The 102913-nt window shown below is 38.3% G+C and overlaps 2 protein-coding genes across 16 annotated transcripts; both read right to left on the minus strand.

The window, feature by feature from the left end:
- Positions 1 to 32759: 32759 nt before the first annotated feature.
- On the minus strand, positions 32760 to 79637 carry DNAAF11 (dynein axonemal assembly factor 11). Of its 7 annotated transcripts, XM_080581688.1 has the most exons (13): positions 66223 to 66772; positions 65406 to 65536; positions 62573 to 62740; positions 56946 to 57023; positions 54805 to 54977; positions 53648 to 53847; positions 52309 to 52497; positions 52124 to 52201; positions 49665 to 49730; positions 48034 to 48103; positions 47097 to 47192; positions 41796 to 41875; positions 32760 to 35053 (listed from the first exon to the last, which is right to left on the minus strand). In XM_080581688.1, exons 2-13 carry the CDS (start codon positions 65428 to 65430, stop codon positions 34867 to 34869), a joined length of 1410 nt encoding a protein of 469 aa, XP_080437814.1. In that variant the 5' UTR covers positions 65431 to 65536; positions 66223 to 66772; the 3' UTR covers positions 32760 to 34866. The 7 variants fall into 7 exon arrangements, with proteins under 7 accessions (XP_080437814.1, XP_080437817.1, XP_080437815.1 ...); XM_080581691.1 differs by lacking the exons at positions 56946 to 57023; positions 62573 to 62740; positions 65406 to 65536; positions 66223 to 66772 and adding exons at positions 69911 to 69988; positions 75406 to 75573; positions 79056 to 79637; XM_080581689.1 differs by lacking the exons at positions 56946 to 57023; positions 62573 to 62740; positions 65406 to 65536; positions 66223 to 66772 and adding exons at positions 69911 to 69988; positions 75406 to 75573; positions 78238 to 78362.
- Positions 79638 to 82969: 3332 nt separating this feature from the next.
- TMEM71 (transmembrane protein 71) lies at positions 82970 to 96838 on the minus strand. 9 transcript variants are annotated; one of them, XM_080583639.1, is made up of 11 exons: positions 96682 to 96838; positions 95040 to 95125; positions 93535 to 93592; positions 92608 to 92820; positions 91457 to 91626; positions 90768 to 90947; positions 90159 to 90234; positions 89607 to 89656; positions 89351 to 89423; positions 88071 to 88096; positions 82970 to 87608 (listed from the first exon to the last, which is right to left on the minus strand). In XM_080583639.1, exons 2-10 carry the CDS (start codon positions 95092 to 95094, stop codon positions 88087 to 88089), a joined length of 885 nt encoding a protein of 294 aa, XP_080439765.1. In that variant the 5' UTR covers positions 95095 to 95125; positions 96682 to 96838; the 3' UTR covers positions 82970 to 87608; positions 88071 to 88086. The 9 variants fall into 9 exon arrangements, 7 of the variants coding, with proteins under 7 accessions (XP_080439765.1, XP_080439764.1, XP_080439762.1 ...); XM_080583638.1 differs by lacking the exon at positions 88071 to 88096 and adding an exon at positions 96469 to 96548 and having other exon boundaries at positions 96682 to 96829; XM_080583636.1 differs by lacking the exon at positions 88071 to 88096.
- Between the last annotated feature and the right edge of the window lie 6075 nt (positions 96839 to 102913).

The raw sequence follows: 102913 nt of genomic DNA on the forward strand, positions 1-102913 counted from the left end.
AGATTGAGTCTCTTGAGTTCATGATAGGGCTTCAAGCAGAGCAGAGGCATTTCTTTTTTAATTTTTTTTTTTGTCAAACTAGAAACATATGGATGGGAAAACTATGACGTGGATAGAATTGTGTGGAATTTTTATTTTACCTATTTCTCCAGAAGTTTAGACAGGGTCAAATTTTCTCATTTTAAGGTTCACTTGAGGAGTATGTTCGTATGTTTTACCACTGCAAAGTTCTCTGTCAGAGCTTCAAACCAGAAGTAATAAAATTCAAACCAAAATGCAGATTTTCAAACAGACAGAAAAATTTGCTTCCACTGTCTTTTCCTGCATCTCCTTCCATGCCTTGAGGTTGCTTGCTGTTGTGCTGAAGTTGCATGAGGTTCTTTATGGTGCTGTTCTGCATCCAGCAACCAACAGCAGCCAGAAACCATTTTTTTTTTCCCTTTCTGGTGTGGCTTTTCTTTCTCCTGGTTTGTAACATAATCCATCAGTGTGACTGTAACATCCTGTAACAGGCTCAGATACCCAAAACACCACCCAACCAAGACAGCTGATAACTGCAAGGCATTCCTGGAGCAGCTGGAGTTCAGGATGCTGTCAATTCTTCACTAGTGCACAAGGAAACTTAATTCTGCCCACAGTGAAATGACTTTTGACTCTGCCGTAGCCATAGTTTTTGGCTACCTAAGTTGATCATTCCTCTATTAAGTAAAAAAAAATGTCCTTTGTTGGTTGCAAAATATTCAAGAGAAGTTAAGAGCCTGGGGGTTTTGATGCCCTCTCTTTTCTGGCATGGGGATTTACCATTCCAGAAGGGTAAACCCCGTGATGTGGGGACATTTCCTTGGAGCAGGGGCTGAGCACTTTTCTGTAGCTTCAGGTGAGCACTTAAATACTCTTCTAATTTCATGGGCTAGTAGGGGGGAAGTGGATTAAAAAATAATAAAAATATTAATGGTTTTGGTCTATGTGGGGGGATATGTTTTTAGGTTGCTTAGAAAGGATCTCTTTCTCTTAATGCCACAGTGTGAGGATTTGGAAATTGCAGTCCCCCGCAGGGCTGAAGCCTTGGACAGTTCAAGGGCCAGAGCGCATCCCAGACTTTGCTAGTGCTTGCAGAGAAGCATTCTGCAGCCTCCGGTTCAGCAGACTCTTGCATCCCATGGTTGAATCCCACCAAGAGGTCTGCATGTGTTAAAATGAATTCTCAGGCATTATCTTGTTCGTTTGAGTCCTGCTGGCACTTCTGAATGTAGCATAGGTGCCAGTTAGTGAATGGGGACAGATTTACTACAGGAAAAAAAGCTAAAGGGAAGAGCTGTAGATGAGCTGTTTTGCCAGATCACCTCCTACTTTCAGGCCATATTAAAGCTGTTTTGCTCATACCTTGGCCCAATCATTCTGCCATTAAAGAGTGATCTGTGAAAGAAAATCTAAATATATCTAACCCTGGATGAAGAGCTCCCAGCAATTTATCATGGAGGTAAGTGACAGGGCAGTTTAAAGGTATTTTCGGTGCAGATCTTTCGCCTGTAGCTGACCTTTCTGCTTGAAAAGAGACTTAATTCTTTCTGACTGTCAGGACTCCATTCTTCAGAAGCATCACTGTTCACTAAAAGGGAAAGTGCCCGCACCATAAGATATTTTTGTTCTTACCAGGAAACTACAAGAGCATTAATTTAAATGCATTAGCAAGGCATTACACATTTGTGCACATCGGAGAGAAGCCTTCTTTCCTCCTAATGACCTCAGCTGCTTTTTGGTGTTTCTGTCTGCGGCATAGCTCTGCTGGACCAGAAGTGTGACTTTCTCCTACCGAAGGACGAAAGCTGGAAGGGAAGGAGACCTGGGAGGCTGAATCTGGAATTCCCAGGTCTCACCTCACCAGCTCAGAGCACAGCAAGGATGAAGCCACTTGGCTGATGGTTTCCAACATTTGCCCATAAATCACCTGGGTATAAGGTGCATTAACCACCAGAAGATCTGCACTAATGTAAGTTATCGAAAGCTAAGGGCAAGGATGACTTAGCCAAACCAAAAGGCCTCAGTCAGGTCTTTTGAATACCTCTATATTTCCCTGACAGATTTCCAGCAAACTTGGAAAGACCAGAACACTGCAATCAGCTGGACATTTTCCATACAGATTTTAGTGTCCAGGCTGGGAGTTACTGTGTTTGAAAGCCCTGATGCTTACTGATCCATGCCTTCATTTCCCTACTTTCTAATAGGAATAATAGTCCTGTGGCAATAATTACTATCTGCAAAGCACTTCAGAAGCTTGTACAGAGCATTCCCTAGAGCCAGCTACCTACAATCAATGGGATATAATGGCCTCATACTATCACAATAATTAAATACTTCCAACTCTTCACTTAACCAATGTTTACAGTGCACCAGTGAGATACAGGAAATCTTAACTTTATCTGGTTGACAGAGAACAAATGTAAAGAAAAAATGTGTACAATATTCAGAACATCTCTATAATGTGTGTAAAACCTTGGGCTTCTGAGCAATTACATTCAAAAGGGCTGTTAGGCAGCTCAGACCACTTGATTTTAGGACTGCAGGAGTCCCCCTTGAAGCTCAGAGAAGTGCATCCATGCACTGCAGGTCCAATGCTTGGATTCTGGCAATCAAAAATTTACAGAATATGACTGAAACAGCCATACTTCTCTGGACCTCTTCAAGACGTTCACTATCTGTTTCTAAATAGAGGCTTTCAATAACTTATTTCTGGGACAGAAGGAGAAATGTTCTCTAAAGTATGTCTTAATAGCCTTTTGCAAGGTACAGTATTGAATGTCTCTTAATAAGAGATTTTTAATTCACACAAAAATTTCAAGATTATTATGGCCTTTATCATATTTATATGGTATCAAAAGTAGAAGTCTGTAGTGATGGAATTAAGAATAGATGATGGAGGCATTTTGTAAGTAAAGGTATCTAGGGCCACCTGAAAAAAAATAATATAAAAAAAAAATCTAGCATTCTGTATCTGAATATCTGCATTAAGTTTTGCCTGCCCTTTCCATCCTCCAACAACCTGTAAGAGAAAGATAATTCAGAAGTTTCTGAGCTTGTAGTGTAGGTACATATGCTTCCATTACTTTTACTATAAACAAACACACAGGCTAGACCCATAATCACAAATGCTGTCTCACCAGAACCTGAACTTCTGTTGACCTGTCCCCGTGTTTTGCGTATTTGAAAGAAAGCAGAGTCTAAAAAGATGGATCTGAATGAGACGTGTTCTGTGCATAACATGGTTCAAAGTGCATCTCCAATGTGATTACCAGGAACCAAGTGGGACTGTGCTATTTCAAAGTGATTCTGAGTCATATAATGTATCCCCAAGAGAATTTACTGCAACATAACAGCAGACAGACCATTCTGTGTTTGGAAAACACTCCATTTGATGCATCTTCAGAGTAATGCTGAATAATAGAAGATATTGTGTATCATCTTAATTTTTTATGATACAGCACCACAATACAGGTCAAATAGAAACATTCACTCTTAAAACACCACGGACAGCTCTAAGAAGTCAGAGTGTGGATTTTTGCTTTGACTTCTGTGCACTTTGGCAAATCAGGTTGTTTATAACATCAATATTTGCTCAAAATCCTTTGAAAATGGCATCTGGTGCCATTTTTAAACTTTAAGATGAAGAAAGCAGACTTTTCTGGCAGATTCTGAATGAAAAAATGAAAGGAACATCTGCTGGCCATTTGTTTCTACTTTCTCTTGTTACACTCATATATTAAACTGCTCATAAGCATTCACAGAGAAATTACTATTTGACCTCAAGTAACAAGAAAGATCTTTTCCTTAGGTCTGACCCAAAGTCTACCTAATAATTCCACCATTCCTAATGGACTTCTCTACCAGATACTTCCATAAGTTTTGCTGAAACCCACAGCAAGCTCAGTGCAGTTTCAAGAGCAGAAAATTTTATCAGTGTGTAGTCAAGACCCCTGGACTTTTGACAGACACCCTTTCCCCAACATTAAGTCCCTCATGCCTTCAAATCTGAAACTCACACTGCTCATTAAATCCCTACTTTGGGTTAAGTCACTTTATGTCAGTGTCATTAAGCATGAGCCAAACTCTGCTCTACATGAACAAACAATAGCAGAGAAATTCTTGTTGGCTTAGAGGGACACTAAAAGCAAGGGGGGGAGATATAAGGAACTCCACTTTAACAACATCTATGTCTGTGCACTACATGTGATTTGAGAAGCATTAGCATTTTGTTTTGTTTCAGTCCTGTAATTAGAAGGATTGTGTTTCATTATCCTACTGTAGCTCTCACTGTGACATGGTCCCGGTTATCTTTCTGAAAGAAGTGTTGCATACACAGTATCCAATTCTGTTGGCTGATCACAAAAGCCTTGGAAGTTTCTCCATCTCTTATTTCAAGACAGAAAAAAAGAAAAAACACAACCATTTATTCCTATGGATTTATTATATTCTGGAGGATGATATAGGAAAGCATTTCAAACAAGACAGTTCATATCCATAGAAATGAATACTTGGAATATTCACAGAAAAGATATCTTTTGGTGGCTTGTTTTTGCCCTTTTTCTTTGCAGGATAGCTCTCATTAAAATGGGGATGGGGGGGAACAGTCTGCATTAATTATCTGATATAGATGTATGGGGGAAGGGTTTGGGTTTGTTTTGTTTTTTGGTTGTTGGTGGTGGTGGTTTGTTTGTTTTTTTCAAAAGATCCTGAAGACATTGTTCCCCTTACTGTATAGAAACAGTTTTCTATCTCAGAAGCCTCCCAGGTTGTCTGCATGAACAGTACCCAAAGACTTCTGTCTTATGCTTTTCTCCTCACCTCATATGCCAGTATTCTGCCCTTCCTTTAACAGAGTCCTTCCTCATGCAAACCATATGTTCATAGCTAATAAGATGATGTTGCCAGTGATACATATAATCTTATGTTCCTGTGTGCATATGCTAACTACAGTATTCATTTTGAATAATCTCATATTCAGAAGGGAAAAGGTCTTTCCTATATTTGTGCTAATTAGCATAACATACTCTACCCAGAATTCATCATATTCAGCTAAGCTCTGCCAAAGAAAATGTATTAATAGCTGAACTGTTGTAACCTTTTATTAATATCGACTTTGCAAGCTCTGTACCAATTTTAAGGCACACCACGAAGACAGGATTTTTGTCCTCATTCCTTAAATCTTTATGACTAAGTAATCAGAGACAATGAAAAAATGCTCCAGGCAAAACAGCTTGGGTGTAAAGGCAAGCAGTGTTTAACTCTGCGCTGGGTCGTTCTGTCTTGTAGCTGTTGATCAGTGACATTACTCTGTGTCTTCCCTTAAAAAAATGATCTAATTATACTTCATCAGCTCCCGACATTCATGAAGGAAGGATTCCTGAAGACAATGACTACTTCCAAGAACTGCTTGATGTGAGAGGAAGCTACATGTACAGATAACATACCATGTGTGGTGATGGTATTGTCCAATATGCCATACAGTCTCTCTACCTGGGGGATCGCTCTTCTACTGAAGATTTTTAGCAAAGGAACTGTTTTGTCTGCATGTTGAAAGGGCTCATTCTTTTTGGTTTTCTGGGTACAAACTGACACAACCATAATTAATGGAAACCTCCCAAAATTATTATTGTTTCAAAAAAGAACATTCATCAAGATGCACAGGGAGAATGTGAAAATATGGGCAGAAAGAAAAAGGAGGTGCGTTACAATTTGTACAAAAACGGATGCATGGCTATAAAGCAGAAAGACAAACATGAAACCACTCCAAAACATCATTGCATATGAGCTACTTTCCATTGTCTCAGTATTGGCAGAAGAAATCGTTGTGGCAAGGCTTGTAGATGAGCACCATAGCAAGGCAACAACTTCACCAAGGCAGAAGTTTTATCAGTTGGCTATGCTGACCAAGAACAGGAAAACAATATGTAGTAATAGCTACATAGCTCTATTTGGCATATTTTTTAAAAGCCAGTCCCTGGTTCTGAAGTAGCTGTCCTAGCAAAACAAAAACCCTACAACTTCTGCTGGTAAACACCACAGCAGATGAATGCTTTTGGTTCCCAAGCCCTACCATGAGGGCTCTCTCCTGAAGTGCTAACAACCTTCCTCTGCCTTTGTTTTCTACTACACTTTTTATTCTGATTTGACAGGGCTTTTGAGATTCCACTGGGTTTAATGAGGTCTAATTTTAGACTGCAGTCTTTCCCACTCTGTTAATGCTTTATTGAGGAATATTGGTTTTCTAAGATGCTGTCTTTCTGTCTTTCCCACATTGTGCTATTTCATAGCTCTTTTTTTTTTTTCAGGTGATTTTTTTATTTAGGTTTATTCGTTAAGCATTGATACAAATAGGGAGATACGTATTTGAAGGCTGCTAACCCTGAAAATTTTACTTTAATGCAACAAATATACTTGATTTTTAGTAGAAAACTTGTCAAACTATATCATTGGGATCACAGAGCTGTGATGGGATAGCTTAAGTGACTGAAGTGCTGCAGTGGGTGGACAGAAGCCCTTCAGGAAGGACCGGCTGGAAAGGCAAGCAAGTTGCCCTGTACATGGGAGCAGCAGAAAGGCATGGAGCTCTGCCTAGGAATGGATGATGAGCTTACAGGTCAGGATTAGTGGTCAGATAAATGTGGATTCACTGACTCTGGTCTTTATAGGGGATTTGAATCACCCTGGTATTGTCTGGAGGGCCAACGCAGCTGGTCAGAAGCAATCCACTGACAGATTCAAAGGTTTGTTATCAGTGGCACAATGTCTTGCTAGAGGCCAATCACTACTGGTGTATCCCTGGGGTTGATACAGGGGCAAATATTGTTTAGCATTTCATCTGCTGACCTAGGTGATGGGAGAGGGCAGCCTCAGAAGATTCTCAAGTGATACAAAATGGGGAGGAGTGGCAGAAACACCACAGGGATGGTCATCAACAGAAAGTAACCTCCTGAAATTGAACAAATGGAAATGAAAAGTCCTGCATCTGGGGAGGAACACCAACCTGACCATATGAAAAGCAGCTTTGCAGAGAAAGACCTGGGGGTCCTCCTGGTGGACACCAAAGTGACAACAAAACGGAAATGTATTCTTGCAGCAAAGAAAACCAAGAGCCTCCTGGGTTTCCTTAGGCAGAACATTGCCAGTAGGTCGAGGGAGGTGATCCTTCCCCTCCATTCAGCACTGCTGAGATATCTGTGTCCAGTGCTGGGGTCCTGTACAAGAGAAACATGGACATACAGGAGCAAGTCCAATGAAGGGCCACAAAGATGATGAAGAGACTTGAGCATCTGTCTTATGAGGAGATATTGAGATAGTTGGCAATGTTCAGCCTGGAGCAGAAAAGGCTCAAGGGGATCTTCTCCATGTGTGTAAATACCTGATGGAGGAAAGATTCAGATTCTCCTCAGTGGTGCCCAGTAACAAGACAAAGGCAATAGACACAAACTGAAATAAAAGATTTTTTAAAAGCTTTTGGGCACTTAAACATAGAATATGTTTCACAGACAAGCTGTGGAGTCTCCATCCTTGGAGATATTCAAACCCAACTGGAGATTGCCTTGGGCAACCTGCTCTAGGTGACCCTGTTTTGAGTAGAGGTTTGGACTCAGTGAGCTGAAAAGGTGCCTCCCAACCTCATCTACTATGTGATTCTGTGAAATACAGACAGACAACCCACCCGGTGACTGGATGTAAAAAGGCATTAACATATTCTTTGGTTGAGAGTCAATAAATGTATAACTTATATTCTGAAGATACATAAAAGAAAGTGTGACAGGAGGGTTTTGTTTGGTGCTTCAATGAAATGAGTTTAATAGAACAAATTCTCTTAAGTCAAACTTGAAGGTCACTGACTCCAGCCCAGCTAAGATCTGAGGACTTGTACTACGGATCTGACATGCTCAAATCTTTAGCACACCTAATAGTGTTACCTAATTCTTTAACGCAAAACTTTTAATCTGTTTTACCTAGATAGTGGGCAAGACAGGAGAGACGGTGTGCCAACAGCTGACCTAGAAATTAAAGCCAGTCTTTAAGTTTATGTTCGGAACCCCAGCTATGAGATGGGACCAATGTATCTGACACTGAAATACGTTTGTGCAATTAGTCTGTTACCCATCAAAAAAAAATTAAAACCCCGTTGCTCAGAGATCTTCAGGTGCCATTGTTTGGATTTGGGCAAGATTTGTTCTCTTGCAGAACAGTAGTCCCACTGGATGTTCTGAGTTTACAGTTTTAATTAGCCAAGGATAAATTGCTGGGGGAAAGCAGACACTATTCGTTTGCCGTCTCAACACAGTAACTCTTTATATGTCAGCATGGAAGAAACACAGATCAAATTGAAATGGCAAATATACCCTCAGACATTGCCATGCTTCTGCTTCTTTTTCTAGCAAAAGCTCCTGGGGGAGAATTTCCTCTGGTATCCAGGGCCCTCTTTTTGCATGAATCTCCATATTTTTCTGCATGCTTATGGTACAGTTTAAGGAGAACAGTACCCTCTAGAATTTAATTTTATTCTACTTCAGCCTAATGATTTCCTGATCAGCCCCAGTAGGGGGGCTGATCTCCTAAAGGAGAGGGATTAGGAAGCAAGAAGCAAGGTTCTGAGAGCCCTGTGGCTTAGCAAAGGCAAATCTTTTTTCAGTCAGCACGACTAATGGTAGATGAAAATGACTTTGAGTATCTCAGAGAAGCTGGAACTGGCTTTGTGCATGGCCTTGCCCATGTGAGAACCATAACTACAGTCTGGGAGAGACATGATGCTGGTTGCCCAGAGTCCCAAGTCATTTTGTTGTAACTTAAACTGGGACAACATGTCTCCTGGCAAGCCATGAAATATGTAGCAGGTCCCTGAAGTCTTGGCAGCGTTCTCTGCATTGGCAGAGATCAGACATGGGACCACACAAAAGCCCTTCCAGCAGGAGCTGAGAAGGAAGCCGAGTCCATTAGGAGAATTACAGTCATTGAGCAGGGAGACTTGGTTCAAATGATGTAGGAGTTGATCCCTGGACAGAAAACTTTGGACAGAGTTCAGCAGAAAATCTAAGAGGATATTTGTTGCAATACAAAAGAGACACAGGCCAAATGAGGAGAACCATATACTATAATTAATTAATGAGGAAGGACACAGAGCTATTGCTGCATTGTGAGATCCAGCTACTAATTATGAAGAGGAAGATATAAAAGCATTGCTCTTCTGCCCACTAGTTCAGCCCTATGACTCACTGGGTCAAATCCATCTTTGGTTTAGCACAGTTGATGTCAGCATAGCCAAAAGTAGAGAGAAATTTAGTTTTCCCCTTCTCTAGAAACAAGCAGTGATCTCTAGGTTCAAGCAACTACTTTATACCAGAGAGAAACTGCAGATCACAGAGGCTGACCACTGTGTTATTAAAGTAGGTGAGTTAATTAAACCTCTCTGGTTTACAACAAGGACTGTGTCTTGTTCCTAACAGTTGCTGTATCTGAGCTCTCCTCAAAGGTCAAGCATCCTTTTTCCTTTCTACCATACAAGCACTTTTTCAGCTGGGTTTGTGGAGCAAAGATGACACTCAGTGGCTGGTTAAGTTATCACAGGTATGTGTTTCCAGCAGTTTTCTGAAGGGACTGCTCTTAGATGCTGTTGTCGGAGGCTGTTCACAACAAACTGCTTTGCCATTTGGAGTACAAGATCATCTTCACATTTCCAGCCACAGTACAGCACTCCTGCCCTCCCGTCACATTCATACTAACCAATGTTTTATTTTTCATGCACATTTTTGATGTAGAATTTTTATTCTTTATATTCTTTGTAGAAAAAAGAATCGAGTCCTTTTTGAATTCATGGTCACAGCTTTCTCTATGCTGGTAGGATGAGCCTTTGTGTACACCCTCCACTGCAGAAACCCAAAGACCTTTGAAGGAACTGTAGGCTTTGGGTTTCCCTGAATGCAGCAGAGATGGAGACTCACATCCGGAGCACAGTGATGAAGCATGGCGAAAGAAATGTTCATGGGGTAAAAAAGGGATCCAGGTAAGGATTTACCACGTAAGGGGGAGAATTGGGATTCAGGAGGGTTCGGTTTCTCCTCTGTGCCTTCCCACTAGCATGGCTGATGGAACACACTGGTGTGGAATGGGAACCCATCTAACCTGGCCATTTTGTCACTGAAAGACCTAGATAAAAGACCACTGGCTGCACGCTATGTACTACATACACTGTACGGTGGTTACCTCCGCAGTGCTTGCTCATCTGTCTCAACACCTTTTGGTCATGTCTGACCCCCTTCCCAGACATGAAGTTATGCTCAGGCTCCTGCATTCATTTCTGTTGTCACGGTTTTCCCCTCCCTCCCAACACATCTCCCAGAGGAAGGCTGCAAGCAACCTGGAGGTTTGATCACAAGTGTCATTGTCTTCACTGATGATCTACCTAGATGAAAAGAGCTGTGCCAACAGTCCCATTTCTCAGAGGTAGGTGTTGGTATCCCAGATATGATGTGTTCATAAGCCTCTTTCATTAGCAACACTAATATAGGGAAGGCAGAAATTCAGTTCCTTCTGCTACCTGCAGGTCCATGGCATCAGGAAATAAGGAATATTAGCATTAGAGCAAAGACAATCTGCACAGCTGCTGCCAATGATCTTTCTGGGTAAAAATAGAAGAGTTGGAGCCTACAAGGTACGTCTGGCAACTTTTGCTATCAGTAAGTGATGCATCAAAAAGGGGGAAAAAGCTGAAGGCTGAGTTCACTTTCTAAACAGCGTGATGCTGGTTTGGTTAGTGACTGAGGTTAGGAGCTGATTGTTAAAGTCCTTTTTGCTGATGGCCCTCAAGTCGAAAAAAACAGCAAGGGGATCTCCCACTGATGTCAACAAAAGTTTGCACAGAGATTGAGGACAGAATACAACATTCCTGTAGTGAGTAAACTCTTGAAATGTCTCTGTGATTTCTAGCATGCTCCACTTGCAGCAGAGGAGAATATTTCTTGCAATACATCATCCGAATTTTTCCTCCTTTGTAATCTGACCTGGACTTCCTCACCTCTGCCCCACTTCACAGACTGTCTCCCTGCCTGCTTCACCTGTCAATGCAGTAAATAGGAGAGCATTTATTAATATTATCTTCTAGCTACACAATTAGGCTTTACAAATATTAGTTAGCTACAGGCCTCACATGGGAATCATTTATGATTACTCATTTGATGCTTTTTAGGGCAGGGATCACCATTTTTCTGTGCGTGTACAAGGCACAGTGAATGGCAGTAGGTCATATCATAGCAGGTCTAATGGAGAAAAATGTTGCTGCTTCTATCAACAAGGATAATAATGAGTGGCAGGTAGAGACATCATTTAGAGAAAGTGTTTTGTGGTGCCTGAAGAAGAAATAGACAATGCTGCAATGGAGTTTGGATTTGGGAAGCTACGTTGGCAGACATGTTGGTGTTTTAAAATGCATATATATGCTTAGAGTACATTTATATGCTTATATAAGTATGTACTTGGTTGTTCATACTGTGCAGAATAACTGTCAAGCATACAGGTAGTATGAAAAAGTCAGTCTGGATAAATTCTGCTTCCAGGCTTAAGTTTTGATTTTTTTTATAGCACTTTATTATTATTATAATTATTATTTGTTTTTACCACTCAGCCTTGGACCAAAACATTTACTTAAACCCAACTTTCTAAAAACAGTTTAGGTGTCTGATGTTACCAAAATCAAAACAAACTAGGTTCCTAAATTCTTTTAATGCCCACTGTTACAACAGCTGTCTAGGAAATCACTGGAGTTTTTTCTGCCATGCTAAGGACTGGCTAGACTCATTTAGCATTTGCCTCATTGTTTCACAGTTTTTGTCTTTCAGTCACCAGCTTCAATCTATTCACACTTTGATTGCTTTCTCCTCCAAAACTCACTTCTCTCTGCCAAAGTCTTTCTAGAGTTATATTATTACTTGTTTTCAACATGCCTACAAGTTTTTAAGTTTATCTGGATGCAGCTCAGTTCGTGAATTAAAGCAATAGAAGTTCATAACCAATAAGCCAGACAAAGCAATACTATCCATCACTCTACGTATTGCCTGCTGCAGAAGTCAGACTACACAAAGCTCAGTTCACAATTGCAGATATTCCTGTTGGTACACCCGTGAGAACTACATTAGGGTTAGCACCAAAGAAAATCACCTTTCTCAAAACAGTTTGTGAAGATGAAAGTCTTTCAAATTTCAGCTAAAGTTTCTAAATATGAACTATATCAACTTCATAAGAATATGGTTTGCATGCAAACAGAACATTGAAAAAAGCATTTATACACGAATGGTTTGAATAAGAATGCCCAAAGAAACCAGAAACTAAAGTGCAATCAATGTATCACTAGCTTTAAATGGAGGAGTGCAAACTTAAATTTGACGGTGTAAATAGGGTCATGAACCCAGAAGAGGGTGAGCAGCAGGAGGACCACATTACAGACAGCAAATTGTGCAAACACTAAAAGTCAGGAGCTGCTGTTTAGCGACTGCATCCCATGCAGTCCGGAGTGGGACAAACCTGAGTATCCAGCCCAAAATTATACTGGCTTCTTTTAAAAAGTGTAGTTTCCCTACAGCTTTGCAAGCTCATATCTAATTCACTGCTTGCAGTTCCCTTATGCCTCCTTCATCATTATTGCTTTCTCAGTGTCTTTCTCCTATTGAGTGTTTCAGCTGATTTCTCTCTCCCCAGATATAGGCACTTACGTAATCCCTGAGTCTCATTTTGCTATTTTCTGCTCTTATTTTTAACCTCTAAGAGGGCTTTAACCAGTAAAAGTCTTGTCCTTTTGTATGCCTATCAGCTGTCATTACTGGGATCAACAAGGCCCTAAGTGCCTCCCAGTTCTCCAGCTCTCTGTAATCTCATCAGAACTTGCAATTGCCATCACTGCATTTTCCAAATTGAGAGTAATGAAAGTAGAGCATCCTAATTGAAAGTCTCTTTCTTGCATTCCTTCTGTATACTAAAAAGTCATTTCTGAAGTAGGACACTTCTCTTCAGTCTGGACCTGTATCCTTGGTAAGGTTGACTTTTACAATATCACTGCCCTACTCACATGCTGCCCTTTTCTCTGTACTGGCTGTCAAGCAGTTAGGATGTCTACAGAGTCCAGAATTCTGTGCTTTTGGAAGTCTCTGTTTCCCACACAGTTACTGATTACCAGCAACGATAATAAACCACCCTACACTTTGGTTTCATCTTCTTTAATAGGACAAATCTTTACTCATCTTCCTGGCACCACTTCAAATGAAGGCCTAGTACCAGGCAGGAGAAAATGACAGGTGGGTTCACATTCAGCTGCTGAGGTGAGATTGCCTTCCGCAAACGTTTGCATAGGCCTTAGGGAAAATAATATCTCAAATTAAATTCTAATTTAATTCTGACACCAGATTTTGGAAAGAGAAAGGGTAGATACATGAAGATGTCCAAAGAAGGAGAGTGTTTAAGATGCTTCTCAGCATCAGCTAAGAAGCATTGGGAGAGGGTGGTTCAGCATTTTAGTTGTGGAAAACAGGTGAGGTTGCTGTGGAAGGAAAAAGCAACACTTTCTGCACACTAAGGGCAGAACAAATGCCTTAACGTGCGGTAAAGAAAAGCAGACAGCAATAGATACTGGGTTTAAAGGCAGGTTGGGCGAGGATCTGAGAAACTTTTGGTCTGTCTGTTCTGACCTTGGAGAACCAAGATGGTCTCTGTGTGCTCTTTGTGCTCTAACTCCCCAGGCCTTGCAACAGCACTGGGAACTGGCTCCATGGTGAGTGGGTGGCCACAGAAAGGGCTTGACAGTGGGGCCACACTGAGATGCAGCCTATGAGATACATCAGCGATGAGGGGCAGAGGACTAACGGCTGCCTGAGCAACTATAACCACAGACTCGATGGCTGTGAACCTCTCGTTCTCTAGGGAGTAGAGCAGTGCTCCACAAGAGAAGTGGAAAGGGGGCCTCAGAGCCAGGCGCAGTTTTGCTGAGGTTTATTCTGCTGGCATAGTCTCTCAGAGTCATCAACGATGCTGGTTTAATTGCATTTACATACTGTGCTATTTCCGAACGCTATGCACAACAACCCTAATTTCGCTCTTGAGGTGAGATGCCTTTGAGCTTCGCTGACAGTCTAAGCTTTAACTCATAAGTGACACAAAGCCCTGGCCTGTGATCATGCCTCTGGGCACTGGTCCTGTGTCTTTTTCACACCAGATCCCCCTCCGTCCTGAAATTAGATAATCCAAGAGGGCTCGGGTAGGAAGATTTGCCTCTCAGAGAATCGTAATGTGAATGACCTGACCTCCACTCACAGACCCAATTCTCCCTGTTTAAAAACAGAATTGATCTATCCCCAGCTCTGACCAAGGAAGGGATTTCTGCAGTACACAGATAGTGTCATATCGTGAGGCACAACATGTATCATAACTTAACTTAGAGTTGGCCTGTAATTTCAAAAATGGAAGGCATTCAGCCATGGTTTAAAGGCCTGAAATGATGAAGAATTTATCTGATCAGTCATGAAGATAGGATAGTAAATTACCCTCTCGGTTAAACATCAGCTGAATTTTTGCATTCCTGGCAGTGTAATTTCAGTTTGTAGTCACTGGGTCTCAATGTATTTTTACCTGCTGGATTAGAGGGCCCACGGTTATGTGTCAGCTCTACAAGGAGGTGCTCTTAGACTGTCGTCAGTAGTCCAGCAATGCCTGTGGGCTCCCTTCGTGGAGGCTGGGGCTGGAGCCCTCGCTGCAGTGTGCGATTTTCAGCCCTTAAGCCACCCTCAGCACTCAGTGGGTGCTGCCAGCTCTCACCGGAACATTGCTGGTGGCCCTTCTCATCCCTGAATGGCCATGTGCAGATCTCACTAAAAACCAATTCATTCACTTATTTGTGAATCTAACTTACACTTTTCATTCTCTGTCTTTGATGGGTGCCTTTTTATCTGCTACTTGAAAATAAAGGAGAAAGCATTAGGTATGTACGAAATGTTCACAACACTCACCATTTTCCTTCATTGTGTTATTGCAAAACTTTTTATTAAGTTTTACCTTCTATTCTCTTTTATTACTGCTTAATACTGGAATAAGAAAAATGTTTAACAGCCCTCGATTGCTTTGTAGATCTACTAACAGACCAAAATGTTCCTGTTGCTGAGGTAGATTAGTATAACCGTGCTTGCTGAATGAAAAGCAAAATTAAAAGAAAACATTTGCACAAGTGAGACTATTTGTTACAAGTGTCCTTGGCAATGAAATACAAGGTGAAGTTGTAGAAATACTAAGATCTTGATAAAATTCTAGTAAATTTGAATAACCTGTGTGTGTGTGTCTGTGTCTGTGTAGTCAGTTCAAGGGGATAGTTTCTTGTTGTTTTCCCTGGGGCATTGTTCCTTGACATGCCATGCTCATTAATGCAAGAACTGTTAAGCTAAATAAGATACACACCTCCTTAATTTTAAGCTTAACAGGTATGACTCTATCTCTTCATTTTAGGCTAAATGAATCCAGTACCTTATGCTATAATTTTGCATAATAGAAAACATGAACCAGCAAAGGTAGCAAGGATTAACAGAGCCTCATTTAATTTCCAAGAGCACAGTCAATAATAGTTTCTTGAATGTACATTTTGTTTTGCTTCAAAATGAAAAGCAACATACTGGTATTATAAACTTTCATTATATTTCATGAAACTAGTTTAAAGATGCCAGAATATCTTTCCCAGTTTTCTCCTGGTGAAAACTGACATAGGTAGAAAATCTCAACATGATTAAAGTTCTTAAATGGTCCCAGTAATTTGAAGTCCTGTTATTTTTCATTTCAGTGACAATGAGTTTACAATTTCTTGGCTGATTCTGAAAATACCTTCCATAAAACTGCTGTTTGGATGGTCAAGATATTCTCCTTATCTTTTATATAGCGCATCTACTCAGATTCTAGAAAAATCACACTCTTTTAAACTGATCTGGGACAAGAATGACTGAAGCTGACTTTTTTCAATGTAAGTAAACTTAAGTAAACCTTAAGTAAACTAATATATGTCTATTGTACCTCAAAGTGAACTTCACAAACACATGCCTAAAGATTAGCTTTCTTCTATGTGGAATTTGGAAGAAAAATACATTTAAAATAAAAGACACAAAGTGTATGAGATTTGAGAAATGTTCAGCTGTCAGCTCCCCCTCCTCAGAAGAAGAGGGGAAAAGAAAGTATGGTGGAAAGGAAAAAAAAAGGCTCATGGGCTGATATAAGAATAATTTAATTGAAGGGAAAAGGAAGAGGGAAAAAATAAGCAAAGGCCCATGGAAGCACAGAGAGAAAGGAATTCTCTACTTCCCGTCAACAAGTGATGTTCGGCCACGTTCTAAGAAGCAAGGCTTCAATAAGCGTAGCGGTTGTTTGAGAGGACAGATGTCTTCATAACAAGAGTCCCCCTCTCCTTCCCCTTTCCCACCTTTTATTGCTGAGTGTGACACCACATGGCATGGAATATCCCTTTGGTCGGTTTAGGTCAGCTGCCCTGGTGACGTCCCCTCCCCACCTCTTGCCCACCCCCAGCCTGCTGGCTCTGGGGGGTTTGGAGGGAGTCCTGATGCTGTGCCAGCACTGCTCAGCAGCAGACACAACTCTGGTGTGATGCCAGTGCTGTTCTAGCTACACGTGCGGAGCACAGCACTGTATGGGCTGCTGCAGGGAACATCAACTCCATCCCAGCCAGACTCAGTACACTGGAGCAAGTTTCTTAGGTTATGTCTAGATGCCTTCTATCTGCCACAAAGCAAAACTGCCCAGGCCTATATGAACAAATTATTTCCCCTGTGAAATAAAATAGCTGCATCCATACTGCCCATGGGGAGTGTCCCTGGGTCGCATTTGGAACTAGTTGGGAAAGTTAGTTGGCCCCAGGAAAAAATGCACCAGAAACAGTTTCCACAACCTGACTATGGAAAATCAATACCACTGATGCACAGAGGCATCAGATGTAGCCTGAAAATACTCTTTCAGTTAGTCTGGAGGATTAGGCACCTTGTCATAAACACTAAAAATAGATAACTCACATCTTCAAAGTGCTTATTTCTCTCCATGACTAAAAAAGTGTGAAAAGTGACTAGGAGAGAAACATCTACGTGGTAGACATCTAAGGGTAGATGAAATGAATCTCCCTGAAGTGTCTGACAGTTACATTTGCAATATGATGTCCCAAATTAGAGTCAACAGAACTTAATTAACAGCTTAGTTCTAAGTATATACTTCAAATGTCCTTCTTACTTATGGGTGATTTCTAAAATCAAGGCCAACTCTTCTACTCCTATTTTCGCTGAAGCTGATGGCAAAATCCCACCTCCTTCATTGGAGCTTGGACTCCATTGTCAGGGTTCAAATCTCCAAATAAGAGATGCCTGTTTTAGTTGGATTACTTGCTGGTGGTTCTGGTGATGGGCAGTGGAGACTGACAAAAACAATTATAATTCTGATATTCTGGACAGCTCTGCTTGTGTAGCTCTCCTCCAGCATCTGAAGACTTGGCAATTCTTAGAAGAAAGTCCAGACTAAATTAGGAAACGTTCCTCACTGCTCTGTATTAACAGCTTGCAAGCAGCAGGAGACCAAGGATATTTGCTCTATGAATTATTTTTTTAAAATTGAGAGAATTAGTTCTTTTCTTGTCCTCTATTTTTATTGTAACAGTTTTGCCAGGACTCCATATGCCAAGATGTAATTAGTTTTCAGAGAAGACATTTGGAGCTCTGGCATAGACCATGGATAGTTTTAACAGCTTCTTTTCTCTTTCTTCTGAATATTAAGGAGGGGTATATAATTCTCTGCTACTTTTTTTTTTTTTCAGACATGTCTGGAGTTTAAATAATTTTTCAGAATTTAAAAAAAATCAAAAATAAAAATAAGATTAACACAAGTCTTAGTTCAAAGAAGATATTTTAGGCACATAAAAATCAGGAATTCCTACAGTTGAGATGGTTCATTTCAGCACAAATTCAGCCCTGCCTTTTAATTATACATATATTCATTCTGTCTATCTCTTTATGTATGGAGACAAGAAAGATTGAATAAATATAGCCAGGTGAGTGCACTAGAGGGGAGCTGATTTTCTGAGAAGAACCATGTCTTCCGTCACTCTTTGTCTCTGGAGTGCTTGATATTTCAAGCTTAATGTTCCATTCATTTCTCTTTATATTTCATAGCTTTTTACTTGCTCAGCCATTTGGAGCTAATCAGACATCTGGAGGTACCATAATATTTGTAGTGAGCTGGAGTCAATGAAACTGCACTGGAGTCATTGAAAATTTTTACTGATTTCAGTAGCTGGGATGTCACTGTTATACTACTCAAACCCTGTGTCTGCTCTACATGGTATCAGCTGTAACCACACTGCTCCTGAGCTCCTTCAGGTTTGCCTTTTTTTTTTCCTTTTCTTACTTTCTTTTTTTTCTTTTTTTTTCTGCTCTTTTTCTTCCTGCAGTCTTGTGAGCCTGATCGAAAGGAAGCAAAACCTGGACCTCACCTTGGCTCTGCACTCACAGGGCAAAAGAAATTGGGACCTCAGTTTACTCAGCAACTAAATACGCAGAGCTATCAAACAAAAAAGGATGTCATTGTTCACTGAGCTGGTAACAGAGACTAATCCTTCGTAAGGCTGGAAGAAATGTCTCTTGGGTCTTACATAATCCAGAGAGCTCAGTTTCAAAGGGATGTATTTTCATACGTCAGAAAGCCAGGCTCTGGCTAATAAGGTGTTTAACATAGATGACATAGTTTTAACAAAGAAAAAATGTCAAACAAACAAAATGTGATGTTTCCCCTACCCACTGGCTCCCCCTGGATGTATCCTCAAATCCCACGCTAACTGAATGCATGTGCAAGCAGAGATGTGGCATGTGTTTAATAAGAATAAGAAGTCCTGCAGAACCTCCCTTTTTATCGAAGAGCAATGAATACGAAGAACAGCTGCATACTGCATGCTGTGCATGGCCTCCATTCAGCCTTCCAGCATCACTCACCAGCCGATTCCCCCTGCCCGAGGAGCTCAGGACAAGCCACCTGATGGCCAGGACTCCCCCCATCACTACCTGCCAGCAGGCTTCGAACAAGTGCCTGGGATGTTGCAGACTTTCCTCACCTTTCCTATAGAAAGTCTCATTCCAGGCCCAAACCAGAGGGCTGGGTGTCATCATTGGAGTGCAATGCTGTGGACGTTGCAGTAGGAGGCTTGCGACCAGCCATGAATGTTTGATCAAAGCTGCTTATAAGTGCCAGCATGCACTGCGTGGAGAATGTTCGCACACCCAACTGCCCACAGGTCCCTTCAACCTCCTTTTCTTCAACCTTGCCGTACATCCTCATCCTTTCCATCTCTAAAAAGGTGTCCCTATGGCTGTTCAGTTGTCCTTCAGTCTGCCAGGATCACTGTTAGCAAGATCCTCCATTTTTCCTCAATCATGTGCTCTCCGCTGTTGCAGAAGATGCCAATTTTTCCCTCCAATGATGACCAAATGCAGTCCTTCCACTGAGGTGCACCTGTTCTTCAGACTCACAAGCTAACATCAAAACAAGGTAATATCAGAACAATTGAGGTCTTTTTTTTTTTTATCTTTTAGTTCCATAAACCACTTTGCTATGTCTCAAACAACAAAGATTTCATGGTAAAGGATTTGATTTAATGGCTGAAAAATAGCTGAAAGAGGAGAAATACCATTGTATTGATTATAAAACTTTCCTTTTCTGGATCAATAAACACAAAATAAATGTTTTCTAGGTCATGTTCCACTATTGCCTCATCTTTTTTCTCCTGGTACAAGGTTGTAAGACTGGGGATGGGGAAGAATAACAATCAGCATTTTTCCATATTAGAACTCAGCTTGCTAACATGGAAATGTCAAAAGGTGATGCAGAACGTTAATGAGTTTCAGCTCGTTTTGGAGTTGTAACAACATCTTCAATTTTTAGTTTTTTTTTAATCTTTAATTTTTAATTCTTTCATCCTTGGCCACAGGGTGCAGCATGGACATCTCCAGACGTTTTCATAGCAAACTTTATATGATGGGAAAACTGATGTAAAGATACTGGAAAAAAAAAAAATCATTAAACGATATTAGAGTTTGTGGGCATAAGTCTTTAGGCATATAATCACTTGAGAGTGTCTAGGTTAGGAGCATGTTCAGCCCACAGATAAACTTTCTGGAAGTTCCTTTCTTTTTCCATTGATAGAAGGACCCTAGATTTTTCACTTAAATTGAGGTGAGATAAGCCACACTCATTTGTTTTCTGAAAAAAAGCCTTTATTTGTTCCAAAGCCAGACATGGTGCAGGAATTGAAGGTGACCCTCTTTAGAAAGTGCCATTCTGACCATATTTATTTTTTGTATCTACATTTCCCTGCCTTGCTTATTAGAAAAAAAAAAAAAAAAATTTCACAGAAAATTAACTTCCCGGTAATTTATGCAGCTGTTTCTGCAGCTACTCTGTGCTGGCTATTGCACAGTGCATCTCAGACATAGCATGCGTTCACCTCTCTAGATGACATTTAGCTTGAGTAACCAGGAAAACATCAATTCACAGATTACATGCAGTCATTTTTCCCACCTAACCAAGTCTTCAGATTGCAAGATCTTCAGGGCAGGAGCCAGAGCTTCCTGGACCATTACTTTTATTTCCTTTGGCACACTACTGACACATTTTGTGTCAAATTTTCTCTTATTCTCTTAGCACATAAAACACCCTGTCTTGATCCCAAAATGACCACTATCTGTAGAGAACATGAGCTTCATCCCAGAAAGAGAAAAAAAAAAAAAAGAGAGAGAGAGAAAAAGAGAAAACAAATGTACAAAACAGGTCCTTCTGCCAATGAAACTTAAAATCCTACGAGTAGGAAAAAGCAGAGCAAGAGCATAGCCACAAGAGAGCTGTGTTTATACAAGAAACACAGAATTAGCAAATAAATGAGCCACATTTTCAAAAGCAGCCTATTAAACTGTTGAGACAGTTTTCATTCCATGCAAACCCTTTTCCTTTGTAGGAATTTTGCAAATTCTGTTTCAGGGACTAAATTTCATTTAAAAGCAAACTTGGGGAAGCTTTCCAGTGGAAATGGTGAATTTGTCAGATAGCATGAGTACTGCAGTGCTCCCTACTATCAACCATGCAGGTGATTTTGCTGCCACATGTCCCTATTTTGAAATGGGAATCGGAGAGAGTGAGGACTGTGACCAGGTAACCCCATCGATCCTATGAGGATTATGTAAGTCCTTGAGGAGAAACAGGCAGGTATAAGTGAACTCTGGAAGCAGCAGTGTACATGTCAAGCTAAATAAAATAAAATAAGGAAAAATGAAACAGTGGTAGTGGGGACAACCCTTTCAACAAGGTCACATTGTCAGAGTCTGAAAACAATGCCAGAAATCAGACTGGTGCAAGGGTAAGGCAGAGGGCTGAGACCCCATCATGCAGTCATAGAATCACAGGAGTAGCAAAGCTTGCGTTGGAGAAGAGAAAGCTCTGACAATGATTTAAAAGGCATGCATTTTCACATGAAGCTGCTTAAATACATGGTGACACTTCACATTTTCACCTGTCTAATTCTCTGAAACAGAAAGCACTTACTGTCTTGCACAGGGAGAGTGGTTCGGGCAATAAGTCAATTCTGAAATGATGCAGAAAGCTCCAAATTTGGTGCTTTGCACAACGAAGCTTTGCCAGCTTTGCCGTGGCTAAGGCCTGGGAACGGGAGCCAGGCTGCAGGAATTCAGGTTTCCTGGCAGCAGGGTGGTAACTCCTGAGCCACTGTGTCCCCACTACTGCTTTTGGTGCACAGTTCCAAAACATCACCAGCCTTCCAGCAAGGCATTTTGGTGATGTTGCGCACACCCTCCTCAGTTTTGAAGTTAAATCCATAATTTTCAGCAAGTGAAATCTCCCAAGTCCAGAAAAGTTTGAGATACAACCGTATAATTCGAGTTCTACTTTGGCTCGTGGACAAGGCAAACGCTATGCTACAGGAACAAAGAGCAGATTGAAGATGTTACAGAATCAGTCAGCTCTGCATGGGTGCCTTCCTCTGCAATGCCTAGGGCTCTGCAAGCAGCACCGTCCTGCACAGGCCTGAGGGATGCTGATGAGATTTGAGATGCTGGTGACAGAAACAGGGCCTCAGGCAGCTCTGCTGGTTGGGTAGACAAGTCAGGAGAAGGGGAGAGTGTCCTGTTGGAGAAAGAAAAGTCAGCAGTCCTCTCCTTTCCGAGCCACATTAAAGGTCAAATTAATCACTTGATGGGCAATGTGAGGAATAAGGCAATAAATCTGAGACAGCAAATAGCAACAGCAATACTTGTTATTAGGATGTTGTTTGTCTCAAGCATGATGGAAAAAAAAAAAAGCATTTGTCACCAAGTCATGGCTAGGAAGGACTGCAGCTGCAGACTGGAGGAGGGAGCTAGCTGGCGTTGCTTCTCTTGGCTTGCTCAACTTTTGAGATATGAGAGCAAAAGCAGGCCAAGATGGCAGGGCCCCATCTATCACAGAAAGATTGAATTCACTTCTGCAGGCTGGATTTTATTTCTTTAATCTGGCACAGGGTAAAGCTGCTGTCCTCAGTTAAACTCTAAATGAATCTATGAGAAGGAAGGAAAGTGCTCTTCTTTTCAGATGAGGAAGGCTGTTTTGTTTTTCCTCATCTGCTCCTGCTATAGCTTCACCTCCCGTTCCATCTGGGCCTCTTGTTTTCCTCAGATTGGTTTGAATAGGTGAGCTCTCAGTCAAGGCACCATCAAGAGCCCAAGTCTGACTGCAACAGTGTGGATGGGGTGTGCCTTGAAACATAGACAGGAGAATTTCCTACCTTAATGGTCCATAGGCAAGCAGAGAGGACAGACAGAGATTTTGTTTTCCCAGGGCTACAAGTTTTAGTCTTCTCAATACTTTTTGCAGAATTCTGAATCACCAATTGAGAAATTCTGCTTAATGTTATGGGTCAGGATTAAGGCCCAATGTCCTATTTATGATGGGTTAGACACATGCACACTTAGCACTAGTTTGTGGTGCATCAGTGGATTTACATGCATAAGCACTGCAAGAATTCGTATTAAATCTTATTTCCAAGGATGCAAAACCTATGCATGGTGATACAGTTGGATTCTTGACTGCACAGCCTTTCTTCATTTGAAATGACAGGATGGAGGAGGAGACAAATGAAAACTGCCCAAGCTCATGGTGAAAGAAGGGTTAGCAACTGTTTTCAGATCCTGTATTCAGACCACAACTCTTTCTCCTGACTGATGTTCTCATTGATGTATTCACTACCGCCACTTGAAAGATTATGCTTAGACTCCAGAGACAGACTTCACTCCAAAATTATTTAAAATGAAATTCACAGTGAGTTTCTCGACTAACATTTAAAAAACTTTTGCATTTTTATAGTCTACCATATCTCTGTATTAAACTATCAGAGTATCCAAGGGTAAATTGTCAAATTCTGCACACCCAACAGAATGCGGCAATAAATTTAGTGGAGCTACTGTAATTGCTTCTCTCTGAAATGGCAATGAATATGATGAATAAAACTTCTCACCAACGTCTTACCATTTCCAAGAGAGATACGTCATATGCAGATATTCATTTGTTAATTGTCATACAGTCAAATGCATGCAAATGATGTACAAAGTGGATCAACTAAAGACTATTGACATGCAAATCATATGTTCTTTCAAGTCGAAAAGGATCAAGAGAACATTCAGTTATTTCCAGCTCTAGTGCAGAATAAGAGTTCATTAAGTTTGGGGGAAAAAAGGGTGGGTGGGGGGGAACAACTTGAAAATGGGTTCCTAAAAGTAAAATTAAAAATTTGCACTACCATCTGTTGGAGAACTTTTTTTCTGGAATGACTTTCCAGTTGAAAATGACATTTTTGAAAAACATATTACTGCCAGTTCTTATTGAAAACAAAGATGGCAGTTGCATGGCACCTACTGGCAAAGGTCCCAGGAATTTACTGTCAGGCAGTGACATGGACAAAAGTGCTAGAAGGTTTTTTGCACTTTGTCGCTTCAGGGTATCTCAGTATGTTCTGCCTCCCCCTCATCTCCACTCCAGAAAACAAAAACACCCTAGCTCTTGTACCTGTTCTCTCTGGAACTGGTAGCACCTTTCCACATCCTACCCGCCAGCATAAGGAAGAAAAAAAAAAACCACACACACACACACAAAAAAAAACTCTTGTTCATTTATTTTTTTGCTAAACCAATAAAATCAGATGGGAAGAAAGTGTCAATTTTTGGATGACACTTTTTTTTAAAATTCCTTGCTCTTTTGTCTCATGACCAGCTTCTGTCCTGAGCATAATCCGAAATGCTGTTATATTCTATTTGTTCATGTATTTCCACATAGCCAAACAAAGTTTTTTAAGCAGGAACTGATCATCCCATATGTTAAAGTTTAAACTCAGTGCTTTTCAAAAAAAGAGGAAAATTACTGCCCTCTTACGGCATCTCAGATTAGATATTAAAAATGGAAACATCCGAAATCACTAGTCACTTGAATGCCTTAGTGTGAATATTTCAATTTAAATAGAAATATTTTAGTGACCATGTGGAAGAGGATGTTCTAGTTGATATAATGCACTCAAATTTTTTTGTTGTTGTTTTTTTTTGTTTGTTTTTCAAAAAGCTTTTGAGAAGGTTGAAAGATTATGAAGGGAACTCAGCTGTCATAGGATAAGAAGGAAGATCATCTCAAGGTTTAAGAATTGCTTAATGACAGGAAATAGAGTGGGATAAATGGTCAGTTTTCACAGTGTAAGGGGATTATCTGTAGATCTCCAGAGAGACCTGTGCTCAAAGCTGAGCTGCTCAACATCTTCCAAAACAGTAAAGAAAAAGAGATGAATAGTGAGATGATAGCATTTGCTGAGATAAATTTTGAGGTTATAAAATGACTTGGAGTAGTCACATCTCAAACTGACTGAGAAAAGTACAAAAAAGTGTGAAAATCCTAAGTGGATAGGTGATTGAATGAAACAATATTTTGATGTCTCTAAATGCAAAAGGAAGAATAACTCTACCTAAAACAGCTTGATCTATCAGTACATAGTGGCAGGTGCTTGTCTAGCTATTGAAACTCAGGAAACAAAATTTGAGATCCCTGTAGAGAGTTTTACAAATATGTGGGATCAGTGTTTGACAGTGTTCAAAAGATAAAATACTGTAAAGAATCTGTAGAAAAGCAAGACATAACTTATCCCTTTGGAAAACCACAGAGCACTCGTTTCTTATATATTGTCCTAGTCATTCCTGGATGTAAAGTAGAAAAAGTTCGGAGAAAGACGGCAGGAAAGATCAGAGGAACTAGAAATCCCCAGGGATATGTTGATAGGCTTAAAATAAACAAAGCCCAATATTTACAAAACACATAATTAAAGCACAAAACTTGTAGCCACGGGATACAGAATGGAGGGTTATAAGAATAGCTAGTATGAAAAAAATGACTACACAGATGCATGGAGCAGTGTGCCATTGAAGATAATTGCCTGTTAGCCCTTAGGTCAGGATATCCTACAATTGCTGACTGTCTGGGATTTTATCAGGCAAGGATCGCTGTTCTCAATATTCAGTGCTTCCCAGCAGGCTTTGTAAAATTGAATTTTGCCTCCCGCAGAAGGTGTGAGAAGGGACTAGGCTGGGCTAGAGGGTCCAAAATAGCCTCTGTGTCAGTCCTGCCAACCCTGGAGGGCTACGAGGTGTGGAGGGGCAGTCACACAACCCCACAGATCTGTGGATATGGTGCCGTTCCCTACATTTTGCTGGCCTTCAACACATCCTCTTTGGTATCAAGCCACATCTTGGGCTAAGAAATTTATCAGTGTGTTCCTCTTGTGCTCAAATAATAGGCTTCTGAGCTATATCCTCAGCTCTGCCACTGCTGAATTGAGTGGCTAAGATACATTACTTTATATCAGATCCTTTACGTGTTCACCTGTGAGATGAGGACAAAGATCTTTTCCCAGCTTTTACTCTTGGTTCACCATTAATTTCAATGTCAGTGAAGCTCAGCTACGTGTGGGAACCTCCTAGGACTCCTCAGGAAGCTAGCAGAGGCTAGATAAAACAGTAAAGCTCAGATCTTTCTGGGAATCTCTCAGATTTGACATATGGGAGCAAAAGACCTGTGCATCTGAGTGCTGAGGATTTCTTATTGCAAAGGCATTTTACCTTAAGGGAGTTTGACCTTGACTTTATGTCATACTATCTGCAGAATTTTAGAGCTACTTTACACATCAGGCTGTTTATTCAAATTCCTTTTGCAAAAGCAAATGGCAAGCTCCTGTGAGCATAAAACAAGAACTCCAAAATCAGCATGAAAGTTATAAAATGTCACCACATACACAAGCAGCAGATGACTGGAAATGGACTGGTCAAATCTGCTTACATCAGAGTTTTAGTCCAGAACTGGATGGTACTTTTGAAGAGGGTCTCCTGTTGTTTTCCATTTGCTGTGCCCTTTCTTGCATTGCCAGCAACCTTGGGGTGTGCAAAGTGACTCCTTTGGGATGAAAACAAGCTGGTAGATTTGCTGGAGGACTGTGGAGTGGATCTATGCCATTTACTGCTACTGGTGAAACAAGGGTTTGAATCAGTGAACCTGGCTATAACATCACCAAATGCCGTGCACAGGATGAGATGGGATGCAGGTCATTAATGGCTCTGTATGAGACAGAAATCAAATGGTGATGAGGCAACTCGAGCGACTGCAGGTCTAGCTGAGCCCACATCAGTCTCAAGGAACATGGTGAAAACAGCTACAGGCGTTCATCTCTAAAAAAGCAAGGTAGAGCAGTAGTCTGCTAGCAGTTTTCCTGGGTGATCTAGGTTTGGTGTGTTTTGTGTCTTATTCGTATTTTTAATATGCTCAAAGCTAAAGCTGTATTTAGCTCAGCAGGAACCACCTGCTTTGAAGTGAAATTAGAGGCATCGTTGGGAATTTTTGTCGCTTTCTCTTTAAAATCAAAATACAAGCAAGGTTTTTTTTTGTTTGTTTTTTTTTGTTTTTTCCGTATTTGAATGCAATGAATTCCTAGAACCATCTGAACAGACTAAACAAAGTTTTGGGTCCTCTCCTCCATTCTGAGAAAAGCTCCAGGTCAAAGAACACTACACAAAGTCTTTACAGCCAAGGAGGAAAACCAGGAATCTCAGTCTATCTGGTCAAAGCACGTGCTTCTTCCTTGATTCAAGGGACAAGTGACAAATTTAAGGTCTGATAATTCAGGAGATAACAGGTGCAGAAATTAATTCAGTGCCTCGCATAAAAGGCAGACTTCTTGGTCTCTAATGGTATGTAGTAATTTCCTTTAATATTAAAATTCAGATATTATAGCCAGCTTATTCTTAACAGTAACGTCCCTGATTTAAACGATCATTTTTGCCACCTGAATTTGAATCCTGAACTGACACAATGGGTAAGAAGAAAGGGTATTTTCATCTATCAAAAGAATGTGAAGTAGATCTAAGATTTCAATGATGAGATATCAGAGTTTAGTTGACCCAGGGAAAATAATTTGACAGAATAAGTACAACTTCCATGCCAAATATTTCTCTACTACTTGGAAGAAAATATTAAACTAAGTAATCCCTTTGGAACAAGCTTTAAAAAGCTTCCATTAGTCATTAAACCCCTTCACTGCCTCATTAATTCTAACAGTATAATCTGGTTTTGATTAGCCAGGTTGTTAATCGTCCACTGTCAAACACTGATAAGGGGAGAGAATTTGCTTTACGGATCACAGACATGTAATTATGTGTCTCATCACAGCTGATAAAGAGTGAAAGATTACCTTCAGCCACACAGAAATCACCCCGAAACAGTTAGCACAGAGTAATCTGACATATATTCATATCTAAAAGGGACACATTAACACATCTCAGGAGTCTGACACTTCACTACCACTTTGAGAATGTTTAAACCTAACCTCAAGATTTGTGGGAAGGAAATTGAGGAAGTTTAATTGATTGACTTAAAATATTATAGACCTGTACTGGAGACAGATTTGAAGAAAGTTTTAATAATGCTTCAAAAATTGCATAGTTTTATACATTAATTGCCAGATTGAGCTAAACTGTAAGCATAAATTGAAACAAACATGTATGTTTATTTAGAATAATTTTAGTGGAATAAATACATCTTTTCCTATAGACATAAGGGAGGGTACTCATACATCTGAAGATTTAACTAGATGCTGAGGATAAGCACACAGGGAGTTCTGAGAATCCTGTAGGATATCAGCATATTTAAGTGTTCAAAAGACTAATAGAAAGTCTCAGATTCATGGAAATTAAAATAAAATGAGTACAAAAATAATAATAATAATAATTTAAAGAGAATAATAAAAAAAGAAACTTGATTCCCTTAGACGATTTCCATTGCAGAATGAAGTTCTGTGCAGGAGAACCGGTAAGCTTGGATTTCTTTCATAGCTGATGGCATGCTTCACTTCAGCTATACTTCACAGGTGACTGAAAAATATCTGTGGATGTTTTTCCCTCTGAATTTTTTTTATAGAGCTGGTGCACTTTCATTTAAATCTGGTAGCATATTGGAAATTTATTATCAATCTCAGTGAAATCTTTAATTAAAAAGTCAGATGGCTGCCTGCCTGGTTGCAACACCAGAGGAGCCAACACTAATTTATGTACACTGTAAAACAGGCATAATTATGCTGCCAGTAGACTTACAGATGGTAAGCACTGAGAGCACAAAAGCACGGGTCAAAGCATAGCCACAGCTCACATCTTTCTAACCAAATGTTCACCAGTCTCGTCTTCTATACATATATTTTCTGTGAAGTTTCTGGGCAGAAAGATGTTTACAGTTTAAAACCATGGAGCTTTTAAGTGTTTCTGCTTTATGATGCTTGCTGTAACTTCAGAGATATTTTTTTTTTCCCCAGATGCTAAGGCAGTACTGCACCAAACGTTGTATTCCCAGTAACAGTAGTAAAAGTCCAGTGTAACTTGGTTATTACAGTATTCCTGTGCTTCATGCTAGAAAAGCTGTTGTCAAATAGGAGAAAAGTCTCTTACAGTTTGAGACACCTCCATACATTGTCACACATGCAAAAAACTGCTACTGTGTGCAGATCTGAGCCCATCCACGGGCAAGTTATTTTACTAACATCTAGACAAAGTAGGGCTGGTCCTGTACTATATCCCCTCTTTGAATGAGCAGATATTTTATTCTTGATCCCTGGCCAATTCCCACCAAGTCGGTACTATTTTTATACGGGATTAGCAGGGGTAAAGTCTTTGTAAATGACTGTGTGGCTCACATTGAAGGTTTCTGCTGTGAGATTCTGCTGCGTGGAGTTAAGCGATTGCTGCTGTCTACAGAAAGGGCTTGTAAGGCAGAAAAGCAGAAGAGACGATATCCAGTCTGTCTACTTGATTTCATATTAAAAGAAACAAGGAACAGAAGTAGCACGTCCAATGGTTGCATCAGCAGGGGACATTATTTCCCTTCCTTTCCTGCTTCTTCTAATTTTAATAAATTTTAAAACCAGCTCAGCTAATTCATGGTGATTCTGAAACCAATACAGTAAAGAGTTTTGAGGCCGTATGTACTTCATGGCTCTAATAATGCTCTGACTGTAAGACGTTTGGTGCAAGAATGGGTTGTACAAAACCTACCCCAGAGAGATCCCAGTTGGATAGTTCCCAATAGTCCTAGCTATTGGATAGTTTCAGCGCATTACCGCCAACTAATAGCAGCACTACAGCTACTAATAGTAATTTCTGCTTTTTAAAATGCAAAACAAACTGTCGCTCTCACAGCAGGCGCTGTTTCCTAAAATGATATCTTACCTTTCATCTGCAAGCTTTTTTAAGGTGCTTTCTTGGCTTTAAGTTCTCTCAGACTTTTATTGATATTTTATTGATATTATGAGTGTATTAGAGGTGGAAGGAGACAGTTGTATATCAAGTTGCATACATGATGTGAATGAGAACAATAAGCTTCAACTTGCTGCTAATGATTCTATACCAGAAGAAATGCATCTATTACCAAATCATTTACAGCTAAACAACAACTAACAGGACGTAAGTGCTGTAGGGTAGGGGAAAGGATTGTACCACTCCAGTCATTTACTTCCATCCATCTACCTTGTCTTTTGGGCCCAGAGATTTGGCATTCTGGCCCTCCTCTCTGTCTGGCCCACTAACACAAGAAGTTTTTGGAAATGAGACTCTTCTAAATCCAAGTCAATGGATGGTCAGCACTCATGCCAAAGCTCCAAGCCCTACAAAGGGAGTGCATATAATTAGATTGGTGGTTAGATATCAGCTGCTATGATTAGTTTTCAATCACAAAAGCAGTATTACATCTCTGTGTGAAAAGTTGCTTTTCAACAAGCTCAGTGCAGTACATGGATGTTATGTCTGCATTAGCCCTGCAGGGAAAATACTTCTGATCCTTGTTGCACAAGTGTTTTTATTGCCATTTTCTGTTTCCTCCTAAAGGAAACAGACTCCTTTCTTGTGCATGAGCAAAAAATCTCTCTGCTAACCAAGCAAATCTGAAACTTGTGTCTCTTTACATGGTTTTGGAGCAAAGAGATGATCCTTCTATCTTCTTTTCTCAAGGTTGCATTACCTTAGTGATCAAGAGCTGATACTTTGTGACGTATGTTTACGGTCTAGAGGGCCACAGGTATCACCTTGTGCTTGTACACTTCTTTCCTCTGCTATCATCCTCTGCTTGTATTCTCCACAGCCCATACACACAAGGAGACTTTTACCAAGGCTGATTCTCAGAATACATCCCATTCTCAGATTGGATCCCAAGGTTATGGCACCATGTTATATAACTCTTTCTTCATTAGTTCCAATTATGTTTTAGCATCTGCTATTAATTTCCCCAAGAGATGTAACTGGAGCTCAATACAACTTTTTTATTTTTCCTGAAACAGAACATTATTTATCCACTAGGAACCAGATGAACAAGAGCTGAGCTGGAATGGAAAAGACCTAACTGTATTACCCTTTGGCCTGACAGCAGAGGTTAATTCCTATCTCTCTGTCCATAGGAAAATTGAAATAATCTTACATGACCAGGCTGTATAGATGTCTCTTTTCCATGACTTCTGAAACTCAACAGGTTTATTCAAATTCGCATAAGGTCTGAACTGTATATTGTCCCTATAAGATTTTCAGAAATAAGCGATAAAGGAGGAAGGCCTTCAAAGCATTCACCTTTTAGAAACATCATAAAATTCTCACAGCAATCAATAAAGCTACAGGAAAATAAACACATAGGTAGATAGGTAGGTAGGTAGGTAGGTAGGTAGGTAGATAGATAATTAAATAAATAAAATCTGGATCTGCTGCCAAAATCTACTGTTTTCTGTCTCCAAAGTGGTTGTGGAACTCCTCATCCATCCCAAAGTCAGCAAAATTCATAGTTTCACACACACAAAAAAGGAAGTAGGCTTGAAAGAAATCAAAAGATAAATTGCCCATCTGACTGCTGAAAACTACATTGTCCGTTGCATGTTTTCTTATCAGAGCTACACATTTACATAAGACGGCATCGACTTTTAGCATGGATATAATCCACATTATTACAAACAAGTGAGAAGGAGGAAAAAGAGTAACATACATCTCGTGCAATGATTTACAATAAAAGCTGAGATGGTTTAAAGTCAAAAAGTTTTACATGTCATCACCATTACCGCTCTTGAGGAAAATTCAGCCAAGATCTGAAATTGAAGTTATGACTTTTCTGATGTACACATTAACATTTCACAACTCTGTGATGGGTTAACCTTCTCTAATAGCTGAACTGCCACCCAGCTGCTCTCTCAACATAAAGACTGGGGAATCCCTGCTGCCTGTGGGCCTGGAGCCCCTCCTGCCCTCCTCCTCCTGGGGCCTGGGCCCTCTGCTGCTTCTCCCTCGCCCTGGGCCTCCTCCTCGGCCTGTGCCCGCTCTGCCCTTTTGGAAATCTGTTTTCCCCAAGGCGCTGCCAGCTTGGTGCTGGGCTCAGCTCTGCCCTGCCATGGGGACGTTGGAGCCACCACAGAGGCCCTGTTGCCTCCCACAAGCACCTGGGCACGGGCACCTTGTACAATCTCAAGTGTAGCTGTTTTTATGTGCAAACCAGAAAGTGATCCATACTCATCTGTATGGGCATATCAATTCTGTGACACCAAGAGGTAAAACATAATTCTTTTTCATAGTTCAGTCAGTAGGCATGATTAGGAATTCATAGACAATAAGGATATATTGCAAAACAAGTTGATGTTTTTATATTCCAGCTACTAGGGTAGTGATAATTAAGTAGATTTCAGGGCTGAGAGGCTTGGATCATGGAATAATTTACTCAGGAACTAGAAAAATCAAGTCAGTATGCAAGATGGGAAAAGAACTATCCAAGATGATACTGTAATAGATCAAATATGTGCAAATTCAACCTTAGCTAATGTCTTTGTGATTATATACATTTTCTTTTCATCTCTGTGCACGTAGCATCAGTATGAAACTCCTTTTTTTTTTTTTATTTTATTTTAATCCATCTTAGATTGAAATTGAAGAAAAAGCATGAATTCAACCCATCAGCCTAAACTGATGGATTTATTCTGCTTCTCTCCAGAACTCTTTAAAAAAGACTATTTATCTTTGTCTTACATTAAACATCTGTGGAGAACCATAAAGCACTTTAGCGAGACTAAAAAAAGGTGGAATTCAATAGCAATGTTTTCTTTTTAATCACTGGTTTATTTATTTATTTATTTTATTTATTTTGCATTATGTTTTTCACAATTAGGGATATAGCACTTTCAAAGAATGTATCATGAAGTTTACAATGTACTGACCAGTATCATAGATAGGCATTATCTGAACCTAGATTGCTACTTAAATAACATATTTTAAGTGCAGTTTTAGTGTTTCAGTTAAGTGCAGCTTATTAATTTTCTATCTTAAAAATGAAAACAAGATCTAACCACAAAATACCCTCTGATACTTTCAGAGTTGCTTTTGCTCCTTATAGCCAATTTGGCTGGAAGCAAAAGCTGTTTTGAATCAGAAGCATTTTCTTTTTGCAGGGCCAAATGAAGCCTTCCTTTACAGAGAAAGTTTCAGATTCATTAGCAAGGTAATGTAGATCACTGGATTTTTATTTATTTATTTATTTATTTGGCTGGAGTATCCCTTTTCTGTTTGTTTGTTTGTTTATTCATTTGTTTTAATAAAAATGGCTTTAAAATTAGTGTACAGAAAAGGAAAAAAGGTATTGATTTTTAATATAGAATCAAATGCTAATTCCCCAACTAAAAGAAAATAGAGGCGTTCAGGCACATACATTCTTAAATCGTTTGGTAGACAATGGAGCTAATGAGGCTTGGTTTCCTGTGATTTTGTCAAATGTCCCCTATGTATTCCTCACTTCAGCAACCTCCCAACCTAGAAATATTTTCTGTGATCCTCCCTCTACAAAATTTCATTGCCTTCTCAATATCCACTATCTCTTTCCATAATTTCTCAAGGTCTAAGCATATTTCCTAAATACTTCCCACGCTCCCCTTGGCTTTCCCCTAGGTTCCCAGAGCCCCACCATCATGACTCCTACTTTCTTTAACTACTGCCTAAGCAAGAATGATAACATGCACACAGGGCTACTGACATATTGATTAACTGAGAGGCTACTGTCCAAATAGGCAGTGGCTGAGTTGTCTTCCCAGCAGCGGAGGTGTCAAGAGAATCCCTTTTTACTAGTCAGTGACCATTTTGAGGATTTAAAATTTAGAGGATCTGAATATTTCTGGGACCCTTCTCTGCTGTCAAATAGGGTAATAATAACCAAAATGACTTTTGAAAGCAGAACTGAGATTAAGAATGACATGAGCCTTGTTCTCCCAGGAAACCAGGGGGAGGAAAGCAAATTTGGTCTTACCAAATTGCAATAATTTTCAATAATGAAACGGTAACCCAGCATATATTTGTTCTTTGATGCTGCCTGTTTCACTTCTGGGGCATTTCAAAAGCTGAGGGGAAAATAAGATAATGGAGTTTCTGGTTGCTAAGAACAGGCTAAAACATAGGGAAGGAACAGCTCATCCTATTCCTCCTGTCCACCCTTATTTCACCGTAAGGCTAATCACAGCTAAAAATTAACCTTGGTATTTGTAAGGGACTCTGAAAAATCTGGAACTGTCTAGAGTAGCTGCATTTAGAGAACCAAGAATGGCCTTAGTGATTTCTCTCAGCTGCCCCACAGTGCCACGTCTGAGATACCTTGTTCAATGATATCCTCTCCCAACATTTTCAAGGAGTGGCATTGCTATACCAGCTCCAGAATCCTGGAGCTCTGCCTTATGCTGAAAAATTCACTCATTTATGGTAGGTTACAGCAATGTCTCTCATGTCCAGAATACATTGCTTTCTTTTACTGTTGCCCTTCATGAGAAAGAAAACACTGGAATACATAGAGATTTGTTATCTTTATGTCACTTAGAATAACCATAAGTCTTATCCAAATGCTTTTTTCCTTCCTTCTCTTTCTTTTTCAGTAATATGTCATCTTTTAAGCTAAACAATAAATTATTTGAAGAAATGACAATATTTCACTTATATGGCTCCCATTCTGAATTGGGATTTACTAAGTAAACAAACTAGAAGAAAGAATTTATAGAAGCAATATTCTAACAGAAAACACAGCAGAAAACAAAGGCATAACAAAGTTTATGATAAGAACTGTAAATAATATTTCCAACCTCAGCTATATTATACTTACTTTACACATAGGATCATGAAATCGACTCAGATATACAAGCTACATATAGAGACACTACTTAAGAACATTTCAAATTAAGGGAGGAACATCTTCATTATTTTCAAAATCAACATAATTCTTCTTAGTCTCTGTAATCTTCTCTCTTTGTAGTGTAATAGGTCCTTGTCCAATTCGTTCCTTTTCTTGGATTATTTTTGTCACATCAGGGAATGAATATTTACTAGGATCCACTTCTAATTTCTCAACTTGTCCACTCCTGAAATAAGAAGAAAGTAAATGAAAAAAAAAAAATAATTTCAGTGTCAAATAGCACAATTCTGGGTCACTGTTTATAAACCTGTTGACTTCAAAGTGAGACTTGATACTAAATTTATTTCACTTTTTTTTTTAATTTACAATTTACAATTAAATGAAGAATAAGAGTGCTTATTATTTGTAATAATATATCTGTTTATATCAGCTAACTCTTATGTTTTGTCAATATGAATCCTAACCATGTTTGTATTATGAAAAAAAAAAAAGATATAAGAAAGTTCTGAGGCATAACAGAATTTCCAGATTCATTCACTATTAAGGTAATTCTTTCAGATCACACTTAGAAATGTGTACAGTCAACGCATTAAGGCAACCAAGCAATATGACATGATGATCAAAGATTTGAAATACTCCTATAATTTCTGTCTTGCAGCATTTGAAGGCATTTTGTCGGTTTTTGTTTGTTTATTTTGTTTTCTAATAAAGGAACTAAACACTTAACTGGAAAAAACCTAGCCTGTTTTCAAGTAATTTGTAGCAGTTTACAGCAAAAAAAAGGCAAAATGGAAATGTAATTGTTCAATGATGTTCTAATTTCTGCATATTCCAACATGATTTGTACATCTTTGAACAAATTTTCCTTTTATATTGAATGTTACTTTGGGTCTAAGTTCCAAGCTCAGCATTACAGATGACAGTACATCACTCTTCAAAGATGTGAGAAAACTACCTGCTTACCCAGGAGATCAGAAAGACTTATTAGGACTAGAACAAAGGAAAAAGTAATAAAGCCACTGGATGAAAGAATGCATTGCTTTGATGACAATGTAAGTAATGAAAATATGTAAATAAAGTATATTAAATGATTTCAAACTGAAAATACACCATTTTTACTTGTTAAAAATCCAGAGTTTTGCCAATGAGCTGCCAAAGCCTGCTTCTCCATCAAGGCTCCTGTGGGGCCTGAGCAGACATCCCAGCTCACTCCTTTGTGTAAGATCTCTGTACATGTAGAGGAGAGATGCAGAGGGATTCATGGCAGGTTTCTTCCTCTCCTCTGCCGAGGAAAGCATAACTAACAGAAGAGGCGTTAATCAGCCTATCCACCTCTTTCAGCCTTATGCCACTAGGTTTTTCTTGGGAGTTTCTTGGGAATTATTTGCTCATTTTCCTGAGAAGCCTGCTGCCTTAAGGATCCAAATAACCTTTTCCCACAAGTGGCACAAACAAAAACTACTCAGAAGAGAATTTTATGGGTAATGAAGGACGATATGAGAAAACTTTTATTTCTTCACCTGGAATGTTCTTCAATTTATAAGGATAGTTTTTTAATGATATTACACAGTTTATTGAAACAAAAGTGGATGTGCTTTGTGGCAACATTCCAGAAAATGTTCATCCCCAAGATGTAAGAAACATTTTTATCTCCTTTGTGATTTGTGAAATGTGCTGTGACCTTGAGTGACTCTATTTGTAGCCACTGGGGAGATTCCAAAAAAAGCACCACCTGTCCAGAATCCTAATCTCATCACTAATGACTAATCACTGATTTGAAGTACTTCAGAAAAAGCTAAAAACCATTAATATGAAAATTAATTAGCCTCAGTGTGTGCTTTGTTCACATAGTAGAAAAGATTTTCCTTGGTTTGATGTATTTTAATTAGTAGTTGTAATTTACATTTGTTCAACAGCTCTAAAATTGTACAAATTGCTAGTCATGAAAATATAGTAAACTCTACGGCGTTTGAATAATTTATTGCTTAGTAGCAGACTAAACTTCAATACACCAAAAACTAATTAACAGTGAGTGTCATAAGTAACAGTCCACATCAGCAAGCTACGAAAGGATTATAAACATCAGTCATTTTCAAAAATTAATCAGCACATGTTATCAACAAGTATCTATTAGCAATGGACAATAGGAAAAATAGAATCAAGTACAGATGATTTTTTCTTTCCAAAAAGGAGGTAGATTTTTATATATTTAAATATGCATGGTCAAATATTCTATATTTGTTCAGTAAACCTCATGGTACTATCTATGATAGTACTAACTACTGTGATAGATACTAACTACTAGATACCTATACTAGATATCTATGACAGATACTAACTACTATGATACACATATTTGGCTGATAGTTAGTGTAGTTATCATGCATTAATCTCCAGGGAATATGCTCCTCTGATCATGTAATCTGTGCAAAAAGAGCTGAGTATTGATGATGTCAAGGCTAATTACCTAACTACCTACCTAACTGCCTTTTTTGGAGGAAAAAATAGAATTTTGGAAGAAAAATTGGAGTTTTATGTCACCTAAAGATTTTTTTCCATATAGGTCTACCTAGAGGAATAAAAATAATCTTGTTGCTAATGCACTTCCATGAACAATGGTAAAACAATAGCGATGAAGATAATATTTCTTGCAGGACCAACTACAGCACATCTGGAAACCTCAATATTTGCAAATGATTTCAAATTCAGGTAAAATAAATAAATAAATAAATAAAGTTCAAAGTTTTGGGCACTGCTACCTGCTGCTGAGCAGTCAGGGGAAAACTATGGCCTAAAGACTAGATGACCATAGAAAATAAATTATATTGAATTCAATGCTTTCTTTTTTTATTTATTTTTTTCTGGCATTTTTTTCCCTTAGAAAGGCTATTTCTATCTCTACATAGTTCAACAATGCTTTAAAAAAAGAAAATAAAGACTACACTATTAAAAAAATATGATAGTTAGTCCTTCATTTTTGCATAACTATAGCAGCCTGCTGAACAGTCTGGTGTGTGACAGAACATATATCCGATAATTTGATTTTTTTTATAATTTACACTTTTGTTCACACAGTTCTTAATCCCCATATTTGATATTTTAATGGTTTGACAGTTACATTTCCTTGTTTCAACTTCTGAATTTCTATAAAAGTTTAGATTGCCAAAGATTTCTCATACTTCTTATCCAGAAAATGCACTCTCTGACACGTGATTGAAAGTTTCCTTTTTGGCATCAGCATGTCCAAAGATATTTGCAAGGTATTTACAAGGTATGAGCAACAGCTTTGGAGACCCACTTTTTCCAGTCTTCTAGCTCCAGGTCTTCATGAGAATGCAATTCAATCTATACTTTAACCTTAACTGGGATAAAAAGCTTTTTTTTTAAAATGTTGCTTAGTCATACTTGATCTACATTCTGTTTAAAAAGTCAATTAACTCCTGTAATTCTTCCTATTCCAGACAACATAACTTGCAGTGAGAGCAAAAATTCTCAGTATCTACAAAAAAGCTATCAAACTATGTAGACTGAAAAGATTATTTCTGCAAATCTATTCAACTCTCTAAATTTGTGATCTACTCCTAGGCCTCTGTAGATGGCACACATGACATCTCAGTAGAACTGATAACTGATTTGCTATGTGTGATCTTTCCATACATACATTCATCTCTTGTGCAAGCCACACTTGAGTTGCACTTACCTATCTTCTAGTTAAAATATTTGCTCTTGGTTTAGGAGCAGAAATGATGGTGAATTTGGGTTCTGAAAAATCACATAAATCCTCTTGCAATTCCATCAGGTTAGTTTGTCTACAGACCCATTCATCTTACCTCACATTTCCAGAATGGAAATTATTAATTTTGTTCTACTGTATTTCTCTTTGTAACATGAATTTCTCTCCTTTCCAAGTTGTCACACCTCTATCTCTCTCTGTGGACTTTAGAAATGTACTGTGGGAGATCCTCAGCCATTAAGTCTGTGGAAAGGAGAGGGGTATTCCCACATGTTGCAAGGATTCTTTCAAGGATTCAAATTAGGACTCCTTACTTATGATAACGTTTGCTAGAAAAAGGGTGGAATTAAAATCCAATAGAGTGATTTAAAATATCCAAGTTTTCTTGGCCTAGAGTTCAACAAAACTTACAAACATTTTAGGTATCTGATGTATCGCCCAACAAGTCAAATATGGCTTGAATTGGATAACCTGTTCAAAAGCATTTATGAGTGTACTAGCAAATAGTGGTGGATGCTCCAGCAGCATATATTTTTCTTCTGTTTTTCCTCTCAAGAATCCAGATGAGAAAAAAAAAGAAAAAAAAAAGTTATAAATTGCATACTGCTACTAAGAACTGATTCCAGTACAATGTAAATCAGATTTCTAACCTAATGCAGTATCTTCTATAGCTCCTACTGGCTTAGTTAACCAGTGCAATTGTACTTCGCTAAAAGGTAGTAGGATTTGCAATGCTTGAACTAGTTAAGTAGAAAAGATAACCTTTACTTTACATTCCTTATTTCATTATGAAAGATATATTTGATATTTTAATGTTTGAACTTGTTGATTTGTTTTTAATTCTATGTTGTGAAGTATTATAGAATTTGATGCTCCATTCCTTCTCCTCTTTAAATGGGCCTATTCTCTGGCTGTATTTCTCTACCTCTGTACATAAAGAACTACAGTACAAAACAAAGAATAAGGAATCTCCCATGTATTCCTCAATCTTTTACTGGAAGATTTCAAGTATGTGTATATTAACATTTAAAGACATTTTGAGTTTTATTTTCTTTTTTTCTTTTCCAATGATATAGGAGGAACAGTCTCAAGCTGAGGGTATGTTACTTTTGTAACTGTTACTCTGACAAATGTATGTATGTAGTATGACTTTATTTCTACCTATATATATATATACTTCATTTATGCAATTGCGGAAAACTCAACTTCTATACCTCATAGATGAATGAGGTCAGTCACAGTAAAGACTGACATAATCAGCTACTATATAAATAGAAATTTTGGACGCATAATAAATAAATATGTCAAATTCCTGCTATGGAAACTTGTCTTTTTGAAGGTTTGAAGTACAGTTTTGTATACACTCACAGAAGAAATCTCTCCTATGTGGCAGAAGTAATAATAGTATCATCATGCAATCTAGCTAACAAGTTAAGAGATTTAAAGCACTATATTATAGTTTAGCAGATTGTCTGACAGAATTTAGCTAAGACATCTGTACCTGTCAAGTGTAACCACTGTAATGAATGTTCTTCTGTAATCTAAGAGAACTATTCAGCAAATTTTTAACAGCTGGCTAGTCAGCAATTTTTCAACCAAAGAGGTCAAAACTTACTATTTGTAGTAAGAGCTGTAATTCAGAACGCTTCTTTCCTACTTCTGTTTTTGCAATACATATTCCGGTAATATATTAACAGTAAAATTTGTATTTTTCCTTCAATATCTTCAGTGAGCATTTTCATAATTACTTAAAGCTGAAATCAAACACAACTTCTTGCTCTTTTGTTACGCCATGGGGTACCTTTAGTTCATCAGTTGGCAGGGAAGGGGACGTCCCCATCATGGCTATTTAATCACTTACTGTGTAGCCAAACTAAATACACACAGAGTTCTAAGGAAATATGTATTCCTAACCCCGTAGTTGCTAGCTCTTTTGCTGTTTGGCAGAATCTGGAAGAGAGATAACATCAGGTATCTACAGAAGGAAGATCTAGTTTTATCCTGGAGAAAGGTTCAGACATTTCTTTTAACTGATTTCTTTTAATGTTTCTAAGGCTTTAGCTGTGCTTCTGCTGGAAAGAACCATCACTTTTGCACCATTTGGCTTGGACCTTTTAAAGAAAAATTATGGAAATAGTAATTAAGAAGATGCACTGCTGCCTAAGGTAAGGGTGCAGTGGTTGTGGCTCATTAGGAATCTCGACAAAGTCTTGCAGTCACCCTATTGTCTTCTCATTAAGCAGGCCACTCAAGAAAAGACACAACCGATCCTTATTAAAATTACAAAATAAAAAGCAGAAATAATGACATCAGTGACTCTTGTAGTGCCATTTGAACAGTGTCCTAAACATTGAGACCAAGAAGAACAGTTGTGATCAATAATGCTAATTTTTACTAACTGCTTAGCCTTCCCATCAACATGTTACCACAATGAAAACACACAAAGAAACAAATATAACAATTAAAATACAAATAGGTAAGATGCTTAACAAACTTTGCTGTTACCGTATCTTATAATGGTATGAACATTGCTGCCTATAGCAAGAGGAAAAGCAAAACAGTTTAATACATATTGTGGTATCTGTACTTTGTAAGGCCAAGTGGCTATGAGCCCTACTGTCTGTCTACCATAATGGCTAGTAACACTTGGTAAGAGAAAAAAAAAAAAAATTGTGCAGCCCTGATATTTACTTCCTACTGGCAGTCACTAACTGAAAGAGTTCAAGAGATGGAGTTTACATCACATGTAACAGTATGGAGCTATGTTATAAAACCCTGAAGAACTGCTTTTTGAAACTACTTATTGGTGCAGTAGCTCAATATATATACTGTATCACTGTGCAAATACATTCATGGGATGTTCAAAATCATTGCTTTCTAAATGGTTTTGAGACCTAGGCTATGTAGCAAGGAGCTCTGCAGAGGCAATTCTCAGTAGGTGATTTGGTTTTAGTGTATACTAGATCAATATCTGAATGAGCTGATGAAACAGAACCGATCTGCAGAAATAAGTGCTTTCTTGGCTCTGCTATTGGAGCAGATCACTTTATAAACAGCATCAGACAGGCCATTAGTCTAAAGCTTTCATACATAGTTTTACTCTATACAAATCAATATTTTCGTACTTTCCACAATAAGATACTCAATAAAAAACATATATTCTGACAAGTGAATAACTAATGTACCAAAAAAAATAAAATAAAAAAACGCTAATGTGAAAGAAAAAAGGAATTACCTTCTTGCATTTTTTTGCATTGTGTCAGAAGGTTTGATTGAAGTTGATAATTTTTGCTTAGCCAGGATTATTTCTTTAGCCTAAAATAAAAATATACAGAAAAATAAGTCCCACAGAAGTCATTTATGCTCAAAAGCATTTAAATAATCTATCAAAAAAAAAAAAAAGAAAAATTAAGATGCAAATAAATTTTCTCGTGTGACTTTTCTGTTAGATTTTAACACTCTTCACTCAGCGTGAAACATGAATAAAGCCATTTTAACCAAATCATCTGAATGGAATTATATTCAGTTATATATATGAGTATATATATCTTTAAATATTTAAATATATACATATATATATGTGCTGTCTTGTTTAGCACAATGTTAATAATGCACATTACTGATTTTCTCTGTAGCTAATGAACTTGTTCATGATGTGTCTCCTTCTTATATTTCAGTTTTAGTGTCCACGTGCTAGTTCAGATATTTTTATTAAAGAGTCTGCTGCCCTCTGGACTTCTCACTCTTTGTAAAAGAGACAAATGTCCACAAACTCCCTCAGCAATTTTGCTGAAAACAGAATCTCAAGATTGAAGACGAAGTGAATTCCCTTTCTCAAAGAAAACATGTCCATCACCATTTTTTAGAGGACATGTAAGTTATTTCTTATGGCAAAAGCTATCTCTTTCCCTACTTAGTGACATCAAGGGAGAGGGACCCCTTAAGGTTTGAAAGGAAGGAGATGAACAGGAACTATGACAAAGAGTATCTAGTGTTTTCTAGTAACATTGGTTTGAAAGCATGCTGTTCCAGACCTGCTCTAAAATGTTCAAGAAATAAGACAAATCTTGTGGCTTCTATCATTCATTTCTGAAATGCATTGTCAAAGGGCTGATCCTTTCTGACTCTGTATATCCTCTGGTGAAGAAAAGTCTTTTTCTTTGAACTTTCCCTCTTCTCAGTAGGCTGTACAGTGTTCTGTTCTTGTAACAGTCATTCATTCTGTTGCTCCCTCTGAAGCTAAGGTTCCTTGCTTTGCCTTCAGAGCACATCATCAAGGATAGTGAGGAAAATTGCTGATTCTGCAATCAACAGAAATGGCTCCTTGACGGATGTGATCCTGTCAAGGGGCTTTCAAATTACGGAAGGGTTAGGAATTGTGTACTGGAGCATCTATTATTGTCAAATATCATTTGACTCAAAAGCTCCTTTGCTCAAAAGATGTCCTCCTACCTCTGTTCAAGAAAAATCATAAGTGATGTTCTCTTTTTTCTTGCTTTTGAAACAATGTGCAATAATGGCACATGAGCTTCACCAGGACAGTGATTGCACATTGATCTCTTGGAGATGTCAATCAAGTCAGGACAAATGATCTGGAAAACAGAACAGCCACTGCTTCAGCTGTGGACAAATATAAGAGTTTGGGCTCAGTAGCAAGTTCACTGAATGAAATTTAAACTCTGTAATATACAGGAAGAGGGACTAAGTGAATATAATGAAGCTTTTTGGAAGTAATTCTATGAAACTATTGCTAGTATTTAGTGTAATCAGAAATCAGAAAGGAAAGATCTTTTAAGAACATTAGCAGAGAAGTCTAGAAATTGATGTGTTAAATAGAATCTGGAATATTTGAGAAAACAGATGGAATTTGTGAAAACAATATTTTTAAGCTGAGTCATCTTTTCAGCCTACAATTTATTCCTACCATGGCTTTCTTCTTCTGCAACATGAATTCCACTGAGTAACAGAGTTTCCCTGAAACACATTTATTTTGAAGGAAGAAAAGATTTCTAGGGTTTCACAGCTGTATGTCTCCATATGCCTTTGACAGTAATGAAATATTACTGCATTTGCCACACCTAGATAAGTGAGAATTTTATAATGAAATTCCATCAAATAACCCTTACACTGACATGCATAATGTATACCCCTCTATTTTTAAATTAATTAAGGAATCTAACTCTCATTGATCTTTAAGTTTCTAAATGCTTTCAAAGGCCCAGGCTATAAAAAGCTGTCAGAATTAATTTTTTACTGCTTATATAATAAAGGATTAATCAAAAAGTCAAAATTTTCTTCTCTGATTCACTAAAATAAGGAAAGTCAAGTTTTAAAACATGACACAGAATGTCTCAAAGCCATAAATAAGAACTGTTTGGTAATAACACTGGTTTTGATGCTGTTTCTCAGACAGTAATTAACATGCTACTGGTGTACCCTACTGATGGCATTTTGCAAAATCACTGATTTAATATGCCAATTTTGGTCAAAGCCAATAAAGAAAAGTTCATTTTTTTACTTTCCTGCATCATCTGCAAAAATGACACTGCCAGAGCATAGAGGCTGAAAGGCTGAAAAGCTTCATGTCACAGATATTTTTCCCAGAAAATGAAGCATTACAATGTACTTGCTATCAACCCCTTACTCATACAAAATCTCTGTACAGACGATTACGGTTATTACAGTATAAACACCACACTTGAAAAGTGTCACAATTCACTGAATGTTGTGTCCTTCAAATTTGTTTTGATGACCTTCCAAATCTGTTGGTAGACAGTGCCTTAGAAAGACACCCGTTCTGCAATGATTTGCTGTGCAATAAACAGTACATTTTCAAAAAAAATGTTTTCTGAAAAGATGGTGAAAATGATTTACTTTCTTTTCCTTTACGTGCAATTTACTATCTCTAACATCTATGGTATGGCAAGGCCATCAGAGAGAAAACTGAAGAGGTTTTACTTTTCATTTTAAAGGCTAGGGAACTATGAACAGGCTGGAAGATATATGCTGAAAGGTCTAGCAACCTGATCAGAAACTCCCTAAAGCAAACAAAAAACACTGAATTCAGTTCATTTTCTGTTCCCTTCCTGAGAAGAGAGAGGTATTTTCAGGACAGTATTGCAAGAACCCTACTGCAGAAGTTTACTTTTTTTGTTAATGGTATTCTTAAAATGTCAGTTACTTAAGGAATGTGCTAAGTCATTTATCTAGTTGCAAATAATTTTATTTTGAGAATAATTATTTATCAGGAACAGAAAGGTTAAACAGCACAATATAGTCATTAGGTTTGTCTCATCACTGATATAAACTGAAAAGAAGTTGCACGAATTCTGTTCCTCCTATCATCTTATAAAAAGGAATTTATATTAAGTTGATGATATAAAATTAGTATTCTCAAATATTGTTGATAACTTCAGCCATAATGTTCTCAAAGAAAAATAACTATTGGCATTCCACTTACTGCTAACCTTTATTCATTATACTTAGCTTCCTAGAATACATCCTGTTAATACCAATACAATATGTATGGATAGAGAACGTCTGAAAAGGATATGTATCCCCAAAAATATAGCTTGTGCACTCCAATTTAGTTCTGAAGGAACGGAAGAGATTGCGTGACTGTAACACAGAACAATTCTTTTGCACCTCCTAAGCGGAATTGCTGCAAAGTAGCACAGATCCATCTTCGCTCAACAAATCCACGAAGCTCGCCGTTATCTCAGAATCATAAAACAGTTGAGGTTGGAATGGATCTCTGGAGGTCATTTAGTCCAAACCCCTGCTCAGGCACTGCCACCTGGAGCCAGTTGCCCAGGACCACATCCAGGTGGCTTTTGAAGATCTCCAAGGGTGAAGACTCCATGACTTTTTTGAGCAACTTGTTCCAGTGTTTGATCACTCTCACCATTAAAATATGTTTCCTTATGTTAGACAGAGCATTCTGGTGTTTCTCTTTGTACTTACTGCTTCTTGCCCTGTCATTACACACCACTGGAAAGAGCTTTGTTCCATCTTCTTTACTCCCCCTTCACCACCACTACCACACCCCAGTCAGTTAAGACCCTTTTGAGCCTCCTCTTCTCTAGGCTGAACAACATGACCTCGGTTATTCTGTAGAGACCTCCTCAGGTCTCACAAGTATCTCTGAACTGTGACATTCTGAGATGAGGCAGGCTCCAGACCCTCAGTCTAGGTAAAATATACAGGTGTAGGTAAAATATCAAGACAGGTGAAACATGGGTAGAACATAAATTTAATCACGGAATAAAGGCAATTCTTAATCACAATAGAAAGAGGAAATATTCACGTTGCTCATGTAGGTACTGCTTTCTAGGAAGATAGCAGATTTGAATGTACACAGAGGCTCCTTGAAATATTTATGTTTTCTAGGGCACTGCTCATCCACAAAAACACTATCGAAGTCTAATAAAAGCAGGTTATGAGATAGAAAATTGATGGTACTTAAAATATGTGAAAGACAGGTAAGTAATAAACAAAACTCTGTTCAAAAGCATTTGAAAATAACATTATCCAAAATGGCAATTGTGAAGGCCTCAGTTTCAAATAAATAAGTGTAGGAAAGTGTAAATTCTCATATGAGTAAATTTTGAATATTAATTAAATATGAGTCTTAATCAAATGAGTACAATTTTCAGCATTCCTCAAACTCTTGGTGAAACTGTATGCTTGATGCTAAAATGACAGCTCGTGATTTAATCAGAGGTTGTCCATGCAGGGACCTACTGAGTCCCACCACTAAACCACCACATCCCTTAGTGCCACAAAGGACAGCATGACTCCATACAGGCAATCAGAGCACAGGTGAGACAGGAGAACACAGAGTTAGGAATATTAGGGGAATATGACTTCTGCCCAGGCTTCTTTAAGTACTGAGGCCTGCTGTGTAGCATTTCTCAGTTGAAGCACCATGTTGCCACAGCCCTCTTACTCTGTGAGTACACATACTTTGTAGAGCTGATCAAGTGTATCATTTGCACCTAGGGAAAGCATGAAGGGAAAATGAATTAAGCAACTCTTGTTCTGATCACCTGAGATGTGAGAGTAGTAGTACATAATGCCTATGCTTGAACCATAATGTAATTTTCATGAAGGTGTGTGCCACACAATTTTTGAAAAACTGGTTTGTTTTTGTTATCTCAAACAGGTAGAAAAACTGCTTATTCTCAGTTCTTTTAAAAATACATCTTACGTGGTTGCACAATATGGTAGGTTTTGCAGAGGATATTTTCATACATAAAAAGCTGTTTCTATTGAAAATATAGGAAATAGAAACAGTTCCATTAATATTGTTTTCCATAGTGTTCCTTTAAAGGAATCCTAAATCCAATGGTTTGGCTCTATGATTAAATTGTCATTCTGGAATGTTCCTTCTTTCTTTAAGAAATACATCCTGATGGGAAAGGCTAGCCTGAATAACTAGCTACTCATATGTTACCTGTAACTCAGAAATATTCTTAAAGTACTCACAATAATTTAAATACCTTTCTATGATGCCTCCTCAGATTATTTAACATACCTTCGGCATGCTGACAACTAAATGACCAGTTGTTTGTGATCTTTTAGCAGAGCTGCTATCTGGCTTCACTTCCTCAGGGAGCACAAGCTGGAATGGCTATGAGAAAATATGGGTTTGAAATGTGTCATGATAAAACATCTATTTAGTTATTTATTTATTTGACCTAGACAAAACCCATGCGGAAATATAGCTACCACATCCTTTGATCTATAGAACAGTATGTGTCTAAATCCTATTGCTATAAATATAGTATTACTAATCCTAATAAATGATTAACATGCTAAACAGCTTTTACTTAGAATTATGGTTATATGTATATTCCTGAATTGCTGTCATTTCTGAAGTGACATTTCTAACGAAGGTTGTAAAATGATGCTTGACTTATATTAGCAATTAAGTGAGAAAGATTATCTAGTCTATTTTAAACATAAAGTAATTTTGAAGTTTTATTTATGCAGTTGGTACAGTCATAAATACAGATTTTGGTTTACTAATTAAGTACTAAGAATTTTTCAAATATTTGATGATAAAATTATAACCACTGAGAAGGAAATAAACTTGAATTTTAAACACCCTTTCAAAAGAGTATACATCCATTTGTTTCTGTCTACTATGAATTCCAGATTGTGAAATTACTAAATTCTAGCCTAGGGTAACTAACAAGCTCTTTTCCTCAGTGATTTATTGTATACTGTATTGAGGGAATAAGAAGAAATAAGGAGACAAACAGAGAATGGAATTTAATTTCAGGCTTACACTTCTTCTGGCTAGGACTTCAACAGCATGTATGTGTTTCAGAATAATGCAAGTATGAAATAATGTTTTTTCTGCATAGGTGCATGGAAGTTCATAATCTGTGAAAGCTCCAGAGTTCACTGAATAACCATTGTAAACTTTTAGTCTTGATTTGAAATGAATGTAATAGGAAAACACTAACCTTTCCTTTCACCAGTACTCGTATGTAAGTTGTCTGGACATCAACATCAAGCAGAGAAGTGTCCAGATGTCTTCAAAATGAAATATAAATAAATGAATCAATCTATGATACAGTCCAGTATATAAGCATTTAAGAGTACTTAATTATTTTATTACAACTTCACAGTTTGTAAACTACAGCTTCAATTTCAGTTATTAAGTTAAATGAAATATTATTAGCATTTAATATTTTTGGAAGAAAAATATGATATTCCTATATGTTTAGGGAATGTGAAATAAAATAATGTCTAAGTTCTGTCATGTCCACCACATGAGTCCTTCACTACAACTATTGTATAACTCCAATGTTTCAAAATCCTTGTGGAAAGTGAAAAGTTTTTTTTTTCTGTTAGTTTAGTGATTTGTCTTAACATGAAAATTCATCTATTTGCTATTTAAAATTGTAAAAGTATTTTGCTACTTTTCTTTCTAAAGGCTTAAATGGTACCTTTGTAATAAAAGTTCCTTTTTTACACTGAATGAAAAAAAACACATTGTATTCCCAGAAAACACAGTCTTTTTACATTTCAGTACTGGCAAACAGGTCACTGTTTGCGACCTGTAAAAGCTCCACTCTAACATCTGCTCTTCATCTTGTGATACATATGCTCTTGTTCTTGTGACCTGCTAGTGAAAGCGCAAATGCATGTTCCCTATTTCCCTGCCTTTATAACATTACTTCTCAGGTGAATTTTTAAAACTTTCTAGTTTACATTTCCTATAAATGAGCACAGACTACAACACTATATCCAGTATTTTATTGCACCTGAACAGATTTTCTGAGGTTCCAAGAAAACTAATTCTTATAATTCAGAAACAATGGAACAGGCCTGTTTTGTGGGAAATTAATAGGTTTGAAGGGAAGAACAACTGCCGTGAATACTATTTCTGTGCTATGAAACTACTTCCAACTTTAACAATTTCCTATCAGAGGTGAAAAAGCTTGTGGATTTCTAACCCCTTTTTGAACCACGAGCAAGGGTACTGTTGTGCTTAGCAGTTACAAATTAAGTTATAATTTAACTCATAAGAGTTATAAAGTATTCTTGTCATTTTTTGGCACGTTTCATCCACATTTCTTCCAGGTAATGCTGTGTTGTAGGTTAGGAAATAGGACAGACCATAGACTCCTTCCAATAAGCAGTATGGACAAGGCTGCCCTACTCTGTTTCAAGGAGAATTTAACTATACAAGGACATGAATTGTACTGGAGCACTTCCAGGGACAGAGAATGGACATAAAACCCCATTCCCTACAATCCTAACCTACCAATGAAGAATGGAAAATATTTTATATAAATATAAGGGGACAGCACTGGAGGAAACCTGCCTGTGGACTGCAGAAATCATCAATTCAAAAAAGGACTATTGAGACACACTGCTCATTTAGGAGTAACAGAACGATCCAAAGGGTCTTTATTTTATACAGTTCCATTTCTTTGGCAGAGGCTTCAAGATTGATTCTATCAACCCCTATGTTATTCGTCTTCCTCTTGAAAACTCCCCATTTACAAGGAGGAGTACAATTGAAATTCTGTGTATTAGAACTTACGAATGGCAAAAATGAAGTGGAAAAATAAATAATATTTCTGACCTGTAAACAGAAAGATCCAAAATGAACTGGTTGTTTTCTTCATCGTCTTTCAAGGAGAAATGAAGCCTAATAATAAGGACAAGAAACATCTCCAGGATCAACATAATTGGGGTGAAAAAAACAAACATTATGGCATATTTCAAATTCAATTGCTAGCAATTTTAGATTAACACAAATACACTTTAGACAAAGTCATATGATCATTTTAGAAACAGTTGCACTTTTCCTCATGAACAGGAAAAATTACTAACATTTGAGCTAGAGTCATTCAACATTTGTTTTCTATTCTCTCCACCCAACACTCAAGAAACAGAAATAAAAATAGTGCTGAAGGTCAGTTAAAATTAAGATCAGTCTGTCAGTGCAGAGAGAGACATCTGCTGGCAAAGCGTCTGTTCTGTTGATGTCTTCATAGATAAAAAAAAAAAAAACAGTACATGAAAAGCACAGACGGTTTGAAAAACAGTGATTCTAACTTAATCATTTGTTAAAAAAAAAAAAAAAAAGGCTTTGCGTGCTTGTTCACGGCAATTAAGTTGCCTGTAGCATAAATATCTACATGTGCATTTCCAAAGTAAAAAACGATTTGCTTACTATCCTTGATTCAAGGCTGTTGCGAGGTGGGTGTTGGTCTATTCTCCCACGTGCCTGGTGACAGGACGAGGGGGAATGGGCTAAAGTTGCACCAGGGGAGGTTTAGGTTGGATATTAGGAAGAACTTCTCTACTGAAAGGGTTGTTAGGCATTGGAATAGGCTGCCCAGGGAAGAGGTTAAGTCACCATCCCTGGAGGTCTTTAAAAGACGTTTAGACATAGAGCTTAGTGATATGGTTTAGTGGAGGACTTGTTAGTGTTAGGTCAGAGGTTGGACTCGGTGATCTTTGAGGTCTCTTCCAACCTAGATGATTCTGTGATTCTGTAATATTTGTTAAAAATGAGAGCTTATTAGCTGTGTGTTTGTGATCTGCTGGCTGAGTTCTAAAATTTTTGAACAGATCTTGAATAAGGAGATCTATTCTAGACTTACTAGTTCTATTCACACTCTCAAACATTCCCAAGTATTAAAGTAGAGAAAAGACAAAATAAAACCCACCTATAAATGAGATGATTTTATAAATTAGGTATAAGTCTAAAATGAGAGGGTTTGGCTTAATTTAATTTATCTGGTACATTTCAGTGCCATTAAAATACCTAGATATTTTAGGTTCAGCTAATAGAAAGAAGCTCAAATGTTAACACTTTCTATACATTCTTTCAGCAAGAAAAACATCTGCCAGATATACTTTATAACTCCTTGCTCTCTTGTATTCTGATACAGTCAGCTTGGAAGAAAGCTTAGGGAATTTTAGGTTAATGGATATTTTTGAATGGAAAACTGCAAATGATAGAAAACAGCTTTCTTTCCTGTACACACTTCTTTATTTTACTACATCACAAATTTTGAGAATTCACTAAAACATTAATAGTAAAAAAAAGAAGAGAATTGTAAAATTTTCTAGGTGAAAGCTTGAACAGAAACGAGGAAGAGAAATAGTCTTCTTTTCACAGCAGCATGTTGCTATTCCTCTCAATAACCAATGTTCGAAAAGAACCTTAGATAAACTTGGACATTGCATTGGATACTAGACTTTTGCAATAAAACAATAACTTTGGAGAGCACCATCTGTCTACTAGCAACTCTTTCAGGTTGCAGTGAAGAGCTGTGATATTCTTGTTGAAGCCATAATGACAAAAACTGCTCCGTGATCTGACTTTACTTGAGCACATCCACACAGTAAATTCTAATCCAAAAAACTCAGATGATATGAACAGGACTGCTACAAACAATGAACTCTAGGTGACTGTATTTCTTATAGAAAGATAGCTACAGCTTTGTTCTAAATGTCTCTGCTTTTTAGAGGCATAATTAAATTATATTAAGGTAAGATTTAAACTATTTAAGGCTTGCCTTGTTTGAACTTAAAAAATCATTCTTTTGCTTTTCTGTCACCTTGTCAGTTCTGCCAGGTTTACATCTGTTATCAGAGGACAGAATGATTTTGACTAGAAATATTATTTGGACATATTTTCCCACATTTAAAGTGGCTACTTGTACACATTTATCTTCAGCAGTCAAGCTTTCATTAATTTTTTTTCCACTATTAGCAAGATGCTCTAAGAAAGAGTCTTACCATGGAAGGTAATAAGAGTAAAGCATCTTATGTCATTTACAGAAAAACAAATTCTTCTATCATCAAACACCAAGATATTAAGTTAGACAACCTTCAACACTTAACTTACTGAAAAGTAATTAATTATTTTTCCAGGATCAGAATATAATTTCAGGAGTCAGCTTCACCATCAGGAATATAATACTACACATCGGAACTTGTCAGTTCTCTTAATATCAACCCGTATGTCAAAATAGTGGCCCAAATCAACTAAAAAGAAGTTAACCACAGCATTGCTTCCTTACATACTTAGGCACATTGACATTTAGAACTTTTCCTTCTGCAGTGACCAGTGTTGGAAGAGGCTTCTCTCTCTTTTTTGGATCCCTTAACAAGACAGAAAGAAAAATGTTTTATAATTTCACACTTTCATATTTTATGTTGTATAGATAAAAAAAAAAAAAGAGAAGAAGACGGCAAGAAGTTAAGGATACCTTATATTGTCTTTTGCTTTCCGTTTTTCTTCAATATATCTGTGAGTTTCTAATCTAGATTCTGGAGTATAAGGTGTAGGCTCCTCCCAAAATCTTCTGTCTTCTTCATCATCTTCAACTGTTCTCCATGTTTGTTGTTCTATTTCTCCTTCTGACCGATGGTTTTCTTTGTCCTGTAGGGAGCCTGAGCTACACAAGATCACAAGAAATATTATTTTAATGAAATGAATGAAGGGTAACAGTTTTGATAATGTATTCTTGCAATAATTTATTTTTTTTACTTCAATACTACTAGTTGCATAATTCCTACAGAGAATAATAGCTTACAGATCTGGATAATTTCATCTGTTCTGCAACTTTCATCAATCATTAAAACATTTTTCAACAGAATTCTTTTCATTGATTTAACTAAAAAGTGATACTATGGTTTTGCTTAGCTGTCTGAAAACCCTGACAGATAGTTCAACAGATTTAATTTCAGGAGCAGAATTTTCAGATGCCCTTACAACCTTCAGATGCAAGAAAACCTTCAGTCCCTGTTAAGTTTAAGTATTCCCAAAATCAGAGAGCAGCAGGTTAGAAATTTATAAGATAGCAACTTTTTACTTACACATCTCTTCAAGTGCCATTTTAGAACCCAAATAACTTTTCCCCCTAGACCTAAGCTTCTGTAATGTTCAGAAAGTCTCTATCTATATAGAATGAAAACTAAATTTATGATACAGCTGTGATCTGTGTGAAAAAAAAGTTCCATAGCCATGTTCTCCATGGAACTTAGACTCTATTGGTCTAAAAAAATGATGAATTACATGTACAGTGAAAGATGACACAAGGGAAAAATCCTTCTGCTGTCTACATAATCTTAGTAGTATTAGGTAGCAGAAGTGTAGGAGTTAACATTCCTTAGCCATTTACATCTCAAAAGATCTGCAAATACTGTTTCGTTCTTAATATATATTGCATCTGAAGCAAAAGAAAATATATATGAACATCTGCTGTCTCTGAAACCACTGTATTACCTTAAATAACAATTTCCAGCTGTCTTGAAAGAAGCTATCAATCACACCATTTTGGAACCTAGAAAATTTAGTTTGGAGTTCTTTAACAGAAATTCTGTTGTACCGTCTACAGGTTAGTAGTTAATTATGTTTATAATTAATTACGTTTTTCATTAGAGACCATAGGAGAAATGCTAGAATCCTGCTAGAATCAGAAATAAGGATAAACAAAAGAGTTTAAGTGGAATTATATTAACAACATTTAACAAGGGAAAACAAAATTCTTAATGAAGAAAGAGACGAGTGATGTTTATTTACAAACTCTTGCTGATTACTCTTACCTGTCAAATTCAAGCTTAGCTTCCACTTGTGTCTCTTTCCTATCCTTTCTTTCATGCATCCTTCTTTGAGCCTCTTCTTTTTCTTTGGCTCTTTTGAGAAGGTAAGATTGTTCCTGTTTTCTGATTTTCTGTTTCACTTCTGGATAGTTTTGAAGTGCTTGAATCCTCTCTGAACGTTCTATTTCTTTACTATCCAAATACTTCCCAAAGGGGGGGAAAAAAAAAAAAAAAGCAATATAAATATATGAGAAATTCAAAACATATTCAAATCAATACATCCATTAAACTGCAGGTTAATTTAATATTCCTTTCAAATCTCTAAAGCAGAATGTAAGTTGTACCGCATTAAAAAGAATTAACTGTAGGTTGCTATTTAGATCTGAAAATGTTTGTGTGTCTGAGAGCTGCCTTTTGCATTTTCCTGGAATTTTAGTTAGTCATATTACTATGTAGTAGAGAGAGTCCCTTCAGCCATTTCTGATATTCGTCTGTCTTTTATTCAGCTCATGAAACTATTACAAAAATATTTCTTTAGATATGTTCATTTAACTCAAAAATGAGTTGAATCTACTCTTAAGAAGTTAAGCAAGTGTCTGTTTCTCCAAGGGAAAGTGGAAGAGTATATTTCAGGATTCTGACTGTCTCTTTCAATGACAGAAAATCATTAGATCAGTCACTGTACAAAACCTCCATCTCAGAGTACCTATTTACAATATAGAGCATTTTCGCATCAATTTCTACTGTTCTCCTGCCTTATGTTGTTGGTATGGTATATATTGTTGGTACATTACCAATGACCTGGTAACTTTCTAAAATCAGAGTAATAATTTAAAAATACACTGTATGTATATATACAGACATATATATAAAGCTAAAAGCCAGAACTGTACCATGTATTTATCTTTTCAGAATTTTGTTTAAGCATCTCCAATAAAAATGACAGAAAAGTTAACAAATGCATGTGGTTTACTATAACTATTTATTATCACATTACTTAATACAGTCACTTATTCAGAACAGAATTTAATTTCCTGTGGACAGTAAGAAAAATATTCCTAGTTTTCCTACCACAAGCAGTTATTTTGTTTTGAATTACTATGTTCTGCCAACAAAGTTGGTTATTGATCTGGACATAAATTTAACTTTAAAAATCTTACTTTTAATTGATGAAGTGTTGCCACCACAAATTGTCTATAACCTTCAAATTCAGTACATGGGTTACCCACTAGAAACAATTCCTTCAGATGTATATTATATTTTAGGGTTTCAATACTAGAGAGTTCACCAATGAAGTTTGCTGTCAGGTCAAGTTTCTTCAGATCTTCACAGCCTGTTTGAAAAAACAAACAAACAAACAAAAACCCACACATTCAATTTGTCCATAACATAAATGTACATGATACACACACATATACAAACACACAGACACATACATGCACTTGGGTACTAAAACTGGTGTCTGCATTTGCTTTCTGTATAACTTCATTCTATCAGGATACATCTGTTCCAAGCCACTAGTAGAAGAGTGACTAACAGCTAAGCTTTATAAGGCTACAATATTCATAGAAAGAAAAAATATTGGTAACATGGAAAATATCAAAACTTACTATGGGTTTCACCACTATCAAGACTTTGTGGAAAATTAAATGAATGTTTCATTTTCAGGTAAGCTGGACATCAGTTTTAAGAGTTTGGTTGCCCTGGTACCCCATCTCATCTAAGTCTTCTCCGTGTGGCTAAAGGTTGTCTAACAGCTTCAAGAGAGCAGAATCCTGATGGGTTTCATTTCTTTGTAATGTTAATCTTCACTATCATTTTTGAAGTGTTGAGATAATATTTTCTAAATATCCACTCCAAGTCAATAAGAGGTTTTCCGCTTTATGGACTCAACGTCTGTGAGGATTTTATTACTGATTAAATTGCAAAACATGGTGAGAAAATGGTATGTTAACCAGAAGAATTCATTATAAACAAAAACACTAAATTTGCTAACAAAATGCTCTGGGAAATTTGGATCCAGAATTCATTAGCCACTCCTTTTATCATAATATGTCCGTGAGTCATAACCTTGACTCTAAGAGTAAAAAAGTTCAGCTAAGAGCAAGCTCAATTTCTGTGCTCATCATTTTAATCACTTCTTTTCCTTTGCAGGTCTATTTGGCAAGTATTTTATGCATAATGGAACTGAAAGAGCATAAACAACGCAAAATGATTTATTAGGGGATTTAAATAACCTCGGTTTTTGCACAGCTAACTCCCAAAGGTTCTGACTTCTAAGTAAATGACAAATCACAGTAATAAATAATGCAGCCTGATAGAGGAACTTAAAATTTACTGGAATGAAAACAGATGTAAGTTTCTCAGCAAATTGCCAAATATGTAATGTACTACATATTTCTTCAACTTTTACAAATTTCTGTTTAGCCAATTTGTTTATTTTTCTGTTTGATTTAAACCATCCTCCTGAAACAGCTTGCACACTGTTTAAACAAAACAAAACAAATCAGCTTTTTTATTGTTCTGTTGCCAAGGTGGACATTTTAAATATTCAGCAACTTGCCTAAGCAAGAAAAGGAATGAAATAAGTCAAAAGTCAGACTTTATTCAGATAATATGGAATGTGTTTATGCATGGCTTTAAGTCTTAGGATTTGATCTTTGCACATGCAATTATAGTGTCAAGATAAATGATTAAACATAGGTAAGATAGACAAGACTCCATGTAATGACAGAAGAAAGAATCACCTGAAAAACTCTATAAAAATACTCCAGACTGACAATGCAAATTGTGCGCAGTGTAGAACCTTCTTCTGTGAGACTTTTGATTGCTGAAGTGAAGATGACTGCTGAACCATTACAAGAGACACTCTTTACATCCTGCATAGCATTAAAAAAATACCGCATTGCTCTAGCTAACCTACCTAGCAGATCATCTTAACTTTACAGTGGGAAAATACCAATTCTCTATGGGTTTCCTGAAAATTTTGATCTCCTATTTTGTAAAGTATTAAAGAATAGAGCTGTCATAGCTGACAACACTGGTATGAGAATACGTAAAAAGCAAGTTAAAATACATTTAAGAAACTGCAATGACAGAACTTCAGCAGTAGGAACCACTTATTACAAAGAAGCACTTGTTGAAACACTGCACACAAGCTGGCTCCTTCTTCTGACAATCAATAAAGTACATTTATTGGTGGGCATAATCAATGGCTTCCACCCTCATACTTAATCTAAAATCAGTTACAACTCAAGTGTTTCAATAAGAAAAGGTAAAATAGTTCATTTAAAAATCTTACCTTGCAGATTTTCAATTTTTTCAATGTTGTTCAAAGCTAAATTTAAATATTCCAGCTTCTTTAACTTACCCACATTTTCTGTAACAAAACACAGATCCATTATTTCAGTTTCCCTCACTGGAAGGGCATTATCATTTTACTTGCTCACTTGACTATGAACAAACAATAAAGCAGAAAAATTGGAAGGACAAACCTGAATATGCAATAGACTATCAGGCATTAATATTTTAATGCTAATAAAAAGATTAAAACAGAAATTCTCTGTAAAGCATAAATTGAAATGAAAATAGTATAGCAAAATAGGGAAGGCTATAAACACGTTTTATCAAAAATTCTATAACACAAGTATATAATGCGAGAGGACTGGCCAAAAAGCCAGTGGAATATTCCTTTCATCATGAAACTCGGGAATGTTCAGGCCATACTTAGTCAAGCTTTATAATATTTGAGTTTTACACTCACTTATATAACAAAGATTGTGTTGTTTTTTTTTTTTTCTTTTCCATTTGTTTGTTTGGTTTTGTTTTTTGTTTCTAGTATATATTGAACTTTTAAAGATATTTTATCTACACAGTTAATACAAGAAACTTAAATAATCAATAAAACCATGCTATATTATATCTGGCAGAGTTTGTGCTGTTTTGAAATACAGCTTAGAACTACTCTTTTACATAACATAGACTTGCTTAGCCTACAATGTATGTGTTGTCTATAAAATGCTATGGGTGTATTCTGGCACAAATGTGGTCGAGGAAACTTCCTTTTCTTCTGGAGTTTTTGTGGCAACTTAGTTTTCAAACAAACAAACAAACAAACAAAAAACTCTTAGGATTTATTTAAATTCCTGACATTAGGAAGTAATGGAGGAATTAAGAAATTAGGTAAGAAAACGTCATTTTCAACTAGGATTTTCAAATATACATGATCAGCTGAGAAAGCAGTAGCAGGATGGCCCACAATTACAGGTTAGTTATTACCTTTTGTGTTTTCATTAGTGTCATAGTGAATATAAGAACACACAATTCTAATAAAAGTAATGGTAAGTGCAATAATAATCAACTTCAAACTAAGATGCTTTTCTGCCATAAACCTGAAAAACGACCACCAGGCATGTGCTAGTGGGATACAAAATTTATCTACCAGTTTCATTCCTCAGAGCTCATGTTCCTGCGCTAGAAAGTTTGCTAGTGCTGTGTTCGTGTCAGCCACACTGTCCTTCACTATAGATCTTCCTCCCACAATATACTGTTAAAGCTTTATGGTGCTATAAGTCCATGTACTGAGTGGAAGTGGCATAGTAGGCAGCATTAGTTCACATGCTACAGAGGCACAACAGAGGTAAGTGAATAATGAAATAGTCACACGATTGCGTAGATGGCTAGTGGCTCGGGAGCTGGAAGGTAAAGCCATTTGCAGAGAAACAAAAGATCTGCAACACTGAAAGGTCAAGATCCTGAATGTTTGCCTACTTCTTCAGAGAGGCCTAGCTCGCTCAACTAAATGGCGCTGGCTAACCAAGAGGAAGCTAGGGTCCTTGAGACGACCATGCTTTGTGTCAAAAGTATTCACGGCACAATTACCATTGCTGTACGGGAGAATTTCTTTCCTGGATTCTAAAATATTAGTTAGGCAAAAAATTGATTTATACTAATTTTAGGCTTTCTTCTACATTATTTTATACTAGCTTTAGGCTTATTGCTACAGGCAAGCATTATGTAAAATCTAAGCATCACCTGCGATATCTAATGCACCTCTCTTCAGAGTGGAAATCATTGAAGAAATGCGATAATGCTTGATGTTTGTTCTAAGAGGAGAACAGAATTAAAAATTTGCTTTATCATAGAAAATGTGCTAGAGAGAAGAATGGTTAAAATAGAGTAGTACACAGGGCACAAGGGGAGATACTATATTGCTTTGCTTCAAGCCAGGAACAAATTTAGTAAATAATATTTTCAGGAATGATCCTTGATCAATTAAGACCATTTGACAGAATGAGTGAAGGTTCTCTCTTTTTTTTTTTTTAAATACAGCGATCCAAATTTATCTTTAATATCACTGTAATGTAACCAGAATACCTAAAATGACTTATTTAAATCTACTAGACTGTTCTAGGCCAAGAACACTACTAGACTGTACAGGCCAAACAAAAGATAGCAGGCAGCTCTCAGCCAAGGATAGGAGCATTCTATAATCTAGGATCTAAAATGCATTATTTTCACCATCAGCTATTGAAATTTGCAGGTCCACAGTGACTGGGTTTGTTCTGTCAGAATGGCTAGCATTTCTTCCTTTGAATACACAAAGGAGGTGAAGAGGGAATAGGGCAGTAAACAAACTTTAGCTGTCTCAAAAGTGACTGGAAAATGCAAATGTCATTTGAGATGTGACTGAGACACAAATCTGATACAAGATACACGGTGTAATTCATGATACGGTTCACCAATTTTTCCCCAGTCACCACATTTTTTGAAGATTTGACTGGAAAACACATCCAATGAAGTCAAAAAGTTTACCTCACAGTCTAATTTACAAGCTGCACTGATAAACTGCTGTACATACTGTCCCTGCAGAGACAAAAAGGAAAATTCAAGCAGAGAATTCATCTAACACACACAGATCATGTCCATGGCTGAGCTACTTGTTTAGGCTCCTCTATAATCAATAAAGAGAAATAGGTTCTTCAAGGTGCAATTTGTCTTACCTTAAATTGGCTGTCTAAAACCAGTGAACTAAATCATGCTCAAAAATATGCCTTCTTCATAAGGAAGGCTACAGTAACTGGCTAAGATATGAATGTCCAAAATTTAGGTGACATGAATTCTACCACTTAGCCTACTAAGACCTTGGAGAGAGAGTTTTGTAATTCACAAACGGATGATGAAATGAATTTCTCAGCAAGGACTCATGCAGCTTAGTTTGGGTGTACGTTTCTCCTAAGGTATTTCTGTAATGACAGCCGTACAAATGATATGAGAGAGGCAGTGTAGAAGCCAATGGTATCTTGTGTTTTTTTCCCATTTATAGGAAAGAACCAGGACTCATCTACAGCCACAGCAGCCAGGCAGTTTTACCTTCTGTACATATGGATGCCTTGCAACTTGCTATCTGATCAGGAGGCGGGTCTGATTTTTAGGGCTGCGTAAAGGTTTTCTTTAAGAGCAGAGACTAATCCTGACAGAGGCAATATAAACCATACACCTATGATATTTTGATATTTTGAAGTGTGTTTTGATATTTTGAAGTGTGCTTGGAACTGTCATCTATCTGGTGTGTACTCTGCACAGACACACTGCCATCCACGTCCCAGTGGATTACCTGTTCAATTCAGTATTTTCTAATTCAACCCCCACCAGCAAACCTTTTGGTCATTATTTATATAGTGTTTCTTTTTTTTATATATAAAGTTAGAAGTTGCATAATTTTCCAGCTCCTACTGTTAGATTAAGTTAAGAAGAAAACTGAATGTCTTAAAAATGAAATTGCTGAATAAATCTGGTATCCAAAAACCAATAATCTGAAAGGTCATGTGATACACCACATAAACCTAACGGAGATGGATCTGTTAGAGTCGGTCCACAGGAGGGCCATGAAGATGATCAGAGAGCTGGAGCACCTCTCTTATGGAGACAGCTAAAGGATTTGGAATTGTTCAGCCTAGAGGAGAGAAGGCTCCAAGGAGACCCTATAGGAAAGCTGTGGAGGGACTCTGTCAGGGAGTGTAGTGATAGGACAAGGGGAAATGGCTTTAAGCTGAAATAATGTAGATTTAGATTAGAATTTAAGAATAAATTATTCACTATGAGGGTAGTGAACAGGTTGCCCAGAGAAGCTGTGGATGCCCCATCCCTGGAAGTGTTCGAGGCCACGTTGGATGGGCTTTGAGCAACCTGGTCTGGAGGGAGGTGTCCCTGCCCATGGCAGGGGGGTTGGAACTAGGTGATGTCTAAGGTCCCTTCCAACCCAAACCATTCTGTGATTCTATGACTCTACAAGATATGGGTGTTGACAAAAAATGAGATGAAATCTTTTGCCTTAAGGACACAATAGCAGTGAGAAAAACAACTTATTTTGGTACAATTTTGATGGAATAGATCAGCATAAAGTAGTTTCAAAAAAAACGTATTCTCTCTTGGAGAAGATTTCTCCTCTCTAAGAAATGCATATTTTACCAATACAGACACTCCCTAGGAAATCCCTGACAAGACCCTTCAGGGTAGGACAGAGTTGAAAGGGCTTAAAGACATTGCCTACAGATCCTAACCACAGTATTTCATCCTAAAATTTTAGATTTTTTTTCTACCTCTCAAGGAACTTCAAAAAATATGCTAAGATCATTCCTGAGCATTTCTGATTTTCCAACCTTCATAAAGCTCTTAATAATATGTTTTAACTTTTGGTTAGCTCTGAAGAGGTCAGGCATTTGGACTAGATGATCTTTGAAGGTCCCTTCTAACCAAACTCTTCTCTCGTCTCGTCTCGTCTCGTCTCGTCTCGTCTCGTCTCGTCTCGTCTCGTCTCGTCTCGTCTCGTCTCTTCTCTTCTCTTCTCTTCTCTTCTCTTCTCTTCTCTTCTCTTCTCTTCTCTTCTCTTCTCTTCTCTTCTCTTCTCTTCTCTTCTCTTCTCCTTTTCTTTCTCTTCTCTGCTACTCTATGCTACTCTATGCTACTCTATGCTACTCTATGCTACTCTATGCTATGCTATTCTACCCTATCCTACCCTATCCTACCCTATCCTATCCTATCCTATCCTATCCTATCCTATCCTATCCTATCCTATCCTATCCTATCCTATCCTATCCTATCCTATCCTATCCTATCCTATCCTATCCTATCCTATCCTATCCTATCCTATCCCATCCCATCCCATCCCATCCCATCCCACCCCACCCCACCCCACCCCACCCCACCCCATCCCATCCCATCCCATCCTACCTACACAATATCTGTAGCATTTAAGCTTTTCCAGCCCAAGGCCTGATGTCATGTCTTTCTGTGTACCTAGCAAACTTAAAGCTACACCATAACACCACAAAACACAGACCATATGGAATTATATCTTCTCCTGTGGTGCAAGAAGATCATTGAGACTTCTCCGTAAAAACTTGCCTTTATGCACAAAAGCAATAATTGTATCTGAATGAAAATTATTTCAAGGTTAAGAAAAGCTACCGTATGTACAAAAATTGAACTGAAAAGTAAGCATGAGGAGAGCTAGTTTTCTCATGTCACGGTCCATGGTATGCATTAAACGATCTCTCTGTTTAAACTGTTAAACTGTCTCATACCACGAAAACAGGATATATGAGTTGTATCTTGACATATGAGATTTAAATCAATAAAAAGGTGTTCCACATTCAAATTCTAGTGAGTGTATCTCACATCTTGTATCTCAGCACTATCTAAGTTTTTCATTTAAAATTTCTCTTACAAATTTCTGAGCTTTTTAGAAATCTACTTCCATGACAGGGAAAGAAAAGCTTGTAGGATCAGATTCACAAAGAACTGTTCTGTGGTTACTTACTCTATATTCCCACAAAGTATAACACAAAAGTTTTTTTGTTTGTTTGTTTTGTTTCTGATTATGCATGCAAATCCATTTAATAAGAAACATATCCAGAAAACACTTACCAATTTTGGGAATTAGATTATTCTGAAGATAGAGAATTTTCAAATCTCGACACCATTTGTCAAGATATTCTAGTTTTTCTATTTCTTGCTGATGTAAAGAGATTTCTTCCAGTGAAAAAATTTCACAGTTATTATGCTCTGCACGTCTTCGAACAAGATCTTCAGTGACTGAAAGAAATATTTGATGTCATTGGAAAATATATCATAGAATCATAGAATCATTAAGGCTAGAAAAGACCTTCAAGATATGCTCCACCTGGCTTATGAACAACTTACAGAATCATTAAAATCTTTCATTCCACCATACAAAATAGACATCCAGTATTAACACCAACTAAAAGAGAATCTGCTACAAAAGACAACAAATGCAAAGTAACTTCAGCTCGCTCTGCCACAGTAAACATGATTTGTAAAACACAATCACATCACCTGTAACATTTAGAAAAATAAATATGAAAACTGCTGAGTCTTCCATAAAAGTATAATGCAAACCTTGCAAAAATTAATCCACCATGCATTGTTTTTGGCATAGCTCAGATTGCAAAGTGATTCGTGAAGACAAGCAATGGGGTGTTTTATTTCCTGGTGACACGCGTTCACATCAGAGGTAGCAGGAAAAAAACAAAGTAAACTAGCTACACTGTCATCATATTCTTCCGCCAGCACAGTGTGCTGAGAAATATGCAGGATCAATGTTGAAAGTGGGCAGATATTTTCTACTTTTTCCATGCTTGAGGCAAAGCCATAACTAATGCATGCTTATAAATGTTTATGATGGGATGAAATTAATCCTGGGTATTTCTTAGGAACTAGCAGTTCATTAGCAGCAAGCAAAAGAGTTTCAGCGGCTGAAACTCATCAGAATCTGGGGTTAAGAATTTTCATGTACCAATATTTAACGCCAGGCAATCTTTGAAACAGTGAAAAGGCTCTGTATAATGAAGGTAAAGAAATTCTATGAGAACCAGTGCTCACTCTTGAGCTAGATGTTTTTACTTTGTTTCCAGCCCACTGCACCAAAAAAAGTACTGGCATTTTCATCTCCTTGATAAGCAGTGAACTACAGGGAAGTACTGATTAAAAAATTGGATTTTATCAAATAAGCATAGGTATTTTCATGACTGCAAAAGCCTAAAGAAGCCTAGCAAGTCTTTCAAAAATTCCCTGAGGAAAAATAATAATTAAAAAAAAAAAAAAGAAAAATATATAAATACAGGGATCTACGAAAACATCCCTGTAAGTGTTCAAGACCAGGTTGGATGGGGCACTGAGCAACCTGATCTAGTGGGTGGCGCCCCTGCCCGTGGCAGGGGTTTGGAACTAGGTGATCTTTAAGGTCCCTTCCAACCTGAGCTGTTCTACGATTCTATGAAAACAAGTTGGTCTGCCATACATTAATGAAATACATTGTTTCATTGCTTCTTTATCTCAGGGAGGTTTTGTCAAATTATCTGTTTTTATTACCGGTCCTGAAATTGCTGCACACTTTCTCGTGGACTGGGCTGGTAAATGCTGGGTAATCTACACACCAATACAGTCCATACACGTGCATGTTGGTGTAGTTTGTCGATCCACAGCCTTTGGGAAAGGTGTGAACTGGGCTTTATATGTATGTTATATTATTTACAGATGAACGGGGATAAATTTCCCATCTGTTCACCCAAGTTTTGTCTGATTGACAGAATTACATAATAGTGGTATTGATACTGATGGAAGTGGAGATCCTGTCTGCATACAAACCATATTGGTAAAGGTGTCTTTTTATTTTTCAGTCATTGTGGGTTGGTTTGCTGCATCTGAACAACCATCTTCTCTTCAACAGGCCATTGATTAAACCTGATTAAATTATTAGAGAAAATAGAAATATGGCAATAATCACGACTAAATAATTTAGTCTTCACAGAAAATATGAAAAAAAATCACTTTCTAATAAAGTACTTTGCAAATATGCTGGTATTACAAACAGAATGACTTACTAATGTGTTTAGTTCTTAAGTAAGAAGCATCCTTAAGTAAGAATACTTACTAATTTGTTTAGCGACAGATCTTTTAGTGACCGTATTTCCAGTGCAAACTGGTATTTCTGAGCAAGAGAACAGTATTCCACAATCTGCAGACTTACACTTTGGAGACAGCATTATGCTCTATACCCTTTCTTTATACAAAAGGAATTCATATGAACTATTCTTGACAGTTTTATTACAGTGAGATTTCCATTTGCTGATGAAAAGAAACTTGAACCGATTGTTGCAATGATTATGCGAAGATGCTAATTTTCATTACCAGATGGTTTGCAAGGCAGAGACAATAATTCTCAATAGAAGCTACAGTGGGGCTTTATTGACCTGTTTTGGGGACCTGCTTTAGGGAAATGAGTGAACATTTGACATTTTGTACGCTACCTACTGCATTTAAGAGGAATGAGGGAAACAAACCTACAAGAGAAAACAATCTGATTTTTTTTTCCAGGTACTGAAAAATCACATTGCAACAAGAGTTTTTGATAAAAGGTATATTAACTAGATTATCTGATGTTGCTGTGTGCTGTAACAGAAGAGTGGACCAGAGACCTGAGAGATCACAGCTACTCTCACATTCCCATGAACACAGGAGGAATTAAGGGGAGGGCATCAATAGGCAGGAGATAAAACAGATCTTGAAGATCTTGCAGCTGGGCTTCTGGAAATTCTTTGTTTTATTCAAGATTTAGCAGATAAAAAGGAAAGCTTTAAATAAATTGATAGAATAAGCTGTTATATTGAGAAATAATGTGGGAAAACGGCATTTCAGAGAAGGGAAGTATTCAACCACTATTTTAAGACTCATTTCATACCATGCTGCTCAGGAGATGAAGCCATTCTCCTTCAGGCAGTGCCTGCTCAAAGCAGTCATCTGCCAGCTTCATGCAGAGATAAGGATTTGCTTTCCAAAGCATTATTTTAGCCCAGCAAGGGACTGGCGGACCTGTGATGGTGTACAATCAAAACAGATCACAGGGAAAATCACAGAGGAACGGAATTCCTCAGTAGCTTTTTTCCTGAGCGATATGTATGAGCACACAGTCTTTTAGGTCACACCGCTTTACCTCTAAAAGATTACAGATTCGTAAGTAACGGTATGGTAGATATTAACCTTATTCAACGCTTCTGTTTTGTTTTGTTTTACAGCTCTTATAAAGTACTTGCTTTAGCTACTTCTACCTAAAAAAAAAAAGTAATTAAAAACACACAATGCAGAATGGAAAATTTGTAATTACAGGGTAAGAACAGGGCTTACAGCTCTAGCCCCTAACACAAACCGTCCTGTCAAGCATCTCCCCTTGCAGCAGGACATCCCTGACACGCAGGGCTCCCTGCCTGGGCTGTGCTGCTGCCAAGGCCTCTCAGGGATCATTTAGGGGGACAAGGCTGTGCTGTGCTTGGCAAAATAATACGGGTTGTTACTCCCAGGGAGCTAATTAATGCAGCTGGGTAAATAAGAGGGAGGGAAGAGGGGAGAGAGGCTGGCTGCCAGGGCATGGAGAAGGTGGGGGGGGGAAGGGGTGGCAAGCACGGGGAGGAGGAATATGGGAGCTGGGGAGCGGGTCAAGTCGTGGAGAGGAGGGACGGGGCCCTGGGGAGGGAAGGGAAGCGACTCTCGGTGACACTCACTCCGCACCATGGCTGCCCTCAGCTTCACGCCGCCGCCATTACAGGACGCCGCCGCACTGCCATGGCAACGGGGGCTGGAGGGACGTGGCGGCCGGGGTGCCCCCAGGCCCAGCTCCGGGCGGAGGGCCTCCGGGTCCCCGAGGGGTGGTCCCCGCTCCCCGGGGTGCTGCCGGGTCCCTGCCCCGCTCCCCTCAGCACGGCCAGGGGCTGCCACCCCTCAGGGCCGGGGATTGTCCCCTTCCACCTAATGCACCGCGGTGTTCCCGCTGGGAATTGTGTCATGGAGGGTTTGGGGAGGTTGGTTGCGTGTTTCAAGGCTCGATCAAACCTAAAGGTTATCTATCAGAAATTTCACACGTATTTTATAAATTAAAAAAGACTGTGGGAATCTATTGGAAATGTTAATTTACTAAGTCATTTACTTAGGATGTAATTCATGAAAATATAGAATGCTTCCTAATTTATTGCTGTTTAGGCGATAGCAGAAAGGAGGTGTCACTGCGTTAAAGCTAATAAGTTTTGTGGACATAACGGGACACAAAGTAGTTCATGCGCTTTATAACCCCCCTGTATTTGTCCTATCTGGCTGTGCCAGTCACCAACCCACGCCGAGGACAAAGATGCTGACAGAGCTGGTTGCACGGCACCACCTTGTGGCCCAGATCCGCACTACAAAGCCACTGAGATGAGGCTGGGGGCGAGGCCTTCTGCTGTCCACTCATTTATTTTCTATTAAATTGAAGGCCCCTTCAAATAATGACTTTTATAGCTGCTCCTTGTACTAGGACTATTAATTTCTGACTTGAGAGTACAACTCGCCATCGAGGTAATCAATGTCAAGAAGAAGAGATAGCTCATTCTTGCTATGTTCAATATTTTAAGTACTGTGTCTTCATTGTATTGCACAGAAATACCCATTATTTTGTTATGCTGAAATCCTGTTCTTTCATCCTTTTGCAGAGAGTCTATCTGATAGTTCTGAAGAAATGAAATTAAAGTGTGCAATGGATTCAATTGCAACATACTGAAGGGAAACATTTATTTCATGATGTCTATGCAGAAAATTAAGACAAGGTTTGATCAATGCCAGGTCAAATTCTACCCTAAAAGAAAAACAGAATTTGAGAAATTTCAATCCTTTTTTTAATACGGAAACAAGTTTTTTAAAAATAGGTGTTATCTCTTCACATACCAGCTGATATATTGGGAAAGCAGATTGACTTTTGTACTCTCAGTACCTGGTTAAAGCCAGATCTGAAAGGAAGCAGCAAGATAAAAGCTTCATCCAGAGGCTAAAGATTCAGAATAAATACCTTAATGCCCTGGAGGAAGACCTCAAGTAGTCTTTTACAAGCTACATGGGTGCAGGAAGGAGAAATCATATCGGGACAGTTTAGTGTCTTCTGCGCACCTTGTTCCGTATGTCTAAGTGATTAATATTGCATTGGATTAAAAGCTTTAAAGTTCATGTATTCGTTTAAGGAAAAGAATATCCCATTTCAGTCATTCTTGGCAATGAAAATGCACTCATTTTATGCAAAATTAAATCGCTTCAACAGAGAAGATCAAAGGATGCTCACTGCTTAGTAAGCCTAGGACCAGAAAGTCTGTCTTTGCAGAGGAGGGGAGAGTGCATTACATGCAGATGTGATTAAAGCTCTGCCAAATCTGTGCTGCACTGCTAAGTTAGGTTTTGGTCTGTGTGGTGGTGACACACCTGGGTGGCCCCACGTGGTGACAGACCAGGCCAGCAGCTGTATCTCCGCTGCTGAAGTGGTGAGGCCCATTTTGCCTGAAGCTGATGTAGACAGTAATTTTTTCACTTTCTCAGTGGTCTGATGGGTCCTTAAATTCCTTTCATTTTCAATATCTTAATTGTCTATATGAACGCTAGTTAAATACCCTTATATCAGAGCAGATCTATGCAGCTCTAGAACTGGGCTCTACTATTTTCTCATGTTATCAATAAATGTTGAGCACTAGATGGGTGTGTATCTTCCTGTAAATGAGAGTAATAGCCAGGGGTGACCATGACCCGAAATGCTACCTATGGATGTTTTTTGTCATTGTTTCTCAAACGTGAATGAATTTCAATTGTCAATAAATTCGTTTTCTCCCAGTTTGAATCTGTTTTGCCTATGACGATAAGTAGTAAGTGATCTCCCTGTCTTTACCTTGCATAGGCTTTCTCATGGTATTTTATCCTCCTGTCCTGCTGGGGAGGAGGCGTGAGAGATTGGCTGGGTGGGAGTCCAGCTGTTAGCCAGGGCTAAACCAGCACGGCAAGAAATAGAAATGGGGGATTGCAAAGAGGAGTTCTAGCAAGACCTTTGTGGAAGTGGGAGTGTTGAAGCAGATACCTTGAGGATATTTCAGATCATAAAGTAACTCACCAGTAAACCAGGCTGAAATGTGTCCAGAGAGTCTACTTTGTGAATTGGGGTAAAATTACAGATATTTTCCCCTGTCTATACCACACTGTTTTTCATTTTATTTTTCTTTTACTATTCCATTATTGCAATTATCTTCTTGGAATATGTTTGGGAGTTGCCAACTCTGTCAGTTTTAGAGAAGGGAGGGACACTGCGAGGCTGCTACAGCCCCCATGTCCAAGCAGTAGTGAGGCTGAGCATGTATTCCCAGCAGGCACAGAGGAAAACACACATGTATACCACATACATATGTGGCTTGCCACGCAGATCAACAGAGGCAGAAACACTCAGCGTTCACATGAACACCACCAATGGCCTCATCCTGTTTCCCTCTCTGGTAGATCAAGATAAATGTCTATGGGTAGAAAAATGTGTATACATCTCTACAGGATGGATCCCTCCAGTGGCTGGATGCAGACTTACTCTGCCCAGTAGCTGCCCACGGATCACAGTCTCCCCAGTTGATCATACCTGGGTACATGAGCCCAAAAGCCACAGCCCCACTCCAGTTGCTGGTACCAGCCATCACACTTGTGCACGCACACACACACACACACACACCTCTCATTTGATCCCCAGAGGTGTCTCTGCAGTTGTCCTGACCCTCCTGGTCCCTCTGGGAGCCAACTCCTCCATACACAAGTGAAGCTCTCAGAGAATCTCGCTCTCAGAGAATCACACACACGTGCCCAGCTCCTGGGAGACATTTCAATTTCTTGCTGGCTGGTCTGCCTTGAGACTCCTGCTGATGCTGGAGCACCCTCACTTGCTCCAGTTGTCCTGTGACCCCTGGTCTCACTCCAGCTGCTGCACTTGGACTCCCCATACACACATATGCTTACTCAATAGACAGGCCTTCAACCAGGAGAAGTTAGAAATGGAGTTTAATGAGAAGATAGAACAGATTGCTCTGATGACGCACAGTCCCCAGGACCAAGGCTCTCCTGGGACAGCAGGGGCCGGGGCAGGGACTCGTGTCTCTGCGTTAATGGGGCTCTGGCATTGCTCTTGTGCCTCCGAGCTTTACATAATACATTTAAGAAACTGCAATGACAGAACTTCAGCAGTAGGAACCACTTATTACAAAGAAGCACTTGTTGAAACACTGCACACAAGCTGGCTCCTTCTGACAATCAATAAAGTACATTTATTGGTGGGCATAATCAATGGCTTCCACCCTTATACTTAATCTAAAATCAGTTACAACTCAAGTGTTTCAATAAGAAAAGGCAAAATAGTTCATTTAAAAATCTTACCTTGCAGATTTTCGATTTTTTCAATGTTGTTCAAAGCTAAATTTAAATATTCCAGCTTCTTTAACTTACCCACATTTTCTGTAACAAAACACAGATCCATTATTTCAGTTTCCCTCACTGGAAGGGCATTATCATTTTACTTGCTCACTTGACTATGAACAAACAATAAAGCAGAAAAATTGGAAGGACAAACCTGAATATGTAATAGACTATCAGGCATTAATATTTTAATGCTAATAAAAAGATTAAAACAGAAATTCTCTGTAAAGCATAAATTGAAATGAAAATAGTATAGCAAAATAGGGAAGGCTATAAACACGTTTTATCAAAAATTCTATAACACAAGTATATAACGCGAGAGGACTGGCCAAAAAGCCAGTGAAATATTCCTTTCATCATGAAACTCGGGAATGTTCAGGCCATACTTAGTCAAGCTTTATAATATTTGAGTTTTACACTCACTTATATAACAAAGATTGTGTTGGTTTTTTTTTTTTTTTTCATTTGTTTGTTTGGTTTTGTTTTTTGTTTCTAGTATATATTGAACTTTTAAAGATATTTTATCTACACAGTTAATACAAGAAACTTAAATAATCAATAAACCCATGCTATATTATATCTGGCAGAGTTTGTGCTGTTTTGAAATACAGCTTAGAACTACTCTTTTACATAACATAGACTTGCTTAGCCTACAATGTATGTGTTGTCTATAAAATGCTATGGGTGTATTCTGGCACAAATGTGGTCAAGGAAACTTCCTTTTCTTCTGGAGTTTTTGTGGCAACTTAGTTTTCAAACAAACAAACAAACAAACAAAAAACTCAGGATTTATTTAAATTCCTGACATTAGGAAGTAATGGAGGAATTAAGAAATTAGGTAAGAAAATGTCATTTTCAACTAGGATTTTCAAATATACATGATCAGCTGAGAAAGCAGTAGCAGGATGGCCCACAATTACAGGTTAGTTATTACCTTTTGTGTTTTCACTAGTGTCATAGTGAATATAAGAACACACAATTCTAATAAAAGTAATGGTAAGTGCAATAATAATCAACTTCAAACTAAGATGCTTTTCTGCCATAAACCTGAAAAACGACCACCAGGCATGTGCTAGCATTTTGGGATACAAAATTTATCTACCAGTTTCATTCCTCAGAGCTCATGTTCCTGCGCTAGAAAGTTTGCTAGTGCTGTGTTCGTGTCAGCCACACTGTCCTTCACTATAGATCTTCCTCCCACAATATACTGTTAAAGCTTTATGGTGCTATAAGTCCATGTACTGAGTGGAAGTGGCATAGTAGGCAGCATTAGTTCACATGCTACAGAGGCACAACAGAGGTAAGTGAATAATGAAATAGTCACACGATTGCGTAGATGGCTAGTGGCTCGGGAGCTGGAAGGTAAAGCCATTTGCAGAGAAACAAAAGATCTGCAAAACTGAAAGGTCAAGATCCTAAATGTTTGCCTACTTCTTCAGAGAGGCCTAGCTCGCTCAACTAAATGGCGCTGGCTAACCAAGAGGAAGCTAGGGTCCCTGAGACGACCATGCTTTGTGTCAAAAGTATTCACGGCACAATTACCATTGCTGTACGGGAGAATTTCTTTCCTGGATTCTAAAATATTAGTTAGGCAAAAAATTGATTTATACTAATTTTAGGCTTTCTTCTACATTATTTTATACTAGCTTTAGGCTTATTGCTACAGGCAAGCATTATGTAAAATCTAAGCATCACCTGCAATATCTAATGCACCTCTCTTCAGAGTGGAAATCATTGAAGAAATGCGATAATGCTTGATGTTTGTTCTAAGAGGACAACAGAATTAAAAATTTGCTTTATCATAGAAAATGTGCTAGAGAGAAGAATGGTTAAAATAGAGTAGTACACAGGGCACAAGGGGAGATACTATATTGCTTTGCTTCAAGCCAGGAACAAATTTAGTAAATAATATTTTCAGGAATGATCCTTGATCAATTAAGACCATTTGACAGAATGAGTGAAGGTTCTCTCTTTTTTTTTTTTTTAAATACAGCGATCCAAATTTATCTTTAATATCACTGTAATGTAACCAGAATACCTAAAATGACTTATTTAAATCTACTAGACTGTTCTAGGCCAAGAACACTACTAGACTGTACAGGCCAAACAAAAGATAGCAGGCAGCTCTCAGCCAAGGATAGGAGCATTCTATAATCTAGGATCTAAAATGTATTATTTTCACCATCAGCTATTGAAATTTGCAGGTCCACAGTGACTGGGTTTGTTCTGTCAGAATGGCTAGCATTTCTTCCTTTGAATACACAAAGGAGGTGAAGAGGGAATAGGGCAGTAAACAAACTTTAGCTGTCTCAAAAGTGACTGGAAAATGCAAATGTCATTTGAGATGTGACTGAGACACAAATCTGATACAAGATACACGGTGTAATTCATGATACGGTTCACCAATTTTTCCCCAGTCACCACATTTTTTGAAGATTTGACTGGAAAACACATCCAATGAAGTCAAAAAGTTTACCTCACAGTCTAATTTACAAGCTGCACTGATAAACTGCTGTACATACTGTCCCTGCAGAGACAAAAAGGAAAATTCAAGCAGAGAATTCATCTAACACACACAGATCATGTCCATGGCTGAGCTACTTGTTTAGGCTCCTCTATAATCAATAAAGAGAAATAGGTTCTTCAAGGTGCAATTTGTCTTACCTTAAATTGGCTGTCTAAAACCAGTGAACTAAGTCATGCTCAAAAATATGCCTTCTTCATAAGGGAGGCTACAGTAACTGGCTAAGATATGAATGTCCAAAATTTAGGTGACATGAATTCTACCACTTAGCCTACTAAGACCTTGGAGAGAGAGTTTTGTAATTCACAAACGGATGATGAAATGAATTTCTCAGCAAGGACTCATGCAGCTTAGTTTGGGTGTATGTTTCTCTTAAGGTATTTCTGTAATGACAGCCGTACAAATGATATGAGAGAGGCGGTGTAGAAGCCAATGGTATCTTGTGTTTTTTTCCCATTTATAGGAAAGAACCAGGACTCATCTACAGCCACAGCAGCCAGGCAGTTTTACCTTCTGTACATATGGATGCCTTGCAACTTGCTATCTGATCAGGAGGCGGGTCTGATTTTTAGGGCTGCGTAAAGGTTTTCTTTAAGAGCAGAGACTAATCCTGACAGAGGCAATATAAACCATACACCTATGATATTTTGATATTTTGAAGTGTGCTTGGAACTGTCATCTATCTGGTGTGTACTCTGCACAGACACACTGCCATCCACGTCCCAGTGGATTACCTGTTCAATTCAGTATTTTCTAATTCAACCCCCACCAGCAAACCTTTTGGTCATTATTTATATAGTGTTTCTTTTTTTTATATATAAAGTTAGAAGATCAGAGAGCTGGAGCACCTCTCTTATGGAGACAGCTAAAGGATTTGGAATTGTTCAGCCTAGAGGAGAGAAGGCTCCAAGGAGACCCTATAGGAAAGCTGTGGAGGGACTCTGTCAGGGAGTGTAGTGATAGGACAAGGGGAAATGGCTTTAAGCTGAAATAATGTAGATTTAGATTAGAATTTAAGAATAAATTATTCGCTATGAGGGTAGTGAACAGGTTGCCCAGAGAAGCTGTGGATGCCCCATCCCTGGAAGTGTTCGAGGCCACGTTGGATGGGCTTTGAGCAACCTGGTCTGGAGGGAGGTGTCCCTGCCCATGGCAGGGGGGTTGGAACTAGGTGATCTCTAAGGTCCCTTCCAACCCAAACCATTCTGTGATTCTATGACTCTACAAGATATGGGTGTTGACAAAAAATGAGATTAAATCTTTTGCCTTAAGGACACAATAGCAGTGAGAAAAACAACTTATTTTGGTACAATTTTGATGGAATAGATCAGCATAAAGTAGTTTCAAAAAAAACATATTCTCTCTTGGAGAAGATTTCTCCTCTCTAAGAAATGCATATTTTATCAATACAGACACTCCCTAGGAAATCCCTGACAAGACCCTTCAGGGTAGGACAGAGTTGAAAGGACTTAAAGACATTGCCTACAGATCCTAACCACAGTATTTCATCCTAAAACTTTAGATTTTTTTTCTACCTCTCAAGGAACTTCAAAAAATATGCTAATATCATTCCTGAGCATTTCTGATTTTCCAACCTTCATAAAGCTCTTAATAATATGTTTTAACTTTTGGTTAGCTCTGAAGAGGTCAGGCATTTGGACTAGATGATCTTTGAAGGTCCCTTCTAACCAAACTCTTCTCTCGTCTCGTCTCGTCTCGTCTCGTCTCATCTCGTCTCTTCTCTTCTCTTCTCTGTTCTCTTCTCTTCTCTTCTCCTCTCCTCTCCTCTCCTCTCCTCTCCTCTCCTCTCCTCTCCTCTCCTCTCCTCTCCTCTCCTCTCCTCTCCTCTCCTCTCCTCTCCTCTCCTCTCCTCTCCTCTCCTCTCCTCTCCTCTCCTCTCCTCTCCTCTCCTCTCCTCTCCTCTCCTCTCCTCTCCTCTCCTCTCCTCTCCTCTCCTCTCCTCTCCTCTCCTCTCCTCTTCTCTTCTCCTTTTCTTTCTCTTCTCTGCTACTCTATGCTACTCTATGCTACTCTATGCTATGCTATTCTACCCTATCCTATCCTATCCTATCCTATCCTATCCTATCCTATCCTATCCTATCCTATCCTATCCTATCCTATCCTATCCTATCCTATCCTATCCTATCCTATCCTATCCTATCCCACCCCACCCCACCCCATCCCATCCCATCCCATCCCATCCCATCCCATCCCATCCCATCCTCTCCTATCCTACCTACACAATATCTGTAGCATTTAAGCTTTTCCAGCCCAAGGCCTGATGTCATGTCTTTCTGTGTACCTAGCAAACTTAAAGCTACACCATAACACCACAAAACACAGACCATATGGAATTATATCTTCTCCTGTGGTGCAAGAAGATCATTGAGACTTCTCCGTAAAAACTTGTCTTTACGCACAAAAGCAATAATTGTATCTGAATGAAAATTATTTCAAGGTTAAGAAAAGCTACCGTATGTACAAAAATTGAACTGAAAAGCAAGCATGAGGAGAGCTAGTTTTCTCATGTCACGGTCCATGGTATGCATTAAACGATCTCTCTGTTTAAACTGTTAAACTGTCTCATACCACGAAAACAGGATATATGAGTTGTATCTTGACATATGAGATTTAAATCAATAAAAAGGTGTTCCACATTCAAATTCTAGTGAGTGTATCTCACATCTTGTATCTCAGCACTATCTAAGTTTTTCATTTAAAATTTCTCTTACAAATTTCTGAGCTTTTTAGAAATCTACTTACATGACAGGGAAAGAAAAGCTTGTAGGATCAGATTTACAAAGAACTGTTCTGTGGTTACTTACTCTATATTCCGATAAAGTATAACACAAAAGTTTTTTTGTTTGTTTGTTTTGTTTCTGATTATGCATGCAAATCCATTTAATAAGAAACATATCCAGAAAACACTTACCAATTTTGGGAATTAGATTATTCTGAAGATAGAGAATTTTCAAATCTCGACACCATTTGTCAAGATATTCTAGTTTTTCTATTTCTTGCTGATGTAAAGAGATTTCTTCCAGTGAAAAAATTTCACAGTTATTATGTTCTGCACGGCTTCGAATAAGATCTTCAGTGACTGAAAGAAATATTTGATGTCATTGGAAAATATATCATAGAACCATAGAATCATTAAGGCTAGAAAAGACCTTCAAGATGTGCTCCACCTGGCTTATGAACAACTTACAGAATCATTAAAATCTTTCATTCCACCATACAAAATAGATATCCAGTATTAACACCAACTAAAAGAGAATCTGCTACAAAAGACAACAAATGCAAAGTAACTTCGGCTTGCTCTGCCACAGTAAACATGGTTTGTAAAACACAATCACATCCCCTGTAACATTTAGAAAAATAAATATGAAAACTGTTGAGTCTTCCATAAAAGTATAATGCAAACCTTGCAAAAATTAATCCAGCATGCATTGTTTTTGGCATAGCTCATATTGCAAAGTGATTCGTGAAGACAAGCAATGGGGTGTTTTATTTCTTGGTGACACGCGTTCACATCAGAGGTAGCAGGAAAAAAACAAAGTAAACTAGCTACACTGTCATCATATTCTTCCGCCAGCACAGTGTGCTGAGAAATATGCAGGATCAATGCTGAAAGTGGGCAGATATTTTCTACTTTTTCCATGCTTGAGGCAAAGCCATAACTAATGCATGCTTATAAATGTTTATGATGGGATGAAATTAATCCTGGGTATTTCTTAGGAACTAGCAGTTCATTAGCAGCAAGCAAAAGAGTTTCAGTGGCTGAAACTCATCAGAATCTGGGGTTAAGAATTTTCATGTACCAATATTTAATGCCAGGCAATCTTTCAAACAGTGAAAAGGCTCTGTATAATGAAGGCAAAGAAATTCTGTGAGAACCAGTGCTCACTCTTGAGCTAGATGTTTTTACTTTGTTTCCAGCCCACTGCACCAAAAAAAGCACTGGCATTTTCATCTCCTTGATAAGCAGTGAACTACAGGGAAGTACCGATTAAAAAATTGGATTTTATCAAATAAGCATAGGTATTTTCATGACCGCAAAAGCCTAAAGAAGCCTAGCAAGTCTTTCAAAAATTCCCTGAGGAAAAATAATAATTAAAAAAAAAGAAAAATATATAAATACAGAGATCTACGAAAACATCCCTGGAAGTGTTCAAGACCAGGTTGGATGGGGCACTGAGCAACCTGATCTAGTGGGTGGCGCCCCTGCCCGTGGCAGGGGTTTGGGACTAGGTGATCTTTAAGGTCCCTTCCAACCTGAGCTGTTCTACGATTCTATGAAAACAAGTTGGTCTGCCATACATTAATGAAATACATTGTTTCATTGCTTCTTTATCTCAGTGAGGTTTTGTCAAATTATCTGTTTTTATTACCGGTCCTGAAATTGCTGCACACTTTCTCGTGGGCTGGGCTGGTAAATGCTGGGTAATCTACACACCAAAACAGCCCATACACGTGCATGTTGGTGTAGTTTGTCGATCCACAGCCTTTGGGAAAGGTGTGAAATGGGCTTTATATGTATGTTATATTATTTACAGATGAACGGGGATAAATTTCCCATCTGTTCACCCAAGTTTCGTCTGATTGACAGAATTACGTAATAGTGGTACTGATACTGATGGAAGTGGAGATCCTGTCTGCATACAAAGCATATTGGTAAAGGTGTCTTTTTATTTTTCAGTCATTGTGGGTTGGTTTGCTGCATCTGAACAACCATCTTCTCTTCAACAGGCCATTGATTAAACCTGATTAAATTATTAGAGAAAATAGAAATATGGCAATAATCACGACTAAATAATTTAGTCTTCACAGAAAATATGAAAAAAAAAATCACTATTTCTAATAAAGTACTTTGCAAATATGCTGGTATTACAAAAAGAATGACTTACTAATGTGTTTAGTTCTTAAGTAAGAAGCATCCTTAAGTAAGAATACTTACTAATTTGTTTAGTGACAGATCTTTTAGTGACCTTATTTCCAGTGCAAACTGGTATTTCTGAGCAAGAGCACAGTATTCCACAATCTGCAGACTTACACTTTGGAGACAGCATTATGCTCTATACCCTTTCTTTATACAAAAGGAATTCATATGAACTATTCTTGACAGTTTTATTACAGTCAGATTTCCATTTGCTGATGAAAAGAAACTTGAACCGATTGTTGCAATGATTATGCAAAGATGCTAATTTTCATTACCAGATGGTTTGCAAGGCAGAGACAATAATTCTCAATAGAAGCTACAGTGGGGCTTTATTGACCTGTTTTGGGGACCTGCTTTAGGGAAATGAGTGAACATTTGACATTTTGTACGCTACCTACTGCTTTTAAGAGGAATGAGGGAAACAAACCTGCAAGAGAAAACGATCTGATTTTTTTTTCCAGGTACTGAAAAATCACATTGCAACAAGAGTTTTTGATGAAAAGTATATTAACTAGATTATCTGATGTTGCTGTGTGCTGTAACAGAAGAGTGGACCAGAGACCTGAGAGATCACAGCTACTCTCACGTTCCCATGAACACAGGAGGAATTAAGGGGAGGGCATCAATAGGCAGGAGATAAAACACATCTTGAAGATCTTGCAGCTGGGCTTCTGGAAATTCTTTGTTTTATTCAAGATTTAGCAGATAAAAAGGAAAGCTTTAAATAAATTGATAGAATAAGCTGTTATATTGAGAAATAATGTGGGAAAACGGCATTTCAGAGAAGGGAAGTATTCAACCACTATTTTAAGACTCATTTCATACCATGCTGCTCAGGAGATGAAGCCATTCTCCTTCAGGCAGTGCCTGCTCAAAGCAGTCATCTGCCAGCTTCATGCAGAGATAAGGATTTGCTTTCCAAAGCATTATTTTAGCCCAGCAAGGGACTGGCGGACCTGTGATGGTGTACAATCAAAACAGATCACAGGGAAAATCACAGAGGAACGGAATTCCTCAGTAGCTTTTTTCCTGAGCGATATGTATGAGCACACAGTCTTTTAGGTCACACCGCTTTACCTCTAAAAGATTACAGATTCGTAAGTAACGGTATGGTAGATATTAACCTTATTCAACGCTTCTGTTTTGTTTTGTTTTACAGCTCTTATAAAGTACTTGCTTTAGCTACTTCTACCAAAAAAAAAAAAAAGTAATTAAAAACATACAATGCAGAATGGAAAATTTGTAATTACAGGGTAAGAACAGGGCTTACAGCTCTAGCCCCTAACACAAACCGTCCTGTCAAGCATCTCCCCTTGCAGCAGGACATCCCTGACACGCAGGGCTCCCTGCCTGGGCTGTGCTGCTGCCAAGGCCTCTCAGGGATCACTTAGGGGGACAAGGCTGTGCTGTGCTTGGCAAAATAATACGGGTTGTTACTCCCAGGGAGCTAATTAATGCAGCTGGGTAAATAAGAGGGAGGGAAGAGGGGAGAGAGGCTGGAGGCTAGGGCATGGAGAAGGTGGTGGGGGAAGGGGTGGCAAGCACGGGGAGGAGGAATATGGGAGCTGGGGAGCGGGTCAAGTCGTGGAGAGGAGGGACGGGGCCCTGGGGAGGGAAGGGAAGCGACTCTCGGTGACACTCACTCCGCACCATGGCTGCCCTCAGCTTCACGCCGCCGCCATTACAGGACGCCGCCGCACTGCCATGGCAACGGGGGCTGGAGGGACGTGGCGGCCGGGGTGCCCCCAGGCCCAGCTCCGGGCGGAGGGGCTCCGGGTCCCCGAGGGGTGGTCCCCGCTCCCCGGGGTGCTGCCGGGTCCCTGCCCCGCTCCCCTCAGCACGGCCAGGGGCTGCCACCCCTCAGGGCCGGGGATTGTCCCCTTCCACCTAATGCACCGCGGTGTTCCCGCTGGGAATTGTGTCATGAAGGGTTTGGGGAGGTTGGTTGCGTGTTTCAAGGCTCGATCAAACCTAAAGGTTATCTATCAGAAATTTCACACGTATTTTATAAATTAAAAAAGACTGTGGGAATCTATTGGAAATGTTAATTTACTAAGTCATTTACTTAGGATGTAATTCATGAAAATATAGAATGCTTCCTAATTTATTGCTGTTTAGGCGATAGCAGAAAGGAGGTGTCACTGAGTTAAAGCTAATAAGTTTTGTGGACATAACGGGACACAAAGTAGTTCATGCGCTTTATAACCCCCCTGTGTTTGTCCTATCTGGCTGTGCCAGTCACCAACCCACGCCGAGGACAAAGATGCTGACAGAGCTGGTTGCACGGCACCACCTTGTGGCCCAGATCCGCACTGCAAAGCCACTGAGATGAGGCTGGGGGCGAGGCCTTCTGCTGTCCACTCATTTATTTTCTATTAAATTGAAGGCCCCTTCAAATAATGACTTTTATAGCTGCTCCTTGTACTAGGACTATTAATTTCTGACTTGAGAGTACAACTCGCCATCGAGGTAATAAATGTCAAGAAGAAGAGATAGCTCATTCTTGCTATGTGCAATATTTTAAGTACTGTGTCTTCATTGTATTGCACAGAAATACCCATTATTTTGTTACGCTGAAATCCTGTTCTTTCATCCTTTTGCGGAGAGTCTATCTGATAGTTCTGAAGAAATGAAATTAAAATGTGCAATGGATTCAATTGCAATATACTGAAGGGAAACATTTATTTCATGATGTCTATGCAGAAAATTAAGACAAGGTTTGATCAATGCCAGGTCAAATTCTACCCTAAAAGAAAAACAGAATTTGAGAAATTTCAATCCTTTTTTTAATACGGAAACAAGTTTTTTAAAAATAGGTGTTATCTCTTCACATACCAGCTGATATATTGGGAAAGCAGATTGACTTTTGCACTCTCAGTACCTGGTTAAAGCCAGATCTGAAAGGAAGCAGCAAGATACAAGCTTCATCCAGAGGCTAAAGATTCAGAATAAATACCTTCATGCCCTGGAGGAAGACCAAGACCAAAGTCTTTTACAAGCTACATGGGTGCAGGAAGGAGAAATCATATCGGGACAGTTTAGTGTCTTCTGCGCCCCTCGTTCCGTATGTCTAAGTGATTAATATTGCTTTGGATTAAAAGCTTTAAAGTTCATGTATTCGTCTAAGGAAAAGAATATCCAAGTTCAGTCATTCTTGGCAATGAAAATGCACTCATTTTATGCAAAATTAAATCGCTTCAACAGAGAAGATCAAAGGATGCTCACTGCTTAGTAAGCCTAGGACCAGAAAGTCTGTCTTTGCAGAGGAGGGGAGAGTGCATTACATGCAGATGTGATTAAAGCTCTGCCAAATCTGTGCTGCACTGCTAAGTTAGGTTTTGGTCTGTGTGGTGGTGACACACCTGGGTGGCACCACGTGGTGACAGACCAGGCCAGCAGCTGTATCTCCGCTGCTGAAGTGGTGAGGCCCATTTTGCCTGAAGCTGATGTAGACAGTAATTTTTTCACTTTCTCAGTGGTCTGATGGGTCCTTAAATTCCTTTCATTTTCAATATCTTAATTGTCTATATGAACGCTAGTTAAATACCCTTATATCAGAGCAGATCTATGCAGCTCTAGAACTGGGCTCTACTATTTTCTCATGTTATCAATAAATGTTGAGCACTAGATGGGTGTGTATCTTCCTGTAAATGAGAGTAATAGCCAGGGGTGACCATGACCCGAAATGCTACCTATGGATGTTTTTTGTCATTGTTTCTCAAACGTGAATGAATTTCAATTGTCAATAAATTCGTTTTCTCCCAGTTTGAATCTGTTTTGCCTATGACGATAAGTAGTAAGTGATCTCCCTGTCTTTACCTTGCATAGGCTTTCTCATGGTATTTTATCCTCCTGTCCTGCTGGGGAGGAGGCGTGAGAGATTGGGTGGGTGGGAGTCCAGCTGTTAGCCAGGGCTAAACCAGCATGGCAAGAAATATAAATGGGGGATTGCAAAGAGGAGTTCTAGCAAGACCTTTGTGGAAGTGGGAGTGTTGAAGCAGATTCCTTGAGGAATTTCAGATCATTATTTCAGATCATAAAGTAACTCACCAGTAATCCAGGCTGAAATGTGTCCAGAGAGTCTACTTTGTGAATTGGGGTAAAATTACAGATATTTTCCCCTGTCTATACCACACTGTTTTTCATTTTATTTTTCTTTATTCCATTATTGCAATTATCTTCTTGGAATATGTTTGGGAGTTGCCAACTCTGTCAGTTTTAGAGAAGGGAGGGACACTGCGAGGCTGCTACAGCCCCCATGTCCAAGCAGTAGTGAGGCTGAGCATGTATTCCCAGCAGGCACAGAGGAAAACACACATGTATACCACATACATATGTGGCTTGCCACACAGATCAACAGAGGCAGAAACACTCAGCGTTCACATGAACACCACCAATGGCCTCATCCTGTTTCCCTCTCTGGTAGATCAAGATAAATGTCTATGGGTAGAAAAATGTGTATACATCTCTACAGGATGGATCCCTCCAGTGGCTGGATGCAGACTTACTCTGCCCAGTAGCTGCCCACGGATCACAGTCTCCCCAGTTGATCATACCTGGGTACATGAGCCCAAAAGCCACAGCCCCACTCCGGTTGCTGGTACCAGCCATCACACTTGTGCACGCACACACACACACACCCCTCTCATTTGATCCCCAGAGGTGTCTCTGCAGTTGTCCTGGCCCTCCTGGTCCCTCTGGGAGCCAACTCCTCCATACACAAGTGAAGCTCTCAGAGAATCTCGCTCTCAGAGAATCATACACACATGCCCAGCTCCTGGGAGACATTTCAATTTCTTGCTGGCTGGTCTGCCTTGAGACTCCTGCTGATGCTGGAGCACCCTCACTTGCTCCAGTTGTCCTGTGACCCCTGGTCTCACTCCAGCTGCTGCACTTGGACTCCCCATACACACATATGCTTACCCAATACACAGGCCTTCAACCAGGAGAAGTTAGAAATGGAGTTTAATGAGAAGATAGAACAGATTGCTCTGATGACGCACAGTCCCCAGGACCAAGGCTCTCCTGGGACAGCAGGGGCCGGGGCAGGGACTCGTGTCTCTGACTGTGTTAATGGGGCTCTGGCATTGCTCTTGTGCCTCCGAGCTTCTTTGTGGTGGAGATGAACTTTATATCCCATAACCTGAAAGGATTGCTTAACTGCACAGAACATTGGCTTTTTTGACTACTGTTACTTAGCACACGTGGGTTAATACTAGATGCTGAACTAGGATAGTCACACTGGGGACTTTCTTGTCTTCATTAAGACTTCAGGCTCTTCAGAATGAGGATTGCTTCTTACTATATGCTTCATGCAACAAAATATTTGCCATCTGTAGGACATTAACAAAATGTACATATTTAAAAAAACGTAATTTGGAGGTTATAGCACTTATTGTGTTCATTACTGTATGAGTTATTTTTCACTCTAATTATGTACTAAGAGCTTCAAGTAACGCAAGTCTGCATTCTTAGCATGAGACAATGTCCATGGCACAAATAATGTAATAAACCACATTACAAACAGGAGAATGGAGTTGAGTAAGAAGAACAAGAGTTCCATCTGGAATTCATTCCCTGGATAAATTCACTTTACTGCTTTAATACATTACATGTTTATTTGTTAAATGCATAAAACAGTACAATATAAAATATCGTTCCATGTCATAACAAAATAAGCTTTACAGCATTATTATCACAGTGCATCAGAAATATCTTGAATATGTGCTCACTCCATGAGAATATACTCATGTAAGGTGCTATAGCCCTAGAGAATTGATGTCCATGGACAAATTTTAGCTGCTAAAATTCTGCAGATCAGAAGTTCAGATGGAAATCAACTGACTGATACCCACTCGGAATCTGGAACTATGTCTTTCTATTTATTTCTTATTTAATTGAGGCCCTGGGCAACCTGATCTAGTGGGTGGCATCCCAGCCCATGGCAGAGGGTTTGAATTACATGATTTTTAAGGTCACTTCCAACCCAAACCATTCTGTGATTCTATGATTCTTTGATTCTATGGTAATTACTGTTGTTGGTTTTGTTGTTACTATTATCATTATCATTATATACTACGGTGTTAACAGTTACTTAGTAACTAACTGTAATGAAATTAGGCTTTCATTTTCATACCAAAGTACCAATAAATCCTGTCCAAAGAGCACATAACCTACAAGGCAAGACAGAAAATGGCAAATAAAAAATTAATCATAATATGTGCAATTCTTAATAAACAACTTCAGTACTGATGACACTCATAAATATAGGAAAAACGTAAACAAGAACAACTTCACTATAAATGTAAATGATAAAGAGAACAAGCAAAAGGCAGCATAAGAAACTGTACAAAAAGAATAATACAAAATGAACTAGCAGTTTTGCTCAGTATATATTAAAATATACAAAGATGTTTACAAAATTCTGCAGCTAATTCACAAAAAAATACACAAAGGAACAACTAGGCTGAATGGCCATACCTATTTCCTGTATCAGCATGGTTAATTCAATACCATTTAAGTCAAAATGTTAATCTTAGTCCATATGGTTTGAGTTCTATTTGTAATACTTCCAGGATAAATACAAAACAGACTTGATGACACACTAGGAACATTATAAGCTAAGGGACTCCATAACTATTATCATTCTGCTTGCTGCTGTTCAGTTCAACGTGAACATCCACACTATTAAGCACTATGTGATATATATTCAAGAATAACCTTGAAATTCTGCTGAACACACCAAGAAATATAAGACAAGTCATAATGATAAAAAATAATTGTAAGGAAAGATATCAGATAATGTACAGGGAGTTATAAATCTCTATCTTGAATTTCTTCTTTGATTTCCTTTTATTTTTTTTTTAATAATGTGCTATATTACAACTGAGTAAGAGTTTAATCACTGAGGACAGAAAGAAAATTCTAGTAGTCCTCACTCTTTGTAGATGTGTTGGTTAATCACCAATCAACAAATGGTTTTACTTTATGAGAATTACTGTTCAAAATTATTCTATGATTTATTCCCTAGTTAACAGAAATTGCAAATACTAATTACATCTGACAGTCCAGATTTAATCATTTAGATTAAAAAATGTTGTCTTCAGTTTTTCATCAGATAGATTTTGACTTCAATTTTTCTTCCGATGGGATTGAACTTAGCACAGTATTGTGCTTCTTTTCAGGGAAACAATATAAGGTTTGCTTTTCTGTCCATTGGAATATACTGCAGGGAACTGTCAAAGGCAATCAGTGTGGTAACTGAAGAGAACTTAGTTAATTCAACGTTAATGAATATCACAGAGGGCATCTCTTAGCAGATCCCACGCATCTTATTTTTAGCCGTGAACTCCAATTGCAAAATTGCTCCAGAGCTTCCCCCTCTCCTGATAAGAACACTCGTAATGTACAGCTTTTATTTTTTCATAGACAGATTAAAGCAATTCATATTACACCAAACTTTTAGCAAGCTAAATCATCTTCTTCTTAACTTGCTATTGTATGTCCACTAACTAGCTTACAGTGAATTTAAGCTTTCCTGCTTTTCAGTGTATCACTTCTGTAATTGCAGGGTAATTGCAGTCTTAGACTTTTGTCTCAGTACAGGATATTATTTTTCCAGATTATTCTTCCAGGAAAATATTTAAATACTAAAGGTCTTTTAATCCTCATAAAAAAATAAAAAAATAAAAAGGTTTAGTAAAGGACCTGGTATAACTAGCAATAAAATAGATAACACAGCATATATATAAATATCACATAAATGACACTCTCAGTGCTCTCTGTAGTTAAACAAAATGAAGCAGAATGATACTGACAAAAATACTCAAGTGCATTAACTACAACTAAACATGAGGATGAGTATTAAAACAACCATTCTAGGTACACAGTACATAAGTTTTATGAAAAGAACATTCCCTTCTCACCTTTTATTGAAACTGTAAACCCAAGTCTTGTTACATCGGATAGTGTGCCTTCACTTAAGACTAATGTCTTAATCTGAGCTAATGTAAATTACTATCATAAATTGTTAATTTGGGTGACATTTCCCTGTTTGAGCTCTTAATGTTGAGCTATTGGTGCTTCACTTCAAAATATTGCTAGCATATATTTATTTACTCTTTGAAAGAGAAACATACATATTAAATTGCTGGAAGTACACTTTTCTTCATTGCCTCACTTTGGATTTTTGATGCTAGAAATATGGCTATAATGTGCTTGATCTTGGCGTGGACATAGAATTGGACAGACAGTGGTGTTTCAGTTTTGTAGCTTTTTTTTTCCACCAGAACCTTTAGTGTATGTGCTTTCATCGCAGTTTTGAAATCCCAGTCATTATGTCTGCCAACCTGTTTGTATCCCGTCAGCAGCCCGAGCTCTTCCACAGCCAGTATTTCACATCTGATTTACCAGCTGGGGCTGTGCTAGCATCACTTTTAGCACAACAGGGGACAAGTAGACTAGAAGGAGCACTAGTTATAGAATGATTTGGTGGTCAACATTTGATTTGGTGGTACACATTATCATCATTTTGTTGCACAGGAAAATGAAATCCATGCTGTCCTAGCTAAACTGGCATATAGGGAGATATTTAAAGTAGCAGATTATTAAAAGCTTGGAGTCACAAGACAGCAGTTTTTGGTTACCCACAGGATCTATGTGTAATATAGTCTCTGTGGTAGCAAAGATGCAAGTTGAAAAATAAGGCTCAGTGTTTCCAAATTACAGTTACTAGCTGCAGGGTGTTTTTTGTCTGTTTGTTTGTTATCGTTTCTTTGTTTTGTTTTGTATCATAACCCAGGTAATTCAGATTAATTATTGTTTTTCCACATACTGATTGCTGGTTTTCTGAAAAATCCCTTCCTTCCAATAATTGGGCACTAATTTGTCATCATTAATTTTTACTTTTTGTGATGTTTCTTTCTTCCTCTTTTCTCTTTTTACAGTGCTAGGTATAACTGCCAAAAGACAATGTGCACACAGGATAAATAATGCTTCTGAAATATTACCACATGTACTCAGTCATTATCCAAACCAATTATTTTTGACAGCGTGTCGTTACAATAAATTAATAAAGTATTTGAAGACATTAGCTGTTCACTAAAAGCAAAACTAACGAGGATTGCTAAACATTTTCACCATCAGTTTACTATCAAAGTACTTATAAGACTTGATGCTTATGCAGGGCTTCCTTGACATGAGACTAGAGGTACTGCAATCATTTTGCATTACTGCTTGCAGATGGTCACCAAGAAGTATGGCATCACCTGTAGTTTGACCAGAATAAAAATAAAGCTAAAATGAATTGTATTTTAAAGGAAGAACACAAACAATTCTGATTGCCTTGATTTTTTTTTTGTTGTTTTTTGTTTGTTTGTTTGTTTGTTTCCTTGGGAACATGTGTAACAGTGGCCACAAGGAGGTATCTGGTAGGTTGATGAGGAGGAAAATAAATTTGAGGAGGAAGAAAAATGAAAACTGTTAGTGAATTGATAGTGAAATGTATAGAAGTAACCACTCTGCCTTTAAGTTCCTGTGAAAGGCAGAAGAGCTTGTTTCGAGATGCTGGCACGCTGCCTCCAGTGTCCTGGAGCAACCGGGATTTCACTTCTGCTAGGCAACAAGTCCCAAGCTCTCCATTCCATCCTGCAGTACCTGCTTTGGTTAATACTGATGCTGGCTTTCAAAATCAGTCAGCTTTAAACCTCTGGTGTTGTAGCCCATGGACAAGCAGTCCCACTGACTGTAAGAAATGCCATAACTAGTGTCCGCTGCTTGGCTGTGGATGAGCAGTAGGCATTTTTCATCATAGGCTTTCATACCGTGCAAAGTGATCAAGTGCCTCCATGCACTTCTAAAATGCTTTGTTCTGGGGATGAACACCTTCTTTCTGAGGAATGACTCCAAGGTTGCATCCGCAGCTGTGCAGCTGCCCTTAGATCTCAGAAGCTGAGCTGCACTCATCCAAGAACTGACGAACAAGGCTGTTTTATCCACACGACGAGGAACACAGACCTGGGCAGAGCTCTACTTAAGTTCTTCTTTTCATTTTTGTCTTTTCAACTTAGAGAGGTGAAAGAAATGAGGGAACCAGGACTGGGATGGCCAACTTGCAGTAGAAAGAAGTCAGTGCTCTTGTTTTAAGAGACTTAGAAATGCTTGATAAACAGAAACTGGAGACAAAGAATAAAACTTGACTGAAAAATAATAAGGAAGAGAAGAAACTGTAAGTGTTTTTCAAATATTTTGGACAGATACATGTTGATCTGCTTCACTCATTCCAGATGAGTGGTACCAGACTAGAGCAGTACAGCACCTGGCCCTACTGCTCAGTTTAACCTTGGATAAAGAGGACTACTTTACTCATTACTGAAAAGATATTTTTTTTTTCTGGGATCATGCACAGTGGCTGTTTAATAGCTTAACACCTATTGTCAAACAGTAACAAATATTTCATCCACATAAAATCAGAGAGGAGTTTTAGACAGCAAAGTGGAATAATTCAATGTGGAAACTGGCAAAGGTCCTACAGCTAAGCCTGCTTTTAATGAAAAGTTCAGGGAACTTTTCTGCTGTGTTTGAAACCTGTTTTGTAATGGGGCTCTCCCAGAAATGTGTGGAATTCTTTCAAACTTAAACATACTTAAACATATACTCACCAATTATTCCTGCTTTTCAATTACTCCTGGGGGGGGAAAAATAAAAATAAAATGCATACGTTTTTGTACGTCCTGATTCACACAACAGTTTGTTACGTTCAATATATCGTGTAGGTTCTGGTTTGCCAAATTTCCTTATGCTGTTGGATTACTTGTTTGAACAGGTATCTTTTCTTATGTGATGAGGGTAAAAGAGGTATTCTTTGTACCCCAGTAAATAGAAAGCTCTCAGAGTGTGTTTGTTTGCCTCTTGTGAGGAACTGTGTTTATGACTCAGGACTAAACTATTCAGGAAGTCTGAAAGCTGTACTTTGCAACATGCTAGTCCTAACTTGGTGGCTTTGATTTTATTTGGAATTAGGACATAGTGACAAAGTGTAACATACTATCCTCGGGTATTTGAGGTGTTGTGCTAAGACCCTTGGTCGATCAAAATCTGAGCCAATCACTGCAATATCGCTCTCCAGGTTTTGCTTGCTAACTTCCATTTACCCAGTTCAAATGCTGCAAATCTGCCAGATTTGTCCTGTTGCCCTTGGGATACATTAAACTCTTGAACCCCGACACAGTATGAGAAACAAGCAGTGTCCTTTTGAGCTTCACTTTCACCACATATTCAGATAAGCCCAAATGTTTTTAATCTTAGCAGCATTTTAGACACATTCAGAAGAATTTTCTGCTGTATAGAAAGTGAAAGAATAATAATTCATCAGCCAAGCACATGCTTGCAGCACAGAGGCCTATGCACGAGCTGCTCTGAAGAAGTAATTCAGATCTATGTCTCTGCAAGTCTTTTTCTCCAGAAGGAATTAGAAGCTACAGCTCTGTGCAAAACTTTTAAATAAAGCAGTCTGAAACAGAGCAACATTAGCACCATTCTTCAACTCATCAGATTTAATATTTCTAAAACATTTATCAGACTAAAGTATGAGCCCAAGGCAAAGCTCTATGATGAACCTAATGGTGCATTGGGTTAGTGAGGCATGTCTTATGTTCATGTCTCTGCATGTTCATATTATAGCATATTAGGTTCACCTTCCTTTTCTGTGAACAGTTAACTGTTACAAAATTTATTGCACATTATTAGAAGTAGGTTTTCCAAAATAAATTGAAAATTTCTATGAATACAAATCAGTAACAGGAGAAGCCAAATCCCTATCAAAAATTTCATATCATGCCTTCTATCTTTTGACATGAAAACAACAGAAGGAATCTCTCCTTCCTTTCCATATAAAATTCCTAAATTTTTCTATTTATCACATGACATTACTGCTACTTACCAAAACTTAGCTGTTTTGAAAGATGTGACAAGACTGAAAAAAGATGACAGAGCAGCATCTTGGGACAAAAGAACTGTGAAGTTTAAATGCAAAATCCTGTAATTGATTGAAGGCTACATTCTGTCCCCATATGCCCACATATTGCTCTTATCAGCATCAATAAGAGCCACAGATTTACATCTAAGGACACTTTTCTGTCCTCAGATGTGACTCAGTAAAAGATTGTGTGTTAAGTAGAAAGAAAGTCTGTACTTACAAACTAAAATTATCAGCAACAAAGTGGCAGACAATCCTCCCAGAAAATACCTGAGAATATAATACCCAGAAAGTTTAGAAAAAAAGCAAGGAACGCATATTGGGGTAACAGAGGTGAACACTGGGTGGGAGGAGAACAGAAGGTTCTTGCAGATGAACCAACAAAACTATCCTAGGTGAACAGCAATTTGAAACTTTAAGTTACTTAAGCTACTGTAGGTAATATCCTAGAAATAAAGATCTCAACATTCCCAGACTGAGAGAAACACCCATATTGGTCATTTGGAAAGACATTCTGATTCTTTTCAGGCTTCCATGACCCTTATCCAAACACACTTGACAAAGTAGGTATCTCATCTGCATACACATTTCTTATTTTGTTGCATACCTACATAGCTGAGATGTTTGCCTGCATCAGCTATCATGTGAAAATACACTTTCACAGTAAGGTACATTTAAGTGTGAAAATCAGACCCTTATTTTATCTTTTATTCACCAGGTAAAATGGCGTATTAACATAAGAAGCAACAAACAATAATAAAAAAAGAATTACCTTGTACATATTGAAATGATTAAACACAAGATCAGTGCAGCCATCTGAGCAAGAACATTTCGCACTGTGCTGGATTCTAAAATAAAAGTATGGAAAATAATTTGCATGAGTTTACATGAAAATAAATACATGATAGGAGGTGTTTGCAATGACTACCTTCGGCCCATAAGGCCAGTCTCTTCAGTTTCTCTCTGTTTTTAAGAGAGTTCGCTTAGAGTAATTCAAACCAGAAACCTAATTTTCATGCGCTGGGTGTCTCTCAGGAGTCTTTTTCCCCCACGACCATAGAGACACTGTGCCCTTCAATGCTTGCAGAAAACAAGCGTTTCGGAATAATTGCCCTTTTCAGTTTTTATTCCCGTGCCCTTTCCTCTATTTTTCTCTTCACTTTTTTCTTTTTACATTTGTCACTGAAAATAGGTAGGAGAGGAAAAGATGTGAGCAGGGATAAGTGAACAATACTGATTTTAAGATTTTATTAAGGAGTCATTTAAAATGTATGTTTTTGAAATAAATTCTGTTCTGCAAGGATCTATATCAACGTTTTGAATGTGCACATTTTTGGTTCAGTCTAAAAATGCAGTATATAGGGATAAAAATGTAACATACCTGCCTTGCTCAATGTCTCTTCATTTGCATTTATCATGAACTGAGCGCAGGATGGTGAAGCACAAAATGGTTTCCCAGGCTGAATAAACTCCTCATCTTTGCTGACAGAAGCTCCAATAGATGCTGGAGTTTGCCTTTGTGGCACATGGCTATCATATTCAGAGGAAAAGTCTGAATCGCCTGCCAAAAGTGCATGTGTAAATGAGACCACACAAAAGATGAGCTTTGAGAATTAGTGGTAATAGATTTTATACACACACACACACAAAATACTTAATCATAGGGAGGTTTTCAGATTCTTAGGAGTAGGGAATTGGCCGGTTCAATGAATGCAAGAGAAAATATTCAGAGCAAAGACAAGGCTGCATAGAGCATAACACAATGATGTTATTATTAAAAGAGCCAGGTGAAAGCATCCAGAGCCAGATATTAATTGCACCAAGATAAATGTCACTGATGATGTCTTTGTATTCAAGATCAGTCTAAAAATGCCCTTTTGACACAAAGGACTTTGTGGACTCACATTCTGCGAACTTTAATGCCAGGAGCTCAATTCACCACTTATAATTCCGTTGTTCATCTAACATTTACCTTCACATTTTGGGAGGCAACCCAAACAAAACCTATAGAAGGAGATACCAAATTCCCGGTAGATACAGGCTATAATATTGTAGCTGGTCAGAGCTTACCAATATCAGCCTGACTGGCCTCTAGTTTACTGCATCCATCAGGCCAAGGATCATCTCCATGGGAGGACTCCCTGTTGGTGAGGACAGCGCTGCTGAGCCACGAACTGGAGGCACTGAGACCGAACAAGCTGGCAAGAGAGCGGCGGATTTTCTTCCTCCGCCTGAATATGCTAGAAAGAAAAGACACATTGTCGAGGGATAGAATTAATTAGTCTTAATGAGCAGGGACAGAGCTCTGAAGCTTGCAGAACTGAGATGGAAGAACCAAGTTTGGATATGGTTCCCAGCTCCGTTGTTGACCCTGGGTATGTCACCAAGGATGTATCAGCAGCATAGTAATGTATTGGGCTACTGTGATGTTGGGTATTACGGTACCAAATGATATTACTGTTGACAGACTTTGATACTACTCCCAGTGTTCTCATGCTCCCCATAAGTTTCATGTGGTGTAGCCTGGATCCCCAGATCCACTGTACTTTGTACTTTTTTTGGACTGCATTTTATATCCCATCCTAAACCAATGCTTCTTCTGAAATCGAGAGGGCGTTTTCCCAATAAGGAATGAGAGGACCAGACCTTTTTATTTTTTTATTTATTTTTATTTTATTTTATTTTATTTTATTTTATTTTATTTTATTTTATTTTATTTTATTTTATTTTATTTTATTTTATTTTATTTTATTTTATTTTATTTTACTTTATTTTATTTTATTTTATTTTATTTTATTTTATTTTATTTTTATTTTTATTTTATTTTATTTTATTTTATTTTATTTTATTTTATTTTATTTTTATTTTTATTTTATTTTATTCCTTATCATGAAAACACCCCATTGGCAAAATCAGTTGTAACCCTCAGTTTTCTTTATTTCACACAACTCCAATTATAGCAACTGTATACTGAACAGTTTTGGGGTAATAAAATTGGGTATGACTGAAAATTAAATGATTTTAATCACTGCACTCTCCAAACTAAATCACTTTAGATATGCCCATTAAGAAACAACACCGATATACATAAGTAAAGGAAAAAATAAGAAATTATCTTAAGCCAAGCAAAATGTAGGCAGCCATGCAGGTATCTCCAGATAAGTCCAGAGATGTTGAGCCAATCGCCAGCACGGAGTAAAACCTGCATGTAGTTCACTTACCGAACTAAGTTCTCTTTGTATGTAACGCTTGTCTGGGATGGTGTCAGCGTTATGTTGCCCTCTCCATCAGACAGAAAACTGTCTTCTGTCAAGACGTAATAACCATTAGAAAGCAGTCGGGGGCTGCGGCGACATGTGAAGAGGGAGCCTCTCAGAGGGTCGGTGGAACAACACCCGTAGGCAGTGTCATCATCCAGAAAGGCACAAGCATAACTGAAAAGGAGAGAAACCCAAGCCTCTAATTAAGTGAATGTCTAGACAGTGCAAAAGCATGATTTAATAATAACAAATTTACATATGCCATCAACTTTCAGTTAATGGGAGCTGGCAATGAGAGATGGATTTAAAATATGCAGATAATGCTTTTACTTCTGGACCTAGGAGGCTTCAGCCAGCTACAGCATGACTGCCTCACGCTTTCCAGAGCTTCAGATTACAGGAAATAAAATCTTTTAAGTAAGGAGTGAGTAGTGACAGAGGTACAAGAGGTACATGTACAAGTTTTTCTGTGATAGGAATTTTACTCCTTACTTTTTTTTTTTTTTTCACTTATGGTGAGCCCTTTCTCCTCAACAACTTTGCTTTCCAAGTGGCCATGCAGTGACATCCATGAAAGAAAGGGAAGACACTGTATTGACCGAGGGGTTGAAATGGGCTTCAGCAGCAGGTTTCAGTATCCCATACAGAATGTGACAGAGGGGGAGCAGGATTTCAGTAGGGGTGGGGAAGAAAGTAGACTGGAGGTATTCTAAAACCTCATAATTGCAAAGCTAGTGCTTCTAATGCTCCATTGCAGTACTTCTAATTTCTCTTTAAATTAGTAATTAAATTAGTATCAGCACTTTAATTCTATGTGGCCAAGGGGGCTTTTACAATATCTCCAACAAAATAGAAAGAAAATTAAACAAGTATAATTTTCCTCAGTACCTCCGCAAAATATGTTCTGAGAGGCTATGTCTGTGCTCTCCATCAAACGCTGTTGAACCTGCAGAGGCAAAGGCCAAGTAAGAAGGAGTTGTTATCGTATCCGCTGACAGCTTAAACAGTTGACAGGTCTTCACTGACAGGTACTTTGTGTAAATCATAAAAGAAGTTAAACAAAATGAAAAAATAATTAAGAGAGAGGTTGAAAGAGGTAAAAAATAAATAAATGAATAAATAAAGAGCATAGGAAAGATGGGGTGACTACAGGAAGGTTGTTTAATATCACGTCAACCAGGACAACACAGAATCGGAGCCAGCCATAATCAAACACTTGTACAGGTTATTAGTAATTTTAATGGTATTTTCGCAGAAATCTGGTTCATGCTGAAAATAGTACGCATACCAGCAATAATTATAGAGTAGAAAGGAAGAGCCACCATTACCATTGCAACACATTTTTCGGATAAAATTTCCAGACATGGCACAGCAGGCATGGGGAAAGAGACCATGCCAAAAAAAATTGACAATAATACTGTGGCAGAAAATTAAGGAAATAAATAGGATTTGTCTGGATTATTACGGCTGAAGTTTGCAAAGCGCTGCCAGATGTTCAGCAGCTGCCAGAATCAATCTAACGAAATGCGAGCAATGGCTATCCATAGGGAGAATTTATATCTGTTGTTACATAGAATCATAAAAGATATGACCTTTCCCTATAGAACCTTACCTCTGGTATCTTTAGAGCATCATTCTTACAACACTGTTAGTAAATGCCTGTCACTCACCTATGAGAGAAGCTAGGCCTAAGAGGACTTTTTTCTCTTTTTTTTAATGTTCAGTTATGAGCTGAAGCAAAGGAAAGACAATAAGGTCAGTGTTCCCGTCTTGTTTACCCTCACTTGCAGCTCGGTTGTCAGTCACAGCCTGGATACTGAGCCTTGGGAGCCAGCAGGGTTGCCAAAGAGGGAAGTAAAACTTTCTGGGGTATTTTTTGCAAATTAGTCCTGTTACCCTACTCCCATAGATACTGTTTCTCTGACATTTCAAGAAAACACATTTCACTTTTCTGTGGGGAAAATCATGCTCTAACCCTGGCAAAAACAACTTGCACAGGAGACAACTAGTAGAAACTTGGTGGGGGTAAAAGATGTAAAGCAGCATCAGTCAGAATGTCACATAGCAAAATGATTGTTGTGTGTGTTTCACTGACATATTGTAGACCTACTTTACACACACAGCCGGCTCCTGAAAGAATTTCTCTTACTTTAGGCAAAATTATGCATACGATCATGATTTTCAATTATGCAAAAATATTATTAAAAAAAAAGAAAAAAGAAAAAAGAAATATATCTGAACAATAAAAGAAAACAGCAAAAACTCAACAGGTGGTTAGTAGATCTGGATGTAAACTAAAAAGGGATAAATCCCAAATTTTGTCAGTCTCCCAGGATCCTCTCCACACCATTTTTTTTTAAATCAAAAACCCAGGCAAACGTGTACAAACTTACTTGCTCTCGGTGTTGATGCAACATGTGATATTCCATACATCTTGAAAAGGTTCATGCACCCAGGAATAACAGGCAATACAGATTATCTGTAAAAGAGTTTAAAAAGAAAGAGAGGTACATTTTATTTTGTTTTGTTTTAAAATCAGGAAGGATACTATCATGAACATGTATCACAGTATTAGTTATAATACAGTCCACTGAATATTCTCATTCAGACAAAACTGCTTGGCTCTAGGGCAAATGTGTTTAAAAAGGGTTAGAAAGGAATAACTTCATCAACTAAATCTATTGCAATTCTCTAATAATCTGAGTGACACTTCTTTCCAGCTACCGACAGCTATGTCACGGTTGTATTGCACTTGATTTTCTCAGTCATGTTAACGCAGAGAAGCAGCCACTAACAAACAACTGTAAGGATGGCAGCTTACAGATGGGTAGTGCTGTCATTAGAAAGCATTGACACAGACTGAAGAAAGCAGCAGAGCAAACCACAGTCCTTCTGCTGCTAATTTGGACTGCCTCATTAATTTGTGAGGTATGTGAGGTATGGCTCTGCAGGGCTGCAAGCTTCCACAGAAGTAAAACTTTAGATAAAATATAGCGTGTATATATGCTTATAACATGAAGTGAGAGCTATACACATGTAAATACATTACTGGGGAGGCGATGACTTTCTCTCCTTCAAAGAACAGTTTCTGAGCAGTTGCAATTTGCTTTTAACCTATTTTAAGTTATGTTAATGTCAAGCTTCTATAAAGAGTCATGTAACAGGGGGTACAACAAATTGTTTCTCCACTCACTATCATGAAAATCTGTGGCTTATGCATTAATGAAGAGGGCTCTTGAAAGTCATAATTAGCTCAATGCTGGAGAAAGCACGTAAACATCATGTTGTAGACAATGCTGCAATAGTGTCCTAGCTGCATTTAATATTCAGTTCCATTTGTGGGCTATTAACAGTGTGAGAAGCTAGAGCAACAACACAAGCAAGCCCAAACAAAGCATTTGAACCACCATTGTAAAATTAAGCAGCAGTATATGTAAATCACTAAATGAGCATCAATATAGAAGCTATCACAGCATGAGAAAAGGCCAACAGCTTTAAGAAAATTCACTAAAAGGGAATCTAACATGAATATGGCAATATATTATGGCAAGAATCCAAATCAAAGTTTAAGGCAACACCCCCTTAAATTTCAAAACACCTGCAAGCGCGTGTCATAATATAAAGAAAAAGTCACTGTGCAAACCAGATCTTTCCCTCCCCAAATTAAATTAATCTTTAAACCAACTATGTCCTGAATTGATAGCCAGCAACCCCTTGTGCATGTTTACATTGTAAATATTTACATTAGGATGTACCAAAATACAGAGCTAACTATTAAAATAGCTGAAGCCCAGGCAACCAGAGTTATTCTACAGTACCTACCAAAGATAAGTGTCTACAAAAATACTTTTATTTGTTCACACAAATCAGTCATTACTGAAGAGCATTTTAGTCTTCTTTCCCTTCAAGTAATGAGAAAAACATTCAGAAAAATACAAAACTTCCCGTAGAGCAGAGTATAAATGATTCTGAAGCTTAATTATTTCTCAGCTGCCAAAAATATTAAGAGATAAATACTTGTAAAATCTTCCAAACCTGGAAAAGCCATTTCACTATTAACAAATGCACGCAAAAAAGTTTCTCATCAACACCAGAGCCTCTGAGACGTGAGTGCAGGGTGCTCTTTCTGCAGCTTCCTGGAGCAGAATGGCACTGGGTCTTCAGAAAGGCAGGTCTATGAAGTCCCTTGTTTCCTTTTGAAAACAGCCCGTGCAATCAGCAGCACAGAGGCAGAATGAGGTCATGCTTCCTGTATGGTAGCCTCACACCAGAAGCATTCATTTTGAAGAGCAAACCGAAGATTAAGATTAGCTGGGGGAACACTCTTGCAGACCTTTGTGAAACACAGGCACACCGATGATAAACAACATTTCTTTCCTATTATGACATGGAGAAGAAAGACAAAACCTTTTCTCGTAAAGCAAAGTGGCGCAGATTTTTGTTTCAGCTTTACTTTTCTATCGTACTCAGAAAACTTTAGTGGTATACCCAAGTCAGCCCAGGTATTCGGTGAAAGAGCCAGGGAGCTTACTTGTGAGCCTGGCAGGCTTTGTTTGATGTAGGAAAGTGAGACAACCGCCACAAAATCCATGCACAGTAACAAGATACTTCGCAAAAGTGTTATTATACAGAAGAAGCATTTGGTAAGAGTTCGCAATTGTTTATGTTCTGTGGTCAAAAACATTATTGCAAATACAGATCATGCAACGTTAAGATAAATTCCCTTGAAAAAAAGGAATTATCTAAGATGCCCTGGTAAAAAAAATGATTGGCTGCAGAACTGTTACATGCAGAAGCAATTTAAACGAGACTACTTGACACCTATGAATTATATAGCTGTAGGGAGAAAAACTTCACCTGCAGAAAAACAGACAAAAGATGCTGGTTTGCATCTCTCCTGATGCGTGCACGCATCACTGACAAAAAGAAAGCATAAATCTAGTATAGTATGACTGATGTGCTTTAATAACAGCTTTCTCTTTGGAGAAGGAAAAATATTTCCACTGATAGCAAAGTAATGGAAAATTCTCAGTAGCATTCATATCTGAAAGCCACTGTCCCACAGATTTTGATGCATGTACTTCGTGCACTGGTGAATATTTTACAGGTAGGTGCTATCCTATAGTTTATATGAACAAATAAATGTTTATATATAGCTTATTTATTGCCCTCCCTGCTGTTCCTCAAAATACCTACCCCACCCCAGCTGCATCTCAGCCTCACGAGTATAAATTATAAGGAAATGAATATGCCAACAGTCTTGCTGTACAGTAGTTTCAGGTCAGTTGCAGACATTGCAAGTTCAACCCACAAAAGGAAGGAAATGTGAAATTACAACACTAAGTACCACATACGTTTCTACTCTTCTCCCAGCCTTACTCCACCTTTGACAACGCTACAAATAAAGCAGAAAACATACTGCCAGCAGAAAACACATCATGCTGGGTCTGACAGCCTGAGTGAGGCCTCCACCTGCAGGGCTCAGGCGCTCGATCTGCCCAGTAGCTGCCCCTGGGTCCCAGTCTCCCCAGTTGCTGTTGCTGCACTCACACCCCACATACCTGCCCACAGAGTCAAGCCCCTTTTCGAGGAAAGATTTTATTAAGGAGACAGGACAGACTGTGCTGATCAGACGCAGGGCATGGTCAGACCAGCATACCAACCAGCGAAGTGTTTGCTATTAACTGGCCTTTCTAATATCCTTACCCTTGCATTTTCCCACATTTCTTCCTAAATCACCTAAATCCATCTCTTTCCACACCTCTCTTCTCTCACCTAAAAATCACATAATAAATCTTGTGCCACCCCCAAATGATCCCCCCTTGCACCCCATACCGTGTCCCATGCTGCCAGGCAGCAAGCCCCCTCAGTCCCAAAGATGCTCTGGCGTTGACCCATCTGGGTGGGTTTCACACCTGGACACTGGGGCTGAGGCTCTCCTGGGGCAGCCCCGGGGCCCCAGACAGGGTGTCCCTTCTTCTGAGTCCTCACACCATGTTCTCACATGCCCTCATGCCCTTTCCTCTCAGAAAGGGTATTTTAGCAGTGGGATGCCCAGTAGAGTGAATTAGGTGAACGTGGTGGAGGGAGTAGAGTGCTTATTGATTTAAGGTGAAGTTCACAATGTTTAGATTTTCCAGCTTTCATCATATTCCAGTGACCATCATATCAAACCATTTGTCCCAAATCACAGCTCTTCGATAATGCCCTTTATAGAGTATTCAACAAGCAAAAAAAGATTCTGAGATATCTAAGAACTAATTTAAACATTCAGAAAACTGGGAGAGGATTGGGTGGTACTGAAATTCACAGAGCAGCTACATGGGGTCCAACTGAAGATCAATCTTGCCTACTATCCTGTCCCAGACAGGCACCAAAAGCAGACACGTAGCGTAAGGAACAGGATGAGATTTTACACCTTTCCCTGAAACTCTTCCTGTCTGTATTCTTGCTGCAGAGAAAACTGAGACTCATTTTAATTCACCTTTGTAAATCATCACATTTTAAGCTAGGCGTATTGCTTTATGCAGTAGAACCACTTAGCAATGTCTGAACTGTCCTGGTAATTGAAAAACCTAATTCCCACAAATCCAGCTATCTTATTGCAGTTTTAAGAGGAGGCTGTTCCTTCAAAAAGCTAGAGTTTCATTGCAGTTTACAGAACTGTCACATCATATATGACTTTAATAATTTGCTTGAAAAGAGGAACAAATTCATTTTTAGTTTTATCAAATGGAAATCCCACACCACCTAACTAAAAACCTTACTTTCAGGCTTGATTTTTTTTTCCAGCTTAGTTCTTTTAGCTTAGTTGCTCCTGCTATACATGCAAAAAAGGGCATTCCTATTTTCATGGTGGAGTACAATGCATACATTAGCTCTGAGCTTGCTGATACATCCACACTGCTTGGATCTCGACATGAGCTTACCTGCCAGTTACCTTTGTATTATCCTACACAAAGAGCCCAGGTAGAAAAAAAGTGTTTAGAAAGGATTCAAATCCATCAAACCTTTAATGCACAATAATACTTCTCTGTGCAAAGCCATGACTACTCCGTGCTGCATCTCCTTGCTCTTTGATTTTATGGTATCAGAAGCAAATTTGGTTGATATGTAACTTGATGTAGATGTAGAAATACTTTTGAGAGGAACTTATTACAATATCACTTCAATATACAAGAGCAGTGGAAAAGCGTAAATGGGGAGAGAGAAGCTCTTCCATAAGAATCTGCAACTCCCCTTGCAACCAAAAATACTGATCCTTTAACAACTATTTTAACAGAGAAATGCTAATACTGAAATCCATCAGTCGAAGGAGAGTTTAGTCAACGTCCCTAAAAGAAATGACAGTTCCTCATCAGACTTCTTTGTAAACTTCCTTACGAGAAGGGATACAATCTACAAAGAGCAGTGACCATCATTGAACAGGCAGGTAATGAACAAACAAGTCTCTGCTAACATTTGGCTGATTTAATTTAATTAAGGATTATGAAAGTACAAAAAGTAGGAAGAAACCTAGAGAGGTGGTGAAGGCTCAATTGCCTTCATTCCTTGTCTTGCACGTCTCCTCGGGTAATGGTGGACAGACCATATGCGTAGTGGCACCTTGGTGTCTGAAAGCTGAACAGGTTACCTAGATAAGCACATCTTTAGAGTACCACCTAGGTGCTCTGTCTAGACAGATACAATTGAATCTTTGGTAGGGAGTTTCCTTGCTGCTTGATGAGTCCCACAGTGAAAACAAATGTTTCTCTGGAGGTGGTGATGTACTGCTGATCAGTGTACCTGAGCTCCTAGCTGTTTCTTGTGACGGTCTTGATGTGATTGGAATGGAACAATAGGGGAAGGTCTTGTACTGCTGTGCGGTGAAGTCTTCTGGATATCATGTAATTCGAAAGAACTTAGTAATCTCAATGTATACTGAAAATATATAGTTGAGAAGGTGTCGGTACCATTGGTTCTTAAAGCACGAATACTGATTACTCATAGTATTGATGTCATGGTCGTTTCGACAATAAATTGTACTGATGAATGCTCAAATGGAGACAGACAGCAATTGGCAGTGTTACTCTAATAATGCTCTTTAAAATTCCTGTCTTACATGGTGGTTTACTCAGCATCCTCCTCAGTTGTCTATTTATATGTAAATAACCACTGTAGAATGACGGTGACAGAGTCCCCTTTTGCCTGTATTTAAGCAAAATCTAAATTTGTGAAGCTTGTACAGAGAACATACAGGACTTTCTGGAACTGTTGGCAATCTTTCCAGCTGTGCCATACTTACTTGTCACATTTCCAGCTGAATTACAAGTGCTGTCCTGGACAGCTAGAGAGAAGAAAAGGTACATTGCAGGTTTGCTATGCCATGGAGGATCATGGTACACTAGAGGTGGAGTGGGTTTACAGCTCGGAAGCTTTCCAGCACTAAATAAAGACCAAGAATTTGAATGTGACCTAGTAGGCAACTGAGGACAGAGACCAAAACTTCCAGGAACATGTCCATGGGATGCCAGAATAGCCCTAATGGCCAAGTATCAAGAAACAAGAAATTTCTCCCATAAACAAATGTTTTGCAAGAATTTACAGGCAGGGTTGGACACTCTGGGCTAGTCTTTGTGTTGGCAACCCTCCTTCAGCCCCTACAGACACCCCAGGACTACAAAGGAGACAGGAAAACATCACATCAGTGTTACAAAGCGATCAGTAGTGCATGCTGGCAGACGTGGCATATTTGTTTTCGTTCTCAATGCTAGCCTCCACCTGGTTGGACGGATGTGAGTTTTGGAGTTATACTTTCCTTTGCTCCAACTTGCAAATTCTCTCTACACGTTTGTATTGGCAACCTGACTGCAAAACTTTCCTTGCTAGACTGCATGTTTTGCTGTGATTTAGCCGTCTCTCCTTTTCTCTTACAGCACTTCCCAATATCTTCATGACTGAGATAAAAATCCGGCTGCTGAGCCCTCAAACAGTGACTCCAATACAGTTGACGTCTTGGCAGGACGTTCCTTCTGTCCATTTCTCTCACCCACCATAGATAAACTCTCAGCAATGGCAGACCATGACAAATTTACCACTGGGATATGCTTGTGAGTCAAGTGCTCTGCTCATCTACCACAAATTATATGCTGAATTTCAATCTCACAGCGAAATAACCTAGGAAATCGATGTACAATCAGAGCAGGTATTAGCACATTTTCCGTTTGGTACAGTTCTCACCAAAGCTTTCACAAAATTCAGTACAATATTTATTGATGTGTTCCAATCTATAGACCCCGCCAAAACCATAACACAGCTCCAAACATATGGCTGCAATATGTAAGGCAGAAGCAAGCAACACATTGCACAGCACTGCTTCCAAGGCGCAAACACAATTAAATCTCAAGAGGTCTAACATTCATTGCAAAACAATATTCATAGCGCAGCGAATGTCGAGTGTGCCCACAAGAAACATCAAACGGATGCACAGAAAGTGCTTCAGCTGGGATGTAACGTGGCTCAGCAAAGCTGCCATCATCCAGAGCTGCTCCCTTCCAGCTACACCTGCCTCCCAGGTTTTCCCTTAACCTCCACCAACAGCCTGTGTTTGTTCTTTTTCTTTTTTCTTTTCTTTTCTTTTCTTTTCTTTTCTTTTCTTTTCTTTTCTTTTCTTTTCTTTTCTTTTCTTTTCTTTCTTCTTTTCTTTTCTTTTCTTTTCTTTTCTTTTCTTTTCTTTTCTTTTCTTTTCTTTTCTTTTCTTTTCTTTTCTTTTCTTTTCTTTTCTTTTTTCTTTTCTTTTCTTTTCTTTTCTTTTCTTTTCTTTTCTTTTCTTTTCTTTTCTTTTCTTTTCTTTTCTTTTCTTTTCTTTTCTTTTCTTTTCTTTTCTTTTCTTTTCTTTTCTTTTCTTTCTTTCTTTTCTTTTCTTTTCTTTTCTTTTCTTTTCTTTTCTTTTCTTTTCTTTTCTTTTCTTTTCTTTTCTTTTCTTTTCTTTTCTTTTCTTTTCTTTTCTTTTCTTTTCTTTTCTTTTCTTTTCTTTTCTTTTCTTTTCTTTCCTTTTCTTTTCTTTTCTTTTCTTTCCTTTTCTTTTCTTTCCTTTCCTTTTCTATTCTTTCCTTTCCTTTCCTTTTCTATTCTTTCCTTTCCTTTCCTTTCCTTTCCTTTCCTTTCCTTTCCTTTCCTTTCCTTTCCTTTCCTTTCCTTTCCTTTCCTTTCCTTTCCTTTCCTTTCCTTTCCTTTCCTTTCCTTTCCTTTCCTTTCCTTTCCTTTCCTTTCCTTTCCTTTCCTTTCC

Source organism: Anser brachyrhynchus (genome assembly GCF_964034855.1).
Source record: "Anser brachyrhynchus genome assembly, chromosome: 2".
NCBI classification, from domain to species: domain Eukaryota; kingdom Metazoa; phylum Chordata; class Aves; order Anseriformes; family Anatidae; genus Anser; species Anser brachyrhynchus.

Coding starts and splice junctions, on each gene's coding strand:
- DNAAF11 (XM_080581689.1), bottom strand. CDS start 78,262: ATGGCTTCATCTCCTGAGCAGCATG. Junction 69,989..75,405: donor TAATCTAATTCCCAAAATTG/GTAAGTGTTTTC, acceptor GTTTTGTTACAG/AAAATGTGGGTAAGTTAAAG. Junction 47,193..48,033: donor GAGTACTGGTGAAAGGAAAG/GTTAGTGTTTTC, acceptor ATTTTCTCATAG/CCATTCCAGCTTGTGCTCCC.
- TMEM71 (XM_080583636.1), bottom strand. CDS start 95,094: ATGAACCTTTTCAAGATGTATGGAATATCACATGTTGCATCAACACCG. Junction 90,948..91,456: donor GGCCAGTCAGGCTGATATTG/GTAAGCTCTGAC, acceptor CACTTTTGGCAG/GCGATTCAGACTTTTCCTCT. Junction 90,235..90,767: donor AGAGACATTGAGCAAGGCAG/GTATGTTACATT, acceptor CTTTTATTTTAG/AATCCAGCACAGTGCGAAAT.